The sequence below is a fragment of the Dermacentor silvarum genome, chromosome 5 (assembly GCF_013339745.2).
Source record: "Dermacentor silvarum isolate Dsil-2018 chromosome 5, BIME_Dsil_1.4, whole genome shotgun sequence".
Classification (NCBI taxonomy): Eukaryota; Metazoa; Arthropoda; class Arachnida; order Ixodida; family Ixodidae; genus Dermacentor; species Dermacentor silvarum.
The window spans coordinates 153,916,713-154,060,891 of record NC_051158.1 but is presented as its reverse complement, the minus strand read 5'-3'; the positions used below and the strand labels follow the sequence as shown (position 1 = coordinate 154,060,891).

General features: G+C 46.6%; 1 pseudogene; it reads left to right on the top strand.

Annotated features, from left to right (window-relative positions):
* The first annotated feature begins 47,838 nt into the window (after nucleotides 1-47,838).
* Nucleotides 47,839-114,051, top strand: LOC125945793 (uncharacterized; annotated as a pseudogene).
* Nucleotides 114,052-144,179: the final 30,128 nt, after the last annotated feature.

Genomic DNA, 144,179 nt, shown 5'->3' with positions numbered 1-144,179 from the left:
ACTTGGAAAATTTAGTGCTTCTATGGCTTGAACCAAATGCATGCTTGAAGTCATCACACTGCGAGACAGCCTCTGGCACACCTGCTTCTCAAGCACTGGCCTCTCCTTCTCCCACAGAATAGCACACAACAGGAGCACTCCCATGCTTCTGTGTGGCTCTCCTAATTCTCCTGACACAAGTGGTGCTTGCACCTCGACCAGGGATCATTGGCTCATCAGGCCTCCCCTCGACATTTCCCCTGCTTGGTACACATGTGCCATGGAAAATGGGGGAAGGCAGGCTGTCCCAGGTCCACCAAGCCTTGCTACCCTTGCAACATATACGGACACCGCCAGCAAGTGAAAAGTCAGCACCTTGAAGGGTTCTGGTCGGCTGGTTGGTGTTCCTCTGGAAGGGAGCTGTGCTAGCTATCCAGACAGGAGCTGGTGCTGTGCAAGGTCCACTTGCTGCATGAGAAGAAATAAAAATATGCAAACCAAGTGGGGGAAACTCAGCCTCAGAGATGGCAGGGATGCTGTCCTGCCGAGTTCAGCTGGTCCATGAAGAAGGTGCCTGGGTCTCCTTGTAGCACTGCTGGATGCGGCTTGCTCTCCAGATGGATGGACAGGCTGCAGGCCACCTGGTACAGGTAGTCTTTCAGCACCTTGTTACCAAAGCGCCTTGGCCGGACACCATCTCTGCTCTGGTAGCTGGGCAGAGAGACCACCCAGGAAAGGGAAGCCACACTCGTGGCAGTACTGCATCAGGGCAGCATTAACCTTTATGTAGTTGTCATTCAACCAAGAGAACTGAGCTTCCCATGGGCAGTACTGATTCTGCCCCCAAGGAAGAATGGCAGAAAAAGCTACATGCACCATGGGATTCCTTTCAATGATCCCCTGAGCGAGCTGGCGATACTTGTCGATGCACACACTGACACTGTCAACAGTGTTGTTAGTGCCAACGTGCACGATGACAACATCAAAACCAGCTAGCTTGTCAGCACTCATTGACAGCAAGTATTCAATCCTTATTCCTCTATGCGCGGCAGCACTGACTGACAAACTACGACGCGATGAGAAATACTCGTCCACGTATTTCACCACCGAGTCGCCGGCAACCAAAACACTTACTTTGCAAGCAGTACAATCTAAAATGACACTGAGAAGAAGAAAATAAAAAAAACGGCGAGAAAATAAATCTGAGCTTTTTCACAAACGAAAGAAGGCTACCTTCTAGTCGGCAGTATATATGTTGACAAATTCGAGAAATACGTGCCAGGGATGAACGAAGCAAGCGGTCGCGAACAAGAGCAGCAAGATCGGCAGATACGCGACAAATACAATCAAAATACAATCAAAATACTTAAGAAAAGATTAATGTAACGCTAGCAAATACAAAATAACGCTGCAATGCAGCTTTCGCGCATATAAAAGAATGATGTTGAAGGCATACGAGGATGCAGCAGAACCAGGCCTTGGGACCAGCACCAGTGGCAGCAGAAAGCACAACCCGCAAGCGCGGCTGACGGGATGATGCGTACTGAATGGTCACGTGCTAACAACAAGAAATCAAACTACGCGCCCACAAAAAAAACTGAAATATGCGTATACCTGTCATATTGCTATTAAATTTTTTTGTACTTTGTAAGGTGCTTACGTACATCACATCGCAAGGAGTCATTGTGTAATTAGTGGCCTTGCCATGTTCAAAACCCAGGCTCTTCTAATGAGAGGTTGGGGTTAAGTACCTGTGAAATTTTTTTAGACGGGTAGTTCTCTGAGAAGAAATCAGATGCCAAAAACAGACCTGTGGTATCCTGGGTATCCGGATGTAACAATGGAAAGGATACAAAATACATATTTCTTGCCTCAAACGAAGAAGTAACTCAAGTATGTAAAATATATTAAATAGCGTCCAATAGCTTCAAGCTGTACGTGCACGTACCTAGACCCAAAACGCACTTGTCTTGCTCCAGTCCATTCAGGCTATCAGCTGCTTTATTGAAGCCTCTAGCACATTCTCAGTGTTGCAATAATTTTCATCCGCATTTTGCTCAAGTGTGCCCTAGACATAATTGAGTGATTTGCAGTTGCAGTGGTAGGGCACATTTTGTAAAACAAAGCTACACATAGCGTTACCAGTTTGAGCAGAGGCCTTTTTATATATGCATCACCTTTAGCATCTAGATTTTTTGCCATGAATTCAGAAAAATCTCCAGCGCATTCAGTTCCTAGATTTGAAATGTTGCATAAGTTGTCTGTTTGTTCACTGCGGTTGTGCTTGGCTTCTGTCCAAATGGGAGAGCACTTCTGCATAGCACATCAGGTACCATTTTTATTTACCTGCCTTCCTTTCATTTATCTTACCTACAACCAAGAGCAAACGTATATAGCACATGAATGTGCTGTGCGTGAACCTAACTTAAATTGCCATGTTTAGCAGCACAGTGCACGTAGCTTGTGCTGGTTCATTCAAGCTAAGCATTACTACAACCTTTAACTGTAGGTACGTATTATGGTGTGAGCAGAGAAATGGCTATGCAAAGACAGTTTGACACGTTAAGACATCTTTTTGTGTGTGAAAAGGTGAAAGGTACACAAAATGGGACATAACACATGCACTTTCATCTTTTCTCACAAAAAAAAAAACAACGCCGGAGGAATAAGGTTTCTTCATTGTGCCATAGAAACTATATGTTTCCTCTCAAATGTAATTCTGATTCGCTGGATTTGTTGTTGTGATGTGTTTATTTTCTCAAGTGTGCTTTACTTTTTACACGTCAACGTTTCAAACTCGTTTTTATTTTCACAGTCTGAGCATCCGACATTTTGGTTTGACTTCCTGGTACAGGATACTTGCAGTTGGCATGGAGTGATGAAGCAGCATGGTGTACTTTTATTAAAAGCACAGATTTCATCAGTATAGAAGCAGTTCATCAAAAACATGTGTGCTGAAAATAGTGTTTCTACCCACATTCCTCATTGTCTAATTATGCTTGTATCCCTGTATTCTCTTCAGCAAAACCACTTATATGGGGAATTGATTGTGATAAGTGCTTCTGAAAGTTTTCAGGAAGAGCTTTGAACCTTTTTTAGTGGTGCACTCGTAAAATGTGTACATGCTGTAAAATTGAAACACCAGGTGGAATAGCAAACACCGATGCTTGATGCGACGTTTGTCAGACATGAGTTCTGCAATTTTTCCATACAACAATATACTCTAGGACCGAGCATGCTAGCACTACAAAGCACCCATCCTTTATGTTAGGTATACATTACTACAAGCTCTTCAAAGATGGTCACAAGAGAAGTGCTGGCTTTAATAAGAAACTAAAGGTGAAGGAAGCTGTGAAAATGTATCGAGAAATTATGCAATCTGTAGCGTTTACTCAGCTCAGATAACGTCCGAAGGTGCCATAACGCCTTGATAGCTATGGATGAGAGGACAGTTGTCGCCCTATTTGGAGCATGAGAAATAAATTAAGATGGAAACCTGAGTAACAACTCGTAATGGAATTAAAGAATCTTGCTACACCTCTAAAAATGAGGCAGTAAAATGAAATTAATGTCACAAATCTTTTTGGTTTTTACTTCGTTTGGGTTGAATATACCGATTGTAACAACACAAAAAAGGGGAGGGGGTGATGCACATTAGAGAAATGCTACTCTGTTTTTATAGTCTGCCGTCTCTGCATTCAAAGTTCAGTTAATATGAAAAGCTACAGTGAAGCCATTGGTTGGGTCTGTATGGTGGCAATCAACAACCTAACTGCTTGGGTTTACAGTGCCTTACTTGCACATACCTATTTAAGCGTTGAGCTATTCGAACATTGATTAAGATGACCAATATATGAACAAGTAGTTTACTGATTAAATTACATGGGGAAGGGCAGAAAGATAGGACAGAGCAGAGGAGGTGTATTCTGTAAGTATGCAACGAATGGACATATCCATTTCAACTGCTGCTTAAGTTCTGATTAGCTGGGCTGGGGGCATGCGCGAGTACGAGGCAGGTGCCCCCAGCCAATCAACACTTCAGCAGCAGATGAAATGGACGTGTCCACTAGGTGAACACTTTCAGAACCCCACCCCCCCCTGCAGTTCTGTCTGTGACCAACATGCCTGGTATGCCACCCTTGGTTTCAATGTCCGTATTTATCAGCAAAAGTGTGAAAGAAGCAGGTTTGTACACGAAAAGTTTTCCTCAGGGTGTCTGCCTTGAAGCCCATGGTGGTAATCACAGGAAACGGGGTGGATCCAGAGTAGCACCATAGGAGAAGCCTTCATCGAAACAAATATGGAGGGGGGTTACTGCATGCTCAAATTTGTGAGCTCACAAGTTTGCCATGACCGAGTCGTGTAAGAAGTTGATGAAGCCTACTTGGTTAATGAATATCCACATAGGCTAAAATTATTTAGGTACTGTTTATGAGGACTACATATTTGCTGGAAATCGCTGAAAAAATTGTGCAAGCGCAGAATAACACCCTTCAGTAGTGGTGATGTCCTTTAAAGAATGAAAATGTATCGGTTGTGCCTGTGTGGTGAATAAAGTTACATTAGAAAAAAAAAAGAACTCGGCAATGGAAACAAAATTCAAAGAGTAGTACTCCAAATTGTATATTGCCTCTTCTTTAGGACTAGATGAATGCAATTAATTATAATAATCAATTGAAAATTGAACGCCAACAACAAGAATAAAAATAAATACATGTTTCAGCTCATACATGAGAGCCATGATTGTGAACAAAGCTCCAGTTGAACCTTGTCTAATTTTTCATTTTTGTGGTTGGCGTCCAGTTTTAAACTACTTACCATGCCTCTTTCGACCACACCAGACGAGCTTCCGTCAATCTCTTCACTACCTCAATGCAAATGATTAAAGGTTAGCAAATATAAAATTTTTCTACTGGCAATAGTAAGTATCGAATAGTCGAATACAGATGCATACATTTACAGCAGGCATATTTATCTTGGTATAATTAAGCACCATGCTTGTACTGACTACAAAAAAAATGATACGGCAAACTATCAGGGAAGATTAGGATTATTTTTAAACAGAGGTAGTGACCTTCTTTATGCTGATGACACCACTATTTTCGCATCTGATAAAAATTTACTCGCATTGCAGGATAAGCTTAACGCTGACCTAGCGAATGTTCATTCATGGTGCGTAAAAAACAAGCTATCCATTAACCCATCTAAGACAACACTTATGGTATTCTATTCTTCAAGAACTTATCACATTGACTCTATTGTGTTGTCTCTAAATAATAATGTACTTAGAAGATCCGCGTCTACTAAATTTCTTGGTGTAGTACTAGATGAGAACCTAAAGCTCCAGTGCAATATTCAATCACTTATTCAAAAATCTCATTTGGTATTCACATCATCATAAAAACGCGCTCTTCATTTCAGCAAACCATTCTCATGTCTTTATATTACGCATACATACACAGTCATCTCTCATACTGCCTGTCATCTTGGGGTAATACATATGCCATACATCTTCATCAGCTAGAAGTTTTGCAAAAGCAGGCACTACGACTAATTGCATTCCAATCGCATACATCTCCCTCTGCTCCCATATTCCGTTCCCTAAATGTTTTACCTTTACGCAGGTTATTTAATCATAAGCTGTCACTGCTTATGTTTCGTCTTATAAATGCCGAGCTTAATTTTCCAGGTTTTACTCGCTCTAGCCTAATAAATTATAACAACACATGATTTTCAGCACAACTCAATCTTCTTCTTCCAAAAGCAAGAACTAATTATGGGAAATTTACCGTCGCGTTTTTAGGCATTTCTGTTTGGAATTCAATACCATCTGATATGAAGTCATCTACATTATTATCATTCAAGCGTAGAACGAAGGAGCATTTCATGAACACTTGATCTGACACATAGTATAATTTAACTAACGTAGAAATAATTAGATGTTGTTCTGATTCACTATTATACAATGTACTGTCCAAATTACCGAGTCACCGAATTTTGCCTATAAATTGATACTTCTCGTTGTTATTTTTACGTGCCATTTATCCTCTTTTGGATTTCTGCGAGTTATCTTTAATGATTTATGCAATTTTTTTTCTTTCTTTTTAACTGTGTGATTATACTTGTGATGTTTTTAAAAGATTTTTTTTCTCTCTTACCGTTCATTTCCGATTTTATATTATTTGTATATATATATATATGACATGACTCGCTGTTTGCCACGATCCTACTAACCCCCTTTTCATGTCTTGTTAGGAGGTCCCCCCGACAGTTGTTACTTCGGGACCTCCGAATGTGTACTTACACCCACCCTGTATTTGATTTTGTCGTCAAATAAATATTGATTGATTGATTGAATGAAAAATTGTCATTTAAAAAACTGCACAAACACCTCTCAAAATCTTTAGATCCTGTTGGCAAACAAGGTTTCTAAGAATGAATAGCTGCTGTATGACTAGCTGTAAAAAAGTACTAAATAAATGGTTGCCAAAAAAATATCAGAAGTAGTGAAAACGGAAGACAAACACTGCTGAAGGACTTGTTTGCTATAAAAACATGGAAAAGGATATGTTGCAAAAAAATCACTGGTTATAAAAAATTTAAACGACTAGACTGTCAATAACACTAAATGATAGACTATAAGCAACAATCGGGGTTGTCATGCAGCCTTCCGTCATGGAACCAAAAACAACGCTTGCATTCCCCATTTTGTTTCTGCATTGCTTCGAAAACTTTTGTTGTTTTACTTGTGAAAATTTGTGATACTTTGTTAGCAGACAGAGTACAGTAACAACTTTAATGCTCGGTTATTATCCCCTTCAGTCACGACGTGCACATTTGTGTACGCGACTTATTTTCGGAATTTCTCTGCAATGGTGTCAAGGAATAGATCGCGAACATTAAGCTTATAATAACTTGAAAATTCCGCTTACCTAATGCACCTCCATTTTATTTCTGAGTGCAATGTGTCATTATAGACGACCGCTTTGGTTAAGGCACTACCGTATTTGACGGGCTGTTCGACGTGAAGCGGTTTGGTAGCAGCTGTGAAATAACTTTTTTTCCTTTCTAGTAATGCTTGCAGCGAATAATTAAATTGTGTATGTAATTCGAGCGGTTTACTAAATTTATTTTATGAAGAAACGTAGTATGACTGACTGATCACTAAGCAGATATTCGATAACTCTTTAATTATAATGAGTCATCATAATATGCACAAGGAGTCCTTCCACTACCTAGATTTGCTTTCAATGGAGCATGCAGTACCTTGGCATAAATATTTGTAAATTTCATACATTTATCGAAAGTCTCTCATAATTCGTGACTGAAGGGGTTATATTTGGCAAATTTTACTTAATCAAAATTGCTGAATAGGTAATTATTTTAGAATACAAATAGCATGTAATGTTCGATTCATATTCAACACTTCAAATATTCTTCCACCCCTACAAATAATACTTCCTTTACCAGTGTTCATTCCAAAGGCGCCTCCTCCCCCCTTCTTTATGTGTACTCGGCATCCACCTCTAAAATCCTGAGGTATACTGATGTTATGCCGTGGGGCAACCCAAGCAAATAAAAAAAAATCCTGACGCATGATTACATTTACATTGTGTGGTAAGTACCATTCTGCAATAGCTTTGATCTGCCTGCTGTGCTGATATATATGTCACACACTTGTGAAAGTCAAGTAGTGCTTCTCAAGAATTGTGTCCAAACTGCAGACACCACAACATAAGCTGGGATATTCAAAAAGACAAGTACGTGTTTTGCTCGCCAAGCGACTTTTAGTGTGCTCATTTATGTAAGGTGTGCTATTACATGAAAATTGTAATTTGCTAACGCAAAGAAAAAACAAGCCGGCATCCCTTGCTTTATATATATGCTCTGAACCAAGAAAGTATATTTTAGGAAGAAGATCAGAAATAAACACAAATATGTCGGCACTTACTGGCATAAAATAATTCTCAATGCAATAATATGAATGAGGCATGCAGCTTGAATTAAAGCGACGTACCGTGCTTTCCAAAGCATTCGCTAACTTACCTGTGTTGCTCAGCATCATTCAAGAAGGTTTCACCAGATTAATTTTTCATTTTAATAAATTAGACCATTCTGTCTCGAAATAGGTCATGCGGTTTACTTAATTTTTTTGAAGTCACATGTCAAGAAATCAGTGCTAGAAGAGAGCACTGATTTGCTATAGATTTAAGTTTTAGCTGCCAGTCGGCAACTGCTATATTAAAACAACAATGGCCTAAGTTTAAAGGGTAACAAAGTATGAAAAAGTATAGTACTTTATGCTTATCACACCGCAATATATATATACATACACCATTTTGTCTACTCCATTGGCAGATTCAGGTGGAGGGCCCTGGAAGTTTGTGTCTTCCCCTAGACACGTTGGAATTAATTGTGACATGTATAACTTGTATTTGTTGCATTGAAACCCAGTCAAAAAAACAATAGACTCCAATTACGTTTTCCAATAGGAATCAACTGGGACCAATAAGAACCATTTGGAAAATCCTTACTTCCAACTGGTTATGATTAGGTGAGAGCAGAAACCAATTGGAGTTGCCAATTGAATTGAACTGGACCCAATTGGTATCGACTGGAAAATCCCTAGTTCCAACTGGTTACGATTGAGTCAACCAATTGAGTCCAATTGGACTTGCCAGTTGGAATCAACTGGGTCTATTGCGAAATCCTTACCTCCAATTGGTTACGATTGAGTCAGGGATGTAACCAATCGAGTCCAATTGGACTTGCCAGTTTGAACCAGCTAGGCCCACCTTACATTCCCCGCTGAGTCTAATTGGACTACCAATAGGAATAACATAGCTAGAACATAACCAACTTGGAAATCATACTTTCAGTTTATGAACCCATTCATGGAAACTGGAATGAGTTATAGCTATATATGCATGCAGTACTAAGGCTATAGCAAACCTGTTTCTGACAGCTGGAATCATATTTAGGTTTGCTTTGTGGAGTTTATATGTGGTATAGAGCACTGCACGGGCTTGGGCTTACCCGAAAGGCCGTGCCCGGCCCGGCCCATGGGCCGGGCCGGGTAGAGCAGTTTTTTCACGGGCTCGGGCCGTGCTCGGGCACAGCGTGTGCTTTTTGACCCGGGCCCGGGCCGGGCTCGGGTTTTTTGACGCGGGCCCGGGCCGGGCTCGGGCTTTATGGTGGTGTGCATGTAACGTGCAGCGAGATATTATCGGGCGTCTCAACTCTGAAAAACATGTATTTTTCGGTCTCGGGCCGGGTTCGGGCCCGTTTCGAGCCGGGCTCGGGCCGGCCTCGGGCCTAAGGTAAAGGGGTGGCGGGCCGGGCCGGGCGGGTAACGGAGATCATTTCCGGGCCCGGGCCGGCCCCGGGTCTCGCCATAAAAGTTTTGATCGGGCTCGGGCGGGCCGCCCAACGTAAAAACGGGCCCGGGCCGGGCTCGGGCTGAAAAAATCGGCCCGTGCAGTGCTCTAATGTGGTATTGGTATTTCCCACTGGTGCAATTGGCCATTCCAACAAATTGGTTTTAAACCAATTGGCACCTATTGGGTACAATTGGTCACTTCAAGAAAAACCAATTGGTCATGTTCCAGGTGGTTCAATTGGTCCAGTTATGACCCTACAGGCGGCACTTGACGTTATTGATCACTACCTGCCACAAAGTGGTATGCGGCCATCTCCAGAGAAGACAACGTACGTGGTGATCCGAGGTTCAGCGCAAGATGAAGCTGCCCTCACACTCACTCTCGGAGGCGAAACACTGCAGCGATCGGAAAAACCAGTGCGCGTTCTCAGGACACCTATTGACCACACAGGCATAGCGGATGCGTGGCTCGCTGACCTTCGCCGGATGTGGCACAAGACTATGCACTTCATAAAACGGATCTGCTTCCGCATGGGTGGTGCTGGTACCGACGTATGCCGAAAACTTGTGAGTGCTTTGCTGACATCCTGAGCGATATACGGAGCACGCTGTTATGACCTGCTTGCTCGGCACTGGTCACAGCTAGAGGTACTCCACAGAGCAGCTCTCCGCATCATAACAGGGCTCCCGAAGCACACACGTGTCGAGGAGCGGCATCGATATGCGAAGTTGCCTACCCTCTGCGCAACTATCGAAGCATCGAAGGCAGGCCACGAGGAGCGCCTGAAGCACACCAGACAAGGCAGGGCACTACTGGCCTACATGGGAAAGGACATATCAACTTTACCCCAACTGCCATCGGAAATTCCACCTTGGGATGACATCGCTGTCGTCAGCACTACACCAACGCCCCGAAACATGGGCGCACAACATGCGCACCGTCGCACAGCATTTGCTGCGCGTCATGCGCAGAGTCTGGCAGATGCACCACCAAGCCAAGAACAAGTGTACACAGACGCAGCTTTCGACCCGTGCACCAGTGAGGGAGCAGTCGCCTACCACGTAGTCGGTTCTTGTGCGACACATTCTACGTTCATAACTGCCAGGGGTGTAGCCAGGGGGGGGGGGGGTGTTGGGGGGGTTCAACCCCCCCCCCCCGAAAATTTTTCGCACCCCCCCCCACTTACCCACCCTTTGTTCTCGTCGCTTCGCGCTGACATAACACAAGAAACCGGTGCTACTATCACAATTTCATTCCTGGGCGCTTCCGTTTGGGTTGGTAATATAGAGCGAATCATGTCTGCATATGGAAATAACTGTCCGGCGTTTGTCAAGGCTTTGACACTCTGTGAGGTTTTCGGCGAGAATGTGGCGGCTGCATTCTGAAGCAACAAATGCGCAACAAATGCGCAACGAATGAAGCAACAAATGCGGCAGCCGCATTTTAGATGAAGGCGAAAATGCTCGAGGCCCCTTTAGATTTAGGTGCACGTTAAAGACCCCAGGCGGTCGAAATTTCCGGTATACATTTCCGCTGCTTCCCTTCAGGTGCCGGTTAGGCCGCGCTCGCGCAAGAACGTCTGCGCGCGAAACGTCTCTTGTTTGCGATTGCGCCCCTACGGAAGGCTGGTAGTTACTGTTGCGTTGTTGAATCCCAAACCAGCAATTACGGAAGGCTGGTAGTTGCTGTTGTGTTGTGGAATCCCAAACCAGCAATGTACACACGAAGGGGTTTGCCAGCAGTGAAATTCCACCGACTCGCAACATAATGCACGAAATTAACAGACAGCCGACAAGCATGGATTACTGCTGTGCGCAGTACAGCGTAAGTAAACCCTTGTTGCAGGCGCTGGAAGTTGTCGTCGGAGTTCACGCGTCCTGAGAAATTGATTATGTGCACTATGCACTGAACAAGACAGGAGTTCATTCCTGCATCACTAGTACATCAATCAGTCGAGATTCTGTGAGGTACAAGGCCGCTTCCTGTTTGCATCGGCGTAAGTGAAGCAGAAATGAGTTGCACGCACTACTTAAAATGCGTACACATGCCATATCTATATATGCTGTGCGGCTAAATATTCTGTACAATTCTGAATGTGTTGACGTAAAGGCAAATGAAGGCTGCACGCTCGCACACAGCGGAAGACACAGCGGCCCATGCACTTGCCGCAGGAAATGCAACCCCCTCGTATGAGGGAGCAGGGCGACGAAAGCTTCGGAAAAAAAAGCATTACGCGTTTTTGCGCGTATTTAAGTTTTCTAGCGTAAAGACGCAGCGAACAAGCTATTGCTATGGGAGAAGGTATAGCCTGGTCACACGTGCATTTTCACGTGTATAGCCGTCCTTGACGTGTTGAACGCACTGCGCCCCGACGAGGACAACGCCATCTACGCTTAATAAAGATTAACAATTAATGATGTCTGCTCCGATCGGGCGGGTCGTCTCAATGATGCGTTTTCGAAGACTGGTCCATTCAGTGGCGCGATGACAGACCGTTGCTCCAAATGCCCACTGTACCTGTCGTACTTACTGTATTTTACTGAGCTTACTTTTTACTTAATTTCTTCACAAGCACACGCACACGCGAGGGGGGGGGGGTCCCATGTCTTTGATTTACATGTATATAGTCCCTTAAACTACCGATATTTATTATCGACGTCACGTAGAGCAAAGCAGACGCTTGCCCCCCCCCCCCTCCCCCCGAAAAAAATCTCTGGCTACGCCCCTGATAACTGCTGATGCCAACGACCCAACGAAACTTGAACTCCGGGTGATAGGCTGGGCAGTAGACCGGGTCTCAAGCAACACGCATGCAAAACACATTGATATATACACAGACTCCCAATATGCGCTGCATGCTTGCAAGTCTCGCCACACAGCCTCATCAGAAGTTCTTCTGGTCAAGCAGGCCTTCAGGCGTGCAGAGGTCCGCGGGGTCACTGCAGCACTTTATTGGATCCCTGGTCACCAGGGCATCGAGGGAAATGAGAGAGCCCATGAGGCGGCGTGCGCCCTTCTTTCCAACCGCATCATCTCCCGGGATCCTTCAGAGACCCTCAGCACCAGCACAACTAGCACGACAAAAGGACCACCGTATGACCCAGACTGAGAGTAGCAACCAGCCGACGCAAGAGGGAACTCTGTGCGAGTGTCCCGCCAGACCCAAACCCACTTCCCGTGGGTCTTCCCAGGTCGGGGCAGATTCTGCTGCATAGGCTCCGTTCCGGCTTCGTCCTCACACCGGACGTGCTGGAGCGGTGGCGGCAGTACCAGCCACGCCGGGAGAGACGCCCTCCTTTCCCTTCTCCTGACTCCATCCCGTCGCAGGAACCTGGCCCCTCGACAGCCTCCGAGGACGAAGAAGCACCCCAGGAGCCGCACAGGTGTCCTGACTGCGGCGTGGCCACGCGACCATCCGCAGCCCATTTGTTTTGGGAGTGCCAGCGCTACGCTAAGCAGCGGGACCACCACCTGAGGGCGGTGCAAGTGTCGTCCTACGAGGAGTGGATTAGGCCCGCAACTGGATTGGCAGATTCCGACAGGGCCATTCGGAGTCGCTCTTGGGTTTCGCCAAGGACATGCAGCTTCTAGGACGGCTCTAATTTCTCCTTCCCTCTCCCCTTCCTATTCCACATAATAGGCCTTCGAGCCATCCGACAATAAATACATTTTTATCATCATCATCATGTACTAATTTACGATTGGAAATCTTCCAATTGGTACCAATGGGAAATTCCCAATTGGAGTCAATTGCTTTTTTTGACTGGGAAGTCCCTCCTCTCCCTTTTGTTCTCTTTTTGGAGGAGGCCCCCCTTTTGACGCTATCCTTGATACACTCATCTTAGCCCGCATCATTTCATACATGAGGCGCGTAAGGCCACGGTTTTTTATGAGATGCAACTCTCACATCATGCATACCATACGGAATTCTACGTAAGGCTGCGCCCATGCCTAATAATTCTTCTGATCAACTGTTACTTTTTAGACTGACGTCCTTTTCTCTTGCATTACAGTTATCTCTTGTATTGCTGCTGCCCTCTCATCTATGTATACTAATAAATTATCTTAGTGAATTTCTTCTTGAACATTGAGTCCAATCTTTGCCAACTTAATGCGTGTGTTGGATGCCATTTTTTAAGATGCATCTTCACATTCTGCTTCAACTTCATCCACCTTAGCACCCTCACTTCAGTCAGTTCTCTATCCTGACTTCTAGATGACTTTCTAAAATTGTTTCAGTCCCATATACAGTATCGCTGGTCATGTATTGTCGTAGAAGTTTATTAGACAGTAAAAATCTTTTAACTTGACTGAGACCTGTATAACATAAATATACACCATGATGCATCTTTCCAGTTTTTCCTATCTATGTCAGTTTTGCTGATTCTCTGGACTCTCCAATAGTTCCATTTTGGCATTTTCCTTTATCATTGAACCAAGGTATCCGTCTTCTCTTTGACTTACCCTCATCGCTTCCCTTTCATTTACTCTGAGAAACTGACATGTGGCTACCAGACGTGGGCAGCTTGCCTCACAACACAAGCTGCTTTCGCCCTCACCTTTGTGCAAGGTTTCAATCAGCATGGGCAAAGCATCGAGGGTAGGGAATTATAGAATTAAGGCAGAGGTGTGAGCAATTAAGCAAAGTCATCTTTATGAGGGTAGTGCGAGGAAAAGTATTTAGAAATGTTGGGAATTGGTAGTTTCTGTTTATTGGTCTATTAAATCTACCTATTTCAGTTATTTCAGCATGTTTTGCAACTTTCAGTTGCAATGCTGCCACACTCAGAACTAGAAGATTGGGAACCTATATTTCTTATTTACTTGGTTCATTCATACCTACAAGCACCAATTTTCTCATTTTACATCAGCTATTGAATGCAATGCCCAGATGTGTTCTCAGTCTGCTTCAGTGGGAGGTAGTTACTAACACAGTGAATGATCATGAATCATGTGTGTTTTTAGAAAGTTCCTTGATGTTATGCAGCTGTGCTAGAAGAGAGTGCTATACTCTCTTCTAGCACTGATTTTCTGACATGTGACTTCAAAAAATTAAGTAAACTGCATGACCTATTACGAGACAGAATGGTCTAATTTATTAAAATGAAAAATTAATCTGGTGAAACCTTCTTGAATGATGCTGAGCAACACAGGTAAGTTAGGGAATGCTTTGGAAAGCACGGTACGTCGCTTTAATTCAAGCTGCGTGCCTCATTCATATTATTGCATTGAGAATTATTTTATGCCAGTAAGTGCAGACATATTTGTGTTTATTTCTGATCTTCTTCCTAAAATATACTTTCTTGGTTCAGAGCATATATATAAAGCAAGGGATGCTGGCTTGTTTTTTCTTTGCGTTAGCAAATTACAATTTTCATGTAATAGCACACCTTACATAAATGAGCACACTAAAAGTCGCTTGGCGAGCAAAACACGTACTTGTCTTTTTGAATATCCCAGCTTATGTTGTGGTGTCTGCAGTTCGGACACGATTCTTGAGAAGCACTACTTGACTTTCACAAGTGTGTGACATATATATCAGCACAGCAGGCAGATCAAAGCTATTGCAGAATGGTACTTACCACACAATGTAAATGTAATCATGCGTCAGGATTTTTTTTTATTTGCTTGGGTTGCCCCACGGCATAACATCAGTATGCCTTAGGATTTTAGAGGTGGATGCCGAGTACACATAAAGAAGGGGGGAGGAGGCGCCTTTGGAATGAACACTGGTAAAGGAAGTATTATTTGTAGGGGTGGAAGAATATTTGAAGTGTTGAATATGAATCGAACATTACATGCTAACTATTTGTATTCTAAAATAATTACCTATTCAGCATTTTTGATTAAGTAAAATTTGCCAAATATAATAACCGAGCATTAAAGTTGTTACTGTACTCTGTCTGCTAACAAAGTATCACAAATTTTCACAAGTAGAACAACAAAAGTTTTCGAAGCAATGCAGAAACAAAATGGGGAATGCAAGCGTTGTTTTTGGTTCCATGACGGAAGGCTACATGACAACCCCGATTTTTGCTTATAGTCTATCATTTAGTGTTATTGACAGTGTAGTCGTGTAAATTTTTTTATAACCAGTGATTTTTTTGCAACATAACCTTTTACATGTTTTTACAGCAAACAAGTCCTTCAGCAGTGTTTGTCTTCCGTTTTCACTACTTCTGATATCTTTTTGGCAACCATTTATTTAGTACTTTTTTACAGCTAGTCACACAGTACCTATTCATTCTTAGAAACCTTGTTTGCCACCAGGATCTAAAGATTTTGAGAGGTGTTTGTGCAGTTTTTTAAATGACAACTAGTGAGCTTGTGTTTAAAAATAATCCTAATCCTTCCTGATAGTTTGCCGTATTTTTTTTTTAGTCAGTACAAGCATGGTGCTTAATTATACCAAGATAAATATGCCTGCTGTAAATGTATGCATCTGTATTCGACTATTCGATACTTACTTTTGCCAGTAGAAAAAATTTATATTTGTTCGCCTCTAATCATTTGCATTGAGGTAGTGAAGAGATTGACGGAAGCTCGTCTGGTGTGGTCGAAAGAAGCATGGTAAGTAGTTTAAAACTGGACGCCAACCACAAAAACGAAAAATTAGACAAGGTTCAACTGGAGCTTTGTTCACAACCATGGCTCTCATGTAGGAGCTGAAACAAGTATTTATTTTTATTCTTGTTGTTGGCGTTCAATTTTCAATTGATTATTATAATTAATTGCATTCATCTAGTCCTAAAGAAGAGGCAATATACAATTTGGCGTACTACTCTTTGAATTTTGTTTTCATTGCCGAGTTCTTTTTTTTCTAATGTAACTTTATTCACCACACAGGTACAACTGATACATTTTCATTCTTTAAAGGACGTCACCACTACTGAAGGGTGTTATTCTGCGCTTGCACAATTTAATATGTAGTCCTCATAAACAGTACCTAAATAATTTTAGCCTATGTGGTTATTCATTAACCAAGTAGGCTTCATCAACTTCTGACACGACTCGGTCATGGCAAACTTGTGAGCTCACAAATTTGAGCATGCAGTAACCCCCCTCCATATTTGTTTCGATGAAGGCTTCTCCTATGGTGCTACTCTGGATCCACCCCGTTTCCTGTGATTACCACCATGGGCTTCAAGGCAGACACCCTGAGGAAAACTTTTCGTGCACAAACCTGGTTCTTTCACACTTTAGCTGATAAATACGGACATTGAAACCAAGGGTGGCATACCAGGCATGTTGGTCACAGACAGAACTGCAGGGGGGGGGGGGGGGTTCTGAAAGTGTCGGGGGTTTCTGATTGCAAGGCCACTAATTACACAATGACTCCTTGCGATGTGATGTACGTAAGCACCTTACAAAGTACAAAAAATTTAATAGCAATATGACAGGTATACGCATATTTCGGTTTTTTTGTGGGCGCGTAGTTTGATTTCTTGTTGTTAGCACGTGACCATTCAGTACGCATCATCCCGTCAGCCGCGCTTGCGGGTCGTGCTTTTCTGCTGCCACTGGTGCTGGTCCCAAGGCCTGGTTCTGCTGCATCCTCGTATGCCTTCAACATTATTCTTTTATATGCGCGAAAGCTGCATTGCAGCGTTATTTTATATTTGCTAGCGTTATATTAATCTTTTCTTAAGTATTTTGGTTGTATTTGTCGCGTATCTGCCGATCTTGCTGCTCTTGTTCGCGACCGCTTGCTTCGTTCATCCCTAGCACGTATTTCTCGAATTTGTCAACATATATACTGCCGACTAGAAGGTAGCCTTCTTTCGTTTGTGAAAAAGCTCAGATTTATTTTCTCGCAGTTTTTTTTCTTTTCTTTTTCTCGGTGTCATTTTAGATTGTATTGCTTGCAAAATAAGTGTTTTGGTTGCCGGCGACTCAATGGTGAAATACGTGGACGAGTATTTCTCATCGCGTCGTAGTTTGTCAGTCAGTGCTGCCGCGCATAGAGGAATAAGGATTGAATACTTGCTGTCAATGATTGCTGACAAGCTAGCTGGTTTTGATGTTGTCATCGTGCACGTTGGCACTAACAACACTGTTGACAGTGTCAGTGTGTGCATCGACACGTATCGCCAGCTCGCTCAGGGTATGATGATGATGTGTGGTGTTTTATGGCGCAAGGGCCAGGTATGGCCAAAGAGCGCCATGCCAGTGTTTGTGAGTGTGCAGTGGAGCGATGAATTCTGAGAAGTAGATGAAGTGTGGCTGTAAAGGGGCCTAAAAATAATCGCTGTAAAATGCGTAAAATATACATGCACTAAAATCATGGCAATGACTAATGAGGTGTACTATGAAATGAAGAATGCATTGAGAAAGAATGACACAATATTTAAAATATTTAAGATGTAGTAATTGGACAGAAGCACTACTGCCTAAACAGAGCCCTTGAACCACAAGGGCCTGGAGGCATGTGCTTATACAAAACTACTATCACAGCAGCATCCTCTGGAGGGAGGATGCGCTATGAACTTATTGGGCTTATAACATGCAGTACCACGTCGTTTAAGAAAGCGAGGACTGCTTTGGTGCTAAACAGCGGTTCCTCACCAAGAAACATACTGGGATGGAGAGGGACATGATAGCGGTAAGCTAAAGGGAAATGTTTTTTTCTATCTGCTTCGGCATCCCGACACTCCAGGAGAACGTGGAGGACGGTTAGCCTCTCACCACATCTACCACAAGTTGGTGGTTCATCCCCGGTCAACAAAAAACTATGGGGGCCAAATGTATGACCTATTCTGAGACGACAGAACAGGACATCAGTTCGCCGTGTTCTCGTTGCGTAGGGCCAGAAACCTAACTGTGGCTTAATCAAGTGAAGCTTATTATTTGTTTCTTCATCCCACAGACGTTGCCAATGGCTTCGCAATTTCTTACGCAAGAAATGTTTCAAATCTGTTGCAGAAACAGTAGCTGTAGGATTAGTAGCGTGCGATGTTAGTGACGTAGCCATTCGGTCATCTAGCACATTACCCTCAATGCTTCTATGGCCAGGCACCCAGCATATACTGATATGCTGGTTAGATACATACGCTCTACACAGTACGGAATAGAGCTCAATGAGTATAGGATTTTTCTGTTTACAGGGTGACTTTAAAGCGTTTACGACACTTAGAGAGTCTGTAAATATGATTGATTTTTGAAGTTTAGATTTCCTTATATGCCTCACAGCTGACAATAGTGCAAAAGCCTCAGCCGTAAAGATACTTGCTTCCGAGTGGAGTACACCGGATTTCGAATAGGATGGGCCAACGGCTGCATACGACACCCCGTCACGTGACTTAGAAGCGTCTGTATAAACTTCTGTGCATGTGTACTGGGACTGGAGTTCAAGGAAATGCATTTTGATATGTGCCTCTGGTGCGTGCTTAGTGACCTCTACGAATGATGTGTCACACTCTATGAGCTGCCACTGCCACGGCGGTAACAGTTTCGCTGGAGCCATAAGACAGTGTTCAAGCAACGGAACACCCATTTCCTCACTAAGATTCCTCACACGCAAAGAGAACGGTTTTCTCGATGCCGGTCGATTTTGGAAGAGTGTGGCAGTGGTCATGTCGTTTATGGTTGAATAAGAGGGATGTTCAATGTTCGCGTGTACTCTAAGAAAATATGTAAAACTACTATATGAACGCTGCAGATGAAGTGACCACTGATTCTACTCTACGTAGAGGCGCTGGATCGGACTTGTTCGGAAAGCACCGGTCGCGAGGCGGATGCCCAGATGGTGAACGGGGTCTAGAATTTTTAATGCAGTTGGCGTTGCGGAATTATAAATTACAGCTCCGTAATCAAGGCGTGAGCGGACAAGACTGTTGTACAAGTTCAGGAGGAATTTTCGGTCACTACCCCATGTTGTGCGCGACAAAATTTTTAAAAGGTTCATCGTCTTCAGACACCTTGCCTTCAAATATTTAAGATGGGGGATAAAGGTAAGCTTCGAGTCTAGAATTATTCCCAGGAATTTATGCTCACTGCTCACGGATAGTTCCTCTTGATTAATCGTGAGATTTGGCACTGGTGTCATGCCTCTTTTGTTTGAGAAAAGTATGCACGTACTTTTCTTTGCATTTATTTTAAATCCATTTACATCAGCCCATTTAGACAGTTTGTTTAATCCAAGCTGTACCTGTCGTTCGCAGATAGCAATGTTGCATGATTTGAAACCTATCTGTACATCATCAACATACACAGAATAAAACATGCTGCGTGGAATAACTGTTTACAGGGAGTTCATTTTTGCAATAAAGAGTGTGCAACTAAGCACTCCCCCTTGTGGCACACCAGCCTCCTGGGTGAATGTTCTAGATAAAACATTGCCCACTCTTACGCGAAACGTGCGGTTACACAAGTAGCTTTCGACTGTGTTTAACATATTTCCGCGGACCCCCATCGCAGAAAGATCTCGCAGAATTCCGAAGCGCCATGTCGTGTCGTACGCTTTCTCTAAATCTATAAATACAGAAAGTAAAAACTGTTTATGAATAAACGCATCTCTGATGTTTGCCTCGATGCGAACAAGGTGGTCTACTGTCGACCTACCTTCTCGGAAGCCACACTGGAAGGGGTCTAGTGTTTTGTTATTTTCTAGGAAACTGATTAAACGCCGGTTTATCATTTTCTCATACAGCTTGCACAGGCAGCTTGTTAGCGCTATTGGCCTTTAGCTGCTAGCTAAAGACGGGTCCTTGCCTTGTTTAAGAATCGGGATGACTATGGCTTCTTTCCACAAGGAAGGAATATATCCAGCCGCCCACATGGCATTAAAGAGAGAGAGGAGTGTTGTCAGTGTTTCGGGGTGTAAGTACCTAATCATTTCGTAGATGATACGGTCGCCACCTGGCGCTGAGTTGTTGCAACAAGCGAGAGATGCTTTAAGTTCGGCTAAGCTGAATGGTCGGTTGTAAGCATCATTTGATGAACCTTTGCGATTAAGGGGCTGCCGCTCTTCGCGTTCTTTGAACTTCAGGAAAGATTGTGTATAGTGCGATTCACTCGATACATATTCGAAGTGTTTGCCTAGACTATCCGCCTGGTCTTCCAGGCTATCACCTTGGCTATTTACTAAGGGTAGGGGATGTGACTCCCAACCTATTAATTTATTTACCCTATTCCAGACTTTCGTTTCATCTGTATACGTGTTTATGCTGGAGATGTACTTTTCCCAGCTCTCTCTTTTAGCACGTCTGCGCGTTCTCCTGCCATGCGATTTTGCTTGTTTAAAACTAATCAAGTTTTCGGCTGTTGGGGAGTTGCGAAACAGTCCCCAGGCCTTGTTTTGCTTTTTACGTGCTTTTTGGCATTCCTCGTTCCACCAAGGCAGGCGACGCTTATTAGCTAGTCCATTAGCTTGTTGTATGCACCTTTCTGCAGCGTCAGTGATAAAACGTGTTATATACGCCACAGCATCGTCTATGTTAAGACAGGCAATGTCATCCCGGCCTAAATATGTTATTTCCTTAAAAAGTTGCCAGATAGCAGAGTCAACCTTCCATCGGGGAACATGTGGCGAGCATCCATCTTGTTTTGTTAAGCTTAGCATAATTGGAAAGTGGTCGCTCCCAAAGGGGTTCTTCAGAACGGACCACTGCAGGTACGGAATTAGTGTACTAGACACGATACTCAAATCTATGGAGGAGTATGAATTATGCGCCACGCTGTAGTACGTTGGCTCTTTCTTATTAAGTAGACACGCTCCTGAGGAAAAAAGGTTTTCAATTAGGCGACCTCTTCCATCACAACGCGAGTCTCCCCACAAGGTGTTATGTGCGGTGAAATCTCCGAGAACTATGTATGGCTCCGGAAGTTCATTTATGTAGTTTTGAAATTCGGTTTTACGTAGTTGATAGTTGGGAGGGATGTATATAGAGCTGGTAGTGATCAGCTTGTCAAACAACACCCCTCGGACAGCAACTGCCTCTAGGACCGTACGAAGTTTTAATTCCCGGCAGGCAATACCTCTATCGACTACAATAGCCACACCACCGGAAGACACGACTGTGTCATCGCGGTCTTTACGAAAAATGGCGTATTGCCGGAGAAAGTTTGATTGTGTAGATTTAAGGTGTGTCTCTTGAACACACAGCACCTTAGGATTAAACCTGTGTAGGATTTCTTTGACGTCATCGAGGTTGTGTAGGAGTCCTCTGACGTTCCATTGTATTATTTGTGTATTCATGTTGGAAGTGTTTTTTGGTGCTGTGTGTTTAAAAGAGACTAATTTAACTTACAGAGCCCTTGTCGGGCCCTGTGATGCGGGCTTTTTTTTTTTTGGAGCGATCGCGAGATTCTCGCGGTCCTTTGGCGCTTGCGGCGCTGTCTGGCAGGTTGTTGTGTCCATCGCCTCTTGCGAGGCGCTGGACACGCGCTCTTGCGAGCGGTTGGTTTGACGGGAAGGCCTCGTTTCGAGGGACGAGGCCCTTGAGGCCACCAGCCCGGAGGTTGATGGCCCCTTCTGCTGGGGTGGCGGAGCAGCGCTAGCTGCAGCCGCCGGGGGGGGGGGGGCGGATGGCGTCACTGCCGGCTCACTGTGTGTGGGCCGGACAGCCGCCGGAAGCCGTTGCGACGCTGCCCCCTGACGCGCCACTTCGGCAAAGGTTTTCTTTGGCAGGTAGGATACCCGCCTGCGTGCCTCCTTGAACGTTAGATTTTCCTTTACTTTAATTGTTACAATTTCTTTTTCTTTTTTCCAGGATGGGCACGACCGCGAGTATGCGGCGTGCTTCCCATCACAGTTCACACAGTGGAGAGAGTTTTCGCATGATTCAGAGAGATGCTCAGTTGCACTGCATTTCGCACAAGTCTGACGGCCTCGGCAGTTCTGTAAACTGTGGCCGAATCTTTGGCATTTGAAGCATCGAAGAGGGTTTGGCACGTATGGCCTGACACGCAATTTGATGTATCCGGCTTCAGTGGTCTCGGGTAGAACACTAGAACCAAAAGTAAGAATTATATGTTTTGTCTTTAGCTCCTTACCATCGCGCCTCATCTTGATTCGTTTTACAGTCAAAACATTTTGTTCTTTGAATCCTTCCAAAAGTTCATATTCGGTGAGCTCCAACAGGTCGTCATCAGAAATAACACCGCGGGTGGTGTTCATGGTGCGGTGCGGGGTCACAGTTACAGGAAAGTCTCCAAACGACACTAGATTCTGTAGTTTATCATGCTGTTTCTTATCACGGAGTTCCAGGAGGAGGTCACCACTGGCCATCCTCGTCGCCTTGTAACCTGGTCCTATAGTCTCTGTCAGAGTCTTTGCAACGATAAAAGGTGAGATCACTCTCACGGTCTTTTCAGTTTTCTCACTGTGTACCACGTGGTAGCGTGGAAAGTTCTCAACTAGTCGGCCAAAAATTTAAAAACTTATTCGGTGCGCCCCCTCTTTTGGGGGCAATCAGAAAGCGCGGGAAAAGAACTAGCCATGCAAATATTGATGTTTCGGCAGAAACGCCAGCCACCCACCATGGAGTCCTACTAGGGGACGCTGCAGTGCCTGTAAACATAGGCCCTGCAGACGCCAGCTGTACGTCACCACTATAACCGAATATGAAATAACCTAGGCAGGCTACTCACACAGGGTTAACCCTCGCTGCCAAGAAGATCGGAAGGAATATAGAAGAGAGGAGAAGACAGGAAAGATTGAAAGTGAGAGGGAAAGACGAAGATTGGAGAGGGAGACAGGAAAAGGCAACTACCGATTTCCCCCGGGTGGGTCAGTCCGGGGGTGCCGTCTACGTGAAGCAGAGGCCAAAGAAGTGTGTTGCCTCCGTCGGGGGGCCATAAAGGTCCAAACTCCCGGCATCGGCTCAACCCCCAGGATCCCCTTTTCCCCGGACACGGCTAAGCCACGCACAGTTAAGCGTGGGAGGGTCTGACCCTCGTGTGCTCGGGTCCGTGGTGTCGCAACACACCAAACGCCTGCTGACGCAGACGCCCCTGCGGGGATCGCTCAGGGTATCATTGAAAGGAATCCCATGGTGCATGTAGCTTTTTCTGCCATTCTTCCTTGGGGGCAGAATCAGCACTGCCCATGGGAAGCTCAGTTCTCTTGGTTGAATGACAACTACATAAAGGTCAATGCTGCCCTGATGCAGTACTGCCACGAGTGTGGCTTCGCTTTCCTGGGTGGTCTCGTGGATGACTGGCCCAGCTACCTGAGCAGAGATGGTGTCCGGCCAAGCCGCTTTGGTAACAAGGTGCTGAAAGACTACCTGTACCAGGTACCTGTCTGGATAGCTAGCACAGCTCCCTTCCAGAGGAACAGCAACCAGCCGACCCTTCAAAGTGCTGACTTTCACTTGCTGGCGGTGTCCGTATATGTTGCCAGGGTAGCAAGGCTTGGTGGACCTGGGACAGCCTGCCTTCCCCCATTTTCCATGGCACATGTGTACCAAGCAGGGGAAATGTCGAGGGGAGGCCTGATGAACCAATGATCCCTGGTCGAGGTACAAGCACCACTTGTGTCACGAGAATTAGGCGAGCCACACAGAAGCATGGGAGTGCCCCTGTTGTGTGCTCTTCTGTGGGAGAAGGAGAGGCCAGTGCTTGAGAAGCAGGTGTGCCAGAGGCTGTCTCCCAGTGTGATGACTTCAAGCATGCACTTCAAGCATGCATTTGGTGCAAGCCATAGAAGCACTAAATTTTCCAAGTTTAAGGAAATGAAGCTGAACCAAAATGTAAGTGATGCCAGCTGGCGCGGATCCAGGGGGGATGTCCGGATGTCCTGACCCCCTCCCCTCCCCCCCTCAGATTTCAGCATCGCCCCTCGATGACAGGGGGATGGCCCTGTCGCAAAAAAATATGGCCACTAGCATTCTTCAAAAGTATTTTTCTTGAGTACCAGTTGTATCAGACATGTAGAAGTAAAGCTAGCTCACTCACAAGCTTAGTTGCATTCCGTAGGAGTGTGGTGTCGCGAAGTTGCCGTAGTTATTTTTTCTCATGAACACCTTGGACCTCCTGGCGCCTGCCGTGCCTTACTCGTCCCGTCGGTGGCGTCGATTGAACGAGAGGACGGCCCTTTTGCCAAGCACGCCGAGGTCCGCTTGAGCGCCTTCGCGCCTGATTAACTTAGTTTCCCCCTGGGGTGTCAACGGTTGCCTCATTGGCTGTCATCGGTTCCGCGATCAACCTGCTTAATGAAAGAGATCTCTTGCTGAAGTGTTCATATAAAAATAATAACAACTAACAGCTAAACTAAAAACTATGCATAGGCAACTTTTTTTAACTTTAGCACTCATTGTGATCACAGTTACATGTTGACAATATCCAGTGCGAGCATAGTACCGTTCGCACGCTACAAGTTTTTCATTGTAACTTCGCGGTTTTATTGTCGTACATTAAGCATAGGAGGCTCAAGCTCGCCGGATTCGTTTATATGAGTGGGCGTTTTCGCGGAGCGGGACGAAGCTTCGAGCCGCGGCTGCGAAGTGGGGGAGCGTGACGTCAGCGGCAAAAGCCAGCGCGCGGCCCTAGGATGGCGTCGCGTGGTTAGAGAAACGGGAGGAGATGCGCGCCTTGTGTAAAAGGATGACGTCGCGTGGGAAACAAAACATGAAGACACTGGCTCGCGCTCTCGCCTACTACGCCACATCTTGTGGCGTCGTGAGTCTTCATACGCGGTGATTCGCATATCGTAAACAACCAGCGTAGTGGTTGCTGCGTTGGAGCGGAGCGTTACACCCGTATTCAAGAACGTTCCTCTAGTCAACACACCACCACGACTCAAGAAAGAAGATGGTACCGCCATCCCTCCACAGATGTGGTCACTCAGCTTCATGATCATTCACGGGAATTCATGAGAATTGTCGCGTCTTTATTCTCGATTATTCTGCGCAGTACGACAATTTAAATTTGGAGTCTGATATCTCGGAGCACGGACACGCTAGAATAATTCTTCCGACTGATACTGTGTAGAAACTCGACTGTCTCTAAGTTTTCAATACAAACATACCCACTTACTCAGTCAACAAATATTATTGTTCAATTTTAGTTAATTGGGCTGCTAACAGCGATAACTATCATCTCACTTTGTGCCCCCCTAGCCTTATTTGCACAGGCGGTCTTCGCGTGCCTCCCAGTGCCTAACTTTAAGAAAGCCATAAAGCTTAGTTTTGAACGCCCTGTATTATCAGGCGCAGCCGCCAAGCACATGGCTGTATTGGGTAACGTCCTTTTCCTATAAGCTCGGAGAAACCGATACCTGGCTTCGCTACAGGTCTTCTTCCTCTTTCTGGGGTTTTACGTGCCACAACCAGTTCTGATTATGAGGCACGCCGTAGTGGAAGGCTCCGAATTAATTTTGACCACCTGGGGTTCTTTAACCTGCACTACAACGCAAGAACACGGGCGTTTTTGCATTTCGCCTCCATCGAAATGCGGCTGCCGCGGCCGAGATTTGATCCCGCGATCTCGTGCTCAACGCCTGAGCTGACTGAGCCACCACGGAGGGCTACAGGTGTTCGTTTAGCCGTATAAAACGCGGGCTTATCGTCAGGAAAAACGCTAAATTTCGGTAAATAAGGGTACTATAATCATCATTATTATCATCATCATCATCATTCACAGAAGCTGACTCCCCCCTCAGAAAAAACCTGGATCCGCCCATGGATGCCAGTGAGCCATTTCAGCTAGCCTTGTCCCGTAATTGTACTTCTGAGGCCACAGGTAAAATACTTGAGCAGTATGAACGGTTTAAAGGAGTAGATTATCTGGTCACTTCCACGGCTAATTCTTAAGTAGTGACTACCAAGTTCCGAGCACAGTGTTTCATTATGCCTGACGCGTTGCATGTGTGCTTTTTATAATCTGTACAGTTTGCCTTGTGCGCACATTTTAGCAGCTCGACATTTTGCCCAGCGAGACCTTTTCGACAAAGCATGCATACTGGACAGTTGGTGCAAAGATCGTTTCCTGAGCGACAGCTGCATGGCCTCTAGTGCCACACCAGTAGTGACAAGCAGTATTCAGCTGCCGCTATCTGCGAAGCTGGACACTGCACAAGAAAAGTATTCGTACATCTACAAGACACTTTGTGAAATGTCCAAGGCTGTTGCTCATGTATGAGCTAATTGTGGTGAGAAGCAGCTAATAGAGCATCATGCGAGGCATTCTTCAGGAACTTAACCACCTTTCCTAGTAATCAAATTACATTTAGCTTACAAGGCACACCAGCTCCATTACCCCAAATTACTGCTACAAGCAGTTGGAGACATTCGAATAGTACAAAGCTTGTATCTTTGGTGAAAGCAAGAAGAGGACGGCCAAACAAAGTCAAAGCTGTTAAGCGCAAGTTTTTGTCATCGCAAAAGAACATAGTAGGCGTTGCAACGGCGACAGTAGACATGTTAAACCTCTGCAAACGCTACTCTCTTACAGGTGCTGATTTAAATGATTTAGTACAGGGCACCTCAATATCAGCATAATACTTAATTCATGAAAAATTTCCTGATTGGGATGGCTTTCAAGATCTGCTGCTTGGCCAGCGTTTTGCTATATACTCAAGTAAAGGAGCCCTTTTATTCAAATCTTGCATGTCCGAAACCCCGATCACTGGCTTACAGAAAGCAATGCTGATGCTGATGAAAACATATGACTAAATTGACCAAGATACTCCTTCTGATGCCGTCAGGCAAATCTGTCGTATGCAAAAGTTACAGTCGCCAAAGCTGACCACTCACACTAAAGGGGCACAAAACTAGTGCAACATGCTTGACTGTGGCTTGTTTGCAATAGCAAATATGTATTATGTAGCATATCAGATAGGAGTCCAGAAAATTTAAACCTTAATAAGAGTATGCTGTGCGGACATTTGCTGAAAGGCGTACAAAAAGGCAACATGGACGATTTTCCACTCGCAAGCTCTCTCACTGTTTGTGTGCGGCCAAAAGATTGCATTTACGAGTTGCATTGTGTGTGCAGGCAACCGATATATGGTGGAGTAGTACTGGACATTTCTTGTGCATATTATTCAAGAGGATTTCACAGAGCATGCCTTGGCCCTTTAGCAGATAAATTAGATAACAAAGTAATTGTGTGCTCTAAGTCATGTTTGGCTACTGCCAAGGAAAATATCGATACTCATAGTGCATAGCATTCTTCTCTTTGTACAGTTCTACAGTGAAACCTGAATATAACAAACCAGACCAGCATAAACTGAATTATCCTCTATATCGCACACACAAAACTTGCTGACTGATACTCGTGTCAAACACTTGCTCATAACAGAGGGTTCTTTTTTTTTTAGTCTAAATGGCGAGAATTCTCGGAAGCATGCCAGCAGTGTACAAGTAAGATCCAATCGAGTCACTATTTTTAGCGACTGGCAAGCTGTTCAAGGCGCAAGTAAAAGTTTCTGTCTACTATGCGTAGTTTTGTTTACGAAACAGCAGATACCTCTGGCTTAATTTTTCCACTGAAGACAAAATTTCGTGTAGAACAAACACAATGCAAAATTTTGTTTCATTTCGTTATAGGTAAGTTTGGATTTAAAGAGTTTCCTAATATAGTGAACTATTTTTAGTGCATCCGCCTGCTTGTTCTAATTAGGTTTCAGTGTATCCACAAGCTACCAGTAAACACTGGCACAATCCGGTGATGTGAAACTTGTTTGTTATTGTTCTAGTCAGTTTTAAGTTCTAGTCAACTCTACTGGCAAAGAAGGGCAACATTTCGTTGTGAAGGAAGCAGACTGGTCAACTCTATCCAAACTAACCTAATATAACCTAACCCGGTGGCAATTTACAATTTATTTGTACACTTCAATGCTGTTAAGAGATTTATTTGGTCATTAGCAATGCACTAACATAATTCCATTGGTACTAGTTGTTTGACTGCTTTATGGTTGCCTGCGGCAGGGATTCTTAAGGCTCAACTGCAAGGAACAAGTTCCCTATATATTTTTGGCCAATTATTTGATTTGGCATGGGCAGACTTCAGCATCTAAAGAGCGTCACTTCCAGCGTCTCATTGTTCTTGACACCGCCAGCTGCCGTCGACAATCCCTCGGGAACTTGTTTCTTGTGGGCTTTATTGTGGGCAAGTTCACTCTGTATTATTCAATTTGAAAACCTGATCATGCTGCTCTAAGTAGTCGTCAGTATTTTGGATATAAAGTATGTTACAAAATTTGCTTTCCATCGGTCTGCTATAGCTTTATCAACCAAAATCTGTACTTATGTTGCCCACAACCTTCCTGTTGCCGCAAGTCTCTCAGTGGAGTCTGACCGCTGCAGAGTGCGTTCTCGGATGGCGGATAGAGAAGTCGTGTCTTGAAGCTGTGCTAAGCAGCTTCGTACAAGACGGGCACTTGTGCCCGCAGAGTAACAGGATAAGAAAATGTTACATAGCAGCACTCAGGTTGTCACAGTGACATGTTCATATTTGAGTGCAAGTTGCAGATTCTTTTTAATCCTTTGTACTTCACTTGTGCTTTTTTTCCTCTTTTGTACAGGTCCACTAGATGTACCAGCTGTGTGCATTCACTACCATCAAGTCATCAGGAGCGTGTGTACCTCTATGTAAATTGTACACTATTGTCTAAGATGGAAAATCAGACGTATAGTTTGCTGTAATGGTTCTGCCAATAAAAGTTTGGTTATAAATTTTTATTTTCTTGCAAAGCTGGCATTGTATATATATATATATATATATATATATATATATATATATACAGGGTGTTTCAGCGAACACTTTCAAAATTTATTTAAGGTTGCCTGTGGCAGATAGCACAATTATAGTTGATGAGCTAGTCTACTCGAAGAGGCGGACATCACTTGCACAAAAAATTGAAATGCATAATCGACTAATTAACAAAAAATTACTAATTAAGTTTTTAAATAATTATCTGATGGCCCATGTTGCAATCTACAAATTGTAGCCATGCAGTTCGCGAGGCTGATCCACTTAGAATTAATTCTCAGGATGACACCAGTTTCGAGATGTTGATTCCCGAACTTTGTGGAGAAATGCATTGGCACTCCAGTTAATTTTGAGCTTCAATGCATAAAGTGACATTTTGTTAAGAACTTAACTGGAACGCCAATGCATTTCTCCGCAAAGTTCTGGAATTGATATCTCGAAACTGGTGTCATCCCGAGAATTCGTTCCAAGTGGATCAGCCTTGCGAACTCCATGGCTACAATTTGTAAATTGCAATATGGGCCATCAGGCAATTAGTTAAAAACTTAATTAGTGAATTTCTGTTAATTATTTGATTATGCATTTCAATTTTTTGTGCAAGTAATGTCCGCCTCTTCGAGTAGACCAGCTCATCAACTAGAATTGTGCTATCTGCCACAGGCAACCTTTAACAATTTTTGAAAGTGTTCCCTGAAACACCCTGTATATGTAACAGGCCAACACAGCCATATTATTTATAAATAGCTTTTTTCTACAATTTTTTTGCAGGTGCACAATATTCACCTGCTGTTAAATTGGGAGCATTGCTACTCTGTAACATCATCATCATCAGCCTATATTTACGTCCACTGCAGGACGAAGGCCTCTGCCTGTGATCTTCAATTACCCCTGTCTTGCGCTAGCTGATTTCAACTTGCGGCTGCGAATTTCCTAACTTCATCACTCCACCTAGTTTTCTGCCGTCCCCGACTGCGCTTCCCTTCTCTTGGTATCCATTCTGTAACCCTAATGGCCCACCGTATATCCATCCGATGCATTACATGGCCTGCCCAGCTCCACTTTTTTCATTTAATGTCAACTAGAATATCGGCTATCCCCATTTGTTCTCTGATCCACACCGCTCTCTTCCTGTCTCTTAACATTAGGCCTAACATTCTTCGTTCCATCGTTCTTTGTGCGGTCCTTAACTTGTTCTCGAGCTTCTTTGTTAACCAGCAAGTTTCTGCCCCATATGTTAGCACCGGTAGAATGCAAGGATTGTACACTTTTCTTTTCAACGACAGTGGTAAGCTCCCAGTCAGGATTTGGCAATGCCTGCCGTATGCAGTTGAACCCAATTTTATTCTCTAAATTTCTTTCTCGTTATCAGGGTCCCCTGCGAGTAATTGCCCTAGATAAACGTACTCCTTTACAGACTCTAGAGGCTGACTGGCGATCCTGAATTCTTGTTCCCTAGCCAGGCTATTGAACATTATCTTTGTCTTCTGCATATTAATCTTCAACCCAAGTCTTACACTTTCTTGGTTAAGGTCCTGAATAATTTGTTGTAATTCATCCCCATTGTTGCTGAATAGGATAATGTCAACTGCAAACCGAAGGTTGCTGAGATGTTCGCTGTTGATTCTCACTCCTAAGCCTTCCCAGCATAAGAGCTTGAATACTTCTTCTAAGCATGCTGTGAATAGCATTGGAGAGATTGTGTCTCCTTGCCTGACCCCTTTCTTGATAGGTATCTTTCTACTTTTCTTGCGGAGAACCAAGGTTGCTGTGCAATCCTTGTAGATATTTGCCAACATATTTACGTATGCATCCTGTACTCCTTGGTTACGTAATGCCTCTATGACTGCTGGTATCTCTTCTGAATCAAATGCTTATTTCATAATCTATGAAAGCCATATAGAGAGGTTGATTGTACTCTGCAGATTTCTCTATTACCTGGTTGATGACATGGATATGATCCATCGTAGAATATCCCTTCCTGAAGTCAGCCTGTTCTCTTGGTTGGCTGAAGTCAAGTGTTGCCGTGATTCTATTTGAAATTACCTTGGTGAATATTTTGTACAATACTGAGAGCAAGCTAATGGGCCTATAATTCTTCAATTCTTTAACGCCTCCCTTCTTATAGATGAGTATAATGTTGGCGTTCTTCCAGCTTTCTGGTACACTTGAAGTCGTGAGGCATTGCGTATAAAGGGCAGCAAGCTTTTCAAGTATGATATCTCCTCCATCCTTGATTAAATCGACTGTTATTCCATCTTCTCCAGCAGCTTTTCCCCTGGTCATGTCTTTCAAGGCCCCTCTAACTTCTGTATCCTGTTCATCATTACTTCGAATAAAAATAGCTTGGCTGCTCTGGGTACTGTATAGGTCAGTAGTTGCAGATTATACTGACCCTTTAACATAGTGCAAAAAATACAAGAAAAGCACACGCACACAGCACAACAAAAAAGATATACACTGGACTTGTCTTTTTTTTCTACTGTGTCTCTTTTGCATGGAAGCCAAGTTGCACTGCATAGTTCATATGAAACAAACAAGGTGATTGTGCACCGTCTTTTGTGCCTTAGTGTTTTTACTTAGTATTTCGTATCAGCTATGCAGCACAACTTGGCGTCCGTGTTCAAAAACCAACTAGCCCCCACACAATCGTTTGTTTTTTGCACTAACTACGCTAAGTGTGTGCCAACTATGCCCTCGGTGAGTCTTATATACTACTCCTGTTATATCGGGTGCTTATAATTCTCAAATTTTAGGCACAGTATAGCTTCGCCTACAACTTTTATTGGCCATGAACACAAGTGGACAGTGACAACAGCATGAAAAATCTATGCTAAAGGGCAGCACTCTATAACAATATCGCCGGTGCGACTCGTCGGAGATCTACGAGGTGCGGCCAACGAACCGCGCCGAAAAATAAGAAACAAACTATGCCGAGCACACGGTTTCTTTTCACGAAAAAAAATCCACACCAAGGAGGACACAACAGCCAGAACGAAAAAACAAGTGCACAGAATCTCAGACATTTCAAAGTACATGAAAACGGTCAACATGATGATCATTGAGATGGCCAACACAGCCAGGGACGCTTGACGCTGGCTAAATGAGTCATTCTTCATTTCCCATGTCCAACCCGCTAGGGCTTCTTTCTCCGGCCTGCACGGCTTGATCTGTTCCTTCTCACTTTCACCCTGCAACTCACGGGTGGCCTCGGGTTGATAGCTTGCTGTGTTGTCCCCTTCGGTATGTCGATCTGGTGGTACACACTGAGGCTGGTCGAGCTTGTCAGACTTCGAGCCGGGCGGTCCCTTGGCCGGTCACTGTGGTGCATGAACTCGTTGCCACCTCTTTGACAAGAAAAAACAATCCAAACAAAAGGCACAGTTTCGCCGTATATGCACTCATTGTACCTTGTTGTTGGCCTTGTTCACCGCAATCTTGGGAACGTTCCAAAATGGATCGTGAACCTAGGGCGCGATTTTGTATGCGTTCCAAAATGGAACGGAACGCCTCCGTTCCATTTTGGAACGCGTACAAGATCGCGCCCCTGGAAAACCTGGCACGCTCTTCAGCGCAACGGAAATAAGCATAGCGGTGGCGTTGTGAACTAAAGTATGCGACCGAGAGATGGCGCTAGCAAAATCAAAACTAACATCATCATCATCATTACATAGTGAGCAATATGGCCGCTACGGTAGCGGTTCGTGGGGTTCGTCGCCCTGCTCGCTCGCTGGTTTTTGGGCGTTTTGTTACCGCTTTCGGGGCGGTATTCGTGTGGACTGTACTCTAACATGACTACAGAAGGATTTATTATGTCGCCAGGTGACCGAGAGGCCTCAACTGGCAATAAAACACTTCAAACAAGTAAGCTTACATTGTTTATTGTTAATGGGGCTCTAGCGTTGCCCAGGGGGCGCTGCAAAAATGGTGCTAAAAAGCGCCCTCAATCCGAAACTGGGTAGTACCAAGCTCGGTCGTCTGCTTCGGGAAGCACGTTTTCAATATGGACCCGCCACTTTCGGTTGTGTTGTACCACGGCTTGCAGCGAGTATCGAGCGCCGAAGATTTTTCCATGGGTGGCATGCTGCGTAAAGGCAAGAAATTATGCAATGCCGAATACGTGTACGCCGTTCAAGAAATAAGCGGCGAGTTTTCGCGCGGTGTCAATCGCAAGTGAAGCGAGTCACGCACGTGCGAAGTTGAACTTTAGGTAAGGTTTGCACGCTGCTAGATTCAGGCGCACAAACGCGAGGAAATGCTTTCTATAAATGAATTCACCGCAGCGATAAGCAGACATGTGTACGGAACTGCTCGAGCGCACGACGGTACGCGCCGCGACGGCAGCGGTCTTTCAGCATGCCGCGGTGTACGAACTGCTCGAGCGCACGATCGTACGCGCCGCGACGGCAGCGGTCTTTCGACATGCCGGGAAACGGCGGGTCTCCGGCAATCTTTGTTGACTGCATGCTGCTAGACAAGTAGTTATGCCTGCACTGTAGTAGCGGCCATCTGTCTAGCAATTGATACATAAGCTCGCAGTAACGTACGTACTTACGTGCCAATCGCGCTGCAGCGCGCGCTCGTGCACTGCTCTGTTGATGTAGCTTTTAATGACAGCGCTCGAACATCGATGTGCTGTAATCAATACTACCTTGCTGTGCTGCCTCAACGTGCTGGCTTGAGGTCAAGGATGAGCACATTCAACTCTCTAACTTGGGCTGCTCGTAGTGGGGTAGTGAATTGTCACCGAATCAGCCCGACCAGTTGTGGTCATTTGCACACACCTGGTCACTTCACCACTTCGCACCGGTCGAATTGTTAATTTTTGCTGTGGCCGGGTCTCGAATCGTGAATCACCAGCCATGCCTGCTGCTATGTCGGTCTTCCATTTCGCTTACCCAGCGCGACGAACTGCAGTTATCCAGCGCGCCCGACGCTCCGCACCGTGAGGCCTTGAAGGAAAACGGTAGAATCAGATGTTGGGATTCAGGCCTTCTTGTTCATGACAGCCCACGACGCAGCAGTAACGACGGAGACGCTATTTCGAGGCTGAGCTAGGTCTCTCCGGATTGGCGTCACCGATGTCTTCTGCTTCCAGCATTACGTCCCACGGCACACGGAGAGTCCGTTTTCGTAAAACTATAGGCTGCGGCCAGCTCGCAGCCTGGTCGCCATGGTCTGTGAGAAATGACGAGCCTTTTCGCACTCGAAACAGGGCAGAAAAAAGTGCGACTCGACGCAAAACGCGGGCTAGAAACGTGCTTCGCCAAAGCCAGGGCTCAATACTATCCAAGCTGGTACTACCCAGATGACGTTTTTCGCCGCCACCAGGCGCCGCTACTACACCTCAAACTCCAGCGCAAGACGCCCATGGTGAATGAAGCAGTACATGCTCACAATTGCGTACAGGTCAGGTGGGCTTAATGCTGTCCGTCACTGAGTTTACAACATACAGAAACACAGATAGCCATCTATTTAATGGAAACCAAAGCTGAAATCGAGCGAAGCTTTCTCATCGTGGTTAGGGGGGTTCGGCGTGCCGCTAAAGCAGGGAGAAGAAGCTTCAGACAGCAATATTTATGCTGAGATAGTGCCGTACTTGTATTGCGTACAGTGCTGCTTGACGTTTTATATTCTCTGCGTTCGACGGTTTTAGCTAGATTAAAGAAAGGTACATAAAAATAATTGCTCGGCAAAATGTACTGTCCGCACGATAAGCTCGACCTGCAATGTCCCATTGCTCTCATAACACATTGGCGAGAGGCACGAAGTGTGTGTGTGTGTGTGTGTGCGGGGGGGGGGCACATAATGCTAACTTTTACATGACATATTATCTGCTCTTGATATTTCTGCTGCACGTATAGTGTAACAAAAAGGCGTTGAAACAAGTGGAGTCTCGTAGGGTAACCAAAGAACGTTATGGAGACAACAGTGCTTACAAGGACGTCTGCAAATATTGCGTGAATAAACAAGGACACTGAATAAACATATAAGAAAGCCCAATTAATGCTCACAGATCCTTGGAAAATGTAATTTGCGGTTTCATGTTAAAAAAGCATCTCAGTATATGTATTCAAACAAGTGAAAGAGGTTGCAAGGAGATAAATACTTCAGTTGAGTTACAGAGGTCACCAAGGAAAGCCTCAGCTTGGAGCCAACGTTTCACCAAGCAAACATTTGTGAGGGCCAAGACTAAGACAAGTTGCCACGCTGAGGTTTCCGTTGCTCGTCCACTGTTGATTCGCTGAATGTTAAGCCGAACTTATTCTGCGAGTACATTTCAAAATATTTTGGAAGCACATTGTGCTCGGGTTTGTCATCGGCTGTTTGAAGAGAAAGAAAAATTGTTTTTAGTGATTTCTCCAGTTTGTGAAGTGTGAAATAGGCTGGCCGGTTGTGTGAGCTTGCCTTTTCTAGCTATCTCTTATGGTGCAGGGCTAGCCTAGTTATTGATTTCATGCAAACTGTAGATGAGCCTCTTGTAGTAAACAAATGTGAAATAGTGTGCGTATCCAGATCTAATTCTAATCCTAGCACTTGCCATGTTAACAACGTTCCCTGAGATTTTGTCATGCCACATAAGTATCTCAGTGTACACATTACAGATAACTTAAATTCGACCATTAATATAGAGTACGTCATTAGCAATGCTAATCACATGCTCGGGTACTTACAGCGCAACCTTTCCAAAACACCGTCTACTTTAGAACTACAGTTTTACAAGACTAATTCGCTCGACACTTGAATATGCATCTGCAACACACGATCCCAATCGTGTTAATCTTATTACTTCACTTGAACTAGTACAAAAATAACCCTATTCGTTTCATTCTTTCTAATTATAACTGTACCGTGAGTATAACCTCAATGTAAACTAACCTAGCACTTATTCCACTAGCTAATTGCCGCAAAGTCGCCCGTCTTTTGCTATTTCATAGAATTTACCGTCACACCACAGTTCATGACGACTTCATACTGCGGCCTCAGTGCATTTTAAACTGTGTAGATCATCGAAGTTAGGTAAGAATTGATTCATGTAACGCGAAGTCCTTCAATCTGTCATCCCCCATACATCTCAGAAATGGAACTACCAAGTATCGTAGCCATCACACATAACAAACTTTCTAGCAAAAGTTTGGCTAACATTGTATAATCAGGAGAATTATGTTGCAAGAACTCCCTGCAGTTGCTTGTTTTACTCTACTACTTTGTAACCACTCCTCTCTTTAATGCCATGTGGCCCTGAGGGTACTTTAAATAAAAAATAAAATGAAGAGTGACTGCCAGAGTTTCAGTCAACATGAAGTATCATTTCCTTAAAATTGCACTAAAATTACATAGAGCACTTTTGATCGTTTTAAAATTCTTTGCATTTTCATGTAAGAATTATTGTTGTGAGGGAGCAAGTAGGAGTTTGGTACATTGTTTCTGTTCTGGTCGTCATAGCTATAATGACTAGAAAAGAAACAAGTGGGGCTCAACATGTTACCTTTTCTGATTGTCATAAAACACCCTTAATGCAACTGAGCTTGTATGTCAAATTTCTCATTCCCGCTCGGTACGATACAGAACTGTAGACTGCTGCTTTCCTAATAGGGCTCACACCTCTCCATCTGGTAAACTTCCAAACATTTCATGGTGATGCACATTGTTCAAGAAGACCTGTTGTCATTATGGTGACAGTTGAGCTTTTTGTGGCTTAATGTGGGCAGCTTGCAGACCAATAATCTCTCTTTTGTCCGTCTTCCTGAAAGGAGAAATGACAAAGCCATGACACACATGCAAACAAAAATTGGTGAAACAAAAGTTAGCCCCATAAATGAACAAATCACAGTTCTAGTTGAAGTTTTCAGAAACATACCCTGTGAGGATTCGGGCCCTTGATGTTACTTCCAGTGGCAACACGTTCACGGTCCACTTACACATCCAGAGACAATAGAGTCCAAAGGGATGAGTACAAATATGAGCAGCGTCTTGGAGGCTGGAGTCGAAAGAAAAAAGAGCCTCAATAACTAAGGTGGAAGTGTGGGTGAGTTTGTGATTCATGTATGACAAAGAACAGTGGACAAAATGCTCTATGACAGAAACACACACACACAACACTGTTTTGTGTGTGCATTTGTTTCAGTGGTGTCCTTGTGTGGCCTGTGCTTAGTCAAGCCTCGATTAGATGACGATTTCTTGTGCCAGATACTAGTAGTAAACACATTCATTTTATTATATGTCTCAAATGCAACTAATGCAACTACATCACCGGAAGTACATTTGTCACTAATGTGCAGTGAATTTATCGTGGTGTGTAACTTATGCAGAAACAGCCAAAACTTTATTAGTTATGCTGTACACATGTTAGCAACTTTAGCAGCTTGGCAAAATAGCATGAGCCTCGTTTGAATTGCTTTGGGAGGGCAATAACTTTATAATCATTACCATTTTCTACTTTTACGAAATGACTTCAGGAATCTGTTTTATCCGCCTCGCACGCAAAGAAATTTAAAGATGAAAATGCGAAGCACTGCTTTTTTACTCACCGGCGCACACGCCCAGGGGCTGCAAGGTTAATCCGCTTTCGTGGGTAGTCTTTAAGCAGACTGTGCTCGGTTCCAACGATGAATTTTTGCGCTGGCTAGCACTTTTTTCGATGGTATCTTTAGCACTTTTTTCGATCGTATGATCGATACCATCCTTCGCGGCCACAAATGGAAGACATGTCTATGTTACCTCGACGACATCGTCGTCTTCTCAACCGATTTTCCGACACACCTCGCTCGCCTGCATGACATTCTGACCTGTCTCGCCTCTGCCGGCCTACAGCTCAACCTCAAAAAGTGCCGTTTTGCTGCAAGCAAGTTAACCATCTTGGGTCACGTGGTCTCAAAGGACGGCGTCCTCCCGGACCCAGACAAACTCCGCGCTGTTGCAGACTTCCCTACGCCCACGTCTATCAAAACCCTCAGAAGCTTTATTGGCTTATGTTCGTATTTTCGTCGCTTCGCACGCAACTTCGCATCCATCATGGCGCCCTTGATAAGTTTACTTTCCGACAGTAACGGCATAACAGCGTGGTCACCTGAATGTGATGCGGCATTTCAGCAGTTGCGCCACTTGTTAACTTCACCACCTATTCTTCGCCACTACGACCCTGCTGCTCCTACTGAAGTTCACACTGACGCCAGCGGAGTTGGCCTTGGTGCGGTCTTAGCGCAATGGAAAACTGGCTATGATGAATACGTCGTCGCTTATGCTAGCCGTACTCTGAAGAAAGCAGAATTAAATTACTCAGTGACAGAAAAGGAGTGCCTGGCGATCGTCTGGGCACTAAGCCAGTTTCGTCCATACATTTACGGCCGTTCTTTCGCCGTAGTTACAGACCACCATGCCCTTTGTTGGCTTTCTTCCTTGAAAGACCCGTCGCGACGCTTAGGACGTTGGGCGCTTCGCTTGCAAGAGTACGACATCCGCGTCATGTACCGCTCCGGTCGCAAGCATTCCGACGCTGATGCGCTCTCCCGCTCCCCACTGACGCCTGACTTGGCGCCTTTGTCAGATTCCGCGTCCACCCTGTCACCATTGACCATCACCGACATGCACACAGAGCAGCCCAAGGACCCAACACTTGCAATGTTACTTGACTACCTTGCCGCTCCGTCTGATGTCCCTTCGACACGAGCACTGCGTCGCCAAGCAACCCACGTTTCCGTGCGAGACAACATTCTATATCGCCGCAGCTATATGCCGGACGGTCGGAAATGGCTCCTTGCTATACCTCGTCATATGCGCTCTGACATCTGCGCATCTTTTCACGCTGATCCCCTAAGCGTTCATGCCGGCGTCCTCAAAACTTACACAAGGTTGCGTCAGCGCTATTATTGGCGAGGCATGTACAACTTTGTGCAAAAGTGCATTCAGGCTTGTACTACTTGCCAACAGGGCAAGACACCTACACACCATTTCACAGGACCGTTGCAGCCGCTACCATGCCCGGCTCGTCCGTTCGACCGCGTCGGCATCGACCTCTACGGCCCGCTTCCATGCAGCGGGTGTGGAAATCGGTGGATTATTGTCGGCGTAGATCATCTTACTCGCTACGCTGAGACTGCAGCTCTGCCGGCAGCGACCGCCCGTGAAGTTGGGTTTTTCATCCTTCGCAATTTTGTTCTTCGCCACGGTGCTCCCCGAGAACTACTGAGTGATAGGGGCCGTGTCTTCTTGTCGGAGGGTGTCGAAGCCCTCCTCACGGAATGCAGGATCATTCACCGAAAATCGACCGCATACCATCCCCAAACTAACGGCCTGACCGAACGGTTCAATCGCACACTTGGCGACATGTTGCGGATGTATATTTCTTCCGACCACTCCAACTGGGACACCGTACTCCCCTTTGTCACGTTCGCATACAACACCGCGACGCAAGCGACTACCGGCTTTTCCCCGTTTTTCTTGTGTATGGCCGAGAGCCTTCCTGCGCTTTGGACACCATACTGCCGTACCAACCTGACGCCGCAGAGTACACTCCGCTTTCCGAAGTCGCCAAGTATGCTGAAGATTGCCGTCAGCTGGCACGTTCGCTCACTAGCGAGACTCAAGAACGTCAAAAGACACGACATGACGATACTCATCAACCACCACCCAGCTTTGCTCCCGGTTCACTTGTTTGGCTTTGGATACCAGCCCATATTCCTGGCCTCTCTTCCAAACTCCTGGCGCGTTATCACGGTCCGTACCGTATCATCAATGCCACTTCACCGGTCAACTACATCGTTGAGCCGCTCACAGTGTCACCAGACCTGCGTCGTCGCGGGCGAGAGACAGTACATGTCAACCGCCTGAAACCGTATTACGACCCACTCATCATCTCTGCGCCCTGAGTCGCCAGGGTGGCTATGCTTCGCTCCCGGGGCATTGTAATGAAGCAGAGGCGCCCCTGGGTATGTGCCGACTGAGGAGGAAGACGAAGGACCGTGCCGTGATCGCGAGAGAACCCCCGTGCTACAAACAGTCCTTGCAGTGCCTACCAGTACCTAGCGTTCTTACAACGTTATCGACGACAATAAACCTCGGCGCAATATATATATATATATATATATATATATATATATATATATATATATATATATATATCACAGCTTTTTGCATTTCATATTGTGAAATTGTGTGTTTTTTTCAATTTTTGATGCAGTCAAAATTTGTCTTCCAGACATGAAGTAAAGAGGACGGCACCAGTGTAAAGCAACACACTACACACACTAAAGAGAAGCTACTGCCTGCTACAACCAGGTCATCGTGTGTACTTTTGCTGCTACTACAAGGTAAACAACACCGGGTTCAGAAATATATATGCTTGATATACGCTGTGTTGGCTTGCTAGTCTTGGCATACATTGTCATTTGTTTGTAGCAGATGATATGAATGTTTGTCCATATTTACGGTGCAGCATAATGGATTCAAACATAGAAAGCACTACACGAGTTCGGGTAACCTCTGCTGTATCTCATGTGTTACTGTTCTGCCCCAACAGAGTCTGCACCAAGCACATCTTGGCACTCATCACAGGAGCCCTCATATATCTACACCAACAGGAAGGGGCTGGAGCCGAACTCGCAAGGCTCTTACACCACGAACAAAGAAGCGGATCCAGAAGTATTTGAATGAGATACCAAGTCTACGTAGGACTGTATCAAGACTGAGAAGTGCCTCAGCCATCATTCCACCACCACGCATATTGGCAGAGTCATCCAGGTACCTCAACAAAAGAAATTCGTGTTCAGATGCGCCTGCAACCTCTGAACAAGCATGGACGATGCTGGTCAAAGAGTTCCATCAGTTTGCCCTTCCTTAATCGGCTTCCTGGCCTTGTCAAATTCAATTTGTGCCAAGTATAAATTTTTTCTATGAATGCAAGCTTTTTCATTCCCCATTCTTGCTGGATATCATTCTTCTTCTTTATCCAAACATAAAGGTGAACTGAATCTTTGCTCATACTTAAGGCCCGTCATTGTCTATAAGCATAACATCTTTGTAGCAGTATTCTCTACTGTACGTTGCCATGTTAAATTCCTCTCCTGAAATAGCAGATGCAGCACCGGCATGCGTCTTGCATTAAACTTTGCACCGTGTGCAATGTAGCATTTCACTTAATGTTATTGGCCTTCACTGCTTGCAGAGCAGAGTGGCTTGCTGAATGCAAGCTTTCTCATTCCCATATTTAATTATTGGTCTAGTTCAAAACTGCTCTTCTTGCTCAATAGCCTGGGTTTTTGTGCAAGCTACACTGAAGTGGTTGATTGCAGAATCTGGTTGCAGAAACTTGGTCGTAGTCGCTGTGTTACATTTTTTTGGATTTGAGGGGCCTTGTCATTTGCATTGGGAAGCAGTCTCTCGAGGTAAGCACCTGCTCCTGCAGTCCGTACAGCGACATAGACTCCCAATTTACACGCACCGTGATTGGTGCTCCCCATTCCGTCCTTTCCTGCTGCTGCCGTGTGCAAATTTTGCTTGTGGCCTTCGTTGGCCGTGATTTGGCGTCAACAGAGAGCAGCATACATGTTTACATGGTCCAAAATGTATGAAGTTGATAGCCACATGGGTGGAAAAGCCCACAGAAGTGGCTGCTGAAGGTGACGCCCAAGAAACCGACTTGTCCATATTGAGACAAAGTGGGGCACCACGTGTGAGCCACATATTAGCGGCCCCCGAAAGAAAAGAAACGTGCACGCTGGAAAGGATTTAACACTAAAATGCTGGGTAGTCGATGTAGCTGTGTTGGCTGCGGCAGCAGATGCCTGCGTGAGCCGAATGATTCGCAATGCAAGTTGCTTAACTTCAACGATGACTGTCGGTGCAACCAGGTGGTATATGCTGCCCAGTCGGTTTGCGTTTCTTGTTGTCGCTTGTTACCAGACCACCATGTGCAACGAAGGCAAGCACAAGCACTGTGCCTCTAGTTGGATTGCTGAATGCGCCTAAGTGACCCGTGTACGAAATTCCTCACTGTTACCATGTGTATCTTAGCCAATGTATAGTGTATTGTCTGAACCTTATGCGGTGATTGAATGCGGAATCTCATTTTGCTGTTATCTCACTTGTTTATGGTCGCTGTATTACGTTTCTGGGATGTGGCGGCCTGGTCATTTGCATTGGGAAGCAGTCTGTCGAGGTAAGCACCTGCTCCTGCAGTCCGCGCACCGACATAGACTCCCAATTTACACGCACCGTGATTGGTGCTCCCCGTTCCGTCCTTTCCTGCTGCAGCCGTGGGAAAATTGTGCTTGTGGGCTTCCTGAGCCGCAATTTGGCATACGTGCTTACATGGTCGGAAGTGTATGAAGTTGATAGCCACCTGGGTGGAAAGGCCCGCAAAAGTGGCTGCCGAAGGTGATGCCCGCGAAACCGACTTGTGCATATTGAGAGAAAATGGGGCACCGGAGTCTCAGTGACATATTAGCGGCCCCGATAGACAAACATAAACGTGTAGCTTGGAAAGAAGGTAATGCTAAAACATACGATAGTCCATGTTGCTGTGTTGGGTGCGGCAGCAGATGCCTGCTTCGGTGTGCAAGTTACTAATCTTCAACGGTGACTGTCGGTGCAAACATCTGCTTGCGCTGTTGGTTGTCGCACGTTACCGGACCGCCATGTGCGATGACGAAAGTGAGCAGTTTACGAGCTTGCGTTTATTGTTTCAGCGTATCTCGACATGCAAGTTTTATTGCTGCTCTTGTACGAGAAGGTGCACTGCTTGTCTTCGACCAATAAAGTCGTACGTCGTGTTCACTCACTCGTGGCTTGTTTGTATGGGCGTCAGTAGAGGCTCCTTGGTCTCATGGCAATTTGAACGCATAAGCTAAGCGGCAAGGCACTGAGGCGCGCCGCAACGCCAGCCGGGCGAGCGCGGCGCGTACCAGCATGCGCGACCGGTAAAAAACGGCCATATTGGATTTTGCACTAAAAAAAAGATTTCCGCTGGATGGATGGATGGATGGATGGATGGATGGATGGATGGATGAGGCTGAACCCTTTAAACCGGGCGGTGGCATACGCCACCTAGCCATGGCTATTAACATATTTTGTACTTTGTCGTGGGTGGAATTTCACCCCTGCCTTGATTTTATCCACCAATCAGATAACCTCTGTTTGGTTATTTCTACCCGCTTAAAGTCTACTTTGCCTTCACTGTCACTAAACCCCAATGCTTTGAAAAAATCAGCCCCGTTGCCTTGCACTGTAGGGTTAAGCCCTTTACAGAAAAGTATGAGGTGTTCAGCCGTTTCCTCTTCTTCTCCACACGCACAGCACAACGTGTCTGTACTTTGGTACTTGACTCGGTACATCTTAGTCCGCAATACTCCCGTCCTGGCTTCAAACAACAAAGTGCTTCCCCTAGAATTATCGTAGATATTTTCTTTGGCAATTTCTTGCTTGAAAGTTCGGTATGTTCCCAGTGCTGATTTCGTCTGCATCCCTGTTTTCCACAGACCCCTCTCTGTTTCCTTAACCTTTTTCTTAACCACTGTTTCCTGGTTTGCACCCCTCCTGCAGTCCAAATATTTGATTGACAGTTTTCTGGTCAGCTTCCTCCATTTTGTATCAACATTCCTCATGTACAAATTACTGAACACTCTCCTTGCCCACCGCTTTTCTGCCATTTCTCTCAATCGCTCCTCAAATTCTATCTTGCTGCTGGCTTCCCTGCCCTTAAAAGACGTCCATCCCATGTCATGTCACCGCTTCTTGTTTGAGCAGCGCCATCTGTCGGGTACCCCAGTGAGTTCCATGTGCTGCCGCTTCTTATTTTCGTACCACTGTGGAAGGTACAGTTTCCCTTCTCTAAAGTTGGTCTTTATTCTATGGTTCAGTAAAAGTGAGCGGCCGTTCTTTTGGAGAAAGGGAGCCGCTCACTTTCACTCGTTCTTCAAAAAGAAACCGTGCCTCAACACAACCGAAAGAGGGGCCTCCACCATTGTGGCCTATGCAGCTTCGCTTGCGAACAGCTCTCTTTGCACTACTCAGTTTGCGCCAAGGCTGCGATGGGGGCGCTGGTGGCGGGTTTTTCTGCATCGCCGCCTGGGCAGAGTCTGAACTCTACACGCACAGTCACGCGGCCGGCTCAGCCCGCTAAAACACAGCCTTCGAGATTTGCTTCTACCCGATCAGAGCCATCTCTGGGGCTTAGATTAGGGCGCCATGTATGGCCCAAACATAGCCAAGTCGCAGATTTTTAGTAGCCTAAATATAGCCACATAGCCAACTCGTCCAAGTCGACGCCCAAAAAATTTTCCCGTAGCCCAATTTGGCTATATATAGCCAAACCTGGCAACACTGCCGGCTTCCTCTCCCCGAAAGAACCACCGCTCACTTACTGAACCACCGCTACAGCGTACTAGAATACTATTACACTGTGCCACCGCTACAGCGTACTAGAATACTAGTACCCTGTACCACTGCTCCCTCGCTCTTGAAAAGAGCGACTCAAAAGATCCGGCTCGCTCCTGAGCGGGTAAGCGAGCGGTGGTTCAGTAAGTGAGCGGCGGTTCTTTCGGAGAGAGAAAGCCGGCAGTGTTGCCAGGTTTGGCTATATATAGCCAAATTGGGCTACGGGAAAATTTTTTGGGCGTCGACTTGGACGAGTTGGCTATGTGGCTATATTTAGGCTACTAAAAATCTGCGACTTGGCTATGTTTGGGCCATACATGGCGCCCTAATCTAAGCCCCAGAGATGGCTCTGATCGGGTAGAAGCAAATCTCGAAGGCTGTGTTTTAGCGGGCTGAGCCGGCCGCGTGACTGTGCGTGTAGAGTTCAGACTCAGCCCAGGCGGCGATGCAGAAAAACCCGCCACCAGCGCCCCCATCGCAGCCTTGGCGCAAACTGAGTAGTGCAAAGAGAGCTGTCCGCAAGCGAAGCTGCATAGGCCACAATGGTGGAGGCCCCTCTTTCGGTTGTGTTGAGGCACGGTTTCTTAAATATCAAGGACCTGGAAACCTTCTTCCGCCCATCCACGCTTCGGAAAGGGAGCAGAGCGAAGTACGTGTACAATGTAAAAGAACTTTCAGGTGTTATTTCGGCGCGCTGCAACTCGAAAGTACAGCGAGCATCGTACGACGTCGACTTCAAGCACTCAGACGTCCGTTCTCTAGCGCCTAAATGTGTTAAATTTGGGTACGTACATAATGTGAAAGCGATGAAGTACATATATGATTAAGTAAGTTAGCTATGTAGCTTAATTACGGTCAGTGGAACAAAGCTCGCTTTATCGCTTTATCAGGGGCGAATGGCCCTGGCGACCTTCGCCTTTTCAGTTGCGTTCTCGCTTCAGCTCACGCTTCCTGGGAGTTCGAGCGTGTTATCGCGCATCTTCGAATGTTTTCTTCTCGGTTGTCTTCAGTTTGTATTTACTGCAAATGGAGATACGTGCATGTCCGCTATCGCGGGATACAACCGAAGGCAAAACAAACCAGCAGACGCTTAAAACAACACACGCGCACAAATTAATGTAAGGAAACGCGACATTTTTTTTCTGAACACGTGCGTTACTTCGCAATTACTCATCCAGTGCTCCCAGAGCAACTTTATTGCTCAGATTACAAAAAAAAAAAGAAAAACGCTGTCAAGAGGGCTCAGTGCATTGCGAAACGTGCTCGTTGTATCGAAAAAGCCGAAACTAGAAATAAGCTCACGATACCACAATGCCCTAGAACATGATTTTGAATTCATAAAGGAACCAAAATGTTTCGTTAAACTGACCTGCCAAATCTCTCCGTTCCACTTGCTGAGTAAAGTGGAGGCGGACGTGTGTAAACAGGTAGAAACATCGATGGCACATACGCAGGATGGTTCACAACTTTGATTATTCTGCTGCCAACGAAGAGGTGGCTGCAGATTCCTCAGTTTTCGCTTGGTTGCCATAGTCACCCGTCAGGGCTACGCAACACAATTACAGCAGAACAACATTATCACACTTTCTCATGTGAGCGGCTGTGTTGTGGAGAATGCGAGTAATTCGCTTACCCAACACGCGAACGGCCCGTATCTAGCGCTCTCTCCTTTCTCCTTCATACGACCGCGATGGAAACCGGTAAAACTGAACGTTGTTATTCAGTCCTTCACGTTCATGGCAATTTACAACGCAACAGTAATGTCGATTGCGGCATTTCTTCGTAGCGCGCGGAGCTGTCGCGGTTGCTGTCGTGCTCGCCATCGCCATAGAAGGAGTGAGCCAAAAATAACTTTACGGCAGTTCGGCGGCACGTCCGACTAGCGGATAAATTCATAGCACTCATTCTGGCTGTTAAATGCGCAAAACATTCGCAATATGAACCAAAATTAAGTTAAATCGTTGTTCCGCATTCGCTAGCTGCTTAAGCAACTTAGCAAGGCAGTCGGACTTTGCACTACTCAATTATTACCTCTTCGCACCGACAGGTGGCGCTACGCGTCTTGCAAAACTAGGGTTCCTCGATGCGTGCGCCCCCCTCCGCCGCCGTGGAGGGTGGAGTCATTTGAAGGGGTGAATGCCGCCTTTCGACCGGCGGCCGCCATTGCGTTCCCCACGCATCGTCGCGGTTGGTTGAGTGAGACACGTGTGCGGCATCTTCTAGGGCAAAATTCCCGGGTGTTGCGTGCCACAGTGCACAAACCATTCGCGAAATGGCTGGAAGACGTTCCGAAAGATCCGAAGAGGCGACTCCTGTGCCTGGTAAAGATCAGGCGCGACAAGTGGCAACCCACGGACCGTTCCTGTTTGTGCAGGGTATACGTTATTGCCTTTCTGTGTTTGGGGAGTTAAAGCTGTGTGACACTGGCACTTTTGATCGCGATCGAGCCTTATCCGGATCGAATTCTTGATCGTGATCAGTTCCCTTGCGCAAGCTGCAGAAGGAACCCGATCATTGTTGAGAAATCAGATCCCGATAGGGCTTAATCGTAATCACCAGTGCACCGCGTGTAATAGTTCATTTGCACGCTATTTCCCGTAGCGTTTGTCCGTCTTGTAGTCTTGATATCTGGCAGGTAAACGTGCGTGTTCAACTCGTTCGTTTCCGGATAGCACAAAATGCGCTGTTCTTAAACGCTTGTTGTGCATGAGCTGCAAGTGCGTGAAGTTCTGCGCCTACGTTGTGCGCTTTTAAATGCGAAGCATTTCTTGGCGCACTTCGGCGACTTCGAGCATATCTATCTATCTATCTATCTATCTTTCTATCCATCCATCCATCCATCCATCCATCCATCCATCCATCCATCCATCCATCCATTCATCCATCCATCTATCTATCTAGCCGCCTACGACTTTGTGCTCTCCTGGCCGTTTCGTTAATATCCCGGGATGTATACGAAAATTGTTATGCCACAACATGACTGCATGACGATCATAAGTGACAGGTCATAACATGAATATCATGAAATGCATGTCATGAGCGGCATGATTTACGTGCGACTGTCTTGGTGCTCTCCTAGTCCTTTCGTTAATGGGATGTATGCTAAAACTGGTATGGCACAACATGACTGCATGACGAACATAAATGACAGTCATAATATGAAAATCATGACATGCATGTCATGAGCGGCATGATTTACGTGTCACGGTCATGGTGCTTCCCTGGCCGTTTTGTTAATGGGATGAACACGAAAATTGGTATGCCACAACATGACTGCATGCCGAAGATAAATGACAGGTCATAACATAAAATCAAAGCATGAATGTCATGAGCGGCATGATTTACGTGCCACGGTCTTGGTACTCTTGCGGACGTTTCGCTAACTTGATATATACCAAAATTGGTATGGCGAGACAACAATGTCTGACGACCATGGGTGACACGTTCTAAGAACATGAAAATCGTGACATGCATGTCGCGCAAGCTCGAAGCCGCGAGAATCAGTGGGGGTGGAAGCAAGACATTCGCTGCAGTTAATTTGCAGTGAGTTGTAGCGCTTGTTCTTGAAAAAATTCTGAACCAACTAAACAATCCACGACATGAGAAATCGCTATGTATTGAATGCATTTTATTTCCTCTACGTTGAGAACCCGTGTGGCCGCTTTGTTTTAAAGATATCAATGACCGGCCGCTTTATAACAATCACCGGTTTACGCTATATTGCTGCGGAAAACATGCTCAACAAGGTTTCATAGTCAATGTCTGCATGAGAGCCATGATTTAGTGCCACAAGAGACATATGTAGAGCACCAAATCATCTGACATGTATTCAACAATTTTTACCCATCTGCACATTTACAGGACGGTAAACGAAATAAAAAAATTCAGAATACCCTGCGTTGCAATATGCAGTCCGTAAATGGGGTAGCTGATGACTGATTCGAAAACACGAATGTTTTTTTACAACAATTTTGTTGAAGGCACAAAACACAGACACAACGAAATGCCATGGGACTCGTGTGTGTTGTGTGTGTGTGTGTGTGTGTGTGTGTGTGTGTGTGTGTGTGTGTGTGTGTGTGTGTGTGTGTGTGTGTGTGTGTGTGTGTGTGTGTGTGTGTGTGTGTGTGTGTGTGTGCCCCCCTTTGCTATGGCACTCCCCCTTTGCTATGGGGTGCCTCATAATCAGAACTGGTTTTGGTACGTAATACCCCAGAAAGAAGAAAACCGTACTGTGACTGGACATGGTGGGTGCACGCGTGTTGAATTAAGGAACACGTTTTATGTCCAATGACAGTGGCCCTTTTGCAATCTTGGAATGCTTCACCACAATACATTGCGTATGCTTGACCACGTAACATCACTGTATTAAGGTGAAACACTTTCGGGAACCGCCATTATGCAACGTTTTAGACCCTTGTTGAGCTTTCAACGCTTCGACGCCATTGATACGGTGGCAAAAAAGGGGAGGTGGCAGCAACGCAGCCGTCGGAGAGCGCGGCGGGTGTTGCAGTGATTCATGCTGCCGAGTGGTGGCGCGCGCGTCGCCGCTTAGATGACAGGTCACAGAAGCTATAGAAGAGCGTAAAGAGGCATCTAAGGCTCATCGAGAAGCCAAAAAGTTGGGATTCCAAGAAGAAGAGGTGCTCCTTAGATGGAATACATACCGTGAAAAGAAAAGGGTTGCGAGTGAGCTTGTGCAAGAGAAAATTAAATGCGCAAGTGAACGTTGGATACATAACATTCACAAAAGAGACAAAAGCGCTCCAAAAAGATTCTGGAACCATATAAAAGCACTCGGAACTCCAACTAAAAACTCGCAAACGGCTATAAGGGATGAAGACGGTAACATCTACGAAGGAGATGAAGCGATGCGGTACATCACAGACGTTATTAGGGATAACTTCGGCACAAGAAAAAGCGCAGTTCAGACAACAGATCCAGCAACAGCAGAGAGACCAGAGAGATCAAAATTTAGCATAGAAAGCTTTTATTGGAAAAAGGCAGCAGAAAATGTCCCTAAGAACACGGCAGCAGGACCCGATGAAATCCCAATACAGCTCATCAAAAACCTCGGTCCAAAAAGCAAGGCATTGCTGACTAATGCCATAGAGCAAGTGATTAGAACAAAGAAAATTCCCGTTGGATGGCGTGAAAGCAAGATGAATCTCATCTACAAAGGCAAAGGAGATAAGGATACGACGAGCTCGTACAGGCCAGTTACAGTAACGTCGGTGATATATAGAATGGCAATGCAAGCCATAAAATTAGAACTGTCAAAGTGGGTGGAGAAAAACGATGTATTGGGGGAACTACAGAATAGGTTCAGGCCAGGCAGACGCTTAGGAGACAATATGTTTGTACTAACTCAGTGCATAGAGATTTCAGTAGCTCAGAAAAGACCTTTATGGATAGCATTTCTAGATATAAAAGGAGCTTATGACAACGTAGACAGGGAATTGTTGTGGGATATTCATCAATACGAAGGCATAGATGACGATTTCGTGGAGCTGCTGAGGGAGATATATAGAGACAACCAAGTACAAGTGGTATGGGAAGGTAGAAAAGGAAATGAAATGGTGGGAATTCACCAAGGATTGAAGCAAGGATGCCCTCTGTCACCATTGTTGTTCACGCTTTACGTCAAGGGCATAGAAAGACGACTGGAAAACAGCGAATTAGGTTTTGATTTATCCTACATGCGTAATGGACAAATGGTGCAACAGAAGGTCCCTGGACTGATGTACGCAGACGACATTGTGCTACTAGCGGACAATAAAAAAGATTTACAGATACTTGCGAATATCTGTGGGAATGCAGCGACAAATCTAGGCCTTAAGTTTAGCACAGAGAAATCAGGAATTATGATCTTTAATGAACACACGAGTAACTTCGTGGTGTCAATTCAACAGCAAGTAATACCCATAGTGAAGCAATATAAGTACCTCGGCGTACACATAAACGAAGGAAAGAATTACTCAAGCAACCACCAAGATAATCTGAAAATAAAGGGGAAGCGGAATGCAGCAATAATGAAACACAGAGCTCTGTGGGGTCACAATAAATATGAGGTGGTGCGTGGAATCTGGAAAGGAGTAATGGTGCCAGCGCTAACATTCGCAAATGCCATTATATGCTTAAAATCAGATATATTGGCGGGTTTGGAAGTTAACCAAAGATCAGCAGGCCGGTTGACTTTGGGAGCCCACGGTAATACCACAAATGAGGCAGTGCAGGGTGACATGGGTTGGGCCTCTTTTGAAGTCAGAGAAGCACAGAGCAAAATTAGTTTTGAAGAAAGGCTCAGGAACATGGATGAAAATGAATGGGCGGCTAAAGTGCACAAGTATCTCTACATGAAAAGCGTAGACACAGAATGGAGGAAGAGGTCAAGGAAGTAGGCAACCAAGTACAGGATAATCGAAACTGCAAATAGACAACCAGGAGTCATCAGAAAGAGAGAGAAATAGAGACCGTGAATTGGATGCAAAGAATGGAAACAAAAAGGACAATGGAGATTTACAAGAATGAGAAGAAAGAAATTAGAAGGGAAAATCTGTACGATAACACAAAGGGCAGTGCCTTGCTATTTGAGGCTCGAGCAGGTTGCCTAAGGACGAAAACATATCGGAACAAATATTCGGAACTAGATGAGACATGTGCATGCTGCAGTAAAGATCCAGAAACCACTCAGCACATCCTGATGGAATGCGACGGGATCCACCCAGCGAGAACCGTAGGTAACGTGCAACTCCCAGAAGCGCTTGGTTTCAAAGTGGAAGGAAACATAAACAGATCAGCCGTAGAGATCAGCAAGAGACGATTGGAGTACTGGTGGAAAAAAAGCAGGGAAAAGATGGATACGACCTGATCTCTTAAAATCATAGGCAGCAACACAAGGTAAATTTTTGAAAAAGAAAAATAATAATGAGAGGTATACAAAAATGCTAGATGAAGAACATGTATAGTATACATTTAAATCAAGCAGGCTAGGTGACTATTTGTCACCGCCCCGTTTCAAAGGGGATGCCAATAAATCATCATCATCATCATCATCAGATGCCTCCGCTGTACTTTGGCTGCTGCCGGAGCTAGCGAGTGCGCTCGGTTGGCATGCTTCTGTTCGATTCTTCTTGCTCGACGCTCGTTTCTGTTCGCATTCACGCTGTGCAGTTGTGCCTCCTTGTGGTGACAATATTTTTACATGTTACCGTGCCGTAAGGAGCAATGGCTAGTCGCATAAAACGACAGACGCACTGTTTTGCGCTGAGCTGCACAACAGGCTATGTTCCTGCTAGAAAAGCAGAAAAAAACCATCCCTTTTCTCGGTGTCTTATGACGATGAGGCACTTAAAGCGTGGCAGCGGGACAAAACCAAGATAATGTTGTTGGTATTAACTTAGAGATACTGAGATTTTTTTTTGCATTCCGCCGAATTACATAATTACTCATAATAATTTAATCAACTTCTCAAATATTATAATTAGATGAAAAGTGTCAAAGAGAAAATTGTAGAGTAACATGAAAAACTCCCGATACAGCTTTCTGTTGCTCAACACGTGCTACATAAAAGCGTTTTTCCAAGCGTGAAAGAAGCCCGGCAATACACGCAAGGTGCCTCGAGCGGCAGGTCGCACGGGAATTTTGCATGTATTTGCGGGCTTTTTTCACGCTTGGAAAAACGCTTTTATGTAGCACATGTTGAGCAACAGAAAGCTGTATCGGGATTTTTTTATGTTGCTGTACAATTTTCTCATGTACACTTTTCATCTAAATATAATATTAGAGAAGTTGATTAATTAAGACTATTTATATAATTAGGTGGAATGCAAAAAATAATCTCAGTATCTCCAAGCGATGACAAGCAATATTACCTTGGTTCTGTTCAGCTACGTGGCATTTGCATATCTTTAAGTCTTGGTTCATGATAGCGGGGACACCCTGTATATTGAATCATATAATCAAGTGCTGTCTGTCGTCCCATTAAGTATTCTTCATGGTCACCACCATTCTAGTTCATCACATTGGCTACTAAAATAAGTTTGTTTACTTAACTCCTGTGTGGAATGATTTCTAAAGCATCATATATTGGTATAAACCAATTTGACGAGCAGGATGCAGTGCGTCGCAGTAATATGACATAAGGAGCTCTTCACTGTGAGCCTAGGAATCGGTGCAGCTTTCTTTACCCTCACCATTAGTATAATATTCTTCGCATTAGCTGAAATCATTTTTTTTCACTCCCGACGATTCGGGAAAGCATGTAGAATGCGTGCGACCGAGACCAGCGAAAAAAATGACAGCAGATCCACGAGGTGAATGATGATGAGTGGGCGAAGCTCCGGAGGGAATCATCGGATCTCCCGCTTAAGGGGACGCTAGCACAAACGCGTTAGAAACGTACAGTACTCTCTAGTAAGGGGGAGCGGCCACAGCGTCTTACGCAGCCATTTACACATGCCGGAACGTGCACCGCGTTTGCCGACGCCATCACACGACTGCTGAGAGAGTATACCCCCCGTATTCATAAACGCTCCTCGACTTGAACTTGACTTGCCACCGCTTTGGGCAGCGCGTTCGAAACGCGTTGAAGGTAAGGTGGAGAGGCCACAGCGTCTTACACCAGCTTCTTACACGGGCCGTAACGCGCTAGCACAAACGCGTTAGAAACGCGCTAGAAACGCGGCCTTTCGTTAATGTTGGGTATTGATAGCCATCGTGGTGCGTTTGTCCATGTCCGCTTCGTGGCGTAGTGGGCTAACGCCGCGCGCTCGGAAGCAAGGGGTCCCTGGTTCGATTCCGCGCTATGGACACAACTTCGGAATTTTTTTCTCATTTTTCTCAGACTGGTTACACACTACTACTACTACTACGACGGGGACGGAACGGGTGCCGCTATAAGGAGCTTCGCCCCTAAAATCTTTGTGCCGGCCGTGACGTACCCGAAATGAATGCATATTTAACGCTTACTTAACCACTCATCAGCGGAAAGCTGCTAGTCATTTATTGTCTCATCTACTAACAAGGTACGATATGCATTAGCTTAACGCTAGTTATGTCAAATATGCCACCCCTAATTGCAAACAAAAACGCTCGCTTCGAAACCCGTGGCACCCACCGCTGTGCCTCCGCGCCCGGGGAACGATCTTGCTGGGGACTGCAGCTCCGCCGATGCTGTCATGATTGCTTGCAACACTCCGCCGCCGCCGTTGCTCTCACGTCCCCCTTCTAGCCACCGTACCATCGACGATGATGACGAAGACAAAGCTGGTGCCATTGCCAACAGCGGCGAATCCTTTAAATGAAAAACATGGCAAGCAACATTGAGAATCTTAATAGCGAACATCGAAGCAGCAAGGCCTAACAGCACAAGTGCGAGAGCGCTAGTTCAAGGCTGTGACATAATCAAAATGGTGGCAGTGGTGGCTTCAATTAAGGCCGTTTTGTACATGCAGTCACGGCAAAAAATCTGAGAAATTTCAGACATCCTTATACATCGGCTCTATAGGCTACGTGGTGGTGCTGCGATGGGCGTCCGAATTATCAGGCCTGTCCGAAAAATCAGTGGTTGACTGTAATTTCTTATAGCAGAACATGGTCTAGTTATTACATGGAAGGCATCGCAAATCTACGCTTATTTGCCAGTGAATGAATGACCAGTAGCCTCAGCGCACTGCCTGTGCTCGCAACCAAAACACAGTACTTGGCACACTGCAGGGGTGTAACAGCTGGGCCAGTTGCGCCATTTTGATACAATTTCGTATTTTTGCACAGAGCTGCACCAAAGGCGTGATATATGTTGAAATTGCGCCACGCTGCGGCAAAACTCCCGACCAGCCGCGAAATTTCTAGGTTATGCTAGTTTTAGCGCGAAACAAAGGCCGCATTGGCAACCTGCAGCTTGGACATCGTTAATGCTAACCGATCCTGTAGGACAGACGAGATTCAAACACATGCCCAGACGAAACGTTGGCGTGTTTGGTGGTGTGGGCGCCGAAGAATATTTTTGCTGCTGGTTGCAGTGTGGCGTGTTGTATATGCAGTAAAATTTCGCGGAGACATGGAGTGTGCGTTGCTTGCAGTAACAAAAGCAGTTCGCCATTGCCGCGTTGAATCAACAAGATCCTCGCCGTATCCGTGCACCCGGCCACGAGCGGAGCGCGTACGAGTACTCCATGGGAAACTCGCTTGTACGGTAGAACAAGCGACCCGGCACTGACAGCGTGAGCTTTGTAGGCTATGCAATGCACAAAACTAGCCAGGGTTCGGTTGCATGCGGCAATAGCTAGGCACCGCTTTGCAATAAAACGAAGCCATTTCGCTGCACAGGCACACACACACAGAGAGAGAGAGATACAGTTGACTCTTGTTACAACGGACTCTGATAATACGACAAAAAATGTCTGTTTCATTCGAAGTCCGTAATATCAGAAATCGGAAGTTTTCAAAACTGGAGGCCACCGCTGAAATGCCAAAAGATTGTCAAACTGTCAGTGCATGTTTCGACTACAGCCGGAACGTCGCGACACATCATCAAAAAAAAATGATACGGAACCACTCGCATAGATGTGCACTTTCCAGATGTTTCCGCTGTTCGGAGGGCGCGTTGAATTTCGCCGGGCGCGGCATAGGTCAACCGTGCATGGCGAAACTGAACGTGCGCTCCGAACAACGATCTCCGATCACGCCCCTGCCCTCACCTATGCTCCTAATGTGAATTGTCGTATATACCGTACTTTCCCGTGTATAAGACGCGGTTGTTGTTTTTTTCAGAATTTTTCGTCGGTGCATCTCATAGAACGGTGCGACTTATGTGCGTTTTTTTCCGGAAAAACTGCCGTCAAAATCAGATGCGATGTTATGGCCACGCGAAGCGCGCTGGTTGACTTATTTGCTGCGGGTTGTGTGCGCGCAATGTGCTGGGTTCTTCTCTTGACCGAGTTCCCGAGCGCCATGCGAGAAGACGGAGCAGCAATGCAAGCAGCGGCAGGCCGACCGCGAGTCTGCCGACCCCGAATTCGTCGCATCTGCAGATCGTTGTCAAGATACGGCAAGTGCCGCTGCGCAAACTATGCAGTTGTTGCCAGAGTACAAGCCACCCCATCCCTCCCGCGCTACCTTCCCGCTTTCCTCCCTCGTGGGCGATTCGGCTCACCGTCGGACGCTTTCACTCGCACATACAGCATACGACGCGTGGGGACGATGTTATCGCCCTTGGACTTTACACGGAACATCGCGGCAACCACGATGGCAGAAATGCGCCTGGGGTGGAAATAAATGGCACCCATATGCTTGCGCGTGACCCGCGTTCACGGAGTGAAACGTCACTGTAACTTTTTTTAATTGCCTACCGAACGAACAGGTGTGTCATACACCGGTGCGACTTACGTACATTTTTTTACGGAAGAACTGTCGTTTTGAGGGGGGTGCGTCTTATACAAAAGTGCAACTTATAGACCGGAAAATACGGTACTCGCGTAATAAACGCCCCCTTTTTCCCGCAGGAATCCAACGGAAAGTTGGAGGTGCGTTTATTATGCGGGGTAAATTTTATGGCGTTTTATGAGTAAGCGTTCTTTGTGAAACTGCTCCAAATTTGGATTTACCTGCTCCAAAAGCAAGATTTTCCTGCTCCAAAATTTGCTCCAAATCCTATTTTGTCTGTTGCACCAGTGACACTGGAAGCGATGGCTGATTAGATGCAACATTGTGCCCATAATTTTTAGTATATCAGGTAGTTATTCTGAAGAAAGCATCACAGATAAAAAAAATCACAGCATATCCACGAGGTGAATGATGATGATGGGGCGAAGCTCGAGAGGGATCCTCGGTAAACCGGGAATACTCCGAGTAATTCGCCCAGTATATGATCAAGTAAACACGTGTGTGTGTATATGATCAAGTAAACAGTGTGTGTATATATACAATACGTTTTATTTTCTTAGACGCTTCTTCTTAGATGCTTGGTTTGCAGAGTCCCTTCATTGCCACGGCATTGTGGTCCGTGAAATGAAGGGATAACGGTTGGATAACGCCGCTGCTTAGCGTTCGCGAATGCCTGAGTCTTCGCGCCGCAGCCGTGCCGCTTCTGCCTCTCGTTCTTACACTACGGGGTCTTGGCGCTGCCGCCGCGCTGCCTGTCGTGAAGCCGCGGCCTCGCGGGCTCTCACCGCGGGATTCTGCCTGCGAGCGCGCGCCGCCGCCGCCTTCCGTGCTCTCCGCTCCGTAGCCTTGTCTTCCATTCGGCGACTCCGAGCGAAAGAGAAAGTGCGCCAAGAGCGAGCACCTTTTATTATAACACCTACTAGCGGTAACTTGTCGCACTGCTTTGTAGCGCGCCGCCTTCCGCGCTCTCCACTCCGCAGCCTTGTCTTCCATTCGGCGACTCCGAGCGAAAGAGAAAGCGCGCCAAGAGCGAGCACCTTTTATTATAACACCCCCTAGCGGTAACCCGTCGCATTGAATTGTAGCGCGCCGCCGCCGCCTTCCGCGCTCTCCGCTCCGCAGCCTTGTCTTCCATTCGGCGACTCCGAGCGAAAGAGAAAGCGCGCCAAGAGCGAGATGATGATGATGATGATGATGATTTATTGGCATCCCCTTTGAAACGGGGTGGCGACAAATAGTCATCTAGCCTGCTTGATTTAATCAGGTATACTACACATGTTCTTTATCTCGCATTTTTCTATACCTTTTTCAAAAATTTAGCTTGTACCGCTGCCTATGATTTTAAGAGATCAGGTCGTATCGATCTTTTCCCTGCTTTTTTTCCACCAGTACTCTAATCGTCTCTTGCTGATCTCTACGGCTGATCTGTTTATGTTTCCTTCCACTTTAAACCCAAGTGCTTCTGGGAGTTGCACGTTACCTACGGTTCTCGCTGGGTGGATCACGTCGCATTCCATTAGGATGTGCTGAGTGGTCTCTGGATCTTTACTGCAGCATACACATGTCTCATCTAGTTCCGAATATTTGTTCCGATATGTTTTCGTCCTTAGGCAACCGGCTCGAGCCTCAAATAGCAAGGCACTGCCCTTTGTGTTATCGTACAGATTTTCCCTTCTAATTTCTTTCTTCTCATTCTTGTAAATCTCCATTGTCCTTTTCGTTTCCATTCTTTGCATCCAATTCACGGTCTCTATTTCTCTCACTTTCTTTCTGATGACCCCTGGTTGTCTATTTACAGTTTCGATTATCCTGTACTTGGTTGCCAACTTCCTTGACCTCTTCCTCCATTCTGTGTCCACGCTTTTCATGTAGAGATACTTGTGCACTTTAGCCGCCCATTTATTTTCATCCATGTTCCTGAGCCTTTCTTCAAAACTACTTTTGCTTTGTGCTTCTCTGACTTCAAAAGAGGCCCAACCCATGTCTCCATGCACTGCCTCATTTGTCGTATTACCGTGTGCTCCCAAAGCCAACCGGCCTACTGATCTTTGGTTAACTTCTAAACCCGCCAATATATCCGATTTTAAGCATATAATGGCATTTGCGAATGTTAGCGCTGGCACCATTACTCCTTTCCAGATTCCACGCACCACCTCATACTTATTGTGGCCCCACAGTGCTCTGTGTTTCATTAATGCTGCATTCCGCTTCCCCTTTATTTTCAGATTATCTTGGTGGTTGCTTGAGTAATTCTTTCCTTCGTTTATGTGTACGCCGAGGTACTTATATTGCTTCACTATGGGTATTACTTGCTGTTGAATTGACACCACGAAGTTACTCGTGTGTTCATTAAAGATCATAATCCCTGATTTCTCTGTGCTAAACTTAAGGCCTAGATTTGTCGCTGCGTTCCCACAGATATTCGCAAGTATCTGTAAATCTTTTTTATTGTCCGCTAGTAGCACAATGTCGTCTGCGTACATCAATCCAGGGACCTTTTGTTGCACCATTTGTCCATTACGCATGTAGGATAAATCAAAGCCTAATTCGCTGTTTTCCAGTCGTCTTTCTATGCCCTTGACGTAAAGCGTGAACAACTATGGTGACAGAGGGCATCCTTGCTTCAATCCTTGGTGAATTCCCACCATTTCATTTCCTTTTCTACCTTCCCATACCACTTGTACTTGGTTGTCTCTATATATCTCCCTCAGCAGCTCCACGAAATCGTCATCTATGCCTTCGTATTGATGAATATCCCACAACAATTCCCTGTCTACGTTGTCATAAGCTCCTTTTATATCTAGAAATGCTATCCATAAAGGTCTTTTCTGAGCTACTGAAATCTCTATGCACTGAGTTAGTACAAACATATTGTCTCCTAAGCGTCTGCCTGGCCTGAACCTATTCTGTAGTTCCCCCAATACACCGTTTTCCTCCACCCACTTCGACAGTTCTAATTTTATGGCTTGCATTGCCATTCTATATATCACCGACGTTACTGTAACTGGCCTGTACGAGCTCGTCTTATCCTTATCTCCTTTGCCTTTGTAGATGAGATTCATCTTGCTTTCACGCCATCCAACGGGAATATTCTTTGTTCTAATCACTTGCTCTATGGCATTAGTCAGCAGTGCCTTGCACCTTTTATTATAACACCCCCTAGCGGTAACCCGTCGCACTGCATTGTAGCGCGCCGCCGCCGGTTTCCGCGCTCTCCGCTCCACAGCCTTGTCTTCCATTCGGCGACTCCGAGCGAAAGAGAAAGCGCGCCAAGAGCGAGCACCTTTTATTATAACACCCCCTAGCGGTAACCCGTCGCACTGCATTGTAGCGCGCCGCCGCCGCCTTCCGCGCTCTCCGCTCCGCAGCCTTGTCTTCCATTCGGCGACTCCGAGCGAAAGAGAAAGCGCGCCAAGAGCGAGCACCTTTTATTATAACACCCCCTAGCGGTAACCCGTCGCACTGCATTGTAGCGCGCCGCCGCCGCCTTCCGCGCTCTCCGCTCCGCAGCCTGGTCTCCCATCCGGCGACTCCGAGCGAAAGAGAAAGCGCGCCAAGAGCGAGCACCTTTTATTATAACACCCATAGCGGTAACCCGTCGCACTACATTGTAGGTTTTCTCATCAACTATACGAAAAACTAGCGCCATCTAGTGAAATTATATACACTTATATATAGAAAAATCGACACTTACGCCATCTAGTGAACACTTCATAAAACTACAAGTGGCTACATACTACAACGGAGGAATGACAGACCCACGCCCTAAGGAGCTTCGCCCATAAAACTACCTCACTACGAAACGCACACTTGCGTAGCCTCCGCAGTGTTGCCTGCTAAGTTTGAAACGGAGTAACAGACATGCTGACGTCATCCTGATAGTAGTGAAATGCAAAGATACACATCTACCACTCTTTGAGTGCAACCTTAAGTTGTTGAAACTACTGTATTTACTCAATTGTAACACAAGTTTCTTTCTTCATTTCAATTGCTTGAACTTGACCCTCATGTTACATTCGAATAACGGCAAAATTGATGATCTTAAAACAAACATTTTAAATCCCGCGTTTTTTAGCATTACAATGGTAACCTGCGCCTTTAAGTTTCATAGACAAGTCGACCGAAGTCAAAACTTGTTTTTTGTTCAAATCATATTCGAATAGGCATCATTTTCACTGTGCTTGTTACTGGTGTTATGGCTACGGTGCTGCAGTATACTCTGCAGCCTTTCACGCCTCGACACCGTTAATTTATCATTTGATGGTGACGCAGCGCATTTGGTATGATGGCGACTTCGAGAGATGAGCAATCTTGATGGCCGAGGAGCTGGGAAACTCTGCCACGTCTCGGCGACTCTATGTCAACGAGTCGACAATTCGTGAATGACGGGACCAGCAGGAAGCCCTCTTTAAGTGCGAGGCTGGTCGGAAGGGATCTTTGTACCTCGCAGTGTTCTGGTACTGCCCCCAAATGAAATTATTAAAAAGTGCGTAATCTGATTAAGAAGTGCTTAATCTCAAACGAGCTCGACAGCATGGAAGGTAACTTGATTCTCGGGCGATCACTTTCAGAGATAGTTTTGCTTTCGCATGACTCGGCTCGTCCTAGCACTGGGTCCTCGAAATATACGGCAATATTGCCGACAGCACTCTAGGGACTGGTAATGAGCTTGGCAAAGCAATTGAAGCACTTGTCGGGTACACGTTCGGCGGCGAAATTTGTTAAAAGTGGAACTATCTTCGAAAGTGATCGGCTGAGAATACCGCCCGTGGAAAGCTCTGCCTCCTCCTGAGATGACAATTATGAGTGATGAGAACGCATTTCCAAATTGTGATTCTGTAAATAACAGTACCATTTATTTTTCTGTTCATCTTGTGTTACATTGGCAGCTTCTTTTTTTTCGTGTGATTGGAAACTCAACACTCTCATTACATTCGAGTAAATACGGTAACCCTTCAACTTAGCTTTTTGGATAATTTTTAATCTTTCTTTTACCTCAGTTTACAGCTGTATACCTTGCCATATTTCAACCATTATTTTTCAAGAAGTGTAACCCACTGCCCTCTACAATGATATTGTGTTTGACATTCGTGGGACCGCCTCGCGTCTGTGTTTATTCTTCGAAATATATCCTCAGAACCAGTAACTGAGAAGTGTACTTCTTTCTGAGCCGTTTTGTACTACTTCTTGTGCAGATCATCAACACAAAGTTGAAATTTTCTTTTGTAAGAGAAACAAGCTTTTTTCACTCATTTTTTCCTACCTCCATTGTGTCAGCAAACTAGCTTGATGTATTTAAAATAAACTTGCTCTTGACCTGCCGTGGTGGCTTAGCGGCTATTTCACTGCTAAGCATGAGGTCGTGGGATCAAATCCCGGCCATGGCGGCCACATTTGGTGGGGGCGAAATGCAAAAACGCCCGTGTCCTATGCATTGGGGGCATGGTAAAGATACCCTGGTGGTCAAAGTTAATCCGGAGTCCCCCACTACGGTGTGCCTCGTAATCAAATCAGGCTTTTGGCACGTAAAACCCCAGAATTCAATTCGAGACTTGCACTTGATGAATGTATGTTGTAATGTTCGTATGTTTTTACTTTGCTACTGATTTAGTGCTGGACATGAATGTGTATGTTGCAATGTATTTTTACTCATTCATTTAATATAAATGTTGAAACGTGTGTTTCTTTTCATGCATAACTGTTCTATTTCCTGCTGTATCTGTACATGCTGCCCAACTCCGTTCTGTAACGCTGTATGGGCTTTGAAGGTATTTAAATAAATACATAAATAAATATCTAATAACAAAAAATAAATTAGTGGTGAAAGAATATTGATACGACCATACCACTTGACTCACAAGGAGATACCAGCTACGGACATGTGAAGTTAGCACCTCTGTCTTTAGCATTATTAAAATTTGGGGCATCCAGAAGAGCATCAATGGTTTCTTTTTAATGCATACAGGCTGCAGCTATGTTTTTAATTCAGATATTTGGTTGAGTAGATGCTGAGGAAAATGTTTTTTTTGTGTTCTCATTTTTATAAATACTAGGAGCTCCCTATGTGAAGCTTTGTCTCGAGCCTTCTACCATGACTGTGCAGGTTCTTGTACGGTCCAGTTGACGAGGAAGAGACTCTGTCACGGACTCAGCGGATCTACGTGTCGGACTCGTTGGGTCAGCGTGAACAGTGTCACCTGCTGATCTTCAGGGCGTACAGCTCCACCGTCTGCCTCCTGGTCAACGGTGAGGGGGGCCTTCCTGTGAAGTGGCAGCAAAGAGGCAGTTGCTGGGGCAGCCCTGTGGGGAGGATCTCAGCTGACGCCTTCGAGCAGTATGAAAAGGGAACGCCTAAATTGCTTTCAAGGCGCAATAGTAACAGATAATCGCAGGTGCTCTACACAGATGTGTTGAAAGAGTCTTCAAAAAGTGTTCAACCGCGTAAAAAAATGAAGCAAATCTAGCCTCAAAAGGAATCAAACAAGGGCCTGCAGCATGTTAAGCAGGTGCGTACCTATACTTGGATCCATGCCAACAGTTGATAAGGGGCATGGAATACGTTCGACGGTAGAGCGAAAGAGCACCACTACCATCACGCTGTCACGTTATTGACACGTATGTTGCGGCTTGAGCAGGCACGGTTAGAAAGTTTCCAAAGATGCAAAGTGCTTTTGGCTGTGAAAGCGAAGAGGCCAAATGGACGTACCATTACGGTCCACTCAGTCTGCTGTAATGGAAGTTGAGTAGAGTGAGGCTCTTTCATAACTACGATCATCGTAGCTGGCTCCTGCGAGAATTTATTTTTGCATCCTGTCTGCCATGGTAAATATATGACCCTAAGACTTCGCACCTTCGTAGTTACAGATTTGTGATGTGCCAGTCCAGCCTAATTGTATTTCTCCCTAAAGTCTTTTTAATATTCAACATGAGAGTCTCTGACTTTTGAATATGAGTCGTACAGTTCCTGCTATTCGTTTTGTTTACGTTCGAGATTTAACAATTCGAAATTGTCCAACATTTGTTTTTGTTAGAATACAGAATACTAACACATTGGAGTGTCAAGGGAGACAGATAGATCCAAGGTGATTACTGTGCGGACTCATTTTGCTGTGCAGGGGAGCAACCGTTCTTGCCCAGAGGCACTAGTTGCTTAGCAGATGCTTGGGGCAGATAACTTATGGTCACAAATTGTCTATCATTCAGTTAAACTACCTTGCTTTTGAGCAGCCTATACAGTAGACTTATGTTAATTCGACTTCGCTTAATTCAATTTTTTAGTTTATTCAATTTCTATGGGCCCAAACTTCACTATTTCAACCCTAAAATTGGCCTTCGCTGGGTTCGAACTTGACCAGTCAAAGCAGACACCCCCGACCCCTATGGCAACAATGGCAACCCCTTTAGTGACAGCGTCTGTCTCAGTGGAGCTTAGGAGACAGTTTGTTAAGGTGCTGAGCACACATTATCTCCTGTCGAAAATGCCTATTTTTGGCCTGCCCTAGGAATATTCTTAAGCAAAAATGTCGCAGTTTCACCCAAAAGACGAAGCATCAATTGCGATAGCAAATTAATAGAGAGCTATATGGAGTAAGGATAGTAGTTTTATCAGTTGTATAAACTTGGACATGCTGCAGCACCAGCAACGCACAGAATTGTTGTCGACACCGTCGGTGTTTTGCCCACGTTCGCCCCGAACGCGCGCGGCGTTGGTGACTGTTGCCGGTGCCTCTGGCAGCTTCTTGGAGGTTTTCGACTAGATCAGAATGAGATACTCGTCGAGCAGCGTCAGAAGTCTTTACCACCTTCTCGCCTCCCAACATTTTTATATAATGCACATTTGGTGGCGCAGCTTAACGTCGCCTCCCCTCCCTCCCTCCCGTCCCCCCACGGCTTTTCGCGCGACGGAAGAAGTGACGTTTGCTCTCGGTTGTGTGTTCGCTCCCTGTGAAAGCATGCGAGGGTCGCACATACAGCATCCGGCGCGCATACTCTATACGGAACCTCACGGCGACACCGACGGCAGAGATCCCCTTGGAGTGTCTATGTAATTGCTATCGCAATAAAACTGCAGCCAACAATGTCTTATTCCGGTATTTGGCCACTTCTAACAAGCACCTTTTCCTTTTTTTTAACGGCAAAGCTGTTTAAGCTAGCCGTAATTTGTGGTTCGTGGTGCGTATCGAAAAACTATGAAGAAATAAACGAATAAACTTTCTTGCCGAGGCGGGATTCGAGCACGCGTACAGCCGGTCCCAAGGCGAGCATCGTAACCACTAGGCTATACATCCACGCCTGCAGAACATGCATTTATGCGAACCATATGATTGCGTTCGAGGGTCGTCGTCTTCTTCCACAGCTGGCGCGTTCGTACGCTCGTGCTCTGCGAGGTGAAGAGGTTTTGCGAGCTATTAGAGCGAGAGAGAGAGGGACGCATTCACGGAGCGGTCTCCTGGAACACGATGTCGGCATTAGAACGCAGTGTCGGTGTTGCGAACTGCGCTAAGCAATGCGCAGTGACGGCCGTAAGTCCGAGACGTGCGAAAAGAAATGATCATCATGAGTAATAAGTTGAAAAGTTCGCGCGCACTTCCGGAAAATGCTGGGCTACGATCGCCCAGCTTCGCTATTTCAAGCGTTGCACGGCCGAGTGCAAGGTTAAGCGTTTTGTTTTTTTTTTTCATTAAAGTTGGGCTGAAAATACGAAACAAAAACTGCCTTTTTAGCGTTTGTATGCTTTACTGTGTAACACTGTTGTGCTGCGCCAAAGCTGACTTACTCATATGAGACCTTTGCCCATTTTTCTTGCTAAAAAATCGTGCGGACGTTAGATTTCGGCTTTGCTTAGAAGCTTTAATGCCATTTCTACATTAGCTTTCTACTTTTGTTTGATTCAAGGGTGTGTTAGACTGTGGCAAATACTGCCCAATAAATAGGTGGTTTGTTCTGTTGTTTTACTGCATTGTGTTTGATTCAACCTGCCGGATAATTCCATCAATTTCATCGGTCCCATCAAGGTCAAATTAACGGAAGCTTTGTATTAGTATTCTTCTTGATTAACACAAAGCAATAAATTATTTAACTAATTTCACCATATTTACATCCCTTTAAAACAGTGTGCGCTACTGTACTATCACATTTCTCTCCTTCAATGAGGACAGCACACACTTTGTACATCTGCATCTGGTGATGTGCTGTCCTCTTGTTTCATTACTGTCATTGGCACAGAATGCAGTGGTTTCTCTTCCAGTTTGAAATATCCAATAGTGATGAATGCAGGTTTTATATAATGTAAATAAGCATCGTTTTTCTTTTACCAAATCGACTCCACAAAACTTGTTATTTTACTTCTTTCTTGAATATTTGTATCCAAATTGAATGGAAATTTTCACACTTTGAGCCCACCTAATCCAAAGTTGAATGTGCAACATGTGCCGTCACGTTTACTGGCCGTCATCACTGCACTCTTCAGTGTTTACCTTCTCATGTTGTTGCAGTGAGTCACGAGCTGACGGTGGCGTTCCTCAAGAGTCACGAGGGCTACCTCTCCACCGAATTTGTGGCGCTCGCCAATGAGATCAGCAAGCAGTGCACCAAGCTGTCCAGCCTGTAAGCCATTGTTTGAAACCATTCTCTAGGCACCGACAGCCATTAACCCCTTACACCCCATGCTGCTCGTAGTCAAAGAAGCAGATGTGTTATGGTGGAATTTCAATTAGAAGGAGCCAAATGGTGGGGGGGGGGGGGTGCAGAGAAAAAAAAATGAGCTTCGCTAAAATGAACATCAGCTTGAAATACGAGTGGATGTGTCACAGAAAGCTCACAGAAATGGACATTTTTGGCACTGAAACTGAAAGAAATAAAAACCGAAAACACCATTATTACTGCTCGTCGGAAATAATGGCCAATTGAAAGTGTCGAGAATCAGCGCAGCTCCTCGGCCTGAAATCTTGCCGGCAACTTTTCAGCTTTGAAATGAAGCGGCTATTCGAAACTGTGATGATTTTCACGCCGTTCGTTATAACGACACTCGAACTGTGCATTGCGAGGAGTCTCGTTGGAAGCACTGGTTCGTTCACATGTGCAGTGCATTTCTAGCATCACAGCACGCACCCTGATTGCGTTTCAGTTCCCCGCTGGATGGCCAGAGCAACTACATCTACTTCAACCGCATGAACCTGGCTCAAAAGTCGACAGTCCACTCGGAGAGGAGAACGGGAATTGTGGACCCACCGGAATTGGTTCGCTTCTTGGCTGACATCAACGAGGATCTAAAGCAGTGAGTGTGCCAGCACTGGCGTTGTTTTTCATTGCCTGTGCATTTTTAATGTACTATCGTCAGCCCTGTTTACCGTATTTACTCACACAATGGACATACTCATCACCCTACCAACAACATTGATGCAAAGCAGGGGGGGGGGGGGGTGCGTCCAGTAGATGTGGTAAAATTTTAGGCTTTATAAATTCTTTTTCTGTGCTATATACTAAGCCTAAATGATGTCTCTGATCACGAATGGCGCCAGTGTCCATACAGCGACATGTCTGGCCTGTGTACAAGCGACTATAAAAAAAAAGCATCTTTGTACACGACAGCAGTCTTGCAGGCAACAAAACATTGCCAGTCTTTCTTTTTAAGCGAAGCTTTATAGGCTCACAAGTGTCGGCAGTGGTGGTGGTGTCACGCTGAAAAGTGGGTCGATCCTGGTGGTAGTGCAGAAGGGGTCCAAGCTCAATGGCACATACCAGGGACAAAAAGAAAGAGAGCGAGAAATGAAGAAAGAGAGAGAGAACGTGACAGAGAAAGGGAGAGAAAGAAAGAAAATCACCAGGAAGGTCAGATGCACACATGACAAGCTTCGCTTACCCCCATTTTCTCAACAGGGGAAGGGCTGGTGATTTTTTTCGCTTGTATTGCCAGAACGTGTTTTACACTTTTAGGGATGGGCGAATATTCGGTATTGTCGAATATTCGATCGAATAATTCTATATTCGTTATTCGCTTCGATTCGAATACAGGTAATCAATATTTTCGAATTATTCGGCGCCCCCGAATAGGCAGCCAAAAGCCACGGACGACTGGTACACATCTCGGAGGCTATGGTTCACGTCATGGCTGCCCTACATCAACCATAAATCTCGAGGGCTATACGTTTTTGCATTAAAGAGCCGGAAATGTGCGACGCAAAAGAGCAGAAACGACGCTAGCGTACAACCAAAACGAAGCAGCGAAATCCGCATCGCCATAGTCATCAGCGGAAATTGTACGGGAATGACAGCAGCGACGGAACGCTTCGTGCCTATTTGTGCCTTTATTGCATTTTCCTCTGCGCATAACAACGCATTGGCCGCAGGATTTGATAGTCGCCATCCATGATCGCGTCGATAGCTGCTGCGGTTTTTTCCGCAGCGGTTGCGGCAAAAAGTAGTTTCGTTTTGACTCAATATGCACGTCGGCCGCGCGCCTAAAAAGCTGCGTAGTGGCCATCTATGATGGCATAGATAGCGACCGCGGTTTCATCTGCAGTTGTTGCAGCGAACGGTAGTTTCGTTCTGACTCGGTGCGCGCGTCGGCCGCGTGCCTTAAAAACCACCGATTCCTGCCGTGCGCGTCATGCCGCGAAGACCACCGTGGCAATCACGTCTCTCCGCGCCGCAGCGCGATAAGATCTCCCGTGCTCTTGGAACGTGGAATCACCGTGAGCGAAAAGGGTGGGATCGGACAGCGTCCACAAATCCCTCCATGGAACCGCGAGAGACGACGAATAACCCGGCGCGGAGCGCGGCAGTCCGGTTGCCATGGCTTCGTGACGTCACCCTCATCGCTCTTGATTGGTCATTCATCTCGCGGCACGCGGCACTTGCCGCAGAAATGGGTCTCGAATCCATTTCGCGCGGCACGCCGCAAAATCCCTGATTCCTGCCGCTATTGCCGCGCGTTTTTGCCGCTAGCATGGCCGTACCCTAAAGCGTGTCGCAAATGATGGCACGCGCCGCGGCCGTGCTGCGAGAGAGAGAGAGACAATAAACTTTGATTGGCTCAAGCAGCGGCGGTCGAGGCCTCGCGACTTCCTTGCTCTTTTGATTAGTCACGAGATGATCAGAATTGCAGCTTCCGCACTGCTTTTGTGCTAAATAGCAAAAGGATTTGATCATTCATTACACTACAATAAAATCGTGCTGACGTAGTAAGCATTTGCTTATTGTTTTCTGGATACCCTGATAATTCGGCATTCGGTTAATTCGGACATTTCTTTTTTCTGTCCCGTGAAATTTGAATTAACTAAGTTTTACTGTAATATGTGATATATACTATTCGAACTATTCGATTCGAAATTATTCGACCAAATAACTATTCGCTTCGAATTCGCTTCGAACCTCAAATTCACTATTCGCACATCCCTACACACTTTACCTATTGGCACAGGGAGCCAAGTTTGTTCGGATTGTTGAATACAGTAGGAACCTCATTCATAGGTTATGAAAAAAAGAAATACGAGAAAAACCATACCATCCGAAGTGACTAAAAAATTCGACAGATTCAATTGTAGTTGACATCTACGTAATGCGAAGCGTTGTGCAAATCGTTGTGGCAAAAGGCACAAGAGGCCGACATGCATTGAGCCGGTTGGGCTGTTTCGTCTTCATTGAAAATGTCCCTCATTTGGGATTTGGCGAGAATGTGAGACCACTCTTCTTTCAGCCACTCATCCATTGCTTCAATGTTAGCAGACTTGCCTTCTCACAACATGGCCTTTCCTGCAATGTCATAGCAGTTCTTGAAGCTCTGTGGACGCCACGCACTGTCACTGAAATCTTTTACATCAAGAATGAATGCAGTCTCTTGCTTTTTGCTGTACCATAGCGCTGACATCAGAACGTTGGCAGCCCTTACATCAACAAATCACTTGTGCAGACATTTTTCTGCATCTTCGAAATATAGTGGGCCGAACACCGTTTGTTGGAATGCTTGCCTTGGCCCTTCTCCACACTCTCTATGTGCGACATTAGAAGCATGCTCGATGTGCTTTGGGTAACCTTCAAGGCTTCAGCAATGGCACTCTTTTTTCCTCTCTCAATATGCTGAATAATTTCAACCTTCGGTGCATATGTCAATGCAGTCTGTATTTTTCATATTTTCTGCCATTATCACAACACTCAACACCAAACACTTGCACATAGGCAGCCAGCAGAACGACTGAAAGATAATAATGGACAGTAATGGCCACGCCATCTGCTATTCACACCACTACATTCTAGTGATGCTTTAGGCGCATCGGATGTAAAAACGTTGGCAATAGCCAGCCACAAGAGCTCGCCATGTCACCGCAAACTGCCATGGAGCTGCGAAGATGCCTAATGCATGCTCTCGTAGCACTCGTACTCAGGCGCTGGGAAATTCAGTACAGTAAAACGTCATTAATGTGATCCCCTTATGCATGATTTTCCAGGACCAATGACCACTATTGGTAACACAAAGAATGACCCAATACAGTTACTTTTTGACCGGTTCATATGTTCCACAATCTTTTGGCATCAACATTTCGTACATCGTTAAGCTGTGATCGCATGATACGTTTTTTGGCCGGTAGATCCCATCTAAACAAGAAAAGACATGAGGTGTGCAGAACGAGAACAGTAGCCACCTACCACAGCAGCTTCCCCGCAATACTCACCTGCCCATCTCACGTGAAAACGCCGGCACGCACTTGGTTTCTTATTTCGGTACCAGCAAAATTCCTCGTGGGTTGGCAGACACTGCATTCGCAGCTATCTACACCAACCGTATTGCATCTTCTCCTATATGCTTTACAGCACGTGGGGCGTAGTGCCGTTGGAGGCGTACTGCACGCATTTAATAGGCGATAACCCAAATGCGTCACCACCAGCTCGAGGCGGTGCTAATTGAGCATAATGTTTTGCCCTAGTGGCATCATAGGCATTGTATTCCAGTGTCACCAACCAACTGAATTTCGTTTCGGTTTCCTCCCGCCATCTTAAAACACTGCACAATAGGAAAACGACAATGTGCATCTCGGGTCACTCGGACCCCACTAGCTCAACGTGCGTCGGTGTCTTGTGCCGCAATGATTCATGCCGAGCGAGCAGGCCACTCAGGCCCTGCCAGCTGGGCGTGTGTCAAAGTCTCGTGCTGCAACGATTCGCGAAACGCTTCGCATGACGTACAGTGCAGTCCACTTAAAACGATATGACATCTAACAATATATCAGTTGTATCGATGAGTCGACTTAAGAGTATCAACTTATGCATTAGGGCTATGAGAAAAAAGAGCATATATAACGATATGTTATTCACTGCATATCAGATATAACGATCAAAATTTTACTTCGGAGCGGCGTTTTTCATGCAGAATAATCGTGAAATTTGTGCTCCTAAGTTGCCCTTAAACGAGACGGGGCGAAAATTTTCCTACACGAGTGCGTAGCTGCCACCATTACCACGCAGCGCATCCTGCCTGCGTGCCGATTTCGAACGAAAGCCATGGAAGGCTTCGCAAGTTGGCGCAGTGTGCACAAGATGGCGCCAGCTGCTTCGCATCCGCAGCAGTCGTGCGAGTGCCCAGAGAAGAGGAGGGGGGAAGAAAGCGATAAGCGAGCGGCGCCTGCACGGCCTACTTTTTTTTTTTTTTATTGCGATAAAGATTTGCCGTTAAGGCATAATTCTTGATGTGTATATGTGTATTATATGTGTGCTGTGAGGCCTGTGTTGTGTATGAATTGAAGCAGTGTTTTGTGGAATCTGTTATCATGTATCCCGCGGTCATAGCTGGTTGTCACACTGTAGCGGAGGCCGGCTTGCAGTAGGAGACGCGAGCGTTCCGATTGTAAACCAGTACATGTCCATATTAGATGGTATGCATCTGCTTCCATCACAGGGACGGAGCAGTATGGACACGTAGCACCCAGTGGTAAGTGCGACCAGTTCCACCTTGAGATCACAGCCGGTGTAAGGGCCACCCCGGCCCGAAGCCTCCTAAGCACAACTTCCTCCGCCCTAGTAAGGTGAAGGGGGAGGGAGCAGACACACGGGGGGATAAGAGCGCGTGTGTCCTGCCGGAGAAAATTTTTACGGGCTCGGAGTGAGTTAAGGGGTTGAGGTGGGAGGGGAATAGACGGAAGGTCTGGATTAGGAGGGCAATGTGCCTGCTTGTCAGCAGCAATGTTGTGAGGGTTCGCTGCATGGCCTTGAATCCAGTGTACCTTGACGCAGGTAGCTGTTTTTCTATTCATCGTGTGTATTGTCTCGCAGATTTCGATCGCCTTGTCAACCTTCTTCAGTTCCTGAATAGCCGCTAAAGAATCAGTGAAGATATCTAGTTGTTTGATGGTAGGCAGCTTAGATGTCGCATCTTGCACAGCGTCGTGGATGGCTTGAAGTTCCATTACTAGAGCGCTGGCTTCCGTAGATAAATAGCGCTGGTGGCCGCTGATGAAATTATGCGTTGTACTGAGGAATGATGTCCTCCCGCCGTCTGGTAGAATAGCAGCATCCGTATAGACTTTGCAGGTGTCAGCGCATGATGCATCGATGATATTGTGGTCGTCAATAATACCTGTTGTATCGCTGCGTCGTAACTTCGTTGGCTTATTAGTTGTGATGCTGGTGAATTCCCAGGGAGGCATTGGATAGGGCTGATTGTCAATACGAGAGCCGCGTTGAAAATGAGCATGTAACGCAGCGACAGCCGGAACAAGTTGCTTTTTTATTTCACGTGCTTTTTCACGTTGCGAAATTAGCTCTGCAATTGTGTTGAGCTGGGCATGTTCCTGTAACCTTGGTATCGGAGTGATGCGTGGTAGTGCTGTGATTGTGCGCATAGCATCGCGATTAATTGTTTCTAACTGTGCCAACTGTGCCAAAGTTAGCCGTTGAAATTGTGCCTGATATAAAATTCGTGGCTGCAAGACTGCACGTACCAGCCGTCGAGCTACGTCAGTACGAGCTCCAGCTGCTTTTGCTGCAATGCGACGAATAAGGTGAAGTGTTTTTGTCGAAGTCTGTCTGATTTTACGGAGCCAGTGTGCACCACCGCCGGAATGGTGAATATCGAGACCCAGTATGCGGACCTCCGAAGCCTCAGGGATTGTCAGTGCGCCGAGTTTAAATATAAAGGGGCGCTGCGTGATTCTTGTGCGTCCTTTCTTGTTGGCCACCACAACATAGCTTGATTTTTGGGCGGAAATGTCCAACCCTGCTTTCCGAGCGTAGTTGTGCAGAACATCAAGGGCTTCTTGAAGCTGTTGAGTTTGTCGAGATACATCTTCATGTGCGGACCACAAAGTGACGTCATCCGCATAGATTAAAAACTTCACGTCTGGAATCTGGTGTAGTTTCCAGGCTAGAGGTATTAGAGCAACGTTGAAGAGAAGAGGAGCTAAAACCGAACCTTGTGGGACTCCTCTGTTCGATGTGAAGTATCCTTCTTGCCTCCCATCTACTCTAATCGCAAATGTGCGATTCTGAAGAAATGAGTAGATAAATCTTAGGACCCGCGGTGGAAGTCCCAGGTCGATGAGGTTGGCAATAATGATTTCATGGTCTATATTGTCATAAGCTTTCGTTATGTCAGTTGCTACTACCGTGCGCACAGCGTGGCTGTGCGGTGAAATCTGTAAAACATCGTCTGATAAGATAGAAAGACCGTCTTCAGTTCCCAAGTAAGAACGGAAGCCAATTTGAGCAGGATGATATTTATCATGGCGTTCAAGCCACCAGGAAACACGTGTGGCCAGCATCTTTTCAGCGAGCTTGCAGACAGTTGAGGTTAGCGAAATTGGGCGTAAAGACTGCAGGTTATTTGGAGACTTTCCTGGTTTCGGGATCGGGACAACAATTGAATGCTTCCAGTCAGGTGGAACGTTTCCAGTCTCCCAGACTTTATTAATAGCCTGAAGAAGTGCGTCGAGAGCTGCTCCTTCCATGTTCTTGAAAACCTCATAAGGAATACCATCGGGTCCAGGTGTTGTGCGTTTCTTCGAAGATTCAATCGCCGCTATTAGTTCGGCCATGCTGAAAGGGCTGGATATTTCGGATTCATCAGACTCATCAATTTCAGGGCAGTTTACAGGTGACGCGTGATCGTACTTCGGGAAAAACGCTCTAGCAGCGTGTTCTGCAAATTCATGTGGCGAACTTTGCATCGCTAACCTAACGCTCGCTGCAGGGTCAGGTTGCTTATGACCGCGTTCCATTGACCGGAACGTACGCCAAAGTGCTCTGTTTCCAATGCCCGATCCAAGATTCTCGCACCACTCATACCATCGTCGTCGAGAAAGTTGCTTTTCGTGCCGACGCGCCTTCGCCGCTATATGGTTAGCACGTGCACGGCTACCTGGTACATCGGGATTCCTCGACGCATACACTTCTGCCTGACGTCGCTTTGCCCAAAGTTGCAAAAGAGCGAGGTCCGGATGAGGTTGTTCTTCGTCAACTGTGGTTACAGTGGTGTTACTTCGGAGCAGTTCTTGCAAAGCGGGAAGAATTTCTGAGGGCTCTGAGGGTACTTTATCAATCGATGATTCCCGAAACTTATCCCAATGCGTGACTGTTACAAGCCGTCGAATTTTCTTTATGCACGTTCTACGCAAACCAATCATTATTGGCATATGATCACTGCCCCAGGTATCTGGTTCCACCCGCCACTGCGGCATTCCAGGGCCCAACCACCACGTGAGGTCTGGAGCGTGTGTTCTAGATACTGCGGGTACAGCACAGGTAGCCACAGCGTGAAGATTCAACAGAGTAAAAGTGGCATCGCTCATGACGTTTTTAACTTGACATCCTCTTCGGGAGTTGTACTTGTACCCCCATTCTGTATGTGGAGCATTAAAGTCTCCACCCACGAGAATAGGAATTCCCGGGTACGTAGACCGTAGATGGGCTATCCATCCCAAGTTCAAGCGTGTGCGCTGTGGTCTGGCGTAGAATGACACTAGAATGACAGGAGTCTTCACTGGTCGTGCCAGGACCCCGACAACTTCTTGATTAACACTACACCATGGCTCCAGATCAATCACTGTGTGAGCAATATGCGATGATACATACACTGCAGCTTTTCCGGGAGCTGAAGCCATTGTAGTAGCACGTCTATCTTTAATAGATGGGTTATGATACCCATTAGGCCTGCACGGCCTACGCTCCCGTTACAACCTCTCTCAGCGAGCGCAGCAATCTGCCGCGGAAGCAGCGGGAGGTGCGCCAACAAAGCGCAAAGCTCTGTCACTCGAGACAAGCTGTAAATTTTGCAAGACTCGAAGAAATACGAGCTCGCGCAGTCGATGATATCGACGATTATGACAACCCGGAGCGCCGCGATCATGAAGGCTAGAAGCAGTGGTCATGCTGATCAATGGAAAGAAGGCGGGCTTCGTGTGCCAGGACGAAACACGCATGGGTGAAACCAACACGGTGGAAGCTGCTCACATTAGCAAACTTTGGGAGCACGTAGCTACTGACGATGAAACAGGTTGTGCTTCGATAGAGGAGTTTCTGAGTGCAGATAGTGCCGAATCGTTCTGCCAAGAGATTTCCGCCGACGCAATCGTTGTCGCCACAGATGTCGGCGTCGTGCGACGGAGGCAACGACAGCAGCGGCAGTGGAGACGAGATTGACAGTGGCCCATCTTTGACACCGACTCTGATGTTCAACCATTGGTTCAACCATCGTGCAATATCGTCGATCGAGTCGTGCATTGATTTCATGCACGCTAAATTATAGCCGCCAGCGTTCGAGCAGCAGCTGGTCGCGATGCACACGGCGGTTGTGAATCCGAAACTTCTGCGAAAGCAAGTGCAGATTTCTATTTCAACATGCCTAACGATTGAGACGCTATTTAGAGGTATAAGTAAACGTTTTATTTTTCACAGCCTACTTTCTACAAAGTCGATTTTTTATCGCAAGTGGCAAATTTGGTTTCAGGACTCCAAAGATATATTTGTTTTTTTTTGTTTTTTTTAACGGCAGTCCCTATATAGCGATGATCGGTTATAACGATCAGATTTTTCGTTCTTCTTGATATCGTTATAAGTGGACTGCACTGGATGTCAACTACAATTGCTTGTGTCAAAATTTTTAGTTACTTTGGATCGTATGTTTTCGTGGTTAGTACACTTTTTTTTAACGCATGAACCAAGTTCTATTGTATATATCTATTACGCAGTAGAACTAGGGGTGTGCGTTAAAACGGATAGGCGGGCTAGTTGGTTTGGCATCATAATGAAACTTTTGCGCACACAACACGAAACCACAACGAAGAAGTACACAAGGACTAGCGCAGACTAACAACTGACCTTTATTCACTAAGAAAACACATATATATGGTCGCGACACGCACCTCACAATCACTGCACATGAGCACAAGGGCATTTTGTAATCTATTACATAAAAAATAAAACCTTTAACAAAAACATTGCGCTATCACATCTTATTCATCAGGTCAATTTCCTTGTCATTCAATGCTATTGAAGGATGACTGACACATGTGCTTTGTAGTCTAGATATATGCCAAGCTTCCACAATCTCTCTTGTTGTCTGATTAGGATGAACATACAAAATATCAGTTTGATTACACACAGGACTACACATATTCATTGAACCCGTGCACAATGTAATGCCAAATGTGTCAGCTGCTTTCCTTTCAAATTCGCCAAGTGCTCTTTTAACCTAACGTTCACGCATCGCCCAGTCTGCCCTACGTAACACTTGCCACATTTAAACGGGATCTTATACACTACATTTCTTTTGCACTCAACAACCTGGTGATCAGAACGCTTGGAACATTCATTACTGACACTAATAGGCCTGTCTTTATACAATTTGTTTACAGCCGGACACACGCCCCCTACTTTGTTTTTTGCCGAGAAAACTATCTTGACACCATATTTAGCGGCCACCTTCTTAATTTTATGTGAAAACCATGCATATAGGGGATTACCGATATTTTCTTAGCTTCCTGGCTTTTTTGCACCTCTTTCTCAACGAATTTCATTTCCTTCAATAGCCTTTCGCTTACAGTCAGAAGAATCGAGGTAGGGTAACCAGCCTTTTCCAGCCGAAACTTTTGCTCTAGGAAAGGTTCATTTAACTTGTACGTGCAGGTTTTTGTTAGAGCTGAATGAAAACATCCCATTGCGATCCCGTTTTTTATTATCCTTGAATGGGCGGAAGCATACTGTAACAAGGGCTTCTCTGTTCTCGGGGAGTACTTCCAACACACATGGTTTATTTCGAATATGAGCTTCACGTCTAGGAACTGTAAGCAGTTATCAGTGGGTTCTTCAAAAGTGAAATTTAGGCCTTTGCCTCTTTTTCTGAACGTATCCAACACATTTGAGGTGAATACACCCCATTCCGTGTTTGAGCCCAAAATCAAATAATCATCCACATATCTGAATATTTTCAAAACTTTGCTATCCAATTCGGACATCACAATTCTATCTATGCTGCTCAAAAAAATTGTGCTAAGCACCGGGGCTACTTTGGATCCTATGCATACTCCATTTTTTTTTTGACGGAACAATGTATCTTTGAACTGTACAACCGTGCTCTTCAGGTACATGCTAAGTGTTTCAAGAAACGATTCTAACGACATACCACTACTGTTACGGAACGAAACTTCATCATTGTCCCTTTCAATGCACTCTTTTACCGACTGTAGTAGGGCATCTTGCGGTAAAGAATAATACAAGTCTTGAATGTCAATACTGAATCCATTGTAACTGCCTTCTTTAAGACCAGACACATAACTAACCACCTCCTCAGAATTCTTGACTACAAATGGGTCGTTAGTTGACAAGGACGCAAGTATTTTTTGGAGAAACCCCGATACATGATACTGCCACGAATTGTGCTCCGACACTATTGCTCTGAACGGAACATTTTGCTTATGCGTCTTTGCCGCGAAGAACACTTCCAGTGTTTGGCCCTTTTCTTTTTTCAGGAGTGAAGCCAGCTTGTCTAATTCATATTTTTTCAACAATTCTACTGCGCTTTTCTTGAGTTCCTGCGGCTTCGCTGCGTAACACTACTTCACTGCGTAACACTACTGTATTGAGGTGAAGCTGATTTTTGGAAACCGGCATTATGCAATGCGTCATGCTTTCCGAGTTTGCAAGACATTGGCAAGGATTACAGAGGCAGAGTCGGCGCCATTGCTAACAGCGGCGAATTGTTTCAGTGAAAAACATAGCTTCGAACAGAAGGAAGCTTGGTAGCGAACGTCGAAGTAGCTAGGCCTAGCGTTGCCGTGGTGGTGGCTACGGCTGCTAGTGGATATGCGTGTGTGAGCGTTGGTTCGAGGAGGCCAGATAATCAAAATGGCGGCAGTGGTGACTGCGATTAATGTCATTTCGGACTTACAGTCATGGCACACAGTCCAGAAAATCAGACGGCGAAGGTTCTTGCATCCGAAATTTCAGATATTTTTATACATTGACTCTATGGGGTACGTGGTGTTCCCTACGACAGCATTCCCACGGAAGTGTCTGAATTATCGGGCATGTCCGAAATGGGGCGTCCAAAAAATTGGTCGTTGACTGTATTCGATTGGTTATTAGAAAATTTTGAATATTTGCACACCCCTAATTAGAACGGGTTTGCTATAAAAAGCTTAAAATTCCTGTAATTGTTAGGAAATTTTTGTAGGATTTCGACAATTCTTTATATCCGCAGTGTGTGCAAGATTCAACTGTGCTTAGACTGCGGCCAGTTCATAGCCTAGGGAGGACAGCTTTCAGTGCAGTGAAATATTTCATTTAGTACGGACCTGTGCTCAAAATACTATCAACTAAGATGAAAGCCAGCAAAAAAATATGCCTACACAAGAAACATGGAGTACACAGGACGAGTGCTGGGCTAACAACCTAAATTAATGTGGAGATAAACGCGTGCAGTCTCACCAAGCACATGGAAGGCAACACCACAATCACGTGTTACACACTTTGTCACTCAAACTTGCAATCACATTCATGGTTCTAGACATGAATACTCCTTTTCATTTAAGGGAATGGACAGTATACTGATGCATAAGTCATAGTGCGTTTGAACCTGGAAGGTTTCAGGCATTTTTCTGACGATTCGTGTTTTGTCTCGGCCAAGAAATTTTAGAGCTGATGATTGGAACACACAGCCACAGCAACTGCAATGGTGGGGTAAATAACCATCCTCTCCTGAGGCTACATTGTTTTTCTTTTTCCCTGATCCTCTGGTTTATACACTGCCCCATTTGACCAATGTGCCAAATTGGTTTTACGTCATCGATAAAGTCAGGAAGTGTGCACCAGCATTTATTATTTGTGCTCCTTCTTGTGTATACATTTCTGTCGGTAGTTTTCATCTTGTTGCATCACTCAAGACACTAGGGATGATTTTATGCACAGTGACTTGTGTTCATAGTTGTTTTCTTTCTTTTCTCTCATATGTGTTAGTGATTGCACAAACAAAGGTGTTAGTTTAATTTTAACGCGATAGCGTTAAATGTCCTTTGTCGCAGAAATGTCCTGTGTCTGCGTCTGTGGCCAAGTAAATCATCCCGAACCACCCCGACCACGCAGGCCCGCCACGTGGCGCAGAGGCGTTGGTGAACTAATTGAATTTCTCAAAGTAAAATGCGTCAGAAAAACCGTAAAGTACGACTTAACCACAACCTAAAGGCATGATAGCGTCGAATTGTAATATGAATGTATGAGATAACATAATTCTGTTATGAGGAAACTCAAACACAAGCCCCTTTTCCAGCATTTCTACCACTCGTACAGCGGCATGCCGCGGTTTGCTCCTTGCAAAAAGTACCATCCAGATGGCGCTCGCCTGCTCAGCAGCTGCATGCGGAGGCACAGTTGGATAAAATAGAAAGCTGCAGTTGCCGGGAAGCCTGACAGTCAGGGATCTTTGAATGCTATCGCGTTCCACTCTTAAAGGCGAAGCTTAAGCGTCGTCCAAATTTTTTATTATATATTTTTGCTTTTAAGTTTTGTCAGCTTTTAGCACATTTATATTTTGCATATTACCAAAACGAAGTAGCTAGAAGCGTACTGATTCCAACCTCTATAGCTGGACTCAGTTTAACCTTACTCCTAGCATTCTATCTTTGCTTGCGGAACTTGAAGCACGTTACCAGTAAATCCCACCAATGCAGGATCGAGGACGCTGGCGAGATGACGGCCAAAACGACCACAGAGTGGTGGGTGGTTGGCAAGGTGTCGGACAAGCGGGAGTTTTACGTCGTGCTCAACCAGAAGAGCACCAACATCATCCAAATACATGGTGCACCATATTTTCTTCTTTCTTTGTTCCTCATTTTACGACACCTGCATTTCACAGATTACTTTTTCATAAAGGGCGGTATATGAACTGTGCATATCAAGACTTTAAAGCACCCATCACAAGATTTGTGTGTTGCAAGCTAACAAGTGATCTCCTAAAATGGGTGGAATCGGTACAGGTACAGTCGAACCTGAATATAACGAACACAGGTGTAATGAAGTATCAGATATAACGAAGTAAATAAAAATGTCTTGCTGCTATTACAGTGTAACAGACATATGTTTATAACGATTATCGGATGTAGCGAAGCTATTTTTGTGTCAGATGTGACTTCATTATATCAAGGTTTTAGTGTATAAGGCCGCAGCAATGAAATTTTTTTTGAGAGCAGAGGAACAGTTTAGATAAGTAGAGTGAACCTCTGTTGATATGTTCCTCACCGTTGCATTTCCCGGGCTGCTACGTAGCGTTTTGCGGCCCTGACCTAAATCCCATTGACTCCCATGTATTGTGCTACTGTCTATACGTCGCCATTCGGTATTGTTCCCACATCTCGCATTTTGTTTGAATACAGTCATCACATAAATTTGGCGGTGCAGAGGGAAATTTACTCTCTCGTGCTGCTATGAAGACAATAAATGCATTAGTTGCAACGAGTGATACATTGCAACAAGTGACCAAGGTTGCACGATCATATTGGGGGATAACCTGCACAGAGCAGAACTTGTTGTTGGACAAGTTGGTGTTTGCTTGACGACATAATGTAGCCCGGCGGCGCCGTCACAAAATAAAACACACAAACACACGACGTGTGTCTGTGTGTTTTCTTTTGTTACTGTGCCTGTGCGCCACATTACGTCGTTAAGTGCACTGAGCAGTAGGCGAAGCACCCGAGGAAGTGTGCACCGGTTGAAACCTACCTGATACCGAGCACATGGCTACATTTATTTGTACCAAAAAACACACTGCAAATGTCATGGAACATATTCAAACGCATCTTTAAGGTCACTGGGATTGTAATAGATACAGTGGAGGTGGGCAAGTGGCTCCAATCATTACAAGTTTGAGGAACGAAAGAATGAAACGGTTGGTTAGTGTGACAATGAGGAACAAACACTTCATGAAGATGGTCGATACGAGATGCTATGAATGAAGGATGGGAAAGTAATTCTTGCTTAAGACGAGGGTTATGGTAGTAAATCTTATGAAATAAGGAGAGACGTGCTATTTTCCTGCATGAGAAACCCAAGTGTATTTTCCTGCAAGTGTTTCTGGTGATGTCCTAAGCTCGCTATCATCACCAGGCATCACTCTCAAAATTTGGATGCTGGCAAGAACATTGAGCTTAACATGATGAAGTTCCAAAGAAGGTGTGACTGAACAAGTTCAATCTAACTGATGGTAGAAAATAAACCACTTCCAATGTTGATTTAACTGCTTAAAGTGTAACACCGATACTTGAACAGAAGATTTGAATTTTTTGTGCAAGTATATGTCCGCCTCTTCGAGTAGACTAGATCATGAACTGGAATTGTTCGATTTGCCACAGGCAACGAAAACATTTATATCTTAATCATTATTATCTCCAAACTGGTGTCATCCAGATAATTCGTGGATCCGCCTTGCGAACTCAACGGCTAGAATTTGTAAATTGGAATATGGGACAATTGGCAATTAGTTAGAAACTTAATTAGTGATTTTTTCTTAATTGTATTGTTGATTATGCATTTATTTTTTGCAAGTAATCTCCGCCTCTTCGAGTGGACCAGCTCATTAACTAGAATTGTGCTATCTACCACAGGCAACCTTTGACATTTTTGAAAGTGTCCGCTGAAACACCTTCTATATAGTCACCCATTGTCCTCCCACCATCCACCCAGTACACCCACCATTCACCCAGCACGCACACCATTCACCCACCATCGAACCAGTACACCCATCATTCACCCATCATCTGCACAGGTCGCCCAGTATGTATTCCACCGTCCACCCAGTACACCCACCATTGAGACGAGTCACCCAGTAGGTATTCCACCGTCTACCCAGCATCTACCCAGCACCATCTATATCGCCCACCATCCACCCAGCATACCCACAATGAATCGCATCATGCCCAGAAACTTATCCAGCATGTCCAGCACGTTTCCCGGCATGCCCAGCATAAAACTAATGATGGGCAATGCTGGGATTTTCAATAGGGCAGTGTTGCCGCCACGGTGTATCCGCCTGTCAAAGCTCCATGCAGCTGTGATAGGGTCTCCGACGCGACAAGCGTCCGGCCAGCGTGCGAGGCCGCTCGTTCGGGAGAAAGCGACGGTGGCGCCACCAACTTTTCAATAAAAAAAGCCTCAGCGGGGAGCCTACTTTGGACTATATTCTAGGCACTGTAGTTGGACGCACTCCCCCAAAACTAGTACACTCTAGTAAAACGGCGCCCACAGAAAGCGCTATGGCTTTTTTTTGCGCAAACGCGCGGCCAGAATTAGAGCCAAGACAGAGCCGATGGTAGTCGCAATGGGCCAAATAGTTGACGACCCTGACAACGACGCATTAGCTCGCGATGCTAGGCTCGATTTCAGCGATTTAAGCTCCGATGAGCGTGACATCCTGCTGAGGGCTCGCGCTGTCGGCGTCCTTGCCTATTACGACGGCGGCCTCGACACCGGCTCTTCCGAGCGCGAAAGCAGCGAGGACTCCAGCAATGCGACGTCGGACGACGAAGCTGGTCACCGTCTGGACGTGCCGTCGCGCGGACCGTTCGGGCATTCCGCGACATCACATAGACGTGGCATTCTCTGCTGCTAGCACATTCAAGTGCGAGTTTAGCGAGCCAGCAACACCAGCGCAGCACTACGCGTTATGGGAACTACTGAAACTTGAAAGCGCGCGCGGCGCTGAGTCGACCCAAAACGAAACCTTTTGACCACCCATGTCGTTATCAAGTGTAATGCCAAAAAAGGTATTTTTTTCTAAGAATCTAATGGAAGTAGGCAAGTAGCACTTTCTTCCGTCTGATAATCCAACGAAATAATCTTTTTTAACACGAGTGGTTGAGTACTAGTGACATTTTGAGGAGTGCCTTCGTCATCCGGTAAGTACCGGGATCTCCCTGGGGAGTCTCTTATCGTGTCCTGCATACGTTGTTTATAACGTAATGAAGATTGTTACGCACATATTTCTTTCCATTTCAACTGACTATTCCTTATGGAAATGCAAGTGGTGCGTCTAATAACACTATATTACAAAGTAGATAAGCAAAACACTTCTAACTACCGACCACTGTCGATTATTCCCGTATTTTCTGAGGGCATCAAAATGATTCAGCCGTCTCTCTAGCTTCTACGAAAAATATAGTGTCATTTGTTGATGACTTCAGTACGATACAATGTCAAACTAGATCTATACTTCACTTGTTTTTTCTTCGCGGCTTTCCCGCATTTTATGCTACATGTGAAATTCATCCTGGCATCTCTGATCATCAAATGGTATTACTAAAACTTGCCGGTGTACCCATGAACGCGCATCGAAGAATGTGTTATTTTCCAAACTTTCCCAGGGCACATGATGTTTCTATAATAGACATGTTGTCTTTTCAATTTGACACGTTTGCAAGCAGTGATGCTAGTGAAACAATACCTGGGACCATTGAAAATATATTAAGGAATGCATGGACCGTTTTAACGCGATAGCGCTAAGGGCGCCGTGTCGCAGAAAATCCGGCGTGCGATGTCGGCGGGTGGCGGATAAAATCATCCCCAACCACGCAGGCCCTCCGAATATATTTAGGTACATGTATATGTTCTATCATTAATGTTGCTCATACCTTGTCATGATTCTTGGCTAAGCTATTCCTCGGAATTTTGAGAATGACAATCCACAAACAAATGTCATGAAACAAAACAGCCACAGCTAGCGCATGCCTTTTATGTTAAATCTTCTCAGACTGAAATATTAAAAGTACGAAACAAAAACAGAAACCTAAAAGTTATGCAATTTTTTGGTGCGGCTGTGCAATATCTCCGGGATCGCCCCACGCAAGAGGCCGCGTTTCTACCAGAAAGCTCGCCTTCGTGCATAGCGTTCACCGCCAGTGTTTCCGGGTAACCATTACGGTTGCTTAAGCTGCAGTTGTCGCGTTCCACTCTTAAAAGCGAAGCTTAAGCGCCCTCGAATTTTTGTGCCCGGTATTGTCAAAAAAGAAGAAAATATAAACCCCTGGATAACTCGATGAACATTCCAGGTCGAAAGAAAGCTGCAGTTTTTTTTTTTTCAGGATTAAGAGACATTTGCCAGTATTCACATCATGACACAACTTTCTGAAACGCTTTATGTAGGAGTGGTTGGTCAGCCGGGTTTTAACCTCGTAGTATATAATGCAGTCAGTCATTGCAGTAAAGTATAATTTTTACTTGGATGCTATCAACGATGTCATTTATAAAGATAAGGAAAAAAAACCTTAACCGTTAAACTTCAAGGTGAGGTCTCGAGGGATAAGCAGAATTACCACAGTGTGCTTACTACCGCGCTCTATCTCGGCATCCCGAGAAAAATCTTGGCGATTGATTTCTCCGTCGTCACGTTCGTCCCGGGCTTTTGACATTGATGCTCCATAACTCATAACAGCTCAAAGATAACAAACGCTTTCAATGCTCAGTTCCAATCTATTTTCACCAAAGACGACAATTTGCTGCCCGATTTCAGTCTATCTCTTCTATCAATACCAGACATTGCCATTAGTGAAGAAGGCATACTTATTTTGCTCTTAAAATACATATAAAAAATCTGTCAGCCCTTCCACTGGGGTGGAGATGGAAGACCAGCGAAGCTGTACTAGGGTGGGAATTATGTTTTTCCAATTATGACTATTAAGATGTGATGGTGTACTTGGTTATTTGAACTATTAAAGAATGATATATACATATGATCTGCTGGGTTGCATTTATTTAGTGACCACAGGGACCATGGGCTTATGGTCGCTACGGTACACCGCCATAGGGCAAAGGTTGGCACCTTCTTCATAACACGTCACCAACGCCGCGCGCGTTCGGTGCGAACGCGGGCAAAACGCCGTCGACAACAGTTGTGCGCGTTGTTTGCCTGACCGCACACAACAGCTGTCAAAACCCCTGGCTACGTGTCGGAACGCTAAAAGCCGTTGTCGACACTGTTAGGGGAGAGGTGGGCGAGAGCCCAGAGAGAGTCGGCGGCAGAGGCCGGCAGGACTGCGCGCATGCACCGCAGTGGGAGAGTAGTAGTAGTGGTTTATTAATAAAAATGACCACTATTTCTGCTTCCCTATTGGGCAGCAGAAAAATGACGCCTATTTCTGCTTCCCTATGGGGCAGCAGAAATAGTCGTCATTTTCATTAATAAACCACTACTACTACTCTCCCACTGCGGTGCACGCGCGCAGCCCTGCCGGCCTCTGCCGCCGACTCTCTCTGGGCTCTTGCCCGCAACGTCAATGGAAGGGGAAGTGGGAGATAAAGATGCGAGGAAGGGAAGAGAATGAGAGGCAGCAGTAGTCTCACCCGATCATCGAGGAGACCGGTGATGAAGGCGGTGGCCTGCCGGAGGCGAGCGCTTAGCGATGGGCGGTGATCCGTTTGACTCTACACACTCCAAGAGTCTATGGAGAGCTCGGAGGTGGGGATGGTGAAAAACATTTATTAAACTGATTGCAGAGAGGTGATTGGGCAAGGTCCCTATTGGCCTCCTCCCCTCACAGTACTAGGTGGAGCCCCTATTCCGGGGCACCATTGGCAAGCAATGCCGCCCGCGTCCGTTGAACCAAGGCCTTTTAGGTCTTGACATAGAGTTTCTAAATAAATACCCTAGAGGGAAAAGTGGCGCTAGTGTCTACGGGGGTTCTCCTAAGCGTCGCCTCAACCTACATGGGAATGATGGGAAGTACAGGCTTCGGATTTACTTCTGTCTTGAAACTGGTGGCGTTTGCTTGCGGCGCAGTAAACGAAGCTGTATAAAACATTTTCGTGCAAGATTTAATTTTATTTATGTTGCGTTTTATATAATGTATAATACATTGTATAAAGTTTGTATGACTTTGAGATTGAAGCACGGTTTACCACCACGGTATGCATCGTTCTGCAATTCTGTTCCTGATTTAGCGTCATTTAATAATTATTGATTTAGTTTCACAACAGCAACAACAACCGTGCATGTGCTTATATAAAAAATACTCATCAAATATTTATGGAAATAAAAATTTTGTATTATGAGAAAAGTGTTGCGCCTTTGCAAGAAATGCTACAAGTGTCGTCTGCTACGACGCCTGCTCGCTGCGTACGCGGGAAAAGTGAGCTTTTTTCGCAGACGGTATGCACTTGCGAACTCTCTCGTTCTTTCGAAAGGCTGCATCGGCTGTCACGATTGCTGAACGTATTCGAGTACTTTAAACACATCTGCTGCAGTGCTAGCTGGGACGCTTGTGGCCTCTTACGAGCATGCTTCACTATATTTTATGTTGACGTACCGCTTCTTCTAAAGCTCGCGGCAGCAGCTGTTATGTCGTGGCTTTGCGCTTACCCGTTTTGCGACAGCAGACTACAACCAGGAAGCAGCAACCTTTCCTACCACAAGTAAGTTTGTGTTCTCAAATGTCCTGAAACAACCATTTCAATAAACACATAAACGAGTAATGTGTAATGAAGCCCTCAAACTTGATTGTCAAGCCAGTAGAAGAGCAACTATGTAGAAAACAAAATGCTTTATGCAAGCAGTCAATGAGTATTGCCATTGCACTCTGCAACCTGAGCAGAAAAAAATTACTGGCAGCTTATTAAAACACCCACCATATGTCTGCAGCTACACTTAACAGCTTTAATGCTAGCAGCATGTACAAGAAGCCAAAGTGCTGTAGCAAAGCAGAAACTTCCATCTACGTACTGACCACACAAAGAGCGACTGAACGAAAGTTGTTAGGTGCATTGGTAAGAGTCCGGAAGAGAGCAGTGTGGATCAGAGAGAAAATGGGGAAAGCCGATATTCCACTTGATATTAAGAGAGAGAAAAAAAGGAACTGGGCAGGCCATGTAATGCATACGGCATATAACTGTTGGACTATTAGAGTTACCGAATGGGGTGTCAAGCGAAGGGAAGCGCAGTCGAGGTCGGCAGAAATTTTGGTGAGGTGATGAAATTACGAAATTTGCATGCGCAAGTTGGAATCAGCTAGCGCAAGACTGGGGTAATTGGAAATCACTAGAAGATTGAACGAAATCACTAGAAGATTGGACGAGGGCCACTAGAAGAGGCCCTCGTCCTGCACTGTACATATAAATAGGCTGGTGATGATGATGATGACTTACCACTTTCTGCACTTTTTGTGTTGAATAAACAGGTTTCCAATTGACAATCCCATCCTCCTGCAAAAATGGCTTCAAGCCATGGGTCTGAGAGGCTTTGCTGCAACCAGACGTCATGCTCTGTGCTCTGCCCACTTCGAGCAATTTAGCTTTTGGGGTGGTCTACAACGACGCCGACTGCGTGAAGGGGCAGTGCCGACTTGGTTTCAACCAAGCAGTGACAACACAAGGGTAGAAGTATGTCTGTTTATTTCATTTCAACTTTCAATTTATTTTCACTGCATACCAGGGAAGAGAAAGGTGTAGCAGATCCCAGAACGTCACTCTCCCTCAGGTCCTAAAGAAACATGGAAAGAAATTCACAAAGATTGTTAGCAGCAGCGAAGAGCAAAACTGACATGAAAGTGTAACAATTATGAATATATGTTGCACAATATAAATGTTCTAGCAAAACATGTCAGTCCCCTGAAGTTCACAGTAACGATGATTTGACGTTGTTGTGTTTTTGTCTCGAACTCACTATGTTCATGCGAATGAACGTGTCAGGGAAGAAACTGCCTGATGGGATCAAGAATACTGAAGAGTACTGACAATTTTCCCCCTTTTCTTTCTTTGTATGTCTATTCCAATCTAATATCCAAGGTATAAAGCTTCAACCCCTCAGGCACACAACCAAAAATTATAGGTTCCTTTCACTTGAACACTTGCAAACACATGCCAAATGACATGTGTTTCATACCACTGGTAACTTCACAGGAACATCATGTGTGACCTTGTGGGATGTCAAGCTAGTGATGCGTGTGCCAATCACCAGATAAAGCATACACTGAGGCCGCATTGCCAAATTACCCCATCCCAGCCATATCACATGAACCATATTCATGTTCTGAAGAGAGTGAGGAGGATGCTTTAGGTTGCAAGAGAAGTGATGGTACAGAACAGTATAATGCAGGCTCACTGAATACACGCTGCCCCGCAGGACAAGAAGGCTGGGCTAACTTCAAAGGGCAGAGATCCTGTGATTCCTGTGATGTCACTTTTGGCGCACACCGTGCTTAGGATGTTTTGAAACATTCGTATAAAAGGCAGATATAAATCATTCTTGTGCACAGTATGAGTTGAAGTTTCGTATCATGATTACTGGGTCAAAAGGCATCTGATTTTTAAAAAAGTTATTTTTATAACATAATCCTAGGTGGGAACTAAATTTAGCTAACGACTATTTATAGTTGGGAAATTCAAATTCAAGGACTGTTAAGAAAAGGCCTCTGGTTAATATATACAACGAGGGGCCGTGTTCTGAAACGTTCCACTTCGGCTGATAGTTCCGCTTTTCGCCCTCAGGCACGCGCTGATTGGCTGGTTGAGCAAAATTGAATGAGGTCGGGCTCAACAAGCCAATCAGCTCATCCAATTTTGCTGAAACAGCCAATCAGCGAGAGCCTGAAGGCGAAAGGTGAACTATCGCCGAAGTGGAATGTTTTACAATGCGTCCCCAGAAAAACATTTCCTTAAGGAAGAGCTCGGGCTAAGTATCATACTAATATAGTATGCAACTGCAAACACCAACATGTAAATAGGAGCATTTCTAAAGCGCATTGTAAAATTGTAAGTTGTAAAACAACATATTGAAGGCAAATTTGTTGAACTTATTAATCAGTAGTGTTGTGAGCTCATGAAAACAAGGAAACATTAGCTTCAGGATTGTAGAAAATCCTAATTTGTATTGCCGATTTTATATGTGCTGCAATCAGACTTCTATGCATCACTGAAAAACAAAAATATAATTAAATCAAAATTGTAATTGCCTACAGTGACTAATTACTGCCCTACAAAACATTAAGTAATTACAGAAACTAATACATCTTACTTTACCAATATTTTCCTCCAATGCACTAAATAGAACAAGGTGGCCTCGCTGTTTCAGTGCGTCCACTGAAACCCTTCACACGCGGATGATCTTCAGTAACACATTTTATATTGCTATACTACACTACACTATTGTTATATGCATTTTAAAATTGTCTTTTGTCTTCTACCCTCGATTTCTTGTGAAGGCATCAGCAGCAACACTTGAAGCTCACTCGATGTGTTCACTGGAAGGATGGGCAGCGTTGTAATCAACCAACACGTTGTGCACAAGGTTTTGGTTGCTCAATGCTGTGTTGCTCGCATCTAGGTCTTCTATGAAGTGCACACTATGACATAGTTGCCGGGCCTCAAATAAGATGCTCCCGATAGGGCTGGTGAAAAACTGAAAAATTGTGTATAGGCGATTCCCTGAATAAACATTAGACGTAGACAATTGTATGGCTCTCGAGCCATAGAATTGCTGTTTGAATTAGTGAGGCAACATTTGGTGGACCTCCTTCCGGCACACTTCAGTCCGTAGCCATATAGACTTCAATGACTAATTTGAACGGACACCAGCAAATCTTCAGATTGCTTGAAAAGGTAGCCAAATTTGTCATGTAATTTAAAATAAAGTCGCACCATGTTTAGCCCTAAAAATACTGCTTGTAGATTACAATTGCAAATATAGACGTATATTGTTACGGATGAGGCGTGTTTATTTACAGGCGATGGATGAGAGTCTATTAAAACAGTTACAATATTATCAGACATAAACATGATGTTCAACGGACAAAAAAACTTTCATTTATGTCACAGAAGTCTATACAGTTAACTGAGGAAAGCATATTTGAGCAGCAGTTTTTAACACCTCAGAGTCACACCTAAGAGATAGATGTAACGCTCGTGAAAGAGAAGGAAGAAGCGCACATGGGAGATCAAGAGAAGAGGTAGAAGTAGCGGCCAGATTAATGATGTAGAAGAAGAAGGATCCGAAGACATCGAAGGCTTATGGCGTTGGCTAGCGGCTCAACTGACCACGGCGTTCGTGCTGCGTGTTCGGCTCTGGGGGTTGCGGCCAAGAATTGAGTAGTTACTGACTCTTTTTTGCTTGTTAACTGTTTTTGTAGCATATTTGTTATTTAATAAGTGCTTTCTGGCTAATCAGACCAGACAGATGCCATTTTCGTCACCAGGGCCCGGGGCTTTCCCCTGGTCCGCCTCTATTCCCTCGCAGGATATACCTGTGGACTTGTTTCTGCGTAACGGCGTCAAATCAGTTCCCGTGGCTATCGTCCCAACCAATGATGGCATCATACGGATGCAGAACCCGAAAGCGATTCAGGCGGAACTGCGATCGGCGACAGCCCATTTCCTGAATATTACAGAGGTCCGCCAGTTCGGCAGAGGAGGTATTCTTTGCTTTTCTCCAGACCAGCCCTGTGTACAAGACCTTCTAAAGTGTTCCACGTTTGCCTCCACTCCGGTAAGGGCATTCATCCCACCTCACTTGGCGTGTGTGAAAGGGCTTGTGCGTGGCGTTGATGTCAACATGTCACCAACAGAAATATTAGAGTTGTTTTCACCAGCAGGTGCTATTTCAATTTATCGGTGTGGACGTGTGGTAGACAAAAACAAAATTCCTACTGAATTGGTCATTGTAACATTTGCAGGGACAGATAGGCCAACAGAAATCAAGGCATGGCCCCTAATCTATCGAGTGGAACCTTTATCCCCTCGTCCTCTCCAATGTGTAAAGTGCTGGCGCTACGGACACACAATGAAAGGATGTAGGTCTGCTCCTAGATGCTGAGTTTGTGGTGAGGAACATAATTCCAGCCAATGCATCAACAAAGAAGAAAAGTGCTGCCTCTGCAGTGAAGGCCACTCTGCTGATTATTTGAATTGCTCAGCAAGGGCACGAGAACTACAGATTCTAGAAATCGTTGAGCGAAGACGTTGTTCTCGTCAAGAAGCCATAGCTGAAATGCAGGCTAGAACACAGGGGTACGCAGCTGTCACAGCCCGTCATACAATGTCCACGGAAGCGTCTCTTTCAATTTCAATTGCCGATGCTGTCGAAAGGGCAATGGAGAAGGCCATGGAGCGCCTAGCTGGAAACATTTGTGAGTCCTTGTCACAAATCTTAGCTACCCAGATGGCGCAGATATTCGGCACAACAGCACCAATCAGTATAACTTCGCAAACTACTGAGTGTTCACGACCATCAAATGAAGAGGTAGCTCCTAAACTCATGTCCCAAGATGATCAAATTGCTGGTCCGTCTGTTGATGCAAACAAAATCACAGTGAAAGCATCAATGAGGAGGCACAAAGCTCAAAGGAAATGGACATGGACCCCCGATCGCTAAAACGTTCAAGATCCCCTTTGTCGAAAACAGCCACTGCACTTATTCACTCAAAGACCAAAAAATACCTGAAAGAAAACCTTACAAAGAACGATTTCTTAAAAGACAACATTTTAAGCAAGGCTGTTACTGAGTCAATCCTTTCGCAACCATAGGATTCCTCAAAATTCTTCATTGGAATTGCCGATCCATTCACTCTTCCGTAACAGATTTATTGTATTTGGCATCGAAATTCTCCCCGGATATTATTGCACTACAAGAAACATGGCTTTCAACGCATCAACCTTTTCATATAAATAACTTCCGATCTTTCCGATTGGACCGTCCCTCGAAAGGCGGCGGCTTAGCCTTCTTCATTAGTAATAGAGTTAGTCTTAAGGTGAAGATTTCATACAAACATATGTCCCCTGAAAGTGAAATTTTTGCCTTAGATGTAACCTTACCGGGCTGCCTACCATTCTCTTTAGTAAATGTATACTTTCCTGCGGGTGTGCAAGAGACTCGATCTTTGGATTCCGCGTTGACGTCATGGTGCAAGGATAAAACCTTGTGGGAGATTTCAACTCCCATCACACGTGCTGGGGTTTTCGAACAGACCAATGTGGCAAACGCTTGTGGAATTGGTCAACAGATAATAATATGACTTGTCTCAACACTAGAACTCCTACATTTGTTTGTAATCGATCGCGCTCAGCCTTAGATTTAAGTTTCATAAGTTCATCTCTCACTAGTTCATCTTGGGCAGCCTTGGACTGTGCCACCAACAGTGGTCACTGTCCAATAATATTTGAAATTGCTTGCCCGTTAATACCATCGTGCTCTCAGATCCGAGTGTTCGTGAACTACAATAAATTTAAAAATGATTTAAAAGCACATTTGGCTCACCATTCTGAAGAGCGCGAAGAATCCAAACCTATGAAAATTTGTGCTGTAATCAAACGATCATACAAAGAGGCTGAATTTATTATTGAGTCTGCTGAGGGAGCCTCTCATAGTCCTTGGTGGAATACAGACTGTACACGAGACTACAGACGAAGAAAAGCAGCTTGGAAGCAACTACTCTATAACCAGTCCCCCAAAAATTGGGCTGATTACAAATTTTACGCCGCTATATTTAAAAGCACAGTCGCTCAATCAAAAGAAGATTATGATAGGAAACACTTTGATTTCCTTTCAAATCCCAAAAACAAAAAAGCGCTGTTTAGATATATGCGAAATCGCAAAATTCTGCCAACACCAATTAATATTGATTGTGTAACTCAATCATCTGATGAAATGACAAAATCCCTAGATCAGATTGCGAAAGGCCTTGAGCGTAGATTCATGTCATCTTTGTCACATAACTTACAAAAACCAGCCCTAACGTCAGACTTTAATGAAGTTACTTTGCCTGAATTAGCTCAAGTAATTCGAAACTTACCCGTGTCAGCTCCAGGTCCTGATGGAATTACAGTGCATATGATAAAAGTTTTATTCGAACTATCTCCTTCTGATCTCCTAAGCATTATAAACTATTCTCTAAACAACGCCTGGATACCATACGATTGGAAACAAGCTAAAGTAATCCCGATACCTAAAAAACAAGGATTAGGTTACTCCATAGAAAATATCAGACCTATCTCTCTTACTTCTAATATGGTCAAACTCATAGAGAGGGTTCTACATTACAGAATTACTTTCTGGATGTCGGATAATTTAATATTAAATCCAAATCAAATAGGCTTCAGAGCTGACTGCTCTATATGGTGTGCCCATGCTGATTTAGAGAGCCGCATACAACTCGCTATAAAAAGAAGACAATATGCCGCTTTAGTGACATTAGACAAAGCTAAAGCATATGACTCCGTAGAACATACAGTTTTACTGAATGTACTACGGAATCATAATGTCCCAAATTATATAATTGCGTGGTTGGCAGAATTTTTGAGATCTAGAGAATTTTATTGCTTTAAGGATGGCTGCTTTTCGTCTAAGTTCAAACAGACTCGTGGTGTCCCCCAAGGAGCAGTCCTATCTCCAATATTATTCAATATATTAATGAGCTCTATTCCAGCCAGTCACGACGTGCAAGTTTACGTTTATGCAGACGATATTGCATTGTTCGCCACCGACAACGACATATATTCTTTATACCAAAAATTGCAGAGATACTTGAGTATGCTTGAGGTATGGCTTCAATCAATTGGCATGTCATTAAACGTAAGTAAAAGCGCAATATTGGTGTTCCCACTTATGCATGCGGTTTCTATATCCATATTTTACAATCAAGAAAACATTCCGCAGGTTGAGTCTCTTAAATATTTAGGTATCATTTATGACGGAAAACTCAACTGGAGTCCACATATAGAAAACGTGGCATCCAAGGCTCAGCGTGCTTTAGGTTTACTACGCAGACTGAGCAACCGAAAATATGGGCTACGTAGGCAAGCCCTCTTAATGATATACAAAATGTACATGCGTCCAATATTGGAATTCGGCTGTGTATTGTTCTCGGGAAGCCCTGCTTATAAAACTAAGCCTCTGGTTCTATTGGAGCGTGAAGCCCTGCGCCTGTGCCTGGGACTCCCTAGGTTTGTAGCAAACAATGTTCTTTATCAGGAAGCGCGCCTACCAACATTGCCCTGCAGATTCCGCATCTTAACGATACAAACATTTCTCAAATTTTACAGTTCTCCAATTAGACGATCTGAATATGTATTTATAAACGATCCAAACTCCTTCTTTCTTGCTCCTTGGCCGCGTTTTCACACCCCACAGGTTATTTTTGCACAAAAGCAATTAGACAGTTTGAATGTAAAAATTCGAGACGTTATTCTATCATATGATTCAAATCAGAATTTAAAGATTGAATTAGATGAAATTTTCCCACAGAACCCTAAGTTTCATTCAGTCCGGTTATTAAATAATATGTTGCAAGATTACCTTGCACACGTACACATAATTAACATAATAGCCACTGACGCTTCCGTGAATGACGAAAAGGCGGGTGTAGGCATTTTCTCGCTTTCGCTTGGCTGGTCATTCTCCTTCAGACTTCAGGTCAGACGCCGCTTTCCGACGACTGCTCAAAGTAGTAGTAGAGGAAAAGATTAATGTTTCTGCAACCCTTATAGGGAAGCACGGCTCAGCATCTGAGGGGCGGGGAATGGGGGATTGAAAGTAGGAAAATTGGAAGGGGAGTGAGAGGGTAGTCGTCATCGTCTCGGGCAGGGTGCCCTAACAGTTGGTCAGCCAGAATAGAATCGGCAAGGTAGCAGAGTACGACCTTGAATACCCTGCTGGGGCTGCGGGCTGGGAACAGAAGGTCCGTGCTGGAGGCTAAGGTAGGCCCACCCGCTCCCGCGCAACGCTCAGAGAAGACAGCCTGGCCTCGCTCTCATCCATGGCCAAGCTTGCACTGACAAGGCGAGCGCGGCGATCCTCTCATTAAAGGCCGCCCCACATTCAGCGTTTTCCCTGCTTTTTATGGCGTTTCGTCACTCGTCGTCGCTCAGCGTCGACGCTGAGGCAGGCGCCAAGCCGAAACGCCATGCTTAGGACACCCCAGATCTCGCCACCGTAACCGAGGACGCCGAGAGACGCAACGGCAAGTGACAAGAGACTCCGGTAAATGCGCTGAATGTGGGGAGGGGGGGGCGGCTTTAGCCAGCCGCGCGGTGAGTCACGTGGTCAGGCGACGACCCAGCTACAGTGGCTAGTGTGACCCAGCTGCCGAGAGCCGGCGCCGGCGCCGGCTCTCGGCAGTGCGAGCTTGTGATGGCGAGTCACAAGCTCGCACTGACTATTTTACAGCGTAAGCTGTTATGGGCCCATTCCAATAGCCGTTTCGGTTCGCAATGGTGTCCGCCGCTGACGGCGTCCGGCGATAGTAACCACTATCGCTGGAAATGCGAGAAAGTACCCGGTTCCCGCCGGGATCGAGCCCGCGTCCGCTCTGTGGGAGCCAGATACTCTACAACTGGGCCACGCAAGCGCTTGCTATCATCATCATCATCAGCCTATATTTATGTCCACTGCAGGACGAAGGCCTCTCCCTGCGCTCTCCAATTACCCCTGTCTTGCGATAGCGTACTCTAATTTGCGCCTGCGAATTTCCTAACTTCATCATCCCACCTGGTTTTCTGCCGTCCTCGACTGCGCTTCCCTTCTCTTGGTATCCATTCTGTAACCCTTGCTGCGCTTGCTATAGCGCACCGGAAAATGCGCTTTAAACACAGGCGTAGACAATCCGAGCCTCCGCCAGTATGGTGGCGCCATCTAGTTAAGACGCCTGCAAAACGCAGCGTGTGTAGGCGCAGAAGACAGATACCATTCAGACCAGGTGCCCAAAAAGAAAAAAAAATTACTCCATCTCCCGCTAAAATGAACCATGTGTGGATGCGAAACAGCGGGGAGATTGTTAGCTTGAGCGGGACATGGTTTCGCGGCAGCGGCCCGAGTGCTCATCGCGGCGCTGCACAGGAGAGAGAATGAGGCGCGCGCGCTCCGTCATTTTCATACCGCGGAACTACCGTGGCGGCCCCAGTGGAGGATGCAGCTGTCGCACCACCTGTCGTGCGCGCCGCTCCGGATTCCTAGAGGAGAGAAAGTGGGGAGCGTAGGAGTAGAGAGAGAGGGGGAGGGGACGCGCATGCGCTGTGGTGGTGTGGGACGCCGCGGGACGCAGGAGGGACGGACAAAGCCCCCGCCATAAGCTGCTTCGCATCGAAAACGCGATCGCCAGCCTCCGCCAATACGGTGGCGCCATCCAGTTAAGGTGCCTGCAAACGTCACAGGCCTGCGCGGCCAGGTACCATGGGGCTCAGCAGACTGCTGTGCAGGGAGCATTACAAGCCGCAACTCGCCGTCGACACCGGGCTGGCAGTTCAGATCGTTCTCGTCAAAACAAGGCGAAGATACTTTGTCGCGAATACCCTGGTGTGCGTGGTGCCGAAATTGGAGCTACTCTTGAGCCACTCCACCAGCTTACGCTGTGACTGTGCTGCGTGTGCCGCGCAGGCCTGTGACTTTTATTGCGATAGCAATTATATGGACAATCAAAAGCAGATTTCTGCCGTCGGCGTCGCCGTCGCCGTCGCCGTGAGGTTCCGTATGACGTCATTTGGAGAAGAAATCGTCGCCGCGCGCCGAACGCTGTATGTGCGAGTGAAAGGGCGCGAGGGGCGCGTCTTTCACGGGGAGTGAACGCACGGCGGAGAACAAACGCGCGTTCCGCGCCGTGCTCGCTTAAGGGCTGCAGAAGTAGGCGCCTCTTTTCTCCTTTACAATCACCATATATGTAGAGCAAACGCACCTTCTTCCGACGCGCGAGAAGCCGTGGGGGAGGGGGAGGGAAGGGAGGCGACGTTTAGCTGCGGCACCAAGTGCCTATTTATATCACAGGCTCCGGCAACAGTCACCAACGCCGCACGCATTTTGAGCGAACGCGGGCAAAACGCCGATGGCGTCGACAACAGTTCTGCGTGTTGCCGATGCTGCTGCATGTCCAAGTTTATACAGCTGATAAAGCTAATATCATTACTCCGTATAGCTCTCTACAAGTTTGCTATCGCAATTGATGATTCGCCTTTCAGGTGAAACTGCGACCACTTTTTTATTGCGATAGCAATTATATGGACATTCAAAGCGGATTTCTTCCATCGCCGTCGTCGTCACCGTGAGTTTCCGTATGACGTCAACGGCGATGAAATCGTCGCTGCATGCTGTATGTGCGTGTGAAAGCGCGCGAGGGACGCGCGCTTTCACTCACAATTAGCTGCGGCACCAAATGCGTAATTATATAAAACGTTGCGAGGCGAGAAGCTGGTAAAGACTTCCGACGCTGCTCGAAGAGTGTCCCGTTCAGATCTCGTCGAAAACCTCCGAGCCAACCCCAGAGGCACCGGCGATCGCACCAACGCGTTCGCACCAACGCCGCGCGCGTTCGGTGCGAACGCTGGCAAACCGCCGACGGCGTCGACAACACTTCTGCTCGTTGCTGGTGCTGCTGCATGTCCAAGTTTATACAGCTGACAAAACTACTATACCTTACTCCGTATAGCTCTCTACTAATTTGCTATCGCAATTGATGCTTCGCCTTTCGGGTGAAACTGCGACATTTTTTTTTTGTACGCGAGCGCGGTGCTCGCACTGACTATATTTTTTAAGCTAAACTTTGTTGGCTCACAAGTTTGGCTCACAATCGCAATCGCCAGCCCTTTCTCTGTCGAGAAAATGGGGGTAAGCAAGGTTGTTGTGTGTGTACTTGACCTACTGCTTTCCCTTCCCATTCCTACTACTTTTTATTACCTTTCGTGGTACTTTGCGTTCCCTTTCTCTCTACATTTGTTTCCCTTTCGTGCAACTTTTCCTTCGGTTGCGTTGTACGTTTCCTTGCCTCGATGTATGCATTTAATAAACGTTTATGTTTTATTACAGTGACATGTCGTTACGTCGCCATGACGAAGGTCAGCTACACACACAACAAGTTTCGCTTACCCCCATTTTCTCGACAGGGGAAGTAGTGGTGAATTTTTTATTTATATTTCTTTGCGCGGTGGCGGAATAGAAGGTGGGGTGTGAAAGGGCCGAGTAGGAGGGGGGCTTGTTTGCGTTGTTGCTATATTAACAAACAAAACGGTAATTTTATGCGTATTCTCTCGTTGACGACGGCTTTCGCCCGGACATATTTTAGGTCTTCCTGGACTGGGCCATTTGAATCAATCCAAAAAACACTCGTCGAAAGGTAAATAAAGAAACCGACTGTCATTTTCATCACTGATTCACACTAGCTAGCGTTCGACGTTTAGTGCAATGCATCGTTTTTTCCTCCGCGATTATTAAAACTTTGATGTCTACGCAAGCCATGTAGAAAAACGTAAGGCATAATGAGTACGTTTCACAGATCCGGTACGTTTCGCAGAACAATACAATATCGCGCTGCCATGTTCATTTATTCCGATTACTCTGATCTAATAAGCATCACATCACTAAAAGAACGGACAAACCTTCCCAGCCTTGACTGCCGCCGCAAAATTTCGCACCTTCTCTCGTTTCGTATAAGTCACAGAAAAGCCGTTCATCCTCACCATGCTCATGTTTCTTCTCATTTGGCATCATTTTTCGTCCATACAGCAAAAAGATTGGAACAACTTACCAGCCGTTGCTGTGAACACAACCAGCGCTGATAAAATTAAAGCGGTTCTGGCGGATATTATTAATTAATGATATGCCTCAATCGTTCTTCCCTGGTTGTGATGATTCACTTTTAAATCATCATACCTGTGTACCAAATGATCCTACTTATTTTAGCATGTACTACAGCATGTACTTGTACGCTAATGCCCATACCGCCCATTTGACGTGTCGATTATGTACTTTTCTCGCCTTTGTACTTACTTTTATTGATATCGCGATAATTCCTGTACTTGTCCACGTTTATCCGACGAGGTGGTATAGTGCGTTTGGCGTTATACTGCTAAATGCGAGAGCGCGGGTTCGAATTCCGGCCGCAGCGGCCGCATTACGTTGGGGGCGAAATGAAAGAACCCCCGTGTACCATGCGTTGGGTGCACGTTTAATATTCCCACTTGGTCGAAACTAATCCGGAGTCTCCCACTATGGCGTGTACCTCATAATCATATCGTAGTTTTGGCACATAATCATCATCATCAGACTGTAATTATGTCCACTGCAAGACGAAAGCCTCTCCCTGCGATCTCCAATTACCCCTGTCTTGCGCTGGCTCATTCCAACTTGTACCTGCAAATTTCCTAACTTCATTACCCCACCTAGTTTTGTGCCGTCATCGACTGCGCTTTCCTTCTCTTGGTATCTATTCTATAACTTTAATGGTGCACTGGTTATCCATCCTACGCATTACATGGCCAGCCCAGCTTCATTTTAAGCGAAGCTTTATAGGCTCACAAGTTTCGGTGGCGGTGGTGGTGGTGGTGGTGTCACGCTGAAAAGTGGGCCGATCCTGATGGTAGTGCGGAGAGGGTCTAAGCTGAATGGCACATACTAGGAACAAAAAGAAAGAGAGAAAGAGAGTGAGAAAGAGAGAAAGAAAGAGAGAGAGAATGAAAGAACCACATAGAGAGAGAGAACTAAAAGAGAGAGAATGATATTGATACATGCATATTGCGTGTTTCTTCTGGACGATGCGCGCGGGCGCGCAGACAAAGAAGACGAACTGCTCCTTGCTCTCGAGTGTCGGCTAAACTGACCAGCGCTGCAGCTATCCTTTGTAAATGTACTTTGTAAATAGTCACCAGTGCCTAATTCTTCGTTCGCGTAACATTAAGGTGCAGAATGCCGTTCTCCGCCCTCGCCACGGAGCTCCGCAGCGGCCGCACCACCCAGCTTTCCACCACGGCTCCCGGTGACGACACCTCGTTTGCTTCTCCTCCTGCGACACCGAAAACAATACGTCACGGTTACCAATCCCCGCGAGCCTAGCATATTCTCTGGCCAAATTAAGGTCGACGTTGATGACTGGCTCGGCATGTACGAGCGTGTTAGCCGCAACAACCACTGGGACCCTACTATAATGCTAGCGAATGTCCTCTTCTACTTGGGCGGAACACCTCGTGTCTGGTTCCGGACACACGAGGAGGAGATCTCTAGCTGGGGCGCTTTCAAGGATAAGCTCCGCGACCTCTTTGGAAATCTCTCCGGTCGGCAGCTGGCTGCAAAGAAAGAGCTTGATACCCGAGTACAGTCTTCCACTGAATCGTATGTCTCATACAAACAAGACGTGCTCGCTCTTTGCCGGAAAGTCGACGAGAACATGGTCGAAGTTGACAAGGTAGGCCAAGTTCTCAAAAGGATCGCGGACGATGCGTTCAACTTGTTGATCTTCAACAATGTGTCCACCATCGACGTCATTGTCAAGGAATGCCGCCGCTTTGAGCTCGCCAAAGCCGCCGCGTCATTCCACAATTCTGCCGGCTCCCTAACACGGCTGCGACGTCATCGTGCGTCGGCGTTACCGCTTCACCCTCCTTGAATGAGAACGTCACACGTAATGTTCGCCGCGAGCTCGAGGCTGCAAGTCCTGCCCCGTTCCATCCATGCCTACCAACCAGCCCCAGCGATCTCCCTCATTCAGGCAGTTGTGCGGGAAGAATTTGCCAACTTCGGTTTTCTTGCTGCCTGCTCCATCTCCCGACCTGACGCCCGACTGGTGCCGACAGCTGCGCCTCGCAGCGATCTGTATTCTCCTCCCAGATACCGCAACCCTACAGAGTGGAGAACTCTGTGGGGCCACGTCGCTCACCACTGCCGCACCGGCTGGACATCGTCGTATTCGAGCTACTTTTCCCCGTCTCCTCGCCCATATGCCGACCCTCGCCGCTACTCGTCTCGCCGTATGTCTTCTACCTCTGACGTATCCGTCGATAACAGTCGTCCCGCTCGCTCGCGGTCACTTCAGCGCCGTCGGTCCCCGTCGCCCCAGCCACGCCATATTCCTCGCCGACCAATTAAGGACCCTGCCGCACGGAAAACTAGACCATGCATCTGCTCCTGGGGGTAGTGCTGCATTATATTCGTCGTGTCAAAATCTTCTATTGAAGCTCTCAACGAACCAGAACTTACTTGATGTCCACGTCGACGGTGTCCCTTTGATGGCGTTAATCGATACTGGAGCCTAGGTGTCCATAATGAGTAATCTCAATCTCAATCGTCTCAATCGAACCCTGGCAGACATGCTTGCAAAGTATGTCTCGTCTGATCATACTGATTAGGACGTTGTCCTACCGTATGTCACATTTGTATATAAATATTCGCGTCACATCACCGCCAGCTATTCCCCGTTCTTACTGTTGTTTGGCCCATAACCCAGATTGCCACTGAACCCTTTCATCCGCAGCAGCAGAGACAAGCGAATACGCACTTGACGCTAATGCCAGGGCCGCCCAAGCTCGCGAAATTGCCCGCGCTCGCCTCCTGACGTCCCAAGAGAACCAACTGCGTTTGTACGATCGACATCACAGAGACGTTCGTGGTTCGCCAGGATCTCTGGTACTCCTGTGGTCACCGACTCGTCACATTGGCCTGTCAGAAAAACTCCTGTCTCTGTACACAGCCCCATATCGAGTGCTGCGTGCCGTGACTCCAGTTACATATGGAATCGCCCCAGTCAGTACCAGTGCCTCATTTGCCCTGACTTCCACTGACGTTGTGCATGTCGCACGCCTAAAACCATATTGCCCTCCTGTTCCCAACGATATTTAGACGCACAGGGATGGTGCTTCTGCCACCTCGGATAATGATATATGCATATTGCGTGTTTCTTCTGGATGATGCGCGCGGACGCCCAGACGAAGAAGACGAACTGCTCCTTGCTCTCGAGCTGTCGGGTGAACTGGCCAGCGCTGCAGCTATCCTTTGTAAATATACTCTGTAAATAGTCCCCAGCACTTAATCCTTCGTTCGCGTAACACTATAAAGAGAGTGACAGAGCGAGAGAAAGAGAGAAAGAAAGAGAGGGAGAGAAAGAAAGAAACTCACCAGCTCTCCCTCTGTCGAGAAATTGGGGGTGAGCGGAGGTTGTCGTGTGTGTAGTTAACCTACTACTTTCCCTTTTCTTTCCTACTACTTTTTGCTCCATTTCGTGGTACTTTTCGTTGCCTTTCCTTCTACTTTTGTTTCCATTTCGTGCGAATATTTACAACTTTATGCGGCAGATAAAGCTACTATCCTTACTTCGTATAGCTGTCTACTAATTTGCTATCGCAATCGATGCTTCGCCTTTCGGGCGAAACTGCGACTTTTTTGTACGCGAGCGCGGCGCTCCTTTTAGCCAGGCGCGCGGCAAGTCACGTGATGCGTTTCCAAGGCTACGCTGCAGCTGTGGTCAAATGAAGGTCAAATTGCTGGCGACGGCAAAACTCGGCTCGACGTCCTTAGTAAAGCTTTCGCTTTAAAAAACGAATGCCGACGTGCACGCAGTGCAGGCCTGCTGGTGTGCCGCGACAGCGGCGCCGTGCTTCGCGCGTGTTCTTTGCCTGCGTGTGTTTAAAAGTTTGTGTTGGTGCGCAAGCTGACTAATATTTTCTAAAAAGCTATGGATTCCATTAAACCTTCTACAGCCATTGTTCAAACTGTTATCGAACTGATGGACTCCCACAGTTGGATAACAGTTTGAACGATGGCTGTAGATGGTTTAATCGAGACTTCCTTTAATCTAGTAACGCCTGCCGTTATGGGCGCGTCCAAGTGCAGAAATGGCTATCTCCTTGGCGATTACGCTTACCCGCTGTTGCCATGGCTAATGACACCATACCCTGATAAGGAGCAAACTTTCCCGCTGTGGAAGTTGCATGCAACACGTGTTGCTTGCAACATGGAGCTATGCCTAAGCATACCTGCAGTCCTGTAGTCATTGCCATTTTCTTGGTGAACGCAGCTCCCGTCTTTATCAAGGATCGGCGTCAATCTTGTCAGGACGCCGCTGATAGACACACATAAGTTGTCTGCTGCCATGGCAAAAGCGCCGCAAATGCTAGTGCACTAGCTGCACTAGCTCCCAACACAGTGCAGGGATTTGTCTTAAGTGGCCCTGCACGATGCTTGCACTTGTTTAAAACGAACGCCTCAGTTCAGAGGGCGCTACCTTTCACTGCCAAAACGAATGGCCGAGTGCGGCATCACAGGAACTAGTTCAGGCAGTGCAAGTAAATCGAACGGACTCTAGTTTCCAGCGGATCGCAGCTTGCGTACCCCGAGCGCGTAGACCGAAAATGACGTAGCCTCGATAAAACTTTTAGTGACCTAAGTGAGGTACTGGAACCCGAGCACTATACTTCCCCAGCATTTATTTTAGCCCCAGGGAGGGTAATCCAGAAGGAACGTTCAAGGTAAGACTGCTCAAGTTTCATTGTTGAGAAATTCTAGAAAAGTTTTTTCAATGTGAAATGTTTCTTTCAGCACACCTTCTCACCCAGAAGTGACATTCAACCGCAAGGCAGAGCCATCGCAGGAGCTCCATGAGGCCAATCACAACAAGAGGGACCCCTCACAAGAGCCCCAAGAGACCGCAAGGCATAAGAGGTGTCGCTGGGACACCTCGATTGGCAACCTCCCGAAAGTCCTTCAGGACGCGAAGCAGAAAAGGGCCGAACCGTTCGAGAGAAAGATGTTCCTGTTGGAGCGCCTTGTTGTAGCTGTTGAAGCAAAAGCCACACAGGCTGAATAAATTGTTAAACACATTGAATGTCGTGTTGCTGTCACAAGCTGTTAAAATGCTCACTGCATTATTAACCGTGATAGCATAAGTGTATATAGCGATTATCAGGCCCCCGGGCAGATTGAACATGCAGTTAACAAATGTGTAATCACGACCAATGCGGCTTGCGACATGAGCTAACCAATGAATGTTTCAGTCTTGTGGTAAATAACACACAGCGCCCAACATGCACTTACAAGTGGGCGACGTCATTGCATAACTAATTGTAACAGTCATTAGGTTTAGAACAGATTTTTCCACATTCACATTCACATCAATTCTAATACTAATACTAATAATGATAATAACAATAATAATAATAATAATAATAATAATAATAATAATTCACTCAAGCGATATGGCGGCATGGTATAAGGTCTGTAGATATAAAAAAGGATGAGTTGTTTGAAGATGTTCCAACTGTTAAATATGTAATAAACACTGTTTAGCCTGTTTAATAGCACAAAAGTGTCAACACGGTTCATCTAAGCTGCTGGCACTACGAACACATGCTCATAGCAAAAGGTGCTTAATGTGAGCCCACAAAAATTGTTGACAACGTCAGCACTGATTCTGCGAAATATTGTTCAGAAGGCTTTGGCTGAAGCCTCTCACATGACGGTCAACGAATATGTCAGTGTGCTAATAATCATTGTCATCCTCTTCCCGAGACAAGTGCTGAAGTTCGTCAAAGAAGTCGCTCTCTTCGTTCCACAGATTGTGCAGAACAAACGCACCCATGACGATCAGCGAGCATTGGTGCTGGCAGTATCAACTAGATACAGCTGTCTGAAGCGCTATTTCTAGAATCCAAAAGCATTTTCAATTGCACATTTTTGCTGCGAGTGCGCTTTCTTGTACTTTTTCTTCCAAAACGGGAAAGTTCGCTCGTTATCACGTTATGGTGTCGTTAGCCATGGCAACAGCGGGTAAGCGGAATGTCCAAGAAAATAGCCATTGCTGCACTTGTTCACAGATTCTAAAAAAAACTTATTTCGCACAGAATTCGGGTAACGCGCGCCAAGCCAGTGACCCCATTGAAAACGTCTAGAAACCTGTTTATATCATTGTCAATATCTTGTGGGACAATTGAGGGAAACGTTTTTCGATTGTAGTAGGAATTAGGAGACTCCGTCGGCTCGTTGATTTCGGCGTGGCAGCCGTCAATGCATCCTAAATTGTTTTGAGGCTCTTGCTGCCGCTTTTTGCTAGGAAACCGGCTTTGCTGTGCTCCTGCTCCTGTCTGTCTGTCTGTCCAGGCAATCACCTCCACAGTCGCGCTGTTGAGAAAATACAACATTCGCTCGACACAACTGTGTACGGTCGACACGGCAAGCTCGAAGTGGTCGGCCAAGGAGTACACACTGCACTGTTCACCCAAGTAGCACAAAACCACCAAGCATGTCTTTTCAGCACTAACCCTTGGTCACCTTCTTGTCGCGTTCGGGAAAAATGGTGACGCCATCTACCCTATGACGAGCCTATCAAACGTCTCCAGCGATAGGCGGAAAAGCTTCAATTCAAAATGGAAGTACCGACTCACGACTTCTTCACAGTACATTGGAATTCTGTTGCGTTGCAACCTATAGTCGGGTACAACTTTAGTAGTCAGGAGAGGCCCCGCCCAGATGATCGACGCGCAGCAGCCGATTGCCTTCGCGACTAAAGAAATAGTCTCGCTCCAAAAATTGTGACTGCCTTTAAAACGCGTATTTCTCGGTATAAATAAGATTTGTGTATCTTCATGAGTGGTTTGGTAAAACTATCATGGTGTAAATGCTACAGCTTATGCCGGATCGCGAGAGAAAAATAACTCCGTGCCTTCTACAACGCTGTGCGTCGTCTGCTACGGAGCAAGATCGACGGCACCGGGCGTGATAAGATTCATATATACTTTTTGTGTGTTTTCACAAGCAAATTTTTTAAATGTGTTAGGTTTATTTTTAATTATTATTATTATTATTATTATTATTATTATTATTATTATTATTATTATTATTATTATTGTTATTGTTTTTTTTTGCGGTTGCGAACCTGGAATCTCGCGAGTTCGCGCACGGCATTCCATGCCAGTTTTCCGCCATGGAGCCCAGCGAGGTGACATCGGAACGCGATCCTTTGTTGCCGAATGAGCCTTGTGCCGCCTCGAGGACCACACCACCAAGGAGCCTCGTCAAGAACAAGAGCGGCCACATCCTGAACAGCGATTCTCGCAACATGATCTTCCACTGCTACACGTTTTGGTGTAACGGAGCCTGAATGCAGCATGGAGCACACGAGCATGTTTGTCGCCGACATGCTCGGTGTCAGCGAAAGGACTGTGTTCGGGGTGAGGGAGGAAGTTAAACCTTCGCATTTTTCGGGTGGCAAACTGACGAAGCCCTCGCGAAAGCGCCCACGCAATGCGGAGAATAGAAGACGCAGCGCGATGTTGTGCGCGCTGAGGTCATGTGTGCACGATTTCTTTCGCCGAAACGAAATGCCGACGGTCGGGAAGATAACTAGCGAGTTCTCGGAGCGTAAATACTAAGCAATGTCTAAACCAAGGGTGAAAAAAAATGGTGCTCCATAGATTTACACCCCACTGCACACCCTTCGAGCACACTATTTGGGCCGGAGCACCCCACGAGCAGGACGCAAAGGGTGCATTTACCGGAAGGGTGTAAACGAGGGTGCAAGAAGGGTGCTATAACAAATGGGTGCTAAAGTGCTCATAAGGGTGTACAGTAGGGGACAATATTTTGTGGACCACGCGATCAGTAAACGAATCGGATAGCTTTTAGAGGTCACCTGGCTAGCCACCGCGGCCTCACTAGGAGCCTTGCCAAAGTAGCGATCGGCAGAGCGCCGGCAGCGTCCGGCCGAGGGGAAGGTCCGTTTTTTTCCTGGCGCTCGTGCAGCCTCAACCTCTCCGGCTTGCGGCCGGCGCTGACCAGGCATGGCGCGCAAGCTCATTGCCGTCGGCTGTGTACGGCACTCGGGGAGCTGAAAGAACAGCATTTTGACTTTCACCGCAAGTGCGGCCTACAGCCAGCGGTTAATAAATCTATCGGCTTCGTTTGCGGAACACGTGGCCCACAAACTTTTGTCTGCGACTGTAAATGTAGCGTAGAAAATTTGATAATGTAAACAGGTTACAAAGAATACACAGCATTTTGACTTTCACCGCAAGTGCGGCCTACAGCCAGCGGTTAATAAATCTATCGGCTTCGTTTGCGGAACACGTGGTCCACAAACTTTTGTCTGCGACTGTAAATGTAGCGTAGAAAATTTGATAATGTAAACAGGTTACAAAGAATGACTTAAACCAACAGGACCACGGTAACGGAATATGGCTTATGTGCAGGATGAATATTTATTTGTCTTGCAAAATACGACTTTGTTATGTCATTTCTTACCTTCAAAAATGCATTGCAAGATTTGGTTTGATTATTTTTGCAATGAAAATGCAAGATTATTAAAATTAATCAAGGCTAATCGCTACCGTTTTTTATTCAAATTGCAGAAATAGCCACATGGGGGCACACGACTTCGCATCGTGTTATTTACACTGCTCCCGCGTGTTGTTCCGCCGTTTTGAAAGCTATATTTTCGCCACTTTAAATGTCCTAAATGTTAAAATATCTAGGATACGTATTACACCACAGTAGCTTGCCTCAGCAGCGACCAAACACTCGTGAAGAATGCCAACCATTGGTCGACGGTTGACAAAAAGCAAGCCTGAAAAGAAAAAAATACAGCCAGCTATAAAACGATGTAAAGGTGAACTCGTGGCAGCTAAGAAGGGATCCACCTATTAGCCTGGTGGGTTTTAGCCTCCCACGACCTTCGCTTGATGTTGTGATATGTGAAGTGCGCGAGTGCCGTGATCGTAGTGGGTAAGTGCCAGAAATGAGCAATAACCAAGGAAGCAAGCAAGCAACCGCCATCGTGGCAGAGACGTGGAAGACGAGGTGGAGGAAGATGACCAGGGTGCGGGGGAAGCGGCCGGTCGAGCTCCTGGCCCAAGGCCGCTCCAGGCTCCCACCTGGGATCGACACGGCAACCAACTTCTTCCTGCAACCTGCGGTTGGCGAACGTCGGTAGGGCGTCCGACCCAGGCGGCCCAGCGTCTCCAGCGCCGTGCCCGAGCTCCGGCTGGCGAACGCCGCAAGGGCGTCTAGCCGTTACCCGTCTCCACTACGCCTGTCTTCACAGCAGTGTCGATCATGGCTGCCTGATGATAAGGTGCCGACCGCCATAAGAAGAAATGATCCCCTTGTACCGGTCGCAGAGGTGAAGCCCTTGGACTTGGTGTCCGGTGAAAAGAACTCTACCGTACTAGGATGACCCATCCAGGTTCCCAACATCAAGGTGAAACTTGCGGAACTTCCTCCTGTATTACTGGATCCCTGGCGTTCGCCTGGGGGCGACCAGAATTTTCTGCGACGGCTTCTTGTTTCGTCACCGCTACTCCACTTCGAGCTCCGCCATGTCGCCGCTTCTAGTTCATGCTACAACTCCAGTGCGAACCGTGAAACTGTAGGCCCCTTCTGACTTTTATGCTTTCTTTCTAGACTTATTCCGTTTTTGGTGATTAGTTTGCCGTGATTTGTTTTCTCTTCTCGCTGTATTTTCTTTAATGAATGGCTTGTTGTGGTATCGAACGGCTTCGTCATTTCATGCGCTGAGGCTGTGCCTCAGTAGCGAGTAATTCATTGAAAGAACATCATCACAATGTATATTAAGTGTTTGGAAAACTTAATTCTTGTTTTTCTCGAAACTTTATTTTCAGTTGTTTTTTGTTGCGCAAAAGCTCATAACTTCTCAATAAACCAATATTTTTCAATGAAACTTCCCATGCTTCTTTCTTCGACATTAAGCTGCGCAATGGACTAGATTACTGAAAACCATGAATAATTTTTTATGTTATAGAATTTCAATTGAAATGCGACCACCTGAATACACACAGTTTTTGGTTTTTCGGCTGTAACATAATTATACTGATGACAGCGAAAAGATCCTAGTTCATTGCACAGCCTACACATACACCTACATTGCTTCCAAGCCATTTTATTTTCCTGTGGTAGGATCGGAAGTTATGACCCTGGCGTGATGAGCATATTTTGGGTAATTTTCTTAATGAAGTTGTAATGAGTTTTACTTTTTTTACCAAGCACCCTTCAGGGGTCTTCTTAAACAACCCTTCTGAAGGCAGACACAAAGGAATCAGTTTAGGGTCAAAACACAAAAAGATTTCCAAAAAGGTGGCGACATACCTTAAGAGTCCGTGAATACAGCATAGGATATCAGAGGGCGCTTCTTTCGGTGCTCAATGGCGACACCTTGCGACTAGTTTGCAATATCCATGCTCGCCCATACCAACGGCACCTAGCGCTTGGCCATAATTTCCATGCGGTTACTCTGGCTTATGGCTGCACTGGATCGCAAGGCGAGCAGTAGCGTCGAAGCCGGTAGCACCCTCATCGTTACGGTCTGCAAACTAACCGCTCGAAAGGGCGTATAGCGACAACTGCGCTCAAAACGGATAGTAGCTGCGCGTGCGGCAAATACCCTTCGAATCCCAGGCGAGAACAGAATGTCGCTAGAAAGAAGGCGCAGATGACGTGGCTTGCCAAGGCCAAACGTGGTGCTGTGTTGTCGCAGTCGTCAAATTACGGTGGTTCCATCACAGCGTCGCGTTCGTGTCATCTTGTCAGTGAGAATTCACACAAACACGCCTCACAAGCGCAATGTTTGGCCCTGCACAGAGTTGTGCCATTTAAAAATAATGTGCGCTATCCAAACCGAGGCTAGATAGCGAGAGTAAATTCCATGTCGTGGTCGTATCCGACCTTGGCCCGTAGCCAGGATGATTTTTCGGTAAAGCACGGAAAGATCAAAATTTTTTGGCGGGGGGCGGGCGTGGGCCCCTAGTAACACCCCCCCCCCCCCCCTGGCTACGGGCCTGTATCCGACGTTTGAAGGTTCTGAATGTTCATCGAACAGAATTGTGGATTGAGGCTTAGAACGTTGCAAGAGGCGTAGCTATAACGGAAAGAAGACACAATCTGCTAAGAGAAGACCAAAACTTGGTGACAAAAAAAAAGGTTATGTACAGGGTACGTAAATATACAACAAAAAACAAAACGGTTGAATGTACGTGCTCTACTGAGAGAAAGCCACAGGACCGACGGCGCAGGACTCGCCTTACGCGAAAAGCGAAGTATTTAATGGAAATTGACACACCTGACAGTGATTCGGGCTAAGCTAGTGGTTCGGACTAATTGGTTAAACGTACGGGATCTCATGTTTAGAACACTGGTGTACCGGCTCAAGAATAAGCTCCTCCCAAAAATATCTGCGTAGGCACTGAAACGGTTTGTCCTTATGCACAGCCTTTGGCCTTCTGGCGCCATTGGCACTACAATAGGGTCTAATCCCGACCATCAACTAAACTTGTCGAGCACCTTCTCCACCGTTCTGCTATATTAACTGAAAAAGACACAAAATGCCACCTCAATTAAGACTCAAAATATTTTCAGTTGTCAGTTGCAGGTTAACCCGGACACCAGCAAACGTGTGTTGTGTCGGTTCAGCCGATTTTCGGTTGGGCCCGTGGCCCAAATCACCCTGCTCGGGCAAAACTGGCATCGAGCGATCCGGAACATCAAACCAAACAGCTGGATACCAAATTCTTCCAGGTGGGCCCGTTTTCTCTAAATTTACGGCCGTTTTTCGACCGACCACGTCTGCGTCGTCGTTAGCGACGCCGACGCCCGGCCGGGTGGAATCGGCCCTCCGAGGGCAAAAGGGCGGCATCCGCGCTCCAATTGCACGCTTACGACCCTGAGGCGATGGCGAGGACCTCGGTCCCCACCACCGGTGACGCAAATTTGGTGGTTTTTCCGAAAATTCGGACTCAAGCTTTACTTCATTCGGCCGAACGCCGCTCCCAGGACAAAGCCAAGATGACGGCGTCCAACGCCACCCCGGCCGCCGGCTTATCGGTCGGAAACGTGAACGCTCCCATGAGGCGCGCCACGGGACGCAAGGGCAAGGCCTTCACCAAGTGCAAGCCGCGCCCAATGATCAAACCCGCTCCCGAAGACTACGTTATAGCCATCAAGCCCAGAGAACGTGTTTCTCTCCACGAGGCGTTCACGGAAACCGGCTACGGCACCGTCATCTCGGCGTACCTCGGGCCGGAACGGGCCCGCGCCACCTCCGTTCTGCCATCGCGAGACCAAAACATCATCATCGTGCATACCCCGGACATCGAGGCGGCCGACCGGCTCATCGGGGATATTGCAGTGAATACCGAGAAGGGATCGGTCCCGCTTCATGGTTACCTGAGACAAGACGGCGGCAACACATGCCACGGAGTGATCGTGGTCCGTAGAACGGACACCACGGAAACTTTTGAACACCGAGTGTGCTGGCGTGCCGGCACCATCGCGGAAATCCGAAAATTCGGAACATCCAACAAGGCACGCATCACCTTCGCGGGTAAGGAAAAGCCCCGTTACGTGCATTATGACAACATGGTCGCCTCTGTGCAAAACTATTACAGAACTATACCGGCCTGCGGCCAGTGTGGGGCCGTCGGGCACCGCGTGGATGCATGTCCAAACCTGCAGCCGAACACGTGTGGACTCTACGGAATCCACGCTCCGCTAGTGGAGGGAGTGCGGGCCCCTCACAACTGTGTTCCCCGTTGATCTGTGTGCGGTGGTGCCCATGCCACCAACTCTCGTGACTGTGCGGAGAAATTCCGCGCACCCAAGATGGCCGGCAAAAAGGGCGGGAAAAAGAAAATGACGCCCAAGAACAAACGCCACCATCTTGGGCAACCCAGCGACCAGCCGCCACCACACGGCGGCCTGGAGAAACGAGCGGCGGAGACGCACGGCAAAACCGGGGCCTGGGTCAATGCCGTCACAAACGGACACCAGGTGAGCAATTTGGGCAGGGCTGCTTCTTCACCCCCCCCCCCCCCCCCCCCCCCCCCCCGAAGCGCGCTGAGCGCCGAGAACGATCAAATGGCAGCACTCAGGGCCCGAAACGAGATGCTGCTAAAGAAAAATAACGAACGGGAATCCAAAATCAACCAGCGTCTTTCCCCTCCCTCCCTCCCCACGACTGAAGTAATGGAAAGTGAGCTCGTGGAGTCGAAGGTGGCAACAAGCGCGGAGGCGGCATTCGTGTCCCGTTTCGAGGCCCGTTTCGGGGCCATAGACGCCCGATTCGCAGCCTTGGAAAACCAAATCTCATTGATGGTTACAGCTATCTCAAAACTGCCAGATACAATCCCCGCGATGATTGCCCAACAAATTGCCCACTCCTCGCGCCCCTCGCGCAGGCCCGGCGGTCCCTATAGGGACGTATATCCGGCCATCCTCTCAAAACTTCTAGACGCACCCCGGAGGTAGACGATGACGACAGCTGCTCGCTCTCCGGTATGGAGGACTCCGCCCTCCTTGTGAGTGCTGGCTCGGGAGCAGCGTCCCTACAATACCACCTCAGCTTAACTGACCATGGCGAGCAGCCCTAATATCAGGTGCTCCCCCAAAACCAATTCGACCACCTCTGTTCACATTGTCCAGTGCAACTGTCGGGGCTTCCGATCCCGCGCGAAACGGGCGAATCTCCTACTTTTCCTTTCAACTCTCGACTCGCTTCCGGCGGTGGTTGCCCTCCAGGAGCCAGGGAGCGGCGCCACCCTTACAAGCTACATCGCCTTCCAGCAGGACCCCTCTTCCTGCGTCTGTGTGCATAAAAATTATACAGCTAATCTAGTCGACTTGGAACTTGAAACTGAATATTCGCATGTGATGGTGACACTTCTTCCGCTCAAGAAACACGATGCACCACTCTACATACTCAACATGTACTGTTCCCCCAGACTCAAAAATTTAACGTTCGCAGCGCTCTTTAGCCGCGTTCTAAGGGCTAAGGGCAGGGACCCCCTGATGATTGTGGGCAATTTCAACGCCCACAGTGCTCTCTGGGGGTAGATGCGTGAGGAGAAGCGTGGACGCAAGCTAGCGGAACTTGCGTCCACGCTGGGCCTGACTCTCCACACCGACCCTCCATATCCAACGCGGGTGGGTAACTCCGTGACCGGAGCGTGTCCGGATCTTACCTTTACCAAAAACATCAAATACGCAGAATGGGCCAACACCGAGGAAACCCTCGGAAGTGACCACTGCCTTATCACTACCACCGTAATGACTAAACCATTGGCAAGACCACACGCACAAGCTGGGCTCCCTGACTGGACTATGTTCTGGCGAAAATACATCAATTCGGCCTCTATCCGCGAACAAGGATACCGCGTGTGGGCACAAGAATTGGTTACACACCTTCGTTCGACAGAAACCCAAATTCAACTCTCCGAGGCAACGCCGGAGGTAGACAACCACCTTCTGCACCTCTGGGAGGCGCGGCACAGCCTCGTTCGCAGATGGCGCCGCCAAAATTATAATAGAAAGCTCAAAATTTGCATTGCCAAGCTTACCCAGCGAGAGGCAGAGTACGCGACCCAGCTCGCCGGCTCAAACTGGGTGGACCGCTGTAACGCGGCGGCCAGACAAACGTCTAGCCGGAGCACGTGGCGCCTCTTCCGTGCCCTAATTGACCCGACTCAAACACGCGCCGAGACTCAAAAACATCTCCAACGAGCTATTCATAGCTTCGATGGAGATACCTCAAAATTAGCGTACAAACGACGCGACCAGTACCTTTGCACTCAACAGGAGCCGTGAGGGTCCGCGTACTCGTATGCAGGTTCAGAGAACGCGGAGCTGGATCAGCAGTTCCAGCTGCATGACCTGAAGGCGGCCCTAACTAAAATGAAACGAGAAACGGCACCGGGACGGGACAAGATAACCGTGAAACTGCTTGCCAATCTTCCCGACCCCACCTACGATACCCTCCTCGCTTTCACCAACTCGATCTGGCTTGGTGAGGCACCTCTCCTAATCGAATGGAAGACAGCTCTGGTAACTTTCATTCCAGAAGCCGGCAAAGCAATAAACACAGACAACCTCCGCCCCATCTCCCACACGTCTTGTGCGGGAAAGCTGATGGAGACCATGGTGCGGGACAGGCTGTCTGGGTTTCTGGAAAACCAAAATGCATTCGCAGACACTATGTTTGGTTTCCGCCCAGACCGGTCCGTGCAGGATGTTCGGCTTCAACTCGACCGAGAAAATCTCAACCCTGTCGAATACCCCCTCAACGATAAGGCAATACTCGCCCTAGATTTGAAGGGGGTTTTCGACAATGTCACACACGAAATTATCCTTCAACATCTCTTCCAGACCAACTTTGGACATAACACATTCCAGTATGTCAAGCAATTTCTCTCGGATCGACAATCTTTCATCCGAATACAAGACGTAGAACATGGCCCCTATCAACTGGGAACGAAAGGTACCCCACAGGGCGCAGTCCTCTCGCCATTACTTTTCAATATGGCCATGATGAAGCTTCCAGCTCAGCTGGCGAAGGTCGAAGGCGTCCAGCACGCGCTGTACGCCGACGACGTAACCATCTGTGCCAAACACGGATCGGTTGGAGACATTGAGGCCAACCTGCAGCAAGCGGTGGAGATCGTGGACGCCTACGCCCGCCGCTGCGCCCTTCAGTGCTCCCCATTCAAATCCTTATTTGTGCACATTCGCTCGTCGCCTAAGTGCACCACCAAAATGGAGCTATTCCTGGCCAGCTGCCCGATACCGGAACACGATGAGATTCGAGTGCTTGGTCTCTTTATCCACAAACAAAAACGATTTGATACGACAATAGCCAAATTGCGTAAGGTGGGGGATCAGGTAGACCGGATGGTCCGCCGGGTTTCCAACAAACGCGGGAGGTTACGGTGCAAAGACGCCTTGCGGCTGGCGCATGCATTCGTGACCAGTCGAGTCCTCCACTCGACTCCTTACCTCCACCTGCGCAAGTATGACGAGAACGCCCTCGAGGTGATTCTCAGGAAGATGTACAAGCGTGCCCTCGATCTGCCGATAACCACGGCCAACCACCGCCTCATGTACCTGGGGATGGTAAACACTTTCTCTGAGCTCTGGGAGGCACACTTGATGAATCAATATTGTATAAGACTTTCAAAGACGCCGCCGGGACGCGGCCTATTAGCCCGACTACACATCCAGCACCCAACACTGACGGAAGAGGGCGTACGCATCCCCGAAGCCTGGAGATACGCCCTGAACGTGCGGCCTCTTCCGGCCATGAGAACGTCGCGGTGAATGGCCTAACATTCAGAGCTTAAGACATAACACATGCGGAGGAAGTCGCAATCGCGCTAGCTGCCGCAGACCAGGACTCGCGCGTCATCATTACCGACTCGAGTGGGGCCTGCAAAAATATTGGACAGGGGTATATTCCTCTCATTGCGTCTCGCATCCTTCAAAACAGTGACTACCTCGGGGCCCCGGCGTATGGCGCTTGCTCATATGGGCCTCGAAGGCAACGAAACGGCAGACGCCGCTGCCCGGGCGCTCATTCTCCGGGCAACGCCTTCAGACTCTTCCGAAATGGATCCCGAACCCAATCCGGCCCTCACTTTTCGAGAAATTACTCAACTAAACCAATTCGGCCACGCAATTTATTCTAAGCCCTGTAAGGGCCTTACAAAGGCAGAGGAACGTACACTCCTTCGCCTTTACACCAAAGCACTGCTGTGCCCGGCAGTTTTAAAACACTTTGATCCTGCCTGTACAAGAAAATGCCCGCACTGTGCGGAGAAGTCTTCGGACATCTTCCGCATGGTGTAGGCATGCCAATCAACCCCGAACCTCACCCCAAAACCAAACCCCACCCGGGAGGACTGGGAGGCCGCCCTGCTCGGCTGCTCCGACCTGGCGAGTCAGAAGGCCCTGGTCGACCAAGCACAAGCCGCGGCGGCTGCCAATGGGCTCCTGTAATGAGGAGCCCACCTAGTGAGTGTGAGAGGTGGCCCCCTCCGGGCCACCTCAAGCTTCCTCCGTGTACTCTCAATAAAGTTTTTCAGACAGACAGACAGACAGACAGACAGACACGAGCACTTGCTGCGCAACTATTGCGATTGCCTGAAATGCCGGAAAAAATAATCATACCGATCTTCAGAATAAACGTGGCTTGTCCTTAAAATCGGGTTACATAACCGTATCTCAATTTCTACCAAGCTTGTTGACAATACTGGCGCTGTAAGGCTTGTAAATCAACACAAGGTGGGGACTGCACCATGTAGGCTAAAGAGAGCACGCAAAGAAAGTTCACGGGGCGTACTCATGTGTTATAAGCGTATTGGTGATTTTAAGTGTCACGCAGTTGCAGGTGGGCTTACACATTTCATAGTAATGGAGGATAGAAGCTCCTGTAACTGTACATATTACAAATGTTCCCAATGCAGTTGTTATTACTTCTTGTGAATGAAGAAACAAGGTTTCATGACATCTGTCCGTACATCAGTTTATATTGCTAGCAACAATCCATTGATTCAATTTGCTGCGGCAAATGATTAGTGTGTACAGGGTTTGTCCGAAAAGTAATGTCAGTGATTATACTGGGAAACGACTATACGTCGTAACGCGCTGGGACCGGTTGGAATTGGTAGAGGTGGAAGTAAGCTTACGCATGCGCAGTCGCTCAGTTGGCTGCGACCATCTGGAGGGTAAGGACAGGCTTTTCCGTGAAACTCGTTTTCATTTCCCGCGCTAGCCGTAATGCAGCGCTCGTTGGAACAAATATTTGCCATCAAGTTTTGTGTGGAACTTGGTAAGTCGGCAGTGGAAACCTTTCCTGTGATAAAGATGGCCTTTGGGGATAATTGTTTGTCGGAACGTCAACTCTACCGGTGGCACAAGGCCTTTTTAGAAGGTCGTGAAGAGGTCATCGATGAAGCCCGCGCTGCACGGCCATCAACGAGCATCCTCAATGAAAATGTGGCACGTGTGAGAGATCTTTTCAACTCAGACTGGCGTTTGAGGGTGCGTTTAGTGGCACAGGCATTAAACATTCCAAAAAGTACCGTTCACGGTATTCTGACAAATAATTTGCCGACGCAAAAAGTGTGCGCCAAGATTGTACCAAAGTGTTAAGGGATGACCAAAAATCGCGCCGAGTTTAAACGTACCAAGAACTTTGGGGAGTTGTGTGGCAGTGACGCCAACTTTTTAGACAATGTCATCACAGGTGACGAGTCTTGGGTGTTTGAATATGACCCCGAAACAAAAATACAAAGTGCCGAGTGGCACACCGCGGCGTCCCCTCGTCCTAAGAAGGCCAGAATGAGCAAGTCAACGGTAAAGACCATGCTCATTGTGCTCTTTGACATCAGGGGGCTTGTCCGCCATTAGTTTATACCACAGGGTACAACCATCCAACTCCAAATTCTGCGTGGAAGTACTCAAGAGACTCAAACGAATGGTTCATCGTGTCCACCCTAATTAGCTACGCGGGCGATTGGAAACTTCACCATGACAACGCGCCAGCCCACCCCGCCTTCCTCGTGACCGCTTCCTGGTCGATTAAAAGGTGCCAATGGTTCCCCAGCCGCCCTACAGTTCTGAAGTGGCTCCCCCAGACATCCTTTTTGTTTCCGCGCTTGAAAACTTCCATGAAACGACATCATTTCGGGACAGTTGACCAAGTCAAGGAGGATTTTTGCACCAAGGCTCTAAAGGACATTCCGAAGGAGGCCTACCATGACGCCGTCGATGCCTGGAAATCTCGCTGGAAGCACTGTATCGACGCAGAAGGAGTCTATTTTGAAACCTTTAATGTGTTGTAGTGATCTGATCAGCAATATTTCTTGTAATCGACTCACTGACATTACTTTTCGGACATACCCTGTGTATTTTTAGGATATTTTAGGAATTTTAGGTTATTTTAGGATATTTTAGGAATAGGGCATATTTTTTATTGAAGAATCAAGCGGGCAATAAAATAAACAATTATTTAGGTTAGTTTTACTCTTCGGCACACTTCGGAGGCACACGGGAATATGTCGATACTTTTAGCACGGCCATCGACAACTAGCATTTATTTGTACTGATGCACTTTGGGAAAGCACTCATGACGAGTCAGGTAGCGGCCATGGACGTCTGCTCTGAGGTAGCCGTTGGTGCAGTAGCAGAAGGTCTCGCCATTCAATCGACAGAACTCCTCGTCAGCATACTTGCAGGAGCAACCCTGGCACTCGTTTTCATCCGTGTCTCCCAGCCAAGCTGAAAGTGCAAACGAATTGCGAATTGAAGCACTGTTCTGTTTACTGTGCTATCATCATCATCATCAGCCTATATTTATGTCCACTGCAGGACGAAGGCCTCTCCCTGCGATCTCCAATTACCCCTGTCTTGCGCAAGCGTATTCGAACTTGCGCCTGCGAATTTCCTAACTTCATCATCCCACCTGGTTTTCTGCCGTCCTCGACTGCGCTTCCCTTCTCTTGGTATCCATTCAGTAACCCTAATGGTCCACCGGTTATCCATCCTACGCATTACATGGCCTGCCCAGCTCCATTTCTTCCGCTTAATGTCAGCTAGAATATCGTCTATCCCCGTTTGTTCTCTGATCCACACAGCTCTCTTCCTGTCTCTTAACGTTACTCCTAAGATTTTTTTGTTCCATCGCTCTTTGTGCACTCCTTAACTTGTTCTCGAGCTTCTTTGTTAACCTCCAAATTTCTGCCCCATATGTTAGCACCGGTAGAATGCAATGATTGTGCACTTTTCTTTTCAACGACAGTGGTAAGCTCCCAGTCAGGATTTGGCATGTCTGCCGTATGCACTCCAACCCAATTTTATTCTTCTGTAAATTTCTTTCTCATGATCAGGGTCTCCTGTGAGTAATTGACCGAGATAAACGTACTCCTTTACAGACTCTAGAGGATGACTGGCGATCATGAATTCTTGTTTCCTTGCCAGGCTATTGAACATTATCTTTGCCTTCTGCATATTCATCTTCAACCCAATTCGTACACTTTCTCGATTAAGGTCCTCAATCGCTTGTTGTAATTCGTCTCCATTGTTGCTGAATAGAAGAATGTCATCTGCAAACCGAAGGTTGCTGAGATATTCACCGTCGATCCTCACTCCTAAGCCTTCCCAGTCTAAGAGCTTGAATACTTCTTCTAGGCATGCAGTGAATAGCATTGGAGAGATTGTGTCTCCTTGCCTGACCCCTTTCTTGATAGGTAACTTTCTACTTTTCTTGTGGAGAACGAAGGTAGCTGTGGAGTCCTTGTAGATGTTTGCTAAGATATTCACGTATGCCTCTTGTACTCCTTGATTACGCAATGCCTCTATGACTTTTGTACTCCTTGATTACGCAATGCCTCTATGACTGCTGGTATCTCTACTGAATCAAATGCTTTTTCATAATCTATGAAAGCCATATAGAGAGGTTGATTGTACTCCGCAGATTTCTCGATTACCTGATTGATGACATGGATATGATCCATCGTACAATATCCCTTCCTGAAGCCAGCCTGTTCTCTTGGTTGGCTGACGTTAAGTGTTGCCCTGATTCTATTGGAAATTATCTCGGTGAATACTTTATATAATACTGAAAGCAAGCTAACGGGTCTGTAATTCTTCAATTCTATAACGTCTCCCTTCTTATGGATAAGTATAATGTTGGCGTTCTTCCAGCTCTGTGGTACACTTGAAGTTGTGAGGCATTGCGTATAAAGGGCCGCAAGCTTTTCAAGCGTGATATCTCCTCCATCTTTGATTAAATATACTGTTATTCCATCTTCTCCAGCCGCTTTTCCCCTGGTCATGTCTTTCAAGGCTCTTCTAACTTCATCGCTAGTTATAGAAGGAGCTTCTGTATCCAGTTCATCACTATTTCGAATGGAAGTAGCTTGGCTGTTTTGGGAACTGTACAGTTCTGTATAGAATTCTTCCGCTGCTTTTACTATGTCATCTAAATTGCTGTTGATATTACCATGCTTATCTTTTAGTGCATACATCTTGCCTTGTCCTATGCCAAGCTTTCTTCTTACTGATTTCATGCTGTGCCCATATTTTACGGCTTCCTCAATCTTTCCCACGTTATAATTTCGAATGTCCCTTACTTTCTTCTTGTTGATCAGTTTCGACAGTTCAGCGAATTCTATCTGATCTCTTGAGTTGGACACTTTCACGTTTTGACGTTTCTTTATTAGGTCCTTTGTTTCTTGGGAGAGCTTCCCTACTGGTTGCCTTGGTGAATTACCTCCCACTTCAATTGCTGCTTCTGAGATCAGCCTAGTTACGGTTTCATTCATTACCTCCATGTTTTCTTCATCTTCCTGTTCTAAAGCTGCATATTTGTTTGCGAGCACCAGCCTGGATTGGTCTGCTTTCACCCTCACTGCGTCTAGGTTGGCCTGTTTCCTCTTGACTAATTTCACTCTTCAAATTGAGAGAAATCCTAGACCTCACTAGCCTAAGGTCACTGCACTTTACCTTACCTAACACTTCTACATCCTGCACTGTGCTTGGATCGGCAGAGAGTATGAAATCTATTTTGTTCCTTGTTTCTCCATTAGGGCTTTTCCAGGTCCACTCCCTGTTGCTGCGCTTCCTGAAGAATGTATTCATTATTCGGAGCCTATTCCTTTCCGCGAATTCTACCAACATCTCTCCTCTTGAATTCCTAGAATCGATGCCGTAGTTTCCAATTGCTTGCTCCCTAACCTGCTTTTTGCCCACTTTTGCATTGAAGTCGCCCATGACTACAGTATACTGAGTTTGCACCTCTCTCATTGCTAATTCGACATCTTCATAAAACAGTTCTATTTCTTCATCATCGTGACTGGAAGTTGGGGCGTAGGCTTGCAATACCTTCATTTTGTACCTCCTATTCAGCTTTATTACGACGACTGCTACCCTCTGACTAATGCTGTAGAATTCGTCAATGTTGCCCGCTATGTCCTTATGGACTAGAAGTCCCACCCCGGATTCTCTCTTTTTTGGAAGACCTCTGTAGCAGAGGACGTGGCCGTTAGTCAGCACTGTGTAAGCCTCACCAGTTCTTCTAACCTCACTAAGGCCAATAATATCCCAGGCAATGCCTGATAGTTCCTCAAATAGTCCTGCTAAGCTAGCCTCACTCGAGAGGGTGCGCGTGTTGAACGTTGCCAGGTTCGGTTTCCATTGGCGGCCTGTCCGGACCCAGAGATTCTTAGCACCAGCTGCCACGTCGCAGGTCTGACCGCCGCCTTGGTCAGGTGCTCCGCAGCCACTGGGGACTGAGGGCCATGGGTTAATTGTCGGAGTCATGAGGGAGGTAGTGGCCGAATACTGCACCAGGGAGGGAAATTCCTGTTCTGGTGAGGGAGTGACTTTGATGAAGCTTAGTGGGCCTGCCTAGTTTGGTTGCACCTGAACTAGTATAGCCCCACTAGCTCTCGGCAATATTTTTGTCGGTGTCAGGCGCCACTCCATGCCTGAAAATGTAGTGGGCTGGAGCAGGATTCGAACTTACGACCTTCAGATTTGAAGTCGGGTATTCTACCTCTGCACCACGCCACCACTGTGCTATACAGTTACACAAAAGACAAATCAGAAACTGACACATATGTGCGCAATTGTCAGTTTCCTTTTTGTTGTTTGCGTAACAGTATAGCGCAGTAAACAGAAACGATATCATACTAACTCGCCCCAGTCGCAGCCTCACTGAACTGAAGCAACCTTCTTGTTGCAGCCCCGAAAGTGATACAGAAAAAGAATTAGGACACTAGACGACAGCGAGTTGCGGAAAACGCACAGGCCCCCGATATGGTGCAAGTATACTCGTTTTGGTTGTCTTTAAAGGCTCACTATAAACGACGCCAAAATAATATTATTACCGCAACTGTTCAGCAAAACGGTGGCTGAAAATAGGCGACCCTATGTCACCTGTTTCCATAGCATGTAATAGAATAAAACACATAGATAATAAACTTATAGTTTGTTTCCTTGCTGAGCATAAGGTGTAGACATAAAGTCAGCTGGCATTAAGTGTCTCTTTCTACGGCTATTTACTTCAAGCAATACAGGATTTTGTCGATAAAATTAATATTACCAACAGAACAGACGCTATTTTTATTAATTAAAGCAAGTACACCAAAAATGAGTCCCACTCAAAGATATTGCAAAAATTAGAATTTACTCTTCAAACTGTATAAAAAGAAGAATAAACGTGCGCAGGCAAACTGCGCGAAAAGAAATGGCGGTTGAAAACGCAACAAAAAAAAAATACACCAGATCAAGAGAGCTGGAATATACGCGTATGTACAGCATAGCTATGTGTGAGTGCATACAGAATCGAAACACAAATACACGCACACTCTCTTTCACACACACAGACGCACACAAACATAAACCAAAGCGCGGGCGCACACAAATAATACCGAGTACTTTGTTAAGCAGAGTAGCTGACAGCTACCGAGCACGACGGACGCCTTGAACGCATCGTGATTTCAAAGGCAGCATGCGCATACTACATGCGTAGCACAATTCGTATCTATTCTATCCGCGAGAAGCGTTTACTTCCTCAATACCGCGCAGCCGTCGATGCGCGAAGGGGAGTTGTCTGGTTCGATTTCATTCTTTCATGCCGCAAGGCAGGCGCCACTGCTGCCACGGCTGGATGGATAGAGGCTACGAGTGCCCGCTTTGAAACGGAGTGGTGGGTCGCGCCACCAAGCTATTGTTATTATTTTGCCTAATGCCCTACCTCTCTCATGAAAAACCCACAAAATTCTCACTTGATTCAAATTTTTTGAACCACTATGGGGAACTTTGTTTTTGTACGCCTGCGCTGTGTGTAATCTCCCTAATTTTCTTCCACCGCACTTCCAACCACCTCCTACTAATCTGTATTGCGGAAATGTTTACTTTCCCCCTGCTATCGCTGAATCCAAGTTCGTGACGGAGGCCAGAGGAGCCTAAACCGACCGCTAGGCTCATATCTTCACATTCTAATGAAACATATTCCATCGTTTCCCTAGCTTTACTGCAGTAAGCACATACTTCTTCTTCCTTGTTGTACCTCGCTTTATAAGCACGCCTTCTAAAGCATCCTGAGGACGTATTCTGAAACGATCCACTTCGGCGATAGTATCGTTTCGGCGACAATATCGCCGTCGGGCATCGCTGATTGGCTGGTTGAGCAAAATTGTATGACGTTGTGCTCAAGTATCCAATGACCTCATCCAATTTTGCTAAAACAGCGAATCAGAGCGCGCCGTTGGGGGAGGCGTGGCCAAGGCGATAATATCGCGGAATTTTATTGTTTCAGGATATGTCCCCTGATCTCTCTTCGAAAAGTTATCATAAATTCTTTCTTTCCTGATTTTTTTTCTTTGAGGTAGTTAGTCATAGCATGTTTCTTATCCATTGCCGCCACCCATGAGATGCTCTCAGCCGTTCTGTCTTTGCATTTGACGTTCGTTCTTGTCATGTTACTTACTATACAGGTCGCATACTTGCTGGTAAGCTTCCTAGTTCTCTTCCTCCACTATGTACCAATGTTCTTGCTGTACAAATATCTGAACACTCTCGCAACACATTTACTTTCTCCCATATTCCTGAGTCGTCCTTCAAAATCAATTTTACTCTGAGGTTCCCTACTTCAAAAGTTGTCCAGCCCATATCACCCTGCACAGCTTCATTTGTAGTCTTCCCGTGAACACCCAATGCGAGGCGTCCCACTGACCTTTGGTTGCCATCGAGTCCTGATTGTACCCCTGGCTTCAAGCAAACAACCGCATTTCCAAATGCAAGTCCTGGAACCGATGCCCCTTTCCACAGTCCCCGGAGCACCTGGTACCTATTGTGTCCCCATAGCGCTCTGTGTTTCATTATGGCCTCATTGCTCTTCCCATTTGCTGTAATTGCTTTTTTCCTGTGTTTCCATATGTCTATTGCCTTCATTCATCCATATGCCGAGGTATTTGTATTCTTTTACCCGAGTTATTTCTTGGGTCTTTATTGACACTGTCTGTTCACTGTTTTCATTGAATATGATAAAACCTGATTTTTAGCGCTAAATTTCAATCCTCAATTCTCATTTTCCGGGCCACAGATAGTCAGACGTTGCATGTCACTTTGTTTGTTAGCTAGCAACACAATGCCGCTCGCATAAGACAAACCCGGCAGCTCCTGCTCTACAATTGTGCCTGTCTGTTTGTGTGATACATAAAACCTGAAATTGCTTCCTTCTAGCGACATTTCTATCCTTACTAATAAAAACGCGAGAGACTGACTCGAACACAGAGGTCGCGCTCGAAATTCATCCTCTTTGTCTTTTCTGTACGACCGCCCATTCTTTATTATAGCATTTCTTTTTCTACATTATCACGGCCCGAAGAAACAGACGTTATCTCTAGTGGGTACAGTTCTTGCACAGGCCTTGTTAACTTTCCGTCCTGAGTCAGAACTCGGCTGGCTCGTACCAATCCGTCACGTCCAAGATAGACCTCAATTATTCTTCCGAGGGGCGAAACACATCGTGGGGGATTGGGTTCCTCGACGACCACCATGTCGTCCACCTTTAAACGTTTACTTGTCGCTGTTGGGTAGTGAGGAAGCGAAGTTTGTCCGAACTTGGTCACTCAAGATTTGATGGCATGATCCTACGCTGATTCCCACTTCGTCAGCAACTTCTCAAACAGTTAAACGACGATCTCCGCGAATCACAGCATGAACTCTCTCGACATGGTCATCTGTTCATGTGGAAGGTTGTTCAGGCTTGAGATCGTCACCGACTAACATTCTGTCGTCTTGAAAACGCTGTAACCACTCATAGCACTGTGTGCGGCTCACATAGCCCTCCCCGTATGCTTGGTTACGCAATTGAAATCGCTCTGTGAAAGTTTTTCCAAGTTTGGCACGCCAGGCACTCCCATTCAGTAATTGAAAATGCCTCTCGGCGGGTGACAGGAGGCGGCTGGCGTATGCAATTACACGCTCTGCGTTACGGTGCCATTGAACGAGTACAGCCCCAATTTCATAGCCACTCGCATCCGTGTGAAGTTCAGTGGTGGCAGATGGATCATAATGAGCCAGCAATGGGGCAGCCGTTAGCACGCAGGGCCCCGCGTGAATGCAAGGTGCTATTTAAGTAAGTCAGTGAGTGGGCGAGCGGTGCTGGCGAAATTCTTAATGAAACGACGGAAATAGACGTCAGACTCCGGAGTCTTGCACGCCGCGTAGCGCCGCCTGCCGGTGCGAAGAGGTAATAATTGAGTAGTGCAAAGTCTGACTCCCTTGCTAAGTTGCCTAAACAGATGGCGAGTGCGAAATAACGATTTCACTTAATCTTGGTTCATTTTGCGAATGTTTTTGCGCAATTAACACCCAGAAAGAGAGCTATATGAATTTCTCCGCCAGCCGGACGCGCCGCTGAACTGCCATAAAGCCATAAAGTTCATGTTGGCTCACTCGTCAGAACGATGGCGAGCACGACGGTAACCGCGACAGCTCCGCGCGCTATTAAGAAAACGCCGCAATCGACGTATACTGTTGCGTTGTAAATTGCCATGAACGTGAAGGTCTGAATAACAACGTTCAGTTTTACCGGTTTCAATCGCGGTCGTATGGAGGAGAAAGGCGAGAGTGCGGATACGGGCCGCTCAACGTGTTGGGTAAGCAAATTAGTCGCATTCTCCACAACACAGCCGCTCACATGAGAAAGTGTGATGATGTTGTTCTGCTGTAAATGTGTTGCGTATCCCTGACGGGGGACTATGGCAGCCAGGCGAAAACTCAATAATCTGCAGCCGCCATTTCGTTGGCAACAGAAAAAACAACGTTTCGTACCATCCTGCGTATGTGCCATAGATATTTCCACCTGTTTACAGACGTCCGTCTCCGCTTTGCAGGTCAGTTTAACATACATTTTGGTTCCTTTATGAATTCAAAATCGTGTTCTAGGGCATTGTGGTATCACAAGCTCATTTCTAGTTTCGGATTTTCCGATACAACAAGCACGTTTCGCAATGCACTGAGCCCTCTCGACTTGCGTTTTTTTTTTTAATGTGAGCAATAAAGTTGCTGTAGGAGCACTGGATGACTAATTGCGAAGTAACGCACGTGTGTAGAAAACATGTCGCGTTTATTTACATTTATTTGTGCGCATGTGTTGTTATAAGCGTCTGCTAAATATTCAAGGGCACTGAGCGGTGCTGTAGCTCCCCGCGAGACAGAAAGATGCGGCGCGCAGGCACTGTAGGAAGCTTACTTTCGTTATGTTCGCACGCTGTTTGCTGCCTTGGAAAACGTTTTCTGTTTGGTGCCCGAAAATGTCTATGGAAGAATTTATTCTCCCTAAATAATTATGGCATTAAACATTACAATGAAATGCTTAACACTTTGAGGGTCGAATTTTTTTGCCAAATGCGGCCCCCCAGGATCGATTTTTTGAATTGCTGATTTAAATTCTTCGAAAGAACCTATGTCGAAAAAAATTGTCGTAATTTTTTTATAGTGACAGTAAAGTGCCGAGAAAATCATTTGTGTTGTAAAATACACGATGTTTATTCATGAATAAGATAAGCGCACTGAAAAATGGTGTGCACCTCCGGAAACCGAAACAAGTGCGAAGCCTTCGTATTATCCCCAACAAGGTGCGATAGAGTATTTGTGGTCTCCAAAAAAAATTACACCATCTTCCCGTAGGGGAACCCTGAGTAGTATGCGAAGCAGCCATGGGGCGACTCAAGGTAGTTTTATCAGCTGTATAAACTTGGACGTGCAGCAGCACCAGCAACGCGCAGAACTGTTGTCGCCGCCGTCGGCGTTTTGCCCGCGTTCGCACCGAACGCGCGCGGCGGTGGTGACTGTTGCCGGTGTCTCTCGGGCGCCTACCGTCGCGCCTCTAACCTAAGATGTTTCGCATTATCGCGCGCGGAGCCGCAGGTGTTGCAATTTGTTGCGCAATCCGGACAGGAGAGGAGCGTCGCAGAGGAGAGGAGCAATGCCGAGAGGAGAGGAGATGAGACAAGGAGAAGAGAGGAGGGGGAGTAGGGAGGAGAGGAGATGAGACAAGGAGAGGGGAGGAGGGGAGGACGATGCGAATGCGCAGTAGGGGTGTGGACGCCGCACGGCGGAGATAGGGAGGGAGGGAGTCACATAGCCCCGACCATAAGATGCTTCTCATCTAAAAAAGAAACGCAAAAATGGCAGCATCGTTTGTGTACATACGCACCTGCCCGGGAACAGATGCAATCGCGCCGCGGTGAACCATTAACGATCGCGTAACAAGCGGTCACTCTTTTAGAGATTTGAAACCAGATAGCCGTCAGTTTAGCGCGCGTAACAACTAGCAAATGCTAACACGTGTTCAAACGAATAAATCCCAAAATATTGATCGTGACCACCTTTAGGTTTGTTTTGCCTTCGGTTGTACCCCGCGAAAGCGGACACGCATGTATCTCCATTTGCAGTAAATACAAACGGAATACAACCGTGAACAGACCATTCGAAGATGCGCGATAACACGCTCGAACGCAGAGGAAGCGAGAGCTCAAGCGAGAACGCAAATGAAAAGGCGAAGGTCGCCAGGGTCATTCGCCCCTGATCAAGTGAGCTTTGTTCCACTGACCGTAAGCTACATAGCTAACTGAAACAATCATATATGTACGTCATCGCTTTGACATTATGTAGGTACCCAAATTTAACACATTTAGGCGCGAGAGAACGGACGTCGGAGTGCTCGCCTCGAACTCGATGTCGTACTATGCTCGCTGTACCTGCGAGTTCCAGCGCGCGCAAATAACACCTGAAACTTCTTTTACATTGTACATGTACTTCGCCCTGCTGAGCTTCCTCCCTTTCCTTACCGTGGATGGGTAGGAGAAGCTTTCCAGGTCCTTGAGTTTAAGGAAACCGTGCCTCAACGCAACCGAAATAGGGGGCTCCATTGTGGCCTATGCAGCTTCGCTTGCGGACAGCTCTCTTTGCACTACTCAGTTTGCGCCAAGGCTGCGGTGGGGGCGTTGGTGGCGGGTTTTTCGGCAGCGCCGCCTGGGCAGAGTCTGACGTCCATAGGAGCATAGTCCAACAAAGCTTCTTACATCTGCGGTAGAAGACGGAACAGGAAAGTTATCGACTGCGCGAATCTTGTCAGGGTCGAGTTGAACGCCAGCGGCACTGACGAGATGGCCAAGAATGGCAATTTGACGACGACCAAAGTGGCACTTGGATGAGTTTAACTGCAGGCCGGCGCGTCGGAAAACAGCAAGAATGGAAGACAGACACGTGAGATGACTCGCGAAAGTTGGTGAAAAGACTATCACATCGTCTAGATAACACAGACGTGTGGACCATTTATAGCTGCGAAGTAAGGAGTCCATCATTCTTTCGAAGGTCACCGGGCCATACAAGGTCGAACGGGATAACCTTGAATTGGTAGAGGCCGTCAGGTGTTACGAAGGCAGTTTTGTCATGGTCCATGTCATCTGTCGAGATTTTCCAATAGCCTGATCGAAGGCCAAAGGATAAAAAGTACTTGGCTCCGTGTAAACTGTCCAAAGTGTCAACACTAAGCGGCAAGGGGTAGACATTTTTGCGCGTGATATTGTTGAGGTGTCTGTAATCGCCACAAAAGCACCAACCGCCGTCCTTCTTCTCGACTAGGACAACAGGAGACGCCCGCGGACTGCAAGATGGCTCGATAATGCCTTCTGTCAACATAGCGACTTCACTTTGGATCACTTCTCGTTCAGCATGTGAAACACGGTATTAGCGGCGAGAAGCTGGAGGGGCGCCCTCTACGAGTGACGTCACGGCCAGGACGGCGCTCGCTCGGCTGCTGCGCGCGCTCGTTCCCTTCGTGCAAGCTTGGGGTTTTGGTGGCTCGAGCCGTACTTATTGAAGGATATGCCGGCTTCTTTTAACGGTCATGAACGGCAGTTTCTTCTTCAAAACCACGAGTCATGAAAATTTGCGGCGTGGATATCGCAAACTATGCTGCATTGAAGGGGTCTACTGGTTTTGCAATGCGTATATGCGCATTGTCTGTCCATAAACTTTGTGTAAAAAGAATGTCTGCAATTTCAACACACGAATTTGTGTATGATGCTCCGCAAAACACTTAACATTCCCTTAGTGCTTAGCTATGAGAGACATTGCATTTTACAAGGAAGAAAAATCTTGGTATTGGTATTTGATGCCAATATTTTAAATGCGTGTTAGAAGGAAACTGCACAGCAAATATTTTATGATTATTCTTATTACTATGGTGAGTTGTTCTAGTCAAATATGGCTACTTTATTAATGCGTAAAAGGAAGAGTTAGGCGCACATTTTGCATGAAAACGTTTGCTAATACTTTCACCGTTCTCTGAAACAGGCACCCAGAAAACGCATTGCTCATGGGTGTTAACACGACGGCGCGTCACGTATAGTATGTATATACTTCACGAATACCAGAACAGCAATCACCTGAAAGAACAGTTTCGTGGTTAAGATCGAGAGCCTATCAATTGTACGCGAGAAAATGTTTCATAGTGACCCTCAGTTGCCTTTATCGACATCATGGCATAGCCCTTATGCACCAAATCTACCGACTGTGGTTATGGCAAGGCACGCATTATTCGCGAAACCAATCAGTTCACTACAACTTCGAATTGAAACCATGAAGCAGTTCTTTAGGCGCCAATTGCAATACCTAAGGTATACTCGAGGCTATAGAGCGCAGCTAACGCTGCGCTGAAGAGGAAAATTCAAACACCTTCTGCCCCACCATGTCTCTATCCTGCCTTGTTTAACTACACCAAACTGAGAACTATTCGCTTTCTGAGTAAATAAAAGAGAACCTCACATACCCGCCTCATAGAGAAGGCACCACAAGCCTCAAATGAATTCACATGATTTTTGACCTCCACAGGGAAATAATGATATCTTCAATAAGCCTCATACTGCTAATAAATGAGGCTTCGGCTTCTTTGTAGCTGAAGCCATAGGGTCCAAATGGCACATTTCACTAAAAAAATTTGGGCCGAGCAGCCTGTGTCAGTTCGTCAAACAGATTCGTGATGTCTGTTCCTGAAGAAACAAGCAGCAGTAAATTGCACAAGTGAGTTGAACGTGTAGCACGGAACAGTGAATAAATATTGGTACATTCCTTTGCGTATTCTGCAAATAGCTGTAAGCCACAATTAGCTTTACTTCAAATTACCGTCACTTGAAATTAACCGGTGAAGAACGGCCTGATTTTGAAAAGAGAGAGAGAGAGACAGAAGAAAGGGGAAAGGCAGGGAGGTTAACCAGATGAGAAGATCCGGTTTGCTACCCTACGCTGAGGAGAGAGGGGAGGGGGAGGAAAAGTGGCAGGAAAGTAGAGATAGATAAAGAAAGGAGCACAGATACACAACCACAATCGGTCACAGGTGGCACAGCACAGTAGCACTTGCAGCACTATAAACATCTGTCCGGGCTACAGCCAATTGTCTAAGTCTGTTGCCCTTAGAAACTGCAGCAGTGCCCTGGTCGCCCTCCGCTGCGATGGCTTGTGATCTCGGCATTCTAAAATAAGTTCCTCTGTTGGAGGTCTATGGTCAAAACGCGCAATAGCGACTCGAAGGCAGCACTGCAGTCTTTGCTATCAGCCCTGCGACGTGGACCACACGAGCAACTGGTATTCGAGATTAGAGAACTAATCCATGCCTTGACTGAGAAAGGACACGACGTGACATTTCAGTGGCTTCCAAGTCACTGCGGCGTCATAGGAAACGAACACGCCGATAACGCTGCTCGGTCGTCTCTTCAAGGCGACGAAGAGGAACCAATACCGTTATCAAGGACAGATGCCGCTCGAAAACTTCGAATGCTCACCTGGGATACCACGTTCTCCCTGTCGAACGCTGGAAGTTTTCCAAGGAACCGGCTGCACAACTTAGACTCCTCTCTACGCCTTTGCATCCCAACTGGACTCTGCCGTCGAGAAGCTACCCTACTTTTTCGAATATGGCTAGGAGTGGCCTTTACTAAGTCTTTTCCGCTCTGAATCGGATGGGCCGACGACGCCTCGTGTGATGACTGTGGTAGCGAGGAGACTCTTCAGCACTTTCTCTGTGACTGTGCTCGCTACAATTTACAGAGACGATCGCCTGATTTTGAGAAGCAGTTAAAGGAACAAGTGGGGCTGGTTGAATTTAAACTGCACTGTCAGGTCTTCGATCGTGTTACTGCCGAGAGTTTCTGTGAAGAAATGAAAATTTAGATGTTATACCATGAGCTACTCGTCATAAGCAAACATGTATTAATGCGTTAAAATCAAGGTAAATGTAGCAGTCATATGTACGTATGGTGTCCTAACTTCATTCTTATGTACTATGTTTATGCGCTTATGCTTTTATTAGTCACGTGTTATTTATGGTTTTTATTAGCCCCTCAATCTGCAAAGTCTAGATCCGCCCATGAAAAACACACAATGGGCTGGTCTGAGCTCCTTCGGCTGGCACTGCAGCGTTTCCCTTGAGAAATAAATTGTCGTCTAGGAAATAAGCTCTTTGAATAAGTTTGCGCTAATGAAGACGTCGTAAAATGTATTTTAGATGACCGTCATAAGTATACAAGCACAGGGAACGACAGCGAACAAACGGAGACGCTGCAGAAGGCGCCCGGACAGCGCCCGAACGGCAGCAGACGACAGGCGCGAGTCCGTGCCCTGACGTCACACGAGCGGCGCTCGCAACGCCCCTGTAGGTTGTTCTCGGGGCTAATGGCCTGCGGCGTATCGGATTGGCGTCTCCGGTAAGTTTCCAAGATACGGCGGAGGTCAGCAGCATGTGCAGGAAGCAGGTCAGGTGCGATCATCTTGCTAAGTTCTTCAGTGAGAGTCGGTGAATCGGAGGTACCTTACAGGGCGACGGAATTTAGACGTCAAGCGCCGATATCTCGAAATCGTGCACAGGCGAGACATCGCCCAAGGAGATGCCTCTGGGAACAGTTTAAGTCGAGCAGGTAAAATTAAGGAGAGGGAGCGAAGTCTGATTGCCTGTAACAGTGAGCACGGTAAGGGGCCAAATGGCCAAATTCCTTTCAAGCAGTTTGTCAGCGGTGCTACATAGTATATAGACGCCGTCAGGAACAGATGGGAACGACATTAGAGTGACGTACGTAGTGGCTTGAGGCGACAAGCAGATGTTTTCGGGAGAGTATAACCATGGTTGTGTGACTGCTGGATTATCTCAGCCGTGGGGCAGTTCAAGCTGAATGACACTAGACGCGCAGTCAAAGAGGGCCGAATGGGACGACAAAAAGTCTAAGCCGAGTATAACGTCGTAGGGGCATTGTTCCAAAACGGCAAACAAAATAGTCGGTCGGTGCCCCGCAATACCAATGCGAGCAGTGCGCATAACAAGCACGGTAAGCGTTCCGCCGTCGGCGACGCGGAGGGTGCGTGATGCAGCGCGTGTGAGAACTTTGTTCAGGCGCCGGCGCAACTGAGCACTCAACACGGATACGTGCACGCCAGCGTCAATGAGTGCTGGAACACTGACGCCATCGACTACATTGTCAATCAAGTACTGTTTGGTCGTCAAAAAGATCAGAGGGTTCTGAGGTCGAGTCGTCAATGTAGCGTCCCCTCCGGGAGCTGCATCACTCAGTTTTCCGCAGACAAGCCTGGGGCTGCATCGGGGACGGTGGACGACCGGCCTGCGGTAATAGGGACGATAGCTGACGAGCTGGTGGCGAATGGGACTGGTTACATCGGAATGAAGACGAGGGACTGTTCCAAGGGGCATGAGCGTCATTTTTTGGCTGTTGCTGATCAAATGGAGGCTAGTAACAACGCTGTCTCTGTTCATGGCGATACTAACTGGTGAATGGCGGTCGCAGAGGGGAGGATACAGGACGGCTGTTACAATGGTTGTTAGAATAGCGAGCAACGTGACCGATACGCCGGAAGGCAAAGAAGATAGCCCGATACGTCCGTGGTTCGCTACTCGTCTGCGTTTCGGTAGCGTGCCGGATATCGCTGACCAGTCGATGGGCAAGGAGCGTGAGGCAGCTGTGAAGCGGCAACGGCACATACAGAATGAACTTCCAGATTTGCGAGTTTTCGCGGACTATTGCCTGCATAAATTGTGATGTACAGGAAAAAAAGGGCTGCAGGAGCCATGGCTTCAAGCTCTCGCCGCAAAATCCGTGTCATGTCATCTGATGATGATGGTCGCTACATTTCTAGCCTGTGGTCACAAGAGGATATCGCAGCTGTGTTCGGCAGACATGCAATTGGCGTTGCAATGTGGCGGCTCTTGGCCTGCTCAAAAAGTTGACACTCTTTTATGATGTCTTGTACCGTCTCCCAATTTTCGCACATGAGCAGGTTGAACGCATCGTCAGCGATCCATTTCAGTACATGGCCAACCTTGACTAACTCGGGCATATCGCTGTCGGCCTTAGCGCACAGAGCTAGCATGTCCTGGATGTAAGAAACGTAGGATTGTGTGGACGTTTGGCCGCGGGTCGGAAGTTCTTTTTTAACGGCACTCTTCCGACCGGCGGGACGGCCGAACAAGTCCCTTAGCTTCTGCTTGCAAGTGTACCAGTCGTTAAGCTCTTCCTCGTTGTTGTCATACCAAGCCTTCCTCATTCCTTGTAGGTAGAAGACCACGTTAGCCAACCTAATCATGGGATCCCTTTTGTTGTGGGCACTTACATGCTCAAACGTGGCGATCTACTCTTCTCCGTAAAGGTGGTCGGTGCGGCAGAACGTTCCTGGATCCCGCGGCTGAGCCAGGACAACCGTCGGGGTGGTAGGCGTTGATGCGGGCCGCACCATTTCGAGTCCTGTTTAGTCCATCATGTCGTCCTGTCTGAGGGGACGACCGCGTCGGAGCTCCTTTGTTGTTGATCGTTGGTACCCCGCACCTCTCACCAATTTGTTACGTTGTGGAAGTCACGTACACAGGTGTATTTTGAATATAACAAGTGAGGCAACAAAACAGAAACAAGATGGCTGGCGAGACCGATTCTGCCTCTACAGAAGAAATCGTCTTCTTCTGAGTGGTGCTACACTTGGTTTCGTCGTAACAATATAATGAAGTTTAGCGACGAGCAAAATCGTCGGCGTGTCACAGCTTGGCTCATCCAATTTGTGAATTGAAGCCGAAGAATGACAGCAGCGGCTGCGAAACGATATCAGCAGAAAGACTCATCAACGCCGAACTGCTTTGGATTTGCCGTGTACACCGAGAGGCTTTTCTTGTGGACATGCAACGAGACATTATGCTCATAAACACTCCTTATTAAGGGATGCTACGTGTGGCTGATGCACAAGGATAATTACAATTTATTCACGCCTAAGCCAACGGTGGACAATATGGCGACACTTTATCAATTGAGAACCCGTCGCTTTCCACCACTTCACTGCAGCCACAGTGTGGCTGCTGTCACGTATGACCACCACCGACAGTAGGATCACCGTCGCAGTGCTTAAGCTACACATCTGTGGTGAAAGGTAAACGATGTCACTTGCAGCTAACGACGACGCTGAGGGGTCAGCGGGTATGATTTCATATGTGACGTCTGTCACTTGTCGCAAGACACGGAAGGGACCAGTGCAACGCCACAGCAGCTTTTTTTCGAAAAGTCCACATGGCGGATTGGTGGCCATAGAAGCACCAGAGAACTCGAGGAAAAGTGCACGTCGCGACGGTGGCAATCATGCGTACCAGGAGCATCAGGCGTACCTGATGCCCCTGTGATGCCTCTAGACGGATGCGGGCGAGCTGCCGCGCATGGTCGCGCGTGCGCTCGCGTCGCGCGTGTATTCAGTGACAACGCGCAAGCGATGGCAGCAAGGTGCCCAAGGGCAACGCGGGTTCTCGGCCATGTATGATATAGAAAGGAGAATAGCCGGCGGTGTCGTGATGCGATGAATTATACGCGAACGTCACATATGGTATATGAAGATTGCAGTCGTGGTGGTCAGCCGCAACGTACATCGAAAGTATGTCGGTGATGGTCCGGTTGAGGTACTCTATGATGCCGTTGCTCTGTGGGTGGTATGACGTACTGCATTTGTGCTTTGGAGCAGGGGATGTCGTCGATGACTGGCGAGAGAAAGCTACGGCCATGGTCAGTTAGTAATTGGCGCGGAGCAGCGTGCAATATAATGACGTCATAGTGTTAAAAGTCAGTGATGTCGGTAGCGCAATTTGCCGGGAGGGCTTTGGTGATTGCGTACCGCGTATCGTAATTGTTAGCGACGGCGACTTATTTATTTACGGAGCCCGAGAGAGGAAACGGCCCGAGAAGGTCTAGACAAACTCGGAAAAAGAATTCGGGCGGGACGTCGATTGGCAGGAGCCGTCCAGCTGGAAGCGCAGAGGGCTTCTTGTGGCTATGACAGGGCTCACAAGCGGCTACGTAGCGCCGCGCAGGATCGGGCGAGACCCGGCCAAGAGAAGCGACGGCGTACATGGTCGTATGTGCGCGAGACGCCCAAGTGCCAAGCAAAGGGAGTGTCGTGAAGTTGGCATAGCTAGTCGAACGCAGGTGTTATGGGATGACGAGCAGAAGGTAAGGGCCGTGGGGATCAAAATTACGGTGGTTTATTGTCCCCTCCTTCAGGAGAAACATCCGGAGAGGGGCGTCGCCAGGCGTTTACTCAAGCCGATCGATGAAGGCTCGTAACGAAGGATCGCGCGGCTGCTCGTTGCCGATTTGAAGCAACTGTGACACAGAGAAAGCGGAAGAAACGGTGACCGCGTCTGCCGGTTCTTCCACGCGGTAGCGGGACAAATAATCTGCGTCCTGGTTCAAGCGTCCCGTCTTATATACGACGGAGAAGGTATATTACAGGCTTAAAGCCCAGCGAGCGAGTCCTCCCGCTGGGCCCCTGAGCGAGGATAGGCAGCAAATCCCGGCCGCGGCGGCCGCATTTCGATGGAGAAGAAATGCAATAACGCCCGTGTGCTTGCATTGTAGTGCACGTTAAAGAACGCCAGATGGTCAAAATTAATCCGGAGCCCTCCACTATGGCGTGCCTCATAATCATAACAGGTTTTGGCATGTAAAACCCCAGAAAGAAGAACAGGATAGCCAGCAGAGGGCGTGGGGATCAGTGATGACACAAAAGGGGCATCCGTACAAGTACGGACGAAACTTCGCAACTGCCCACAAAAGAGCGAGGCACTCGCACTCTGTGATTTAAAAAAATGGATTTGGCTTAACTCGGAGGTTGGAATGCGCAACATTTTAGACGAGAGACTCATCTGTGTCTCTCGTCTAAAATGTTGCGCATTCTAACCTCTAGAGATATGATATACCAACACGCCCAGTCTTCAACCTTGGCTTAACTCAGTTATGCCTGGGTGTGCGTAGTGATTGGTACGGTTAATGTTATTGGTTAACTTTATGTTCCATTCCGTCGTTGATCCGCGGCCCTGGCACGAGATGCCGAACTATACGACGAATGCACTCGCCTGGCCACTTCGTACTTGCGACGCTTCTCGAGGCGTGCGGCTCGTTCTTCCTCCGTCTCCTCGGCCCGCTGCCTCCTCTTGGATTTGTTCCGACGACGAAGCCTGGCTTCTTTCAGTCTCTCCGACTCACTTTCCATATCTGCCGACGAGTCCAACCGAGCCGGCCCTTCTATATATACGATGCAACGCCGGCTCCTCCGGCGATGCAACGCCGGCGGTTGCTAGGCAACGGCTCAGCTGGCGGTTTCACCGGCTCCTCTTTTGACGTCATGTCAGATGGCGTGGCGAGCGGCGCTGCCAGCTGCGGCGGTTGCTAGGCAACGGCTCAGCTTGCGGTGCGACCACCGACCACAGCGAAACGGCGAGAACACGGCCAATGTAGCTCTCGCTACAATAAGCAAGTGTTACACGTTTGTAAAACGTGAAGGCGAAAGCTTGTCAGCTGTAGAAGAAAACGACGACGAACGCGCGAGCAGTGGCACGAGCGCGTCTCTGTGACACATCTTTAGTAAGCCACAACCGTCGAGCAGCCGTGGCTTTTGTCACCCTTTGTCACACTTTGTCACCGTCTCTTTGTCCTTTGTCGCCCTTTTGTCAGCCCTTTGTGACCGCTTCTTTTCTACCTGTATTTAGAGCAATTTTAAAGGTATCAGCATTCTGAAAGAACAAAATTTCCAAGGGTTTAAACTGCCATCGAATATTATTCGGTTTATTGCATATGCAGACGACGTGGCCTTCTTTTGTACTGATAAAAAGAGTGTAAAGAATGTTCTTGCAATTAGAGAATAATTTTGTGCAGCTTCAGGTGCTAGCGTTAACTTTAAAAAAAAGTTAAAGTTTTTGGTTTGGAATATGGGCCACAATGCCATCACACTACGCAGACATTGAATGAAAAGATCTGTGCTATTTCGGTGTACCTCTCACAGTATTGAAATAGCAACAGTCATTGGTCCGTAGAAGTCAAAAGAATACAAGGTAAAGTATATTCATGGCGAGGGTGGAATTTGTTAATGTTCAGTCGTGATGAAGTGTGCAACGTGCTCTTAGTTTCCCATGTCTTGTATCTGCTGCAAGAATTTCACTGCTCACGACTTCGCATTGAGGCACTGCATCGCGTATTTGAAACATTTATTTGGAGCTAGAGTTGTGAATCGATGCGGCGGGATAATGTGGTCATCCCTCTTGAACGAGGTGGTCTAGGATTAGTGCATCTCTTCGTCAGGCAGATTGTTCCCCGTCTGTTTTTCTTCCGAGACAGTGACCATCCTTTTTTGCGTGAAATCTTACAGCTCCGATAAGTTCATTATCTTCCTGATATAGTAGCGTCATAAGATGCCAAAGATGTCCCACAGGCTCACCGGGGCTTTCTCGAAGAGGTCGTTGACCCATTTCTTTTCTTGAAAGGTACATTCCGCCTAGAGTACATTTTCACTGCGAGTCAAGAAGCAATTTCTGCTGCACTGGTGGACTCGATTTGCGCAGATCCTTTGTATCGCGCACCTTATTTAAATCTGCCTTATCAGGATGTACTTAAGGGGGTCAGTAAAATGTGTATACCCCCTGGAGTTAAAACATTTTTCTTTAAATTGCATTCGGAAACACTTCCTGTTAAAACTGGTTGAACGCGACGGGCTGCTTTGTGTCGTGGTCCACGAACAGTTGACTCTGTCCACGTGCTGAAACCATTGATAACTGTTTTATAGACTGTACAGATGCTATATTTTTCTGGGATATTCTCCAACGGACGCTTAAAAAAGACATCGACATCACTCCTCACGCAATTAGGTTTCTACCGTTTAAGATTACTGGTGGTTGTTCTTCCTATGACATGTTCATAGTACAGGGTTTATACAGCCTATAGAGAGCTAGACTGTGTGATCGCCATGCTGAAAGCCCGCGATCTACAATATCATTCTTTCATGAAAGGGCAGCTTATGGAAGAAGTGTGTACGCTGCGCAGAAACCTCCGCCTGACTGGATGCACTTGTTGGATGAATGTGTGTGTTTACCCGAGCTTTAAATGTGTAGCTATGTCTGCGCTGTCATACATCTTCAGTTTTCTTTTCGAGTTTCTTCAGTTTCTTTTCTCTTAGCGGTGTCGGCCATTTTTCGTCACGGCACAATTAAGCCACGGTCACTGCAAGGTTAGCGCAAGGTCACCGCCAAAGGCACCACCAACACATCCACCTAAGGCTTCGCTTTAATAATTGCGCTCTGCGGATGGTAGAAATCGGCTGGCATAGGCTATACCGCGATCATTACCACACTGACAATGTACTAACGCTGCTGCAATGCTGTCACCACTGGCATCAGTCCGAACTTCCGTTGAGGCAGACGGATCAGAAGCATCCATTATTTTACCTGGACATTACCCCTTGACGACGTTGGTAATCTTCGAGGCCCACTGCAGCGCGTTGCACGGAGGAGTTGCGATCACTATGGAACAAGTTCACCAGCGTTATTGAATTATGCGTGCGCGGCAGGCAACAAAAAGTTCTTATAGCCCGTTTTCTTTGTAATTATTGCGCGAAACTAGCAAAACTGCACTGATACTCCATCGGCTCGCTTATTCGAGACCATTTGAAGTAGTTGTACTGGACTTCGCAGGGGCTCTCCATATAAAGCAAGCAGAGGTGGCTGTCACAACCTGCAAAGCATACATTTTGCTATTCGCTTGCGTCACCATTCGAGCAGTACACCTGAAATTGATGAGCGGACTCTCAGTGCAAGCCTTCCTCATAGAGTTCGCAAGATTTCTCGCTTGCAGAGGAGTGCCGCTGAGACTGCACTCAGATAGCACAATGTCCCTCAAAAAGGCATCACGGAACCTCAGAGATACAGAGGATGTTATGAAAAGCTCTCGTTTTACGTCCTTCGTCTCCAAACACCGCGTCCAGCGGAAGTTCATTGCTTCAGGAGCGCCCTGGTGGCTATAGGTTGATAGGAGAGGTTGATCGGCTCAATGAAGTCTTCTCTATGCAAAGTACTTCAAAAAAGCTACCTGAATAGTGAAAAGACTGAGAAGGTTCTGGTTTCGGTGGAAGCAGTAATCAATTCACCTTCATTGACCTACACGTATGATGGCGCGACGGAAACGTCAGCAACAAGCCCCACCCGTTTTCATGTCGGATGTTGATTGACTGCTGTTTTAGGATCATACGGCTAGGAGTATGAAATGGCGCGCGCAAGCAACAACGGACGATCTGATCAAGAAGTTTCGGTACAGACAGAAAATGCTTGACCACCTATGGATACGATAGAGAAAGAGTACCACCTCGAACTGCGTTCACTGCATCGCTCCCCATCGAGTGAGAGTTCTGACCTAAACGTGGATGACGCAGTTCTCGTCGAGCAGCCCGACACATAAAGATGTAGTTGGCCCCTTGGACGGGAGAGAGAGAGAGACCTTTATTTCTAAAAAATGCGTACATTGCACTGGAGGAGCAATGCTAAAGAGACAGCGGAGCTGATAGGCACCTAGCAAGTCCTCGCTTTTGGGCAAGGCTAAGCACTACCAAGTCATCCCCAGCATTTCCCAGAATTTATTGATTATTGATTGATTATGGATTAGCTACTGATTGGCTATTGATTGGTCATTGCAAAGTATTGGCCATGTATTTGGGCTAGGCTAAGCACTACCAAAAAATGGAGTTTGGCAGGCCATATTATGCGTAGGATGGATAACCGGTGGACCATTATAGTTACAGAATGGATACCAAGAAAAGGGAAGTGCCACCGAGGACGGTAGAAAACAAGGTGGGGTGATGAAGTTAGGAAATTTGCAGGGGCAAGTTGGAATCAGCTAGCACAAGAGAGGGGTAATAGGAGATCGCAGGGAGAGGCCTTCGTCCTGCAGTGGACATAAATATAGGCTGCCGCTGCTGCTGATGATGATGAAGCACTACCAAGTCATCCCTAGCATTTCCCGGAATTTATTGATTATTTGTCGAATATCGGTTAGTTATTATTTGGCTATCGATTGGCTATCGCAAGGTATTGGCCAGGTATTTGGGCTAGGCTTAGCACTACCAAGTCATCCCCAGCATTTTCCGGAATTAATTGATCATTGATTGAATATCGATCAGCTATTGATTGGCTATCGATGACTGACTAAGCTTAAGTAGTAACAATCATGCTTCGATAGACTTATGAAGGCTCAGCTTCGCTAGTTCACAGAGGTATGTACAATTGCGGTTGGACCCTTTCTGCACTACCGCCAGGATCTGCCCACATTTTCTGTTCGCCAATACCGGACTATCGGCCAGCTTAAAGGGACACTAAAGAGAAACAGGAAGTTCAGCTGGAATAAAAGAGGGACCTTCAGGAATGCATGCAGTTTTTGTAGGGTGCAAAAGTATGAGTTATTAGCGGAAAAATTCGTAAACAAAGGCCAAATATATCTTCCTCAATTTCCCTCACCCCAGATTTGGCGCTGAAGGAGTGTCGTCACAGATTTCATTCCTCTCAGCGAATCAGAATGTGCCATACGTCACCGCTTGCGTAAACGGCCGAGGCGCTGGCTGCATCATGGCTGCATGACCACTGCGTTTGCGTTCGCCGCGATGGATACCGTTGCTGCCGCTGAAGCTTGCAACGAAGAGCTCGCCAGGGAAGCAGGACTGCATTTCAGCGATATTCAGTGAAACGGAGCGCGAAATGATCCTCCGTGCTCGAGCGGTAGGTGTTACCGCGTGCGATGGCGGTGAGCCGCCTGCCGCACCAGCGGAAAGCAGAGCTTCGTTTTCGTCGACGGAAGTCGAGGTGTCCGATCCGCCAGGCGACGATGGTTCCGACAAAACAAGCGTAGAAAGTTGCGCACGTACTGAGTATGGTTATTTTGTGGCTTTATTTAATGACATTCAGCACTCGCCGAGCCGCGAGTTTGCTGCTGCAGGGGCACCGGTAGGGGGCTTGATGAAGGCCGTAATGAGGGAACAGCTGCTCGAGAAAGGACTGGCCTCTGGGCACGCCAAGATACTTTCCGATGGCAAGATTAAATGCATAATCCGAGGGCGAGAAATGCAGACAGCACACCATCGGCTTCTCTGGCTCTTTTACCGTTTTATCATCGGCAGAGCACTGAGCCATTGCGAACGGCGGGGCTCATCGCGCGGCACCACATGAAAGGACACAATCGGGTCAACACTGCCGCTGCCCCTGAGCAAGCGCCTTGGGCCATTTATACAGCCCTCAACACTACATACACGAGGCATTTTCTGGCTGTTTCCCGCGAAGTCAATGTTTTTCGAGCCACGCAACACGCAGCCAAACATTGTAGAGCGGAACAGGCGCGCGCGATGATGCATGGAGCAAAAACGAAACTACGAAACTATCCCGACCGGATGTAACGCCATGCCATTTTTTCTTATTGATTTAATTTTGCGCAAAATTTGTACTTCCTCGCTTGAAACGGTTTAAAAAGTTGGCAAATGCTGTTTATGTACGTTTAAGGTGTATTTCATTTTGCGTTTTATTAACAGCGATAAATTGCTCTCGATCAGTCACGACCGGCCTGCGTTTGTAATCTCCGACGTCACGAATGGGTAGTGTGGGAAATTCGAAGGGGCGTCAGCACCTATCCTTCAGTTTTTCGGTATTTTCTCGCTTATTAAACATCTGTTCGCCTTAAGAATGGTATGACTGATTGTGATAGGATAATCTACCATTAAAGCTCAACTTCCGGTTTCTCTTTAGTGTCCCTTTAAACAGCTCCGCTGTTATAATTTGGCAGGGGTTGACTACACCTCCTCGCTTATGCGCTGGAGGTCACCTCGGTCCCGTGGACGGAGGCGGCCTGTAGCGCATCGTTGATGATACGCAATTGTATTTTCAAGGCTGAGCTTCCAGTCGTTTTAGTTCTTGATATTTAATGCATGCTTTTTGGGGGCACTGCCAAATTATGTAGAAGGGGTCTGATTAAAAATGAAATTATGAGGTTTTACGTGCCAAAACCAGTTCTGATTATGAGGCACGCCGTAGTGGGAGACTCCGGAAATTTGAACCACCTGGGGTTCTTTAACGTGCACCTAAATCTAAGTACACGGGTGTTTTCGCACTTCGCCCCATCGAAAGCGGCCGCCGTGGCCGGGATTCCATCCCGCGGCCTCGTGCTCTGCAGCCCAACACCATAGCCACTGAGCATCCACGGCGGGTCCAGAAGAGGTCTGATTTGCCACCGCAAAGGTTGCAGTGGAGATCGTATGTCCCTTGATATATTCTGTGCAGTCTCCTCCATACCCATTCCTGTTTTTTTTATTGCGATAGCAATTATATGGACACTTCAACCGGATTTCTGCCGTCGGCGTCGCCGTCGTCGTCGCCGTCGCCGTGAGGTTCCGCATAGATAAAATCTTCACCACGCGCCGTATGCCCGAGCGGAAGCGTGCGGGGACGCGCGCTACCACGGAGAGCGAACGCACTCAATCACCCAGGCGCAAGCAAGGAAGCGGGAAGCCAGCGCCGGAGGGAGTGGGGGGGGGGGGGGGGGGCGCACTTTTACTCTGCCAACAACCGCGCTCGTCGCTCGCCGCACCGTCTCTTATCTCCACTTCAGTTTCCGTTGAAGCGATAGACCGCACGTACCTTCGCCGCTGCGGCGTATCCGCTTGCTTCCAGACTTTTGACGGTCGTTGTCTGCAGTCATTCAGTGTGATCTATTCATGTTTGTTCGCGCTCACACCACGCTTTTCCACATTTTCCAACGCACGCTACACATGCAATGCTGCTCGGATCGGCAGTGCAGAGCTACAGGTGTGTCCCTTCGCACGCGCTGCCCACGGGAAGCGCTTCTCATCAACACCACCGTTTCACACGCGCCTTCTCCTGGTCATCGAGTCTCTCTTCATGTCGGTCTACTTACGCCGCAGCACACCTGCTTACTTAATCAGCTCATGTTTACTACAATTCATATTGCTACCAAAGCCGCTCACCTTACTTCGTATGACATTGTTGTGTTGCTATCGCATTCATTGCTTCGCCCTTAGGGCGAAACTGTGACATTTTTTTTAGATGCGAAGCAGCTTATGGCGGGGGCTTTGTCCGTCCCTCCTTCGTCCCGCGGCGTCCCACACCCCCATAGCGCATGCGCGTCCCCTCCCCTTCTCTCTCCTCTCCTACGCTCCCCCCTTCCTCTCCTGTAGGAATCCTCTACTCTACGAAGCGGCGCGCACGACAGGTGGTGCGACAGCTGCATACTCCGCTGGGGGCGCCACGGTAGTTCCGTGGTATGAAAATGACGGAGCGGGAGCGCCTCATTCTCTCTCCTGTGCAGCGCCGCGATGAGCGCTCGGGCCGCTGCCGTGAAACGGGAGCGGCGACGTGGCGAACCCTTACTTCTGGCTCGCGAAGCCGGAAGGAAACGTGAACGGCGGCAAGCGGACCCTGAACTCCGGGCTCGGGAAGCAGAATTAAAACGTCAACGTCGAGCGGTGGATCCCGAGGCGGCGCGGCAACGCGAAGCCGAATCGATACGTCATCTACCGCTCAAGCTAACCATCTCCCCGCTGCTTCGCATCCACACATGGTTCCCTTTAGCGGGACATGGAGTAATTTTTTATTTAATTTTGAATGTCCTTGTGGATATTTCTGTCTACTGAGTTTGTAGTGCTCGGTGATTTCATTGTAATTGAGTAGCCGTTCTGCCGGGTTTTCGCCTGCTTCATCTTCGTCTCCGCATAGTCCTCTAACCAGGTATGTCAGTGCTCGGGCGAGGGCGTCGGCGGATTCGTTGCCGGGAAGATATGAATCTGTCACAACCTTACTAACATTCTTGCGTATTGATTTAATGAGTCTAGCTGCCTTTTTGGATATTATGCTGCTTGCGTAATTCATAATCGCTATCTTTGAATCACGGATAATTGTTCTCTTACCTTCTATGTTGAGGGCTAGGGCTATTGCGTATTCCTCCGCCTCTTCTATGGAGTCGCATGGAATGGTGGCTGTGACTTGGGTGTCCGGGGCCACAGCCACTGCGGCTTTTCTGGCATTGCACCAGACAGCGTCCGCGTACAATACCCATGTATCATTATGATGATGATGATGATGATGACCTTATCATCTTTGGAGCATACCCACTCACGGGGATCGGCCAAGAGTCGGGCAGATTTTATATATGTGCTAAGTGAATAAATTTAGCAAATGTCTAATCTTCTTTGTCTGTTCTATGGAGGGCTTTTTCTCTTTCTCTTCTTCTTTCCGGGTGGTACGTCGGATGCATAGTTTTAGGGAGTGCGGGAATGATGAGTCTGTCCCTGATTTCATTCGGGATGATGTCACATCCGCCTTTCCCTGCTTTGGGGAGGCTGATGTTTAGTTTCTCCAGGGTATATCTACCTGTGTACGGCTGTTTTAGACTTTTGTATTGCGCTGTGGTATGTGCTTCTATGAGCTCTTCTAAATCATTGTGTAATCACAGCGCCAGTAATCTTTTGGTGCTGATGGTTATTGGTAGGCCAAGGTCTTGCTTGTAAAGTGGTCGTATGAGTGCATTCATCTGGTTCATCTCATCTTTGTGTCATTTGATGTACAGAGCTTCGTATACTATTCGGCTGATTACGCTCAGCCTCTATGCGTTGCTCTCTTTCACGCATCAGTGTTTATTTGCCACCCTCTTAACCATTCTTGTGATTGGTGTCGTTTTCGCTTCAATTTTCCTAATGACTTCGCCATTGTGGTGCTTTCCCGGAATGTGCAGACCCAAAACCCAGATTTTTTTACCTGTGAGTATTTCACCTTCGGAAATCTTAATTATTATATCCGGTCTGTCTTTGCGATTCTTCCTGCACATAGAAGTGGGTGCATAAAAGACAATTTTCGATTTTTCTTGAGAGCATGCCAGGCTTTTAGTTTTGGCACAGCATTTTACCGTTGCTGCCGCGTTTTGCCGCGTGGCCTCGGTATCTCCGTCGCAGCCTTTTGCCATCCAACAGGTGATGTCATCGGCATACAAACTGCAGTTTTGGTCGGTTAACCTATTTAATTCTTT